This window comes from Manacus candei, unplaced genomic scaffold (assembly GCF_025592945.1).
Source record: "Manacus candei isolate 608988 ecotype Guabito, Panama unplaced genomic scaffold, ASM2559294v1 h1tg000016l, whole genome shotgun sequence".
Taxonomy (NCBI): domain Eukaryota; kingdom Metazoa; phylum Chordata; class Aves; order Passeriformes; family Pipridae; genus Manacus; species Manacus candei.
Genome location: NW_026138064.1, coordinates 2,937,585 through 3,081,763, shown reverse-complemented (window position 1 = coordinate 3,081,763; position 144,179 = coordinate 2,937,585). Strand labels below are relative to the sequence as shown.

General features: G+C 37.8%; 2 protein-coding genes across 4 annotated transcripts; one reads left to right on the top strand and one right to left on the bottom strand.

Moving 5' to 3' along the window:
- Positions 1 to 41,952: 41,952 nt before the first annotated feature.
- On the bottom strand, positions 41,953 to 78,142 carry FAM174A (family with sequence similarity 174 member A). Of its 3 annotated transcripts, XR_007903737.1 has the most exons (4): positions 77,796 to 78,141; positions 74,210 to 74,344; positions 73,993 to 74,105; positions 70,427 to 70,905 (listed from the first exon to the last, which is right to left on the bottom strand). XR_007903737.1 is itself a non-coding variant. In XM_051782707.1 (3 exons), the coding sequence occupies exons 1-3, from the start codon at positions 78,080 to 78,082 to the stop codon at positions 51,755 to 51,757; spliced, it is 456 nt and encodes a 151-aa protein (XP_051638667.1). In that variant the 5' UTR covers positions 78,083 to 78,142; the 3' UTR covers positions 41,953 to 51,754. The 3 variants fall into 3 exon arrangements, 2 of the variants coding, with proteins under 2 accessions (XP_051638667.1, XP_051638668.1); XM_051782707.1 differs by lacking the exons at positions 70,427 to 70,905; positions 73,993 to 74,105 and adding an exon at positions 41,953 to 51,788 and having other exon boundaries at positions 77,796 to 78,142; XM_051782708.1 differs by lacking the exon at positions 73,993 to 74,105 and having other exon boundaries at positions 77,796 to 78,136.
- On the top strand, positions 48,260 to 124,640 carry LOC127468896 (uncharacterized). The gene is made up of 2 exons (XM_051782527.1): positions 48,260 to 48,322; positions 123,811 to 124,640. The coding sequence occupies exon 2, from the start codon at positions 123,963 to 123,965 to the stop codon at positions 124,638 to 124,640; it is 678 nt and encodes a 225-aa protein (XP_051638487.1). The 5' UTR covers positions 48,260 to 48,322; positions 123,811 to 123,962.
- The last annotated feature ends 19,539 nt before the right edge of the window (positions 124,641 to 144,179 follow it).

The window sequence follows — 144,179 nt, the reverse complement described above, 5'->3', positions numbered from 1 at the left end:
GGCCAATCCAATTTATTTAAACTGTCATTAACATGCTGTCCCAGTGTATGCTTAACTGCAGAACAAAGCATCTCTAGACTGCCTAAGCAGTGTGTTCTGTTTGTTGAGCAGTGTGATTCTGTACTGTTTCCTTCTGTAGGAAGGTAAGGTGTAATTAGTTGGGTTTTGAGTGGAGAGTCTTCTGATTTTTTGATTTAGACAATTAAATGCAAGTCCTGCATTACAATCTGCCTTCTAGAGGAGTTGTAACAGAGACTTTGCCAATAGAGTTACAAATCACACATTGACAGAGGTGTGTTGATGGTAGCAATATTTAAAGTGAGATATCTTCGGGAGGAATGTAAAACACTTCCTGCTGTTGTAGTAGTCGTTCCTGGGGAAGTAAAACAACCCCACTTTAGGATTGTAGACATACATTCTGGCTGTTTATGCATATTTTAGGTAAAATCTGGTTTTTTCTTTCATATTTTAGCACAGGTTATGCAAAAAAGAAAATGACTAATTAATTAAATTCTTCAAATCCAATGGAGAGGGAGCTCGTTACTCAAGTGCTGCTTAAAATAAAGCTTGGTTTTAAAGACCTGTGAAATGTCATGTTTTCTGACATTCTTCTCATTTTTCTGAGTATTTAAAGAACAAAGTAACAAACCAGTACTTAACTGCATAACCAAAAGCAGGTGGAGGGTGGAAGGTATGTTATTTTGCGTTTTATTAAAAACATGATTCTAAACCCTTACTTTATACATGAGTAAGGGAAGACAGTGGGGTAAAGCTGTACATGTTTGATTGTTTTCAAGGAACAATACAAACCCACAAGGAAAAGGCAAAAATATAGTCCTTACAAGGCATATATATTTTAAACAATTATTATTGAGGGAAATTGTAACTTTTTTATTCTGAAGGTCTTACAAAAAAAGAAAAAACTACTTAATGGGTTTCTCGTACTTTGTCCTTGAAAAGCAGATAACATTTGTATCACCATTTTTATAACTCATTATCTTATATCATTAGGTGAATGTGATTATAATTTGTCTGCATATTTTTTCCTTAAACTATTCAGCTATTCCTTAAAAGTGTTTTGTCAGTTTTTTCTATAAAATATGCATGGAATGTTTATGCAAATTTTCAGAAGGCAATAACTTTCAAAAGTGCATAATTTAATGGGATGGCTGTAGCTCTAGTATCTTCAGTTTGCGTGATAAAAGCAATGAACTGTAAAGTTGTATTTGTCCATCTCTGTGTTGTCTTAACTGTGGAGTGGCCCTTCAACAATATTAGAATTGTGCTGAGCTGAAGTGGCCTTGAGAGACCTGCCAGTCACTGAACTGTTACAAGAAAAGAAATCCTGTCATCTGTGCGCACTCTATCTACAATAAACTAACTGTGAACCACTATGGAAAACCCAACACCTGATTTTTTTTTTTTTCTGATATCACCCAAATATAACAGAGAGCTATAAGTAAAATCTTTGTAGAGCTAGCTGCCTGGGCAAATCCTAGAGAAATCCTTGATCTCTCTACCTACAGTGTGAATTGCTTTTGACATGGATGTACTTATAGGAAAAGCGCTTGGCACTGATAACCTGAGAGACCTAATATCTTCTGAAAAGTACCTGGATGTGGACTTCTGGGCTAAACATTTATGACATTAAATGCCCTCAGGTTAACATGGTGCTTTGTAGGTGAATGTGTCAGGTTTATACATGACAGTCATTCTTGTAGTTTTTAAAATAACCATATTTGCTAGTAAGAATTATAGGAATGCATCATGACTTGATGCTTCTTATTGCTTGCAAGAAAATACTTAATTCTTAGCAATGTTTTTCAAAAATTTACATTCCTCCTGACTGGAAATTTGTCTGAAATAGTATATAGAAAAAAATTGGAATATTAATCTCATGTGGGGATTATTTTGGACTTCAAGTTTGTTTGGGTTAGCATGATGCAAGATCCAAGTGATAAGATACTGCACAGCCCCTGTTGTAACCCCACACCCTTTTCCTTTCCCCCACCATTAGCAGAGAGAAGAGGAAGTTCAAGCAGTGTTGAGCTGATAAACCACAGACAGCAAACCAAGCTTTACTGCCTGAACATCATGGGTCTCTTGCATCCTTGCCTCTTCAGAGGCTGCTGTGATGTATCAACATGGAGAGCAGTAGCAGAGTTGTACGTGGGAAGACTTTTTCCCAGAATAGCCTGTGCATCCACTTACAAAGATGAAAGAAGGTGTACATGAACACTGACAGAGAAATTGCCCCATTTTCATTTTTATTAACCATGTTTTGACATAGGATTAGATTAAAGCAGAATATGATCTCTTTATCATTTTCAGGGCACCTTGCATGTCTTTTCTGCTTTCAGCCTTGCAAATATTTTAAGATGAAATCAGAGAAATCCTTTAGAAAAGAGTATGCAAATCACGTGAATAAAATTATTGAAGGAGCATTTAATTTAGGGTCACTTGCTCAGAGCTTGTGACAACTCACCGGGAAGTGTTCAATAACCCTTCACATCTCTGTTGCTAATGTACAGTTGTTCTGACAGAGGCTTTCAATTCCATATTGGTCACAGTTTTCAGGGCTTCATTCATATTACTCCACACTGCATATGGCGAGGCACCAGCAGAGATGAACATGTTCTACTTGGAGTCTGTAGTTAACATCACGAAAAAACGCCTGTGATGAGGCAAATCAAAGTCTTTCAGAGATAGCAGCGCTAGCCCAGCTGAAGTGCTGCAGCTGATGACATCTTATTAAAACACTGTTTTCATTTTAATCAGAAGAGATTATTTTATTTAGCGTGCACATTGAATATAATGAACTGCCTCTTTCAGACTGAATCTTTGGCAGGTGACATATGGGGGTTGGCCTGGGCTTTTGTCTGTGGGGATTTTTGGTTTTTTCCTTCTTGCTTCTGTACTCTGGGTTCAAATTACAATAAAACTTCTGATTCTTGTCATCCCAGTTTAATACTGAATGATCGTCAGACGTGTTTTATAGAGGTACTGCTTTTGTGCTGAGTAGATCACAGTGCCTGGAGTAGCAATACAAGTCCTCACCTGCTTACCTGTAGAAAGGAATTTTTGAAAAAATTCATCTGATATTACAGCTTTGCAGTACCCTAGTACAAATCTACCAGTCTCAGGGTAGATCAGGTCCCTTGACAACACCTTGGGGTTGGTGTAAGGTTTGGGATTACAGCTGGTTGGCACTGATGTCAAAAAGTGGAATAGTTTTGCTTTTGAGGGAGATTTTAAAAATGAAGATGAAATCCAATTCAGAAAAATAGAAAAAGTTATGGCAGGAAAGCAAAGTTTAATTTTCTTCAGAAGTTATGTCTACATTTCATTAGATGTCATAAATCCTTCTCAGTTTTACTAATAAAACAAAAGAGAGTTGTCCCTTGTACTTCTCTCTTCCTCATGCACATTTTCTCTCTACCCACCCTCAATTTTCCTTTTATCTATCCATCCCTCCCTCTTTCTTTCACCCTTTTCTCATTTCATGCTGCCTCTCTATTTCTCTCTCTTACTCTCTCTCACACCTGTCTCTGGTCCTTTCTCCCTCATGTTCTGCCCCTCTCCCCACTCCCAGACCTACTTCCTTCTCTCTCCATCTCACACAAAAGTAATGAAATGGAAAATTCACCTAGAAAAGCTACTTCTTTTGCCCTTAGTTTAAGGTAAATGATATTTACAAAGTAAACAGTTTGGACTTAGATTTCCTTTTTGTTAGAATAAATTATTTTTTGTCCTAACAAATTATTTTTTGTTCTAACTTGATCCTCTTTCTGTGGGATAATTGTGAACAAAACTGTATTTAGATAACAGTATGAGCTTTAAGAAACAAAGCAAAACTCTAGATTCTTCTAAAAATGACATATCTTTGTCTTGCTATTATTATCTAGATAATTCCATGAATTGAAAAAAACATATTCTGAAGAAAATTATTTTCTTCTCAACAAGCTCTTTGTTTAACTGATGATCTAGTTAAAGAAGCTATAAATGCCTCTTGTATGATCAGATATATAGATGATATCATGCAAGAATCACCTGTGATTATGTATCTATTTTTTAATTTTCTTTTTCCTTGGGTAATTTTTTTTATTCTTTCCCTTCCAGATCTGTCTCCTTATGTTCATTCTTCTTCATGTGTTAACCTATTTTAATTTTTGTATGTCTGGTTTTTCTTTAAATAAACCTTCCTGACAAGGAATGGTGTTTTAAAGGGGAAAATGAATGTGTTCAGGCTCTATCTTTTATTTCTTTTCCAAGGACTATATAAAAAAGAATAAGCCATTCTTCAGCTCAATTTTACTTACCAGCTACAACAACAGAGAAGTAATAGTAACATAAAAAAAGTAAGCCTTGAACAGTAATATTTAGAAGATTTATTAAAATTCCAGTTGTGTCTGAAATATAAATTCTCTTTTGCTTGTTTGTAACTAGTTTAGCTTTGCAGCAAAGTAAATTACTTTCTCAGCTGAGTACTCAGATGAGGTCACTTGGTTGGATTACCAGGTAATCTTGATATTTGCTCCTACTGATGATTTGCAGTTTAGTTGATTTGCACAAATTTGACTAGAGATCACTTAACTTCTGCTAGGAACATGTAATGAACACTGGGACCTAAGAAACAAGGCAAAGTGTGATTAAAGGGAACAAGCTATTTGGGAAAAAAAGGGATCCTGCATCTCACTGCTAGGAGGAAAAGTAGCCATTTGGCATCAGCGGCTGGTGTGTGCTTCTGACCTGGACTAAACATGGCTGATTACAATGTCAGAAGAAACGGAGTTTCTAAGAGGCCAAGGAAAGGCAAAAATTACAGCAGGGGCTATATCACACAACATCCTTGGAATGAAGAGGTAGCTATATAGAGTGGAAGTGCTCCCCTTCCCTTCAGACTTAGTGTGGATTTTGTATGTGCATAAGCTGAAACACATGGAAGGGGAAAGGACTTTTCTTCAGATGAACGACAGCATTGCAAACTGCATATGTAAGAAAGGAAATATGTTCACACTCACAGGGCTAAAAGCCTTTCTAAACACTCTCTCTGAAGTCTCCAAACCCTCTTAACACATCTGCAGCAAAACGGAAAGAGGTTGTCATCACCTTGACCTCACCTAGTACAAAAAAAAAAATGAAACAAATGTGCAGAAACTTTAACAAATTATATGATCATTATTTCCTCACAAAGTGTAGCATTTTATTCACATAAAGATAGGCAGCAAATGTGCTCAAAAGCAGACAGTACAAACAAAACTTGAAACCAGTAGCATTTAGTTTTCACTCCAAAGATACTTCTGTTTTCAGTTACCAGATATACTATTTATACTTCGTCACCTCAGCTTTTGGTTGTACATGCATGAACTTAGGACTGTAACAGAGACCTTGTACAGGGACCTGTAACCAAAGGTGTTAACTTCTAAAGTGAGACTGTTCCATTTCTGCAAATTCACAGACTCTCAAAATTCAGAAATAACACTCTAAAATATGGAACGTGAGAAGGAGAAATGGACATCTAGACAGGAAGGATGCTGTTCTACAATCTGCTGGTATGCTTGCCCCAGAACTTAACTTTGGATATAGAGAGTATGGTTAACTCTAGAGGTAAAGTGAAATGGGATAAAACCTAAATTGACAGACCTCTAAAGCATTCATATTTCAAGGAAAAAATGGAAGTTTGGGGGAACCAGAAGATGATCACTCCCTATAAGCACAGAGTTTTATTTCTGTACATTTATAATGGCAAATAATGATGGGACTAAGTTGTGTCTGTGTTTGGGTGGCCTGCTGTTTCTTTGTTCTTTTTATCCATGACTACCTGACTGAGCTTCTGAGTCTACTTTTTCTCCTGCCCATCTGCTAGGGAGTCACAGGGCTGTATAGTACACACAGGATAGCTAAGAAGATATTTAATGTTTTTTAACCTTAGGAAGCTGACATACTAGAAAAACCATTGACTTCCTGCTAATGTTAGTCTGTTTCAGATCAAGTTCTCTACAACAGAGAAGACTTTTAAAATTCTTTTTTATTTTTAGCCCAGAGGTTCTACATTTTGCTAATTCCCAATTGACATAGAATTAGTTTCTTGCTTTACTAATCCGGAATGTTCACTTGCACCTATTGCATTTCATAGGTTTAGAACATATACATACACAGATAAATAGATACATATATATAACATTAACCTTTTGAAAAAAATGTCTATATATTAAATAAACATATATACATAAAAAATATTGAAATTCACGTAATATTTCTTGCAGGATTTTTAATTACTTATAAAACAGTGACAAATTTTGATGTGTTCTCAGTTAATTAATCACATTATTTTTCCCTCTTAGTTTTATCTTCCTTTCATAGTCAAGAGTGGAGAATCCCCTTATGCAATGAAAAAGGGAGCCTTTTATGATATCGGCTGTTAACAGATACTTCATTATCTGTGCATTGTCTACAGCACCATAGTGCAGTTATTCTAACTTTAGCAAGCATGTCCCTTGTAAGCAAAGTCTTACAAGGCCACTTGTCTCTATATTTTTGTTCAAAACAGAGCAGTCCTTCAGCCTGGGTACATTCCCCAGCTGAGGTTAATACCTCCATATGCATTCTCCCCATGACACACCACCTCACTTCACTTCTGTCCTCTTTGTTTCTTCTCCAAAACAAGAAAAAGACAATGAAAGGAGAAGTCACAGTTTCATATCAGACTGAAAAAGACTTTCCACATTGATCTATAGAAGAAATGAAAGTCTCTCTCCTTCTTTCACTTCCTGCACCAGTGCTTATCTGAATAATGCGGAAACACCAGTGTGATGGAAGAGAGGTTTCATGTGATGCAAGAGCTTGCATTTGGAAATCCCATCTGATATTGAAAACACATCTTACCTGAGAATGAAGTAAATCTCTAGGAAAATTGGCATTGTTTGAAGAATATCTACAGCAGGAACCAGGAAGGCAAGAGTAAGGGACTGAGAAGTACCTGATCAAGAAGTGCATGTCAAGTAAATAGTAGAAGTATAAATATATCTCTGTAGACTGGAGAGCCATTGTAATATATCTGCAAGTGGAAAAAGGTGAAGAGAAGCATAAATATTATAAAAAATCCAAAATTTAGCAAAATCTTAAAGTCCCTAAAGGTGCCAACAAAAAGATTTTAAAAACAACAGTTGCAAGACAGAATAAATTTTCTTGGTCTTATGTAGCTTAAATTCCTTCTAAATCCCTCAGCATGGTGTTTCCTGGGCCCATCAGGGACTTAACCAACTTGCAATGCTTAAACTAGAGAATTTAGGTCATCTGCATCTGGGTCATTCTTGTCATGAAGTGAGGAAAGCGATTGGTCTATGAGATATTACTGATATTTGTGGTATCATCCAAATCAGTATGATTTAATAAATGCATACACACAAAAGTTTACCAGATTTGTCATTGGAAGTGCAAAAGTAATGTCTTTGTGCCATCATGTTAAGCTTAATGGAACAAGAACAACTAGAGAAGAAAAAGCAGATGTAGAATGTCCCCAAGAATGTAAAGTTTACCTTCATAATTAATATTTATATTACCATAAAACTCAGTTTTGAAACATCATTGTGGCTTACAGAGCTTGCAAAATCCACAATAAGCATATCTAATATGAAAAGCCTTGTGCTGCCTAAAATTACGTAGTAGTAGACAATAATGCTAAGTGCTCTGGGCATTTGGTTCTTGCTTTTCTATGTGTCTTTATGGGTTTAATAATGAACAAATGATGAAAACTCCTGAAGTGTGCTTCAGAGCTTGGTCTGCAACCCATAAAGGGACTGTATTAAGATTAAGATCTGGTCAGCAAACTATTTCTTCATGAAAGGAAATGGGATAATATCTTAACATGAAAACAAATCTCAGTCTTACTTGCGTCTGCAAACTGATGAATTTGAAACCACCAGTCTCTTTTAAGTATTAGAACAAAGTTCAACAAAGTCAAGCTATGGATTATAGGAAATACCATTCACTCTGACTCTCATTTCTCTTATAAATTTGGATGCACTGATTTGACTGAAGACAGTTGGCCAGTTTTATTGCTACTGCATATGTATTACATCAGGGATAAAATTACACCACATGGGTTAAACCAATCTAACATCTTTTACAGCAGCAGCGATCTGTTAGATTAGCTCAGGTACTGTAATTTCCTCTTGCTGTTCCTAAGATGTATTCCTTGGTTTTTTGTACCGCAGAGTGAGCTGTCCTGATCTGTTGCTCGTAGACTGTGGAAAAACAACTGTCTCTCCTGGAAACACAGTGGGAGTTTAGTGAAGGCTCTAGAAATTGTTGCTTTGGTCTTGCATTCTCTTTGCATAAATCTTCCCATAAATATGGAATTCAATCCACAAAGCAGAGTTTATCAAAAGATAAGTGGCTCAGAGGGGAAACCAGTTAACCATCTTAGTTAACCCTGCAAAGAGATACTTGTTTGTACAAGGTGGTGAATGGAAGAAGTGGATTATAGAAGCAGCATTTGCTGTCTAAGACAGAGTAACTCATAAGACCAGTACAGTCTCTCTCCCCCATTTTATAGGAAAATATATATTTATATTATCCTGTTTTTCCCCCGGGAGTTAAAAAAATGGTAACACCCGAAGGAGTGATGTCTCTCTTGCTGTTGACCCAATCAGTGCCGCTGCCACCAGACCGGAAAAGAAGGATGATGTAGTTGTTGGAGGAGAAGTAGCCATGTTCTGAGACTACGAGGAGAGAGAGAGAGGGGCTAGGAGCCCTGCTGGGGGCCACGGCCTTGGAAACTCAGAAACAGTGTTAAACTGGACCGTGTTCTGTGACTGAAGAGCTGGGGGAGTCTTTCTCCACTGTGAGTGGGCAGCAGGAGCGGCGGCAGAGGCAGCACTGAGTGGAAGGCTATGACTGAAAGCCAAGAAGATAAAAACCAAGCAGCAAAGATGGCATGCAGCAATGCAGAGAGATATCCTGCAAGGAGAGAGAGAGCCGGTAACAGAGCAGAGAAAGCTCAACAGAGACAGTTTTGGGGTAAGAACTGAATCAAGTCCCCCGAAACCCCTTTTGAGACCCCCCCCTAAGAGGGGTCTCCTACTGGATGGAAGTCCTAAAATGCAACATGCAGCAGAGAGAGAGGAGCTGAAAAGCTCAAGACATCCTGGAAGCTGGACCGGGACGGATGGATGGAACGCAGGGGAAGCGGCCTTGTTGCCCCCCACCGCCCCGCTGCTGCCACGCTGTCAGTTTTGAGACAGAGCAAAGGAACTCTGATAGAACACTTAGGGCAAGGACTTTCAACAGAAAGCTACCCTAAACGTTCTGACTCGAGGGAACTCAACCCCTCGAGGAAGGGACCTTCATGGGGGTCTTACACCTTGTGACATGACATGGTGAGGTGAGCTTTTGTCCCAACTATCACAGTCCACAGGAGAGAGACCTTCGCTAGGAGACGAAGGGCTGAGAGGGGTGAGAGAAGACCCCCTTGTGTGTAATGGGAAGAGATCCAGCTACAACTTCAGCTACGACTGCTGCATGGAAGAAGAGAGACACTGCTGCCCTGAACGTGGAAAGGATCTTTCCTTCTTCCCTTCTGGACTTTTGTTGCAGGGAAAAGAGATTTGATCAAATGTAAATACTGCTTTATCATAGGAGAAATAGTTAGGATTATGTATATAATGTATTATAATATTTATCTGTGTAATAGTTGTAATATAATTCCCTTTCCCCCATACTGAGTCTTGTGTTGTGTCTGGAAAACCCCTCGCACACTGGAGTGAGTTGTGGGAGGGGGCCTTGGACTCAGGAATTGGATTTTTGGGGTTCTCAAACCACCACAATCATATATGGTAATTTTTGTTAATCTTGTTTTGAACCTTGTTTTGAACCTTTAACATATCTACGTGTAAACGTCTGTGATACAGTAGGTTTCCTACTGCACTTCTCCTAACAAGCTATTTACACATAACTGACCCTTTTTATCACCTTATTTCTCTGTTTTCTCACTCTTGTTTATCCCAAATCACTTAAATTCATCCCTTTTACTGCCTTTGGTTCCTACCTTACATATCCCATAAGCAGACTTGTGCCAAAATTCTCTTCTTCTACATGGTGTAATGTGTCCCATTTCCCTCAGGCAGTGGCCATGAAGTCTGAAAGGTTCTCTGGAACTGATTATCTCGAAGGGTTTCATGCCTGGACAACAAAGAATTTCGTGTGGCTGTGTCTCTCCTGGGACAGCTCTGGGAGGAGCAAAACCAGAATCCTTGCCCTGGGTTTCCATTTGTATTTTTGCCTCTGGTCTTGTGAAGATGGGCATTTGATGTGCTGATGAGTCCCGTGATGGGCCTGGAATAGGCAAGGCAGCATGTTCTTGGGCTTCTACACCTGCTTTGTTTCTCTGTGGGTGTGCAGGTGAGCTTTTATCACATAACCTAACATTTCCACATTTAAAGGTACAGCAACAGGGAACCACACCATCCTCTCCTTGCACAGCATTTGAAGACATCTGTTTCAACCCCTGCTCCCAGAGAAGAAAACAATGTTACTGCCAGGTACCTTCTAAGGGGATTTGCAGGTCTACGTGGCTCCAGTGTGCTGACTCTTATAGTCCCAATCCCCAGGAAGGAAAGCGTAGCATCAAAGATGCTGCAGGTTTCAAGGTAACTGTACTCAGGTGGAGAAAAGTGTACCACTTGTGTATATCGCAGTCTCCCTTGGCCTCCATTGCCACCTCATCATTCCAGACTTTCCACAGTGGCATTACTGACTTGTGTCTTGACAACAAAATCAAAAAACAAAAAATTGGGAAGGTTTCATGGCACCATATGTCAGACAAGGATAACAGTGCAACAGGCTGGAAGCCATATGCTCCAAGCATGAAGTCTACATTCTCTCCACTTACTGCTAAGCCTATGTCCCTCCTTCCTTCCTCTTCTGGATGACCCAGGAGGTAGAATCTCAAACACCAGGAAAGAAAGAAGTTAAGCAGTCCGCACATCAATATTATCTCTACCTATCTATCTACATAATATATGTATATATGGGAAGTGAATTTTTTAGTTCAGAGAAAAACCAAGAACCATGAAAGACTGAAAGTATAGCTGGAACTTCTGGTATCAGAATTGAAGATATTTCTTACAAAATGAAACTGTGAAAGAAAGTAAAACACATTTCTCAGAAGCAGATCCAGATCATGTTGTGATTGTTTGTTATTTTTTTCTGATTTCTGCATTCTATGTGTTATTATTTATAAGATAATAGCAACAAAATGAAAGTGAGCAGAAGACTCAAACCAGAAGAAGAAGTGTCATTTTTGAAACAATGGCAGTTTGAACATTAGTAAAATACTTCATCTTGTTTGAGTTATTGTTTTTACTGAAAACCCATCGTTACTGTTGCTGTTTGCATTTCTCAACGGACACAAAAAAGGCCTTGCAGACAACTCTATTCATCACAACAATAATCCAATTAAATGAAAAATTAGCACATGTGGTCCTTGACTACGACAATCTGTTTCCTTTTGAGTTAAAGAAATCAAAAAGAAACAGATAATGTAAAGGATTCATTCCTGGTAGTTATGACTGTTATTTCAATTACATGAAAATTCATTTTCCAGAGAAATGGATTTTAAAAGCTTTCATCTGAGAGAAAGATAGTAAAAAAAGATTTAATGAGTCCAAATAATTACTACTCTTTTTGAGGGCCTTTTAATGCAAATCTCCCCTTGCTGTTGGTCCTCTGGCTTACAGTTTAAAACTGTGTGTTTCTGACTGCAGTGATATCGGCTAGTGATAATCAAGGAAGAGTAAACTAGTCTTAGGTCACATTTATACTATTTGCATATAGGAAAAAGCATAAAGACTATTAATGAATTGTTTTATATCTTATTCTGATGCTGTTGGAGAAATAACAGGTTAAATGTTACAGTTTTTTACTTCTGTCACAGTGGCCAAGGACCTAAAATTTGTAGATCCAAAATAGATTGTCTTGGACTCCAGTGTATTTGAATGAATTTTGTACTTTGCATTTCTTGAACATGATTTCATTTTTGAGGCAGACCAGGAAAGTTCTGAACATCAAACTCAGGGACAGGGCTTTTGTTAAGATATTCTTTTAATTAGAAAAATGATACATTTTAAAAGTAGAAAAGAAGATAATGAAGTCAGTGGAAATTTGTGGAGAGCCTGATCTGTGCTCTTTGCACACATAAATCAGTCCAGATTTGCATGGAATCACACAGTAACAATTAGGTTGGAAAAGATGTCTTGTGAGCTAGACCATGGCACCAAGTGCCACACCCAGTTCTTTCTTAAACACCTCTAGGGATGATGACTCCACAAGCTTCCTGGGTAGCCCATTCCAATGACCAATCACTCTTATTGTGAAGAAATATCTAACCTAAACCTTCCCTGGCACAGCTTAAGACTGTGTCCTCTTGTCCTGTCGCTTGTTACCTGGGAGACTGACACTCACCTGGCTACAACCTCCTTTCAGGGAGTTGTAGAGAGTGATGAGGTCTCCCCTGAGCCTCCTCCTATCCAGGCTAAGCACTCCCAGTTCCCTCAACTGCTCCTCATAGGTCTTTTGCTCAAGACCATTCACCAGTTTCACTGCCCTTCTCTGGGCACACTGCAGCACCTCAACATCCTTCCTAAATTGAGGGGCTCAGAACTAGACACAGTACTTAAGGTGCAGCCTAACCAGTGCCAAGTACAGTGCCAAGAATCTGTGTCATCCCACTCTGATTTAAGCCCTTAAAGTATTTTGTTATTCAGAATGACATGTTAACCATAAAACTACTGATTATACAGGAATGAATTATAGCATTTGCCAACAAAATAATGCAGAATCACTTTTATTTTTTATGGCTATTTTGCCTTTATTGTAATGCTATAGGTGGGTGCTACAGAAACCTTCCTGTCCAGACTTCATGTAACAGACGAATGAAGATAGAAGTAAAAAATGCCACAGAAAATTGAAGTAGATACTTGCATTTCTACCAGTGTTGTGAAGCTATCCTAAAGAAAGCCTAACATTTGTTTTCAGTCATGGTTTAATTCTGATTATTTCTAATTTTTATGCAAAAGCTTCTAATGTAGAACAAAAGAGTTGTGGAAGAAGGGACAGAAGTTACCTGGCTGCCTTTACCATAGGATTCATAGTAATGTCTGTGGTTGCAAGTTTGTTGATAGGCCCATAATGTAGTCTGTAATCAGCTCCAAATGTCATTACTAGATTGTAATGCCCACATGGATCCCTAGGAAATAGGGAAATCTGACTATTATCAGGCCAATTACTGAAGTCTTTAATTTCTTGTGTGAGTCTCCTCTACATTAATAGGCAGAAGACAGACAAGCCCTTCTCATCTATATGTGTTCTTCATCAAAGTACTAATGCTGTCTTGCTACGCAGTGAAACCAAAACATATTAATTATGAGCTAGTATGTCCAATGGAGTATAAAATTCATTGCATATAAGGACGGAAAGATATGGTCTGTGAAGCTTAAACAATTCTAGATGGGAGAAAGATCTTAGATGATTACCATCTTTAGGAATGATCAAAATACAGTTGTTACCATCTAACTCACTTTTAGCTCCAAACTTTGAATGGTTGAGTAGTAACAGTAAGCAGTAAAGACATTTGAAGAATTGGATGCCTTTTAGCAAGCCTAAGAACCTGGCAGACATGTGCATTATTTTATTTCAATGTTCTTCTAGTTTTAGATCCATATATGGTATGCATTGTGACTGTGTTTATGATATATAAGAAATAGCATTATTTTAGATTTTGCCAGATGCTTTAAGAAAATATAAAATAATAACAAGAAAATGATCAGAAAATAATTTTGGCAAGGGATACTTTTGGGAATTCACTAAAACCTTAACTGTTAACCTCAGTGACATGGGATAAATCTTGATCAATAGTTTTGAAGGAAGTGATGTTACACAGACATCAGTCACAGCCAGCATAGATTCACAAGGGGAAAGTCCTGCTAGACAAACTTTATTTCCTTTCATGGCAAGGTTCCCCACCTTGTTCATCAAGAGAAGCTAGTTGATGTAATCATCTTTTTGAATTTCAGTAAAGGCTTCAGTACTGTCTCTCACAGTGTCCTTCTGGAAAAATGTCCAGGACACAGCTGGATAAACACATCATGTGATGGATGTGCAACTGGCTCATGGGTCAGACACAGAGGGTAATAGTCAATGGGGTAACATTAGACTCGTGATCTGTCACTAGTCATGTTCTGCAGGCTCCATTCCAGGGCATGTGCTCTTCAACACCTTCACATATGACTTGGGTGCAGGACTCAGAGGCATACTAAATAAGTTTGCTGCTGACACCTTCAAGGCAGGGAGGCCCTGTGCAGAGAAACTTTGACAAATTAAAGGGCTGAACAATCACCAACCATACGAAGTTCAACAAAAACAAGTGCCAGATTCTACACCTGGGATGGGGCAACCCCAGATGTATGTACAGACACTGGAAAGCAGTGCTCCAGAGTGGGACCAGGAGGTCCTGGTTGATGGCCAGTTCAATATGAGTCAGCAGTGCCCTGGCAGCCAGGAGGGCCAACTGTGTCCTGAGGGGCAGCAGGCAGAGTATTGTCAGCCGGTTCAGGAAGGGGATTGTTCCACTCTGCACTGCACTTGGCCAGCCTCACCTTAAATATTGTGTGCAGTTTTAGGCACCATAATATGAGAAAGATCTAAACCTATTACAAAGGATCCAAAGGAAGGCCATGAGGATGGTGAAGGGTCTGAAGGGGAAACCTTATGAGGAGCGGCTGAGGTCACTTGGTTTGTTCAGCCTGGAGAAGAAGAGGCTGAGGGAAGAAAGAGCAGAAAGGGACCTGGGAGTTTGGATTGACAGGAAGCTGAACATGAACCAGCAGTGTGCCCGGGTGACCAAGAAGGCCAAGGGCATCCTGACTTGGATCAGGAATAGAGTGACCAACAGGACCAGGGAAGTGATTCTTCCCCTGTACTCAGTGCTGGTGGGGCCAGCTCTGGGTCCCTCAGTTCAGGAAGGATATTGAGGTGCTGGAGCAGGTCCAGAGAAGAGCAACGAGGCTGATGAAGGGACTTGAGCACAAGTCCTATGAGGAGAGGCTGAGGGAGCTGGGGTTGTTTAGCCTGGAAAAGAGGAGGCTCAGGGGAGACCTCATCACTCTCTACAACTCCCTGAAAGGAGGTTGTAGCCAGGTGGGGGTTGGTCTCTTCTCCCAGGCAGCTATCAGTAAGACAAGAGGGCATGGTCTTAAGCTTTGCTAGGGGAGGTTTAGGTTGGATATTAGGAAGAAATTCTTTACAGAAAGGGTAATCAGGCATTGGAATGGGCTGCCCAGGGAAGTGGTGGATTCTCCATCCCTGGACGTTTTTAAGATGAGCACTTAGTGCCATGGTCTAGTAACCACGGTGGTATTGGATAAAGGGTTGGACTTGATGATCTCAGAGGTCCTTTCCAACCTGGCTGATTCTGTGATTCTATGATTCTATGAGGAGAGACTTCACTGCGATCTTCAACGTCCACATGAGGGGAAGCGGAGGGCCAGGTACCAGTCTCTTCTCTCTGATGACCAGTTACAGGACCTGAGGGACTGGCATGAAGCTGAGTCAAGGGAGGATATTAGGGATATTAGGGAAAGGTTTTTCACCCAGAGGGTGGCTGGGTGCTGGAACAGGCTCCCCAGGGAAGTGGTCACAGCACCAAAGCTCACAGAGTTCAAGAAACATTTGAACAACACTCTCAGGCACATGGTGTGATTCTTGGGGCTGTCCTGTGCAGGGCCAGGAGCTGGACTCAATGATGCCTGTGGGTTCCTTCCAGCTCAGGATTTTTGACAAATTTACTTGTGATCTATCATGAATTGTAAAAGCAGTACTCTCAGAAACTAGCAATTTCCTATTATCTAATCCTGAAACAGAAGTCTACCTGAAAGTACATATACCACATTTGCATTCTCTCTTAATATTTTAATGTTTTAACATTTTTTGAAGCACATTCTCATTTAAAGAGCAGAATACCTCTGAGAAAATCTCTGCTGCAAAGCTCCGCTGTTGTTGCTGAGCAGGTATTGGAAAAAGTACGTAAAATAAAAACAATGTGAGGAATTTTACCAAGCATAGAAGCATTCATGTCATCTCAGATGAATATTAGAAATAGTTGCAGTATCCCAATCCCTGCTCAAGGCATTAACTCATAAGGTCTCTGAACTCCTCAGGATTTTAGAGTATCAAAAAATTTTTATTTATATTCAAGAGCTGAAGATAACTAAGTTAGGAATACTGGTCTTGTGGAAGAGGTTCTTTTTGTTTATTAGCTATCCAGATGAACAATACCATGGTAAGAATTATTTTAAAAAATATTTGTATATTGGAATCAAAATATTTTAGTTACTTCATAGCTTTTAGAAAAAAATAGAAACATTTAATATGGCGATACTACAGAATTGTTATAAAGCTTATTAAGCATAAAGTATAAAAGAACTAGAGAAGTTTTAAAAGTGATAATTAAAATAGCTGATGTGTTTCTAATGCATTTCCTCAGTGTCTTCTAGGACCAGATCATGATGATATATGATTAATATTTTCTTCCATTTTATTGAAATTATAGCTAAAATTTCTATTTCAATAGACTGCCAACATTCTTATATGGTAGTTGTTCTTGGAGCATAAAAGCAGTAGTATATTGTCTACTGAAAATTCACTGTGTGGATGTACAGTAACCGAGCCATTAGATTTAGTGTTCTGCTTCATTAAAAGGCAATGCATAAAGCATGAACTGACATGAACCAACACTCAGTTTGTATCATATTATGTGTATTTTAGGATCAGCATAATAAATAGCTTATAGAGGAAGCAGAGATGGCTCAGTGATCTGTGAGACTTTCTGTGCTTTCCAGTGAACACTGCTTATCACAGTTCTGCAATTACTGATTTTTTCATTTATATAATATGATACTATCAATGTTTAAGGGTCTGTTGAGCCTTCTTCCCTTATTGGTACAACACTAAACTCCAAAATTTCTCAAGAACATTTTGTGTATCTGACTGAAAACACAATTCGCACACTTCAGATTATAGGAATTATATGGTACGAAAATACACATGAATTGACAAACAATACAGTGTTATTCATTACAGTATCTGTGTTAATCTGATTCACAAATACTAAATTTTTTTCTGACTGAAACCTGTATTGTCACATAAAGACATCACTGTCTTGGTTTTCTCCTTTTCAAAATGACTTACATGCCTGCTAATATACTCTGTTATTTGCAGTCTATCTGGGGTGTATTATGCTTGCCAATCTGGAATATATATTTTGGAGGAATGTGTTTTCCAAGGTTTTCTCTAGGCTTCTGAGCTGCTTTCCCACTCAGTGGAAGAACCCAGCTTTGTTTGTCTTTCAGACCATTCTATCCTGGCTGCAATGATCATGTCTATACAGCAACTTTAGTCCAGTTTGTACCTCCAGAAGTGGAAATTCTTTGTAAATAAGGTTATTCCTTTTTCTTCATGATCTTCTGCAGGCCCATCAAGGGATGTAAGGTGCTACCTGCCCTTCCAAAGGTTGTCCAGCTCTTCGATCCTTTCAATCTGCTTATCTGTTTATGTCTTTGGAGTTGTGAGTTTTTAGCAAAATGACAGGAATACAAGGAAGATTTTTTAGTGGTAGACACTTTCACTTGCTTTCACTTGCTCACTTGTCCTCTTGCTTTCTTATTTTTCTTTTAAGAACAAAAATCTTCATGGGCAATTGTTCACAGTGCTTGCAAATTTTTACACCAGTCCTTGAGGTGAAAAAATTTCAGTCCTCCGACTCCACAGTATGGACTTATCGTTTTAAAATTCTTTCTATATAATTGAACTAATTCTATTTTTCTAAGGTAAATAGGAAGACTTTTATCAATTTACCTGTGAACATAGGAAGCAGAAGAAGGGATTAATAATGACTATTATATTACCTGCTTCCTAGAGAAGCTTAACATATTATAAGGTGTAAAGATTGGAAATGTAATTGTAGTACCTAGTTCCATGCCAGGACAAAGCTCACAATAAATTGCTCAGATACATCTCTCATCGCATTTCCAGCTTTTATACCTACAGGGTAACTGCCACAGCTACCAGAGTGAAAGATGTTCTACCCATTAACACCCTACCAAAAGATTCCTCAGGAAAAGCAGCAATACTGGATATTTATAAAAGACTTACTCCACAGCTTATTTCAAGGTAAAGTATTTTATTCAAAATGTGTTATTCTTAGAGAGACACCTTAAATAAAAATGCAAAAAGAAATACCTATACCTGAAAGAGGTAATATTATCATGAGAATAATAGACAGTTTGTGAACATACAAGGGCCTGGTCTGAGAGACTCTTAAAACAGCTTGATAATTGCCTCCTAACGATTTTGTGAAGGTCCCAGATCAAATGCCAAGAAAGGATTAAATGTTGTGATGCTTTGTACTGTCATAGCTTCGTAGATTTCTTTCTCAGAAGCAAAATTCATAGAGCTGAGTTCATATGACTTTGGGACATTCAGAATACCGATTCTTCTTTTTTGTGGTGATCTTATTTACTCCTCTCTTGTTTAAATCAAGACTGATAATCTTTCTGTACTGTAAAAGAAACAGCCTGATTTCACGCACCAGTGAAATTTCTAGTCTAGCATCATAAAACAAGCACTCAATTTTATAATCCCAAAGCTTCCTCTCAGTTTCTATGGATTCTGCTTCCTTTGTATCTTCATACTACAATCAAGGAATAGCAATACTTATCTGAATTATAAATCAGACTTTTATTCAGTCTAGCCAGCTGTAACAGCTTATCTGTATGACTATAATTAAGGAAGTTTATTATCATTGCTCTGTGGAGACCAACAGGTACTCTGCTCACTGTTCTTTGCATGACAAAGAATGCAGCCATAAAATTTCCAATAAACATTTCTTTGAAGAGGTATCTATTAATTCTTCTTTCTTATTTTCCCCATTCCTTCAGCAAGTCAAGAAGATAGATTGTTTTTCCTGCTTACATTTTCTAATCCATCTAATTTCAATCTTTGTTTTTGCACTAATCTAGACATTTTTTTGTTCAAAGACTACAGTTTATTCTGGAAAATATTCTGGAGAATGTAGATATTCTACAGTATTCCTTCATTGCAACTCCACTGAACCATAATATCATTTTCTTAATCACTTATTAACTCCATTAACTAAGATATAGAGATCATCGATTTGGATAGTCATTTAATTTTTCCCTTGTCTCTAATTCACTTTTAAAGTACTTAAATACTGTGTAATGACAAATTGCAGTCTTTCTCTCAGCCAGCTACTAGTTAAAGCAGCTTCATGAGACCAGTATAGAAGGAAGTGAGGATATCAGCTATATGCATTCCTGGGATGACTTTCTCCAGATGTTTGAGTGATTATTGTGTTTCTTAGCTGCTTAATCACGCCTTCAGATCATATTGTCTTCTTCAAAAATAGATTCAGTTTTGAATTCCTGATTTACTTTCCTAAATTCTTAAGAGAACAAAGTAAAGTGCCTGCTGAAAACTTTTACAAGGTGTGTTGAAGTCTAGCTCCTCTCAGTATTAAATCAAGAAATTTTGGTGATAAGCCATCTCTGGTCAGCTGTGAATTGAATCAGAAATTTAAAAACAATATGGTATAATTTATCACAATTTAATATATAGTTAAAGGCAAATGTATAATCAATAGGAAATCTGGTGCCAAATGGCAACTGTGAAGGATGAGTTCTGTAATAAAGAAAGCTGCTGAGGCAGGTAAGAATTGGAGCTAAACCTATACAGCTAGATAGGGAGAAGAAGGAGTTCAGAAGTTTACCATGTTCAAGAAGAAACTTGTTATTTATCAGACAGAAAGGGAAAGGTTGCCAAGGCTTAAAAAAAATTAGCTATTTCTCCTGTAAGTATTTATGAATGAGGATGATTTGATATCACAACGATATGAAGTTCAGTAATCCTTGGGAAATGTACTTTGTTGTGAAACGAATAAAAATATTTCTTTAATCATTGGGCTGGAGCAATTGGCAGTTAAGTTCTTTTAAAGAGACTTACCCCAAAAAAAGAAGAAAATGCTAAAAAAATGTTGACTTTAAAGAAACAAAACAAAACAAAACCAACCAACCAAAAAAAAACCAGTCAAAAAACCACTCAAAAAATCACCACACACTGAAAGAGGATAATCTAAATAATGATGGGCTACAGAAATCCACACAAATAATAAAGACGATTTTGCAAAAATCACTTAATAAACAGTTTGAAGGATAAATATTTAATTCAACAGATACTCTTATATTGAAAATGGCTCTTCTCAAACAAAAATAATCCTATTCTTTGCTTAAATAACAATTTTAATGAAGAAAGACAAGTAGATGTATTTGAATGTTATAAGTTATTTGACAATGCAAACACACTAACTAAAAGCTACAAATGTAATAAAACTAATATAGCAAATGCTTGATAAAATCTATCTGAATGATTGGTTTTGAGTTATATCTTAGTAGCTACAGTGCACAGTAAATGGTGAGTGCTCCGCCATCAACATGACATAAAAGCAAAAATAAAAAATAAATTAATCCTGAGAATAATTTAATGAGACTGAACCATTCTGATACACAGCTTTTTCAAAAGGTAATGGAACTATGAAAACACTACAATATGAATGTGATACCTTATCTCCCTTCCCAAGTATTGTTGGAGTTTTTCTTATGAGATAACTTTTATTACAACAACAAAGTTTTGGTCAAACATACCTTTATTAAGCTGAAATTTCCCCTTAGACAAATTTCTTTCTATGCAACCTTATAATGACATTTGCTTAATACATGTCTTGCTACTATGGAAAACACTTTTGTAAGGGTCATTGGAAAGATGTACTTTTAGGGAATTATCTGTAAGGGGTTAGTGTGGGTGTCTAAAATTGTTGTATAAGTCACTTCTACTAATTTTTGTGGCTGTTGTTATAAAAAAGAAAGAACTGTTTCCATGGAGAAAAGGCAGTGTTCGAGTTTACGATAATGTTAAAAAACATGTTTGGAGAGTTCTGTACTCAGGGAACCTCATATTAATCTTTGACAGTGCCAGTACTTTCAGCACTAAACACAGCATAATTCAGATGAAAGTATTTAGCCTCCTTCTAAATCTAAGCACAGCAAAGGACTTACCAGAAATGATCACCTAAGAACAAATGAGAAGAAAGAAGCAATTTATCAAATATTTTTATGTAGTATCTTCTCATCTGTAGTTACTTTAAGATTCAAGAAGATTGATATATGTGATTTATTTGGTTTTGAGGAACAGAAATCAAATATTATTTACTATTCCAATAAAATGTATGAGATAGAAAGCAGCATTGTAAGATGCTTCCTTACAATGTTTTCATAACTCACTGGTTTCAAATTATATGAAATAAAGAAACAGATGAATCAGCTCCTCCCCAACTAGGATTTTTTTTTCAGAACCAGGACTAATACTTAGAATCTACGAGCCCAAACTCAGGAACATAATTTCAGATCAGATGGTGAAGAGCTTTTCATTCTGAATATGTGGTCTACTTCTAATTTCTCATCAATTCATGCTCCATTTGCCCCTAAAACCCTTCTCTGGACTTCTGCACGTAGGTTCTTACGTCTGAAAATTACTACTGCCAAAGGCAAATTGAAGTTTATTCACCCTTTGAAAATAATCGGGTTTGAAACCCATTTGAAAGTTTGGATTAAGATGGTCTTGAAAGTATAGTGATTTGGGTTTGGTTTTGGTTGTTTTGGGGGGGTGAGTATGAATTGCATTTGATTAAGTAGTCAAATAAAATAGTTATAAACGGAATGGATTGAGAGCAGCACTGAGGAGGACTCAAGGGTGTTTTTTTGACGAACAAGAATCTCAACACAGCCCAGCAATGTGGACTGGTAGCCCAGAAAGCCAGCCACAGCCTAGGCTGCATTAAAAGCAGCGTGGGCAGCAAGTTGAGCAAGTGATTCTGCCCTTCTACTCTGCTCTGGTGAGACTCCACAGGGAGTACTGGAAGGTGTCTCTGCCCATAATGAGGGGGTTGGAAACAGATGATCTTTAATGTCTCTTCCAACCCAGGCCATTCTATGATTCCATGATATGTTTCTGAGGAAAAATACTGTAAACAGAGAATCAGGGGGGAGAAAAAAAAAATTAGTGATAACAAAAGGAAGTCCACTTCTGCAAGAGGTTTAAATGAGCCTACTCTAAATAGCACTCAGTTGAAACAGTGTTGGATAAATATCAAGCTGATTATATTTTAGCGAAAAGAGTAACTACAATATGAAGATTGTAACAACACAGTATGAAGGTGGCTATATCTCTACTGAGGTTTTTCCTTTGTCGTGCATTCTGTCCAGAAATAAAACAACAATTATAATCTAAAAAAAAAATTCTTTTAATTCATGGGTCAGATGCACAATGTTTGCTGCACCCTGATTTTTACTGTCTAAGAAAGCAATCCAGAATTTTCTCATTTGTCAGTGATTTCCTTACAGGTTCAGCTATGTCCAGGCATTTCTGCTTGTAATCACAGAGGTACACTCTATCTCTAGCATTCCTGCTGTGTACTACTGCGAACCAGCAGACTTGTCTTAGATTTGTTAAATAACATCCAATATCTGAGTGCTGTTTGCGTTGTCTATTAGGGCTGTAGCCTGCCTCTATATTGCTTGATGATATATATGAAGACTGATGAATTATGAATGCTAAAATTAATGCAGATTTTAGTTTTACTAGATACCGATGTATTTCATTGAAAGCAAAGTGATTTGCTGGAAATTTTGCACACTTCCACTTCCTTATATCAGAAAGAGTTTGTCATAAAAATCTATTTAAAAAAAAAAAAGTGAGTGAAATCAACAGGTAGGAGATAGTATTGGATCTGAGAAGACTTTCTCTTTAAGATCTGTGTATTTCTCTGTAAATAGTCTTTTCTCGCTCCAGATTTCCCTGCGGTGCCTCAATAATCTGTACCGTGACGCTGCCAATTTTACACATTCCATCTCATTTTGACATTAGTGAATTGTATTTCCCAGCTTTCTTTATTTCTGTGTTGATACACATCATTCCACCACAATTTACATAGAAATGCCCTTTGTAGAAGCAAAAAAGTATAATTCCTTCACTTACTCAACTTCACTAAAGAGAAAGGATAATTGTTTTTTCCTGACAGCATCAGTACACGCTGTGTCCGTGAAAGCTGCATTTGCCATTAAGAGATATGAAATGCCATTAGCTATGGCATGTGCTGATTTTCCCAATTGTTTTGTTCACTCTCTAAGTGTCAGCCTGAGACATTTTAGTAAAATTCTCACAAATATAGTCAATTCCAGTGCGACTGCCTATCTTTTGTCAGGCAATAGGCAGTCACAAGCTGGATTCTCCATAATGAGTTTGGTGTTGCACCAGTGTTTTACTCTACAATCTGTTCCTAAATGTATTTATAGGTTCCATTTCCTGTAGTTTTGTTGCAAGTCATGATATTAGTATAAAAAAATCTATTCACAGGGATGCCTTGTCTCACTCTCATGGGCAAAAAGGGCTGAAAATGCTGGCAAGCACACTCGAGGATGTTTGCCTGTTTCTTTTCCCTCTGTCCAGCAGTTTGGTGGAGTTTTGCTCATGGTTTCTCTGAGGAAGGGCAGGACTTGTCCATGAGCCTGGAAAATTGCAGGTTTTAAAAGTTCTAGCACCAACAGTCAGAAGCACCTTACTCCAACAGATCAGGCATGGGCAGGAGGTCATACTGTCAGCTGGGTGAAAAACTCTCTTTTACTCTCTGTGCCTAAATCTTATTTACATAAATGCAGAGCATGAGTTTAGAGACAGATTTTTATATTTAGCATTTTTCCATTGCCCATTGTGCTGTTAAGCTTTAGCAGTGTATTTACGTCTATTTCCCTCCTCTTTTCTTTAAATTACACCGTATTTGATTGATAAGTGATTTAAAAGAGTTTCAAATAACCTACCAGCTTTGTACAATGTTATTCCCTACCATATCACTTATCTGCCTCCTGCTGATCTTCTAAGCCCTTGTTTATGGTGAAACTCCCAAAGGAGCTGCAGTCACAGGTGCACTGCTGTCTTTCCAGGGCCAAGGCCAAAAAAAAAAAAAAAAAAAGGCAAGAATACTGTAAAGCATTTGCCCAGTGCTTTGACATCTTCAGTTATATTCATAAAGGGGATTTTGGCATCTATCTGTTTAATTGTGCAACAGTGCCAGATACTGTGAGTTCCCAGGCACTAGTAAAGACATGCTTTCTCTCTGTGCCCTGAATTCTTCAAATGGCAAGACATCAGTCCTGGCACCACCAAGACAGTGGTAAAAGACAACTAAGAAATACTTGCTGACAGGCGCTGCAGAACAGATTGGCCACTGCCTCCTGCCAATATCTATGATAAAGGCCACCACAGAGATTGCAACAAAAGGAAGCTCAGGAATAGGCGGAAACCTCAACACTGCATTGCAATGTGTCGTTATGACACTGCCAAAACTTTTGATAACTCTACCGCTTCCCCTACTTATCCAAGAGCTACCCTGGTAACCTCTGTGCAGAGGACCTCTGACTGCTGGTAATAGAACTCTTCTGGATAAAGTAGATACATTGCCTGAGCTACATTGCAAAACATCCTCATTTTCATTATGTTTTACAAAACTCCACAGAGGTTTGTATCTCCTATTCCACAGATTTTTAGTAACCAGTCATTTCTATTAATAGCTTCTCTTTCTTGTTCATTTATCCAGAGATTTCACTGCTATGATTGTTATTTTCCTGCATGACCTTTTTGCTGTTGTTCAGAAAATCTCCCATTTTTTGCCTTCAACATTACAATTTTTTAGTTTAGCACTCTTTATCCAATAAAGACGTATTTTGATTTCAGCTGTGCTTTGCTCTGTCACCATTGCAGGTTTATTTGTTTTATTAACCTGCTCTAGGTCATAACAATGTGTCTAAGCAAGGAAAAAATGGTTCAGTACTATTCAGGTCCCAAGATGGGCGTTGGTGAGGGGCCATAACCATTTATTCACTGTTGGACCCACACATACCTGCCTATTTTGGGAAAAAAGGTTATCAAATGAATAAAAGAACATGAAGTCTAGATGGCTAACTAGCAGAACATCCAGATTTGTAGAACAGTAACAATCTATGCAGGATGGCTAGGAAAGGAGAGCACTGAGTGAAGTATATCTTGTAATCTTTTGGATTGGAAAGGAGGGGAAAATCCCACATTTTCCCTAGTTTTTGACAAATGAAAGCAAAGTGTTTTCAGGGCTGATAAAGCACCCCAGGGCAGAAAGAAAGGAAAAGGAAGAGGGTGTGGGAGGCTGTCCTTATTATTGAAAGCTTTGGAAAAGGAATTAGAATAAAGGAATTTAGATTGAATTTGGAATGATTGTGAGGCAAAGAAAAGAATGACAGGGAAAGACAATTTTGTTTTGTTGTGCTTTATCTTTTGGGATGATTCAATAAGTGTATGGATGAATGTCAGTGCAGCTGTGTAGGATCCATTTTGTCCAATGTCCTCCAGCAATATCCTCAGGTGGTGAAAAAAACGGCTGCCTACAGAGAGTGTGAAAACTGGGAAAGCATGGCATGGTGTATTATACAGAGTTTTTTTTAGTTTGGCTCTGTAACATCCTTATGCAGACAGAAACAGGCTGTTATGATCTCCATGGTAATGGTCAACTTAATAACCTTTAATTGATCCTCTGTGTTTGCCAGCAGGTCATCAGTCAGCCAAACCCCTGCATGACCCTGGTAAGAATGTTTGTTTTCTCATGAATCAATAAGTCATCTGTGTCTGTGACTGATCCATGTGATGCTGCTAAATCTGGAATAAAGCAATAACTGCAAGCTTCTCCAGGACAGCCATTTCCAAGTGTAAATTCGGAAGACTTCCTTCTACAAATAACTTAATTCTTAATCAATAAAACCCAGGAAGAATAGGACTATATTAAGTGACCAAGTGCCATAGTCCGCAAAGAATCTTTGGATGGTAAATTTGGTGTGTGAGGTAGACAAGTAGTGTGTTTGGACACAATCCTGAGTAAGCTTTTGTATTTGTGAATGTCCAGCTTCAACTGTCGTGTGTAAATATGTGAGGGTTTACAAATGTTGTGTTGATTCTTTCAACATCTGCATCACCATTTAGTATTTTTATTCCATTTGCCTTGAGGCAGATCTAAGGAGCCTGGTCTTCAGTAACAGATTTCAGAGGCCTTGTACTTAGGGAGTAAAGAATTGATTAAAAAGTAGGGGGTTGGACTGATATTTTAGAAGTGTTATACTTGGAGTAGGTGATATAGGTCCTTCAACTCGGAATACTCAGACTTCAATGATGAAAAAGATCTGTTCTTGTGTACCCAAGGGCATATAAAGGTCTTGATATTGGTTATCAAAACACAAATGGCATATTCTTGAATGTGTGATTCACTTTGACTTTTGCTAAAGATTTCTGAGAGTCCAGCTTGAAGAAGTTATAAACTTTCAAGTACTGATGTTGTGACACTCTACAAAAAGAAAACTGTGTAACATTCTTCATGCAATTTTATCAATTTCACATGGCTTATATGTGTTATTTTGTCTATTTAGTCTTCAACATAGCAAACATCAGGCAACATCAAAGACCTACAAGGCCTGTGCTGTGTCTGCCAGGCCATGCAGACTCCTTTTACTCCCCATAGACTCCCACATGGCACAAGAAACGTGTCCTCAGGAGCTGAATCCTGCCCTCCTGCTTGGAGGACAGTTCGGGGGATGTGTGCAGCTATGTGCTGATGAACACAGGCATGCTTTTCCACCCTGGCCAGACTGGGAATCTTGCTGAGATGAAGCCATTGTCAAAGCCCTCATCTATGCTGACACTGAAACACGACTTTCACTGGCGGTGTCCTTGGACAGAGATAGAAACAAAAACAGCAGGTTGGGCTGGGGGGGTTTGCTAAGGCGTCCTGTAATCCTACCTGGGCATTGCTAATAGTAGCTGGGCTCCAGCAGTGAATGCAAATTATGGGCCTTATTTTCCTGTAAATGTGGAAATGAAAGGAAAGCCCTTCCAAAAGAGGAAAAAGGCTTGCAGAATCCATTTTCCTATGGAATAGTGGGATATATGATTAGATGTGTGCAATACAGTCTTGGAGTCTCTTCATGTCTGTGAATTATGCACATTTTTTTTTACTTTTGTTGTTGTTGCTGATGTTGCTGGTGATGGTGGGTTTTGTGGGTTTTTGGTTTTGAGGGTTTTTTACTTTTTTTTTTTTTTTTTGCATAGAACCAAGTATGGACATTTCTTTAGCTTGCAGAAAATCAGGAAAAATAGATGCCTTCTCTGAAAGAATAGTTTTTTCAAAAGGCATGTAGAACAATGAGAGGTGCATATAGAAATTGCCAGTTTATTTAACAACATGCATTCCATTAAATTGTGAGTTACAAAATTACAAGATGAGCCATTTGATGTTTATTTGCAGTGTTTTCTACAACAATTAAACACTTGCAAGCCATCTTCCCATTTCTCTCCTCCTGAATTAAAATACTGTCAGAAATGACTATTTAGTATGGGGATTCACAGTCAAATTTCCCTCCAGAGTGAAGCACCTCAGTCATGTCTTATAATGCACACTGATGGCTCACTTCTCTTTCATGAAGCCAGTAAAGTTGCTAGAGGAAACTCCCTTTTTTTGCATCACAGTTCAGTGCTTACTTGTGACTACATAAGTATTAATCATACTAACTGAATACATTCTTCTAAAAAATTGAACTCTTGGTTCCTCTGAAAATAGTCTTGTTTTTTTTTCTTGTGCAATATGTAGGTTTTGGGGATTTGCGAATGCAACCATGCAGAAAGATTTCATATTTCTGATATTTATTAGACATAGCTGGCTTGCCATCTCCTTAATCTTTTACACACACAGGCACAGATGTGTTTTTCTCTCCCTGCCTCTCTGGAACACCAACCATTGCTGACAGCTTTCCCAAGTGTCTCTGACAGGTTCACTCATGGTACTGAAAAGAGAAAGCTAACAACTTCTTATTTTATAAATATTTTATCTGTTCAGCAGGAAAGGGTCAATCTGTATCTTATTCACTATTCACTTCTTAATCTCTCTACAACTAAATAAATGCTTGCCGCTAAACCCAAGGTTTTAGAAATGGATTTTGTATTTTTCTTTACACAACTTGCCAGTAAGTGGCAGTTTCACCTTCTCTTCTTTCCAGTAGCTAAGCAGTGGCAAGGGAGACTAACAGACTATTTCAACTCACCTGGTTCCATCATCTAGTGGTTGTTAAATATTCACCATGATCCCAGGTCTGTGTGGGATTTCTAACCATTCTCATTTTCAAAGGTTAGTAAGGTCAAAGGTTAGTAAGGTCAAAGATTGTCTACTTTCCAAGATGAATTATGCATTAATACTCAGAGAAAGAGAAGTTATCAGACCCAAAAACTCTTCCCTGATTAATATGGCACAGCAAGAAGTATCTCATGCATTAACATGCAGGTATAAAGGGATTTCAATAACATGAAATCTGATGCAAAATAAAAACATCTACTGAGGTGGAATGGGAAAAAATTAAACTGCAGTTTTATAATACATGTAAACATTTCATGGCAGTTCTTTCAGGCAAGCTCTGTACCAAATGCTTTACAACCTGTTAACAAAATTTGAGATAAAGCATTAAAATAAAATGAAGAGCAAAAAGGATTTGTTTTCATGTGAGATTTGAAGGTGAGAGAGAAAGAGAAGTTCAGAAATATATGCTAATAAAGTGATAGGGATTAAATGGTTTTATATGAGTCCAGCTGGTCATAAAGTTCTAGACATTCCTGGCCTTTTCCATATTGCAGATAATTCTGTGAAAGTTGATCTACAAAAGGAAACATGGTAAGTTCCCTGAAAGAAAAAGATTCATCACTGAAGCATAACTCAACCCATTAAAATAGATACACCAAGGGACAAGAATGGAGCTGCCAACAAAACTGCCTGTCTGCCAAGATGCTGCTGCTAAAAAATAAACATGAAAAATTCTTATCCAAAATTGGTATCTGAGCTTTATGCCTGCATTCTCCAGAAGAAAAAAGAGAAACTACACAGTAAAGAAGTACCTTCACCGTCAAGCACTTACAGATCTACTTTTTATAATACCGACTGCTAGGACAAATGGGAAGAAACACCTCATCCTATGCCATTCTGGGGCTTTTGAGATTCAATAATGAAGATTGGAATTGGCAGCCCAGGGAAGTGGTGGATTCTCCATTCCTAGAGGTTTTTAAGATGAGACTGGATGTGGAACTTAGTGCCATGATCTAGTAACCACGGTGGTAGTGGATCAATGGTTGGACTTGATGATCTGAGAGGTCCTTTCCAACCCAGCTGATTCTGATTCTATGATTTTTACTTGATATTATGTTTCCTTTCCTTCTCTGAATTCTTTCTATAACTTTATAGGGAAAAAAATTAAAAAGTCTCTCGTAAGTTCCTTATATATATGCTTTTGTGATTATTCTTTTTTTATGTAACGTATAATTGTATATTCTCAACCTACATCTCTATTGTTTGTGACATTAGTCTTTTTATCAACATTTGCAACTGAAAAGCATATGTTTCTGTGCATCAGGTACAAAATGGGCTTGGCTTCTGCATGTGTTTCAAGTTGTAGATTAAGCAGTGGTTATCAGGCAAGTACTCATAAATACCTTAACAATATATTTTAAAGTTTGGATAATTAATCTTATCAAATATTTACAGATTAAATTTATAGCTTTGACAATTTAGATATCTTTGATGTTTTAGATATCTTTGATGATGATGGCTGCCTAATTCTTTGATGTCCCTTCTTGCCTATTGTTTTGTAACCCAGCTAGTAGCCAGTGAATCATTGAGCTATTAAAAAAGGTAAGTATGATACAGAAGCAAGGTTATTTCACAACACTTCAGCAATACACAATAGAGTCAAGTAAAAAGAAAAGAAAAAAAGAAATCTGTTTAGGACACTGTACAATGCATTGAAATAAAAAACATCTTTCCTTATTTACTGTGCAAAAGAATTGGAAAAGCAATATACACTTGAATGTCTTAGTCTCTGTCTCTATAAAAACTGGAGCAAAACTATAGCACCCACACTCATCTGTTCCTATTTCAAACTGGTACTTACTGCTTATAATTCACTTTTCAGCTGTTCCCAGGAAAGAAGAAATTGTCAGAAAAAGAGATTTTCATAGTTTGAAATAGAATGAGCAACTTAGGTGCTCGACATTTTGTGCAATATACTGGGCCTGTACCAATTTAAAAAAAATGGTCTTTAAAGTTTAAACTGGACGTATTCTTTTGACTTTAGTCTCCATGTAGACAAACAAAGAACATGTGTATGCGTATGGTTCAAAGGTGACTGATTTCTTAAATACACATAAATATTTTTACATATTTAATTCATCCCTGTAATGCAGAGCAGTAGAAAGACATTACTGGAATTGTTTCTTCCACAGGAGGAGCTCAACCATCGAACTTTGGGGAGCTTGGGAGAATTGCAGTGAATTATTTCAGTGAAAATATATGCAAAACTTGTCTTCTTCAAATCCTTCTGCAACTGTTTTGGCTGCTTTAAAGCACATGAGCAGTGCCAAGGAAATGGATGGTAGATAAAACCAAAGAACTTGTTGTGCCAGGTAATCCTCTCAGTGTGATCACTTACATGCCTACTAGCAAAGCCTTTGCAGGAATGTTTTCATAGAGTTGACTTTGAATCAATCTGTCTACAACCACTTTTTAGGCCAATCCCAGTATTTTTGCTGTGTGCAAGTGCTTAACAGACAAGCATCTCACTCAATAATTTATGGTGGCCTTCAAAACTAGACTTCAGATCCAGCCTTTCATTATTTAGATAGCAATGTTCTCCCACTGAGTCTGCTCCATCATTATGATGAACTTAAAAAGACATCATACCAGCACTGTATAACTAATGTCATAGATTATTGTATATACTTCTTTCTTTTATTTTCTAAATAAAGATTTTTAAATGTAATTACCCCAAAACGAATTAAATATTAGAAATTACTTTTCCTAGGTCAATTAGCCAAATCCTAGTTAAATTATCTATTGGGCAAAACCAAACAAAACCCCCAAAAAACTGATTCCTAAATTAAAAAAACGAAAAACAAACAAACAAGCAAACATTAATTTACTTTACATTACATTAAAAAGAAAAATTATATACATGGATCGACTTTACAACTATGATGACTGTGGTACAAAATATGTTACAAGATTCAAAATAACCTAACTGTTGTTGCCTCTGTCAATTGTGGCCTTTGTGATTATACAGTATAGCATGCATATCAAAACAGACACTGCATTTTCAGCAGCACAAATAAAAAGATACAAGAAGAAGCAAGGAAAATGTCAAAACCAATAAAAATTTCTCAGTTACAGTGCTAAATCTGTTTTAAAACCATTTAAAGTCTTGACATGAATTTAAGTGTTGTGTAGGTCCTGTGCTGATCCTCTGCAAACAGTGATTTTTATTCAGGTAGACCTCTGCTCACTGCCAACTGAAATCTTTTTAAACAAATAAATAACTGAGCTGTATTTATTTTGCCCTCTATGATAGGAGCGAACTTTAGTCTAATCCTAATTCTGTATAAGAGTACACACATTTCTGCTTGCTATTCCTGACAATGACTGTTAAAACCACAGAACAGTTATGCAAACATTCTGAATGTATTATTTCACAAATTACAGGGAAACCATTTTGAAACCTTAATTTGGAAAAAAAAAATCAGTGATAAGATTTATTTTAAGAAATTAATTATATTGATATTAATATCCATTCAGATGAAGAAGAGAGAAATCGTAGTAGCTGGTCCAGGATTCATATTGTAGGGAAATGGAGCTGTAGAAAAGAGACAAGATAAAACCTTACAGATTTTTTCATTTCTGTTTCACATTTCTCCTCAGTTCACCCAGTAAAGCTACTGTAAATCTTTTTAGCAGACAATTGAAGAACTATTAACAACATCTTGTTGTCTGACTGAAAGAACCACTTGTGATTTGGTTACCTGGATGAACACTGTACTTCCAGTACCCAGAGAGGTGTAGTTTTTTGGTGGTGAAGACAAAATAAAGCATCCACAGCGAGAGTTAGAAGATGTGTAAAAATCAAATAAATTAAAACCTCTTGTCAAGGAGTATGTTGTATCAGGGAGCCATACGCCTGTTTGACTGCATGACTAGGACAATTTAGTGCTGAAATATATCAGACTTGTTTATGTTAGAGGGTGTGGCATGCTTCTGTGAAACCACCCATGACACCAAACTACATGGTCATATGAGAGATTCCACTTGCTGAGCTTTTTGAGTTTTATTCTTGCGCTGAACAGAAAAAAGGTGATTCATGACACTTTGTTAAATGAAGCTTTTGAAAATTACATATTTAGCTAGTATAATTAAACCTTATTGAGAAACTTGAACAGAACAGTTATCCAGGATCATGCAAAATTGGCAAGAAACAATTCCATTTTAAATGCAGTATGTTTTCCAGATGATCTTGTAAATGATAATAGTCACACATTTTAATTAATCATGAGATTATTACTCAGTAATTGAAGACACACTATGAAAGTTAAAATCCTACATTTAAAATATGGTTGGTACAAAGAATTACAATTATGACAACAGCCTATAAATTAATAGAGCACAGAATTGGTATAACGAATGAGACTAGTAGGAGAATAAAATATTGTTGTCTAGTGATGTACAGGTATCTATTATTTCTGTTCTACATTAGTAAGAAATACATTCTGATCATAACACCTAAGTTATTAAAATGTCATAGAGTCTAAATTCTAACAGACATTCAGCTAACGAAAAAAAGACCATAAGAGTGCTTGAATGATGTTTTGCATTTTGTTATAGCTTTTCTTCTATGTCCTATTAGACTCCCAGTGCTGCAGATCCAGCTGATGCACAGAAAGTGGTGAACAGTACAAAGGGAAAAGATGCACCACTGGACTAGCTCATCTGTCTGGAAAGTTTTGAGGACATCAAGACATGGTCTCTGGATAACTTTGGGAGCATTACTGAGTTAGTGACTCATGGCAGGAGACATTAAAACTGAAATAGGAAAAAATTTGTATTTCATAAACTTCTTCTGTATTTATTTAGCAGATCAAGGCTATATGTAGTCCATTTCAGATACTTCCTGGTTTGAGATGCTCTGCTATCAGGAGAGATTCCACCTGACCCTAGATACAGGCCTTATCTCTGCATATAAAAATATAGTAATAGAATCATAGAATATTTTGGTTTGAAAGGGACCTTCAAAGTTCATCATGTCCACTGCCCTGGGGAGGGACATGCTTCACTACATAAGGTTGCTTCACCACACCTGAGCTTGAACACTTCCAGTGTTGTAGCATCAACTTCTTGGGGAAACTTGTTCCAGTGTCTCACCATCCTCCTTGTAAAGACTTCTTCCTTACATCAAATCTAAATGTAAACTCTTTCAATTTAAAATAATTCCCATTGTCCTCTCACTACAGTCCTTGGCATAAAGTATCTCTCTGTCTTATAAGACCATATCAAGTATTGAAAGGCTGCAATAAGATCTACCCAGAATCACCTCTCAATCTTTCCTCATAGGAGAGGTGTTCCGGTCCTTTGGTCATTTTTGTGGTCCCCCACTGAACCTGCTCTCTAATAAGTCCTCATTTTTTTGTTGTGAGGGAGCATATCAAAGGTCTTACAGAGGTTTTAGGTAAAAGTCATCCATAGGTCTTCCCTTATCCACTGATGTAGTCACTTAATTGTGGCTAGATAGCCACATACAAACAACATAAATGTTTCAAAAGGTGGTCCACAACAGCCAACAGTAGGAAATGAGGTGTTAAACAGACAAAAAAAAATGCTTGGGGAGTAAGACTATGATTATGTCTATCTCCAGGTAACCTCACAGGTTTATCACTTAAAGTCCTAACTTCCTTTCTAAAGTCAGATATTTATGGCTGATCTTTCTCCATTAACATTTCTGGTAGCAACAAGCACTCTTTTTTAACCATTACTAAGCCGTACCAGTTCACTTCTGCCATTTCTTCTTCTGCACAGGGAAACTGAAACCCATTTCTGCCCTCCACTCCCACTCTGCCTCTGCTTTCTGCATCTGAATATGATAGAAACTCCTGCTGGGTATGGTGGGTATGAAAGACACCTCGAAGACGTGCAGTGAAGCCTGGGTTCATACCAAGTTTCCATTTTGCTTGGGGTATTGAAACCCCAAGGAGAAGAAAACCTCCTGGATAATATTTCAGACATTTTCTGAAGAAAGAAAGAGATACTTGAATCTTACTGCCTGATACAATAAGGATTTAGTTATTGAGCAGTGGGCAAGAAAACAAACTAATGTCACTCTTCAGAATGAAGAAGAGACATTTCTAAGTCCTTTTTCAGCATCAAGAAACTTCCCTCCAGGTGTTAAGAATAGACACAGGAAACAGCTGAAACATCATATCTGAACCTCTATCTGTTCTGCTCCTTCAGTTAACTGGTAGGGGTTCTCCTACAATCCTCTACACTAAGAGGATTAAACATAGTTCAAAACATGACCAGGTTGGAAAGCAACAGGCATTCTTACAATATTTTGTTATCAAGACAAACCAAGCTCTGACCTTTTGGCTTTATTCAAGGAGAGTGTCTCAAAGAACCAGCTTACACCCCTGATGTGTCTAATCAGGGATTCAGGAATAGATGGATCTAAGACTCAAATTTGGAGGAGGAGATGCACGTGATGAATGGCTGCAGTATGAGTGATACAATTAGCTCTACTTGTACTGCTCAGGTGTTTGCTAGGATTGTCACTGCTAGTATTAGCTGTAGAGCTAATAACTAAAAAGGGAATTACTGTGATTTATAGCTACTTCTGTGTTAGAGGATGTAGATCCAATTTTTGGTTTGGGCACAAGATTTCCTTTGAGCAAGTTTCACTGTCCACATGTTAAATTAAAAATTTTGAAAAATTCCCCCAACACTTCTCTGTGAATACTGCTTAAAATTGATTAGGCTTTGCTGTTGTTTAGACTTTCCCTTTAATTAGTTTTTAGACTCTACTTTCTTTATCATTACCCCAAGCAAGATAAAATGAGAAGGTTTAATATACTTAATTTCTGCCATGAACTGAATAATTTGTGGGAGGTGCTCTATGAATAAGGTATGTTTTTTGCCAACCTACCATTTCCAATTTGATTACTGTTCATGCAGTGTTGTGTCTGATTTATGGTCCTATTTCATTTTGTGGATATATGTTTGATACCTGCTAGAAATGCTCTCATATATTGAAAGGACAGACTGAATATTTTTTAACGATTTGTTCTAAAAGCACACAAGCTGTTTCCAGTTGTTCAATCTGTTTTGAGGTTAATGCTTTTCTTTTGTTTTGTCTTTGAAGGTTTTTGGGGGATATGTTTAATATTTTTTTGATTTTAATGTATTTTTCTAATAATAATATGACTGTTTCTTTTGAACATGAACAGATATTGGGTCCTAACCTATTACATACCATTTCTTTTATTCTAGGGACTGCAGAAATTACTGAAATCAATTATATTTTAATGAAACCCATCATTGCAAGAAGAATTGTTGCAATATCCTCTATATTAATATGTTTCCTCACAACCCTTATGAAAGGTTACAAATAAAACACTGGTATAATTTAATATTGAGACTTTTTTTATATTTAATGAACTAATTCTTTATTTTTCTTATCATAAAAAAAATGGAAAAACCTGTTTCAGATGTAAAATCACTCTTACAGTTTTGATTCAAATACCAAAAGTGAAGCTAGTTAATTGAAGCAAATAAAACCAAAAAAATTGAAATGATATTTTAACAAATACAGTATCAATATGTGTGAAAGATGATCCACCTGATAATTTATAATATTTCTCATGCTTAAATAACACAAATGCAGCACATTCTTATATTTAAACATATATTCTTACTCTAATGCAGTATATATGGGTGCAGCTGTAAAATTACACTACTCGGACTGACATCTAATAAGGTAAAGTCTGAAATTTTAGCCCATAACTAGAAACACATTTTTTATTTCAGTTTGTATACACTTTTATATTTCAGTAATTATTCCATTCTTTTACTTCTCACTAGAAGCTAAATAAATTGATTTCAACATGAACTAAAGCTTATGGATCAAAATAACTGAAGTTGCTGGTTATATTTGGTCCTGGTCTTAACAAGACATTTAAGCATGTGCTGAGCAGTAATAACAGATCTCAGTAGATTCTGAGATCTATCCATGGTTTTACAATCAAAAGTAGATGCTCTTGTAACAAAATCTAAGTTCCAGGTTTTTCAGTATTTCCAGAAAATGTTCTTCCCATTCACAGCAAATCTGTCCTCTCTGTGACAGCCTAGACTTAAGAAAAGAAGATCAAAGCTGCTTCTGCTTGGATATCTCAGACATTGGCAACTACTGAAGCAGTAGAGAAGGAAGGTAGAAAAAGGCAAGTATAGGAATATTTTCTTTGCCTCCAAAAAGCATGATTCAGGACATTTCTCTGTCAGAAATTCTTCTGTTCCGGTGATTATCCTATATCAAAAGATTTCTGGTTCCTGAATTTGTTAAGACCATATGTTTTTCAGTCACAACATCCTGTGGCAAAATGTCTGACAATCAATTTAAATTTTAAGTTAACTAGAAAATTATGTCCTTTGATGTCTGATATCTTAATCTAGGGGTGTTATGGTATGCAGTGAACAAGTGTTCTCTGTGAATTTCCGTCACATTTATGACTTTATAGACATTGATTGAAGGATACAGTTCTGTAAGAAACTCTTCATAATGACTACTTTATTCTGAGTATAATGATAAATAATATTGCACCCTGTCTAGTTGTTTAAACTTTCAGAAAAATAGATTCTGAACAAATTTTGTTTGGAAACAGCCAAAAAAGCTCTGAGAACTGACAGCTCTGCTCATCTCCAATAACTTACCATCCTCTAGCTGTATGGCTCAGAGTTTGGAATTTTTAATTTCTCACTTCCAACAAATGTGCATCTTTGGTTTCACCACCCTACTTCATCTACTGATGATGAAGTCACAGCTTGAGCTCCTTCACAAATCCCAGGGAAATGATTACATTCTAAAACTGATTAACCTTACTTCCTACAGTAGCAGTTATTCAAACTCAAGCACACAACATACACCCGAGTATTTTGAATGCAAAGTGGATAAATCCACTTTCTCTTCCTAGAGGGTAAACCAATCACATGGTAAAGAGGCATAAGAAGAAAAAATCTCCAGCCATTATGTGCTCCCATGCCATGTGGATGGAGTTGCCATAACTGCAGTTGCTGGTTATATTTGCTCCTGGCTCCTAAAGAGCATCTGATTTTGCTATAGAAATTACCGTATGAAAGACAGTCAGCAAAACTGCAGTGAAATTGTGCAGCAGAAAAAGTGTCAGAGCAAGGCAGATTGAACTACACTGGAAAACCTCACCTCTGATTCTCCTCAAGTGTGTCGCTACAAGAATTGGGTGCATAAAGCTATGAAATCTGACTTTGCGGCCTTGTCAAGAGGTTACAATGTCTATATTTAAAAAATTTAACAAAAAAATAAAATGAAAAGTGAGTTTCTATTGAGTTTTAGAACTTTGTAAACAGACTCCAAGAACTGCAAAAATATTCTAAAAAAAAAACCCCAAACCATCATTTAGATTTTACCCTTATCTCTCACTTTCTCAAATAACCACCTTCAACACTTCCAGCTTCTTGTTCATATGAAAGTCTTAGTGGACATTTAAAAGGTCTTTGAGAGGTCTGGGATTTTTATAGCCATCAGAAAGAAGAAAAACCATATATTAAAAGCTCTGCAGGCAGCAACTTAGACTAGACTTCCAACTACAAATTTCCCAGTGTTTGACAATTTACTTGTTCTTGAAACAAGTACACACTTCACTGCAATGTTAGTTGAAAGTAGCATTTAATCTGTAGTCTGTTCCAGTATTACTACGTTATACAAGAGGAATTTGCGAGAGATCAGTAAGGTATTCATCTGTCATAAGTCCTGTTTGTATCAAATATTGTAGTATTTCTTGGTAGTTTCATATGAGATATTTATCAAGAGTAAATGAAAATATTTTATTGTAATAAAGATGTTTTAGGAAACCATCACAGTCAAATGCTCCAAGAAGTCAGCAGTTTAGAATTTTAATAAATATCTAATCTAAGCTTAATTTTTATTTTCATAAAAGTAACTTTGAGTGCTTTGCAATGTATCTGTTCAAGATAATGTTCTGGGACAGTTACCCACAATATATCTCTTGATTAGCCTGATAGAATTTCCTTTCTCTTAACATTTTGCTCTTAGTACCTTCCTTTGAATAATTTTAATATTGCAGACACTTACAAAAAGGATGGCTTTGGAGCAGAATGAGCTTCTTTAGTTTTGCACAGCTACAAGCTTCCAGTTAGCAAACTGTGGAAGATTTGGATAAACAGCAGCAAAACCAGACAGCCCCATAAATATTTGAAATATTATACAATCATCCTTATCACTACTGCTATCCTTACTTGGTGTTATTTAATGAATATAATGGAATCACTCCTGTGTGCATCCAGAATATACTTTACTGTTTCTAATCAAGTCCAGAATATACTCAATATATTTCCCATATTTCCTCAGTATGACCTTTTGTAATGCTGGTATCTTAAAGTACTTTATATTCTCAGAATTCCCATAGCTTTGAGTAACATAAAAATGGGAGAGTGTTCATTTTACACTGAAACATTTGTTATATGTGTGGAAGAGTTTAAAAAATTACATTTTCAGAAGTGCAGAAATGTTGATATTTATTACATTGTTTCAACTTTAACATATCTTCTATAAAGCATTTGAAAAAACTGGAAGCTCACAATGTTACTGATATTCATAGACATCATGAAATCTGTATTCTGAAATATTATCATAGTAAGCTGCTGCATAACACAGTGCTGTGTTTTCATACTTTCAATAAGTTCCTTTTACATGAGTAAATGATGCTTAAGACATCTATAATATAACCAGTAATACTTCAACTAAAATGAAATGACCAGCTTAATGTTTTGAACTCCTTGATAGAATAACATAAACCATAAAAAGCATACAAAATCAGTCAAGCATGACTGGGAAAGAGCATGTGACCTGTTTCACTGATATTTTGCAGATATGGAGCAGCTGTGGGTTTGGACAGACTTTTGGGTTGCCTGTGATTATATCAAATGGCTAGGGAATGATGGCAACAGCCTCCAACAGGTCATTTTAGAAACTTCCATTTATCTGCTCAATCTTGCTTTCTGCAGTAAAAAATAAGATTATTCAAACTGTCCTCTAACTTTCTTAGGAAACAATCTTTTTCTGTCCTCCTACTACTTAATTATATCGATTAAATCAATAACAATTGCATATGTTCTTTGTGTGGTGGGGAACGGGGAAGTTTTTCCCCTGAAGTTATAAAATGGTAAACCCCCAGGGGATGGTTACCCTTGGAGTTGAGCCAACGAGCGCTTCTGCAAAATATAAACATATCACCAGACCAGAAAAGAAGGTTGTAGTAGTTGTAGTTGTTGTTGGAGGAGAGGTGACCATGTTCTGAGGCCACGAGGAGAAGGGGCAGGAGCCCCACTGGGGGGCTGTGGCCCCCCCAGCCCCCGGCTGGGGGACTACAGGGACTTGGAACAGTGTTAGACTGGGTTAAGTACCTGTAGCTGAGAAGCTGGGAATTTTTTTCTCCACTGTGAGTAGGCAGATGGAGCAGTGGCAGAGACAGCAGCGTACGGAGAACGTACAGTGGCAGAGAGCCAGAAAAGATAAAAACTGAGGAAGCAGCAAAGCCGGCATTGCAGCCAAGTAAGAGAGACACAGAGAGATGTCCGAATGAGAGACAGAGTTTGGGGTGAGAACTGAAAACCAAAACCCCCCAAACTCCTTGGAGACCCCTCCTAGAGAGGAGGGGTGGTGGACTCCCACTTGCGAGGAGTCTTGAAGTGCAGAGAGGAGCTGAGAAGCTCAAGGCATCCTGGAGCTGGACCAGGACGGCCAGAAGAATGCGGAGGAGGGCTTCGCTCCCCCCGCTGCTGCCAAGCTAAACTAGCAGCCTGAGATCAGAGCACGGGAGCTCTGTAAGGGAGTTTGAATCCCCTGAGGACAAGGACCGTCACGAAGGCTTCTGCACTTCATTGATATGACGTGGTGAAATGACCTTTGTCCTGGTGAACGCAGCCCACAGAAGAGAAAGACCCTCGCCTGGAGTCGAAGGGCTGAGAGTGGCTTGGAGATTCCCCCTCGTGTGTAATGAAAAATGATCCAGCTACAGCTGCTGCATGCATGGGAGAGAGAGAGAGAGAGAGAGAGAGACTGCTGCTCTGAGAGTGGAAAGAATCTCTTCCTTCTCCCCTCCTGGACTTTTATTTGGAGGAAGAAGAGATTTAGTCCATTGTAAATGGTGCTTTATCATAGGAGAGATAGTTAAGATTGTATATGATGTATTGTAATATTCATTTGTACAGTCATTGTAATATAACCCCTTCCCCCAATTTTGAGTATTGTGTGGTGTCTGGAAAACCCATCTCACACTCCATTCCATCTCCACTGTGATGTGGGAGGGGGGCTTGGACTCGGGAATTGGATTTTGGGGCTCTCAAACCATTACACTTTGGTAACCTCCAAATCCATTAAAAATAGGGGATTTTATTTTATGATCAGAAATTTAAGAAAATATTGTGTTAATTTTTCATAAACTAAAATGACAATTCTATTGAAAATAATTAAATATTTAATACAGAAATAATTGTAAACCCCATCTAGTTATGGTACTCTCCTTTTAAATTCCCTGTGCTGGCTTTCTTTGCTTTTTGGTCAAGTCCATATTTATTGTTTCCACCTAGAAGTAGCCTATCATCCAAATAGACAAGATACTCAACCTGTGTTCAAATTTGCATTTATCAAAGCAATTTGGCTTTTGAATTTGGCAGTTACTAAAGAACTCGTGTTTATACAAAAAAAACAAAACCTGACAACTCCACTCATTCTGCTTCTCCAACTGCCAATTTTTCTGCTGTGTTTTGGACCATGACATACTGTCAGTATTCGATACATTTTAACAACTTCCTTTTACGGTTCCTAGCGAAACCAAACCAAAACAAACATCTTTCCCCTGAATTCCTAGAGAAAATACTATACAGCACACATTTTTAATAGCAGTTCTGAAGAAAAGGATCCTGCCCCTCTACTCAGCCCTGGTGAGGCTACATTTGGATGTGTCCAGTTCTGGGCTCCCAGTACAAGAGAGACATGGAGCTCCTGGAGCAGGTCCAGTGGAGAGCTACCAAGTTGGTCAAGGGCCTGGAGAACCTCTTTTATTAGGAAAGGCTGAGGGAGCTGGGTCTCAGTCACCTCAAGAAGAATGAATGTATATGAATACCTAAAGGTAGAGTCTCAAGAGGATGGAGCCAGGCTCTGCTCAGTGATTCCAACCATGAGAACGAGATGCAGTGGGCAGAAAATGATGCACAGGAAGTTCCACTCGAACATGAGGAAGAACTACTTTACTGTGCAGCGACGATACACTGGAACAGATTGCCCAGAGACGTTGTGTAAGTATCCCTCACTGGAGATGTTCAAGAACCGTCTGGACATAATCCTGTGCCACGTGCTCTGCAACAACCTTGCTTGAGCAGGGAGGTTGAACCAGATGACCACTGTGGTCCCTTCCAATTTGACCCGTTCTGTGTCTCTGTGATTCAGCAATATTTTTACTTGAAGAAATATCCACCCTGCTTCCTTTTCCTCAGCCACTTGTACAATGGGTGTGCTGTAACTTAATGAAATGTAATTTAATTTGCTATTTAAACTGCAAATCAGAAGATATTAATTTAATCCAAGTAAACTGACTTTTGGAGTGGGTTTCTGTCATAGAAAGCTGGAAAACTGTGATGCAGGGTTTTTTTGAGAACTTAAGTTGAGGTAGTGATGCCTAAGGAGCTGAGGAAAAAAAACTCCAGAGCAACTTAATTAGAGGTGAGATAAGAAAAGGATTTAATCGTGCCTCCAAGACACAGAAGTTGCAAAACACACGTGCCCCTTCTGCATCAGATATTACAATTTATAATATTGTTTGTCCAATCCCAGATTTTTCCACACTCTGGCTTTTGCCCTGGTCCACCCCCAGTCAGCTCCTGGGGAATTGTGGCTGGGGTCTTTTCAAGACCACCTACTTCCTCACTTGGTCTTCCTTGGAGCACAAAGGGCACATGGGTACCCACTTCTTGGCTGTATTTTGTGGTTTAGGCCAGAGTACAAGTGTTCTTTAAATGGAATAGGCCTATCTTGACAAGAGACTAAACATCTTAATGGAATTCAGGGGTATAGATACGGGGAATTGGGGTAAAAGGGTTGGAGAATGTGTGTGGTTACTGTGCTAAGGGTAAAGGAAAGCGTAAAGCAATAAATGCTACTGCTTCTAAAATCTACTTCTGCTATATTACTATTTATAAGACTTATAAAAATTAGAAAAATCAAAAAACTAAAAGGACCTTAAGGCATCACTAGACTCTTTAGTAAAAATTTTATTTTCCCATTAAAGTTAGGAGTACTGTAAGATGTGAAGGGATTCTGTCTGGTTTTGTAACAGAGGCAAAGAGCTAAGTACAAAGGATTAATCTATATAACTAATATCTAACCATTTAAATAACCAACCCATAAGTAAATATTGGGTTATAAAACAAAAATTTTGCTCTCAAGAGAAATGAGTTGAATCACATCTTTTAAAGTTATGGTTTATTTACATTTCTTTGCAGAAAACTTAGATGTTGTCAACAATAAAAATCACACTATATTAAAAAGCATAAAATTTACATAGGGTAGATATGTACTCAGAGCAAACAAAGTGAAAATCACTGGCTTGTGAATGTCCATGACTAATTAGACTTATGCAAAGATAAACTTAGTGATAGTTATACAGAAAATTATTAAAGGAAAACATTTGAAGACTATCTTTCAGGGAAAAAATCATCTCTTTTTTCTGTTTATTGGCATTTGTTACATGAGAGTAGAAATAGCCTCCAATGTCGTAGAAGTTCAGCCTAGAATTTTGGTTTTGCTTCACAGATTTTTTTTTTTAAGATACAAATAAAACGAGGCAGAAAAACACAGTGAGCACATTACTGTCAGAATAGCCCATGCTAGAAGAAGCAGAACCAACTTACTGAAGAGCTGTAAAACAAGGCAGGAAGTAAAGAAGTAAGAGACATGTTTTGAGACCTAAGCACTGCTGTGGAGGCTTTATTCAACCACATCTGTAGCCATGAGGTTTTATGCTCTGAGTCTCAGACAAATGAGCTAGAAGGTGCTTTAGAACCAATGTACCACAAGCCCACACACAGGGCAGGTAATTCAGGCTGGAAGAGGCCTCAGGACATCTCTATCCCAGCCCTGACCACAGCAGGGTCAGCTCTGATGGCAGAGTTGGTCCTGAGAAGTAAAGACAAATTCTTGTTTCTTCCAAGCAGGGCAAATTCCTCTCAAACTTGTGCTCTGTGAGGACACTAGCTCATGGCATTAAGCTTTTGATAGCTAATGTCTGGCAGAAATGTCTGAAGACTACCAGGTGTTGGATCCTACACTCCACCCATGATCTTATTGATAGACGGTACTCGGAATTTCAGCAGAACTTAATCTATGCTATGAATTGAGCAGTGCCAGGTAGTATTTAAATAATAAAACTCAAAAAGCTACTCTGACATACCATTAAAATCTTCATAGGCAATTTTAGGAGACCAGAAACTCTGTTTCAGAAAATTCTCAAACCCAGCGTAGGAGTTAGAATGGACTCAAAACTGATTCCAATAGATAGCTTGCTAATCTGTTTAGGAAGTAAAATATGTTTAAGTGAAAGGATGAAGGCTGTGCAATGTAGAAGAGTGCTGAAAAACAGCCCAGATTGTGTTTATTAGCCATGTGTACAAAGGAAATTACAAAGGAAGGGAGGGAAAGGAAATCTGCAAAGGAAAGGCCTTCTGAAAGACCACCATGAATCTGAAAAATCAAAGCGAAAGTGAAGGCTTGTGTCTTTATCAGGGCTTGTTTTTCCTCTTCTGGATCTGCTAGATCTGACTATTTTCTTCCCCTTTTCTTTCTGCCTTATGTTGGAAAAACTAAATGAAGATGGAAATCATTATTTTTTCCAGTAATTTGTTATAAATATGTTTAACTAGAATTTTCTACTATCAATTCCTTCAATACTGTTTTTCTTTTTTTTTACCTAAGCATATGCTTAGTGAAATCGAAGATAGTTAAAGCATTTTAAGAAAGTCATACTGCACTATTTTTGTTAACAATACTTTTAGGTTAAATAAAATTTAGTTCTGAACAGCCAAATGATTAACCAGTCATAGCCTGTGCATATGTGGTGTCTGTTGCTGGGGTGTGAATGTCAGGGTCCTCCCCAAAACTGGTGGGCATGGGGTGCACATGTTATCACCAGCAAACTTCAAGCTGGAGCAGCCTGCAACTCAGGGACCTGTGGGGCAGGCAAGGCAGTCAAAGCAAGCACAAATAAATGACAATATAAGTAGCGTGAGAGATAAATTTTTTGGAAACTAGAGGACTGTCAGAGGTAAAGGACTCAACATGAACACTTGGTGTAACAAGAAAAGGGAGAAATGTAGTTTTACCTCTGTAAACTGACATTGTTTCCATTTCTGGCATCTACATTTTCTGATGAAGTAGAAATAACAAAACGATTTCAAACAAAAAACTCCAAATGCAGTAAAAGAATTGGGAAAAAAATTAAGTTATTAAAGTTTAGTCTACTCAATTTCTCTAAAAACGGTTTTGAAGTAACTTGACAAGTATGTTGGACATGGAAAAGATCATTGATTATGTGAGGATTTTCAGTTTTTAAGGGAAATTCATAGTAACATGAAGTGGTTGGAAAGTGAAATTGGGCAAAGTCCACCATGAACACAGTATTTCCTAGAAGTGCCAGCTGGCACTGGAAAACTGTATCAGGAGAGTGACTGAACCTCCATCACCTACCACTTCAGGAAAAAAAGGGAAGAAAATCTAGTCCAGCTGTAAAGTAAACATTAAATGCTGAGTGTGACCTGTAGTCAGTGTGATCTGTAGAGTGTGTGTAGACAGGCAGCTTCAGCTTCCTAGGGAGGTGGTCGCTGTCCCAAGCATGTCAGTGTTTAAAAGGCATTTGCATAATGCCTTTAACTTTTGGTCAGCCCTGAGTTGGTCAGGCAGTTGGACCAGATTGTCATTACAGATCCCTTCCAACTGAACTATTCCAATCTAGTCTATTTTACAGCCTCATGCAATGCTGCTAACATTGTATATTACTGTACCTACAATATATTCTATGTTCTTGGCCAAATTTTATGGCGAATACATCAGAACTAAATTATTCTACTGCCATGTCAGATTGCCTACAAAGAGCACAGTCTGTTATCACATTCATACATTTTCTTTGAATAAACATCTCTCATTTTAGATAAACAATCCCTGTGTAGTTGTTGGATATGGGCCTTTGCAAAAAGTCTGATGTTTATTTCAGACCACAGCACAGTGAATTATTAAAGTAACTAAAATTTGTTTCCGCTTCTTAAGAATCTTCTTTACTGAACAATAATTACATTGGAAGTATGGATCTAAAAGAAAATAATTTAAAACTCCATGTTTACACAAAATTATAATTTGAAATTATTTTGGAACTGAAAAGCTGTTGAGATTTTAATCATGCACAAAACCTAAAATGACAGGAAGCCTAACAGTTTCACAGGAACAAAACTGTCTTCAAAGGTCTGCGCACCTGCTGTGCTTACAAAAGTCAACATAGCTGCTGTGCACAATGTTTTTTCCCAATTTCTTCAGGAGAGGGTTTGTACATACGTAATGATGGCTTTGGCAGTTTTATAGGAAAATGCACTGCTAAATTGGTGAAATAAAAAAACCAATTCCATATTCAGTAGAATTTACACATTCTGGTTTCTAATGTGCCACTCCTGCACCATTCTAAGGTCTCTATTCTCTATCCAACTCCCACTTTTTTCTTTCTATCTGTAATGTATAGGAAGATAATGCCTCTGAGAACTCCCTCTCTGTCTGCCCCATCTAGATGAAATGGGCCAGTATTTTTTATTATTAGGAGAGGTTAGCAGGAAGACTTTTGTTCTCGTGCAGATAATGTGGTCATGACATTTGTTCCCTTAGAAAGACAGGCTAAAAGCAGAAACTTATCTACAACAAAATTTCCATTGCAATACAGTGTAATCAAGCTGAGAGCCAAAGAAAACCAGAGATAATATTTTTGCACAGTTTATGATGTTTCATTCTACCAAGAATGATTTTTTTGCATCAAGAAATTGCATGACAGACATTATGTAGCTTTATGGTATTTGCTATTAAAATAAAAGAAGTCTGAAAAAGGTGCAATTTACAAACAACTAAGAACACTTAGGAATAAGATTCTATTAAACATAAAAACAATCTTTAAAGTTCATCCAATGGCACTAAATATTTGCCTAGCATATGTGTATTCTACATATTGTATTATTTTAAAAACATATTTTGGAATACCATGGTTTTGGTAATGTAGATACAAAGACAAAATACTCTCCATCATGATAAGGCATCAGTACTGCAGATTTATGTTAAATTCCTAATTTTGAATATTACTCAATAGAAGGTTACACTCAGAAACCCAAATCCAATTTCTAGTGTTTGATTAAGTTTAAAATACATAATTTAACAAAAAGTAATTTAAAAAAAAAAGTGTTCTTCAGGGGAGGAAAGAATGGTTATTATGTGCAAGGCTAAAGTTAATGGAGGACCTTGGTCTTTTCTTGTCCTTTTCTTATTCTGTCCTGTTGAATCCTCCTCATACTAAATGCTCAGGAACAGAAAGTAAAATACAAATTTAGCAGAATATAGATATTTTTCTATCTTCATTAGTCACCAAACAAGTAGACAAAGCTTTTAGTGAATGTGGAACACAGGAGTGCCTTACTCTATATGAAATGGACTGCCAGTTTATTTGTTTGATAAGAAATAGAAAAAAGTGGAAATTATAGCTTAGTGAAATACATAGGTTTCTCATGCAGTTTTAATTCCTGTTGCATATTCACAGAGAAAGCTACTGAATTAATGCTGTAGTGTGTATGTCTGTGTTTAGGTAATATAACTAAGAATGGAAAGAGGGGGAATGGTTATGTATGGATAAGCTAATTATTTGGAAGACAATGATTCTCTCCAAATCCTTTTAGTCACTACATGAGATTTCTCATTAAATTGCAAGTTTTGTGAATGTAGATTGTTCATAAATACTACAGTCCTGCTTACCTCAAAATGCTCACAAAACTACCCTTTTCCAAGACACACAAAGTAAGCAATGACTTGTTCCATTGTTAAAAACAGCTACAGACAGAAAAGAATGCTGGGACACTAAGGATTTTTATTCATCATCATCATGGCTGGGCTTCGTGAACAAAGATTTGGGAAGGACTCTACCCACACTTGTTACAAGTGCACTGGTGGCTAAAAAGGCCAATGCCAGATAGACAGATCCGGTTGCAAAAGGCACAGCAAAAAGACTCCTTGGATTGTATCGACAGGACACAGTTCTTTCTACATTGTCTTTTCTCCTCTAGAGTGATCCTGCGTGTGTTCTCAAAACAAGCAACAGCATTTTAGATGGTGTGTCTCCAGACCTCCCAATTGGAGGCCAGAGTAGACCAGTTATGGTGATCAATATGGCCAAGGCTGAGATGTTGTTTCAGGGAGTCCTTGTATCTCCTCTTCGGGGCTCCTCTCTTGTGGCAGCCGGTGGCAAGTTCACCATAAAGCAGGATCTTAGGGAGGCGGTGGTCCTTCATCCTTGAGATGTGTCCTGCCCAACATAGCTGTGTTCTCAGTAACATGGCCTCAATACTCATAACTGCTGCTTGTTCTAGAACAGATGTATTGGTCACATAATCTGACCACTGGATGTTTAGGATTGTACGGAGGCAGCGTTGATGGAAGCGTTCTAGGAGACACAGGTGGTGGTGGTAAATGACCCATGATTCGGACCCATACAAAAGAGTAGACAGCACAGTGGCTCTGTAAACACTGATCTTTGTACTTTTCTTCATGTGTTTATTACGCCAAACTCTTTTATGGAGTTTTCCGAAAGCTCTATATGTCTTTGCTAACCTGTTGTCTATCTCTCTGTCAATCTCACCATCCGAGGAGACGATGCTTCCCACGTAATTAAACTGCTGGACTCACTGGCCAATGGTGATATGAGGATGATGGAAGACTTCCTGAGGTGCAGGTTGATAGAAAACTTCTGTCTTCTTCAAGCTGACTTCCAGCCCAAAAAGCTCAGCAGTCTCTGCAAAGCAGGATGTTAAATGCTACAGAGCTGCTTCTGTGTGGGATTTTTATTAACACAGTAATATTTATCATACCTGTCCAGTTTTGAACATGTGCTCACATAAAAGAGCATTTTCTGCTTTATTAATGTAGCTAACTAAAATGGTGAAGAGCAAAGGCTCTTAGATCAATGTTTGTTTTCTAATATATAGCAGGTTATTAAACACGCGCTCCAAAGTAACTGGAGTATGACATGCAGCTCCATTAGATGTGTGCAATAAATAGAAGATATTATAAAAGGAGATTTACAGAATCTATTACTATTTTCTACTGGAGAGAAATATAAAATGAAGTCCTAAAGGGGACATATGATAAGGAATTGAATACTAAAAAAGATTGCTTACGAAGCACTTTGTTCCCTAGGGGTCCAGCTTAAAGCAGGCCAAGTTGAGAACAATGAAGAGCAGATATAAAAAGTGCTTAAACCTTAAGAAAGCATGAAAGGCCATTATATGGATGGATATCTTATAATCCGAGCAGCTGCTTTACAAAATCAACAAAGAGAAAGAAAGATCTGGAAAATAATAAAAAATTAAAGACACATTATTTTGCTCATCAGGAAAAATTCAGTAAAAGGAGTATTGCCTAGTGAAACAAAGGTAATTCAGTAAAAATGCGTGATTTATCTTTGCCAAACCAGTTGCAGCAATTGACAAAAATCTGTCCATTTTTCTTAGACTGTAAGCTTGCTGCAGACATTGCCAATAAGTCCTGTTATTACTTTTGACATCACAAGTAGGTGCCTGTGGAAATGACAGACCCAGCGATCAAAGCATAAATACAGTTCACTGCATAAAGAGTTCACAATCTGCATCTCACCAATGCAGTCAGCAATGTTCATTTCAGAGAGCAAAAATACTTAGGAAGGTGAGATTGTATGGGTGTCTGAACACATGAATCAGAAAAAAAAAAGAAAACTGAAGAAAAATGTCCAAAGGACAAATATTCCTGTCCTACCTTTTTGTTTTGATAACATGTTTCAGAGTTATAAAAAGCACTGACAATATCTGAAACTATTGTGAGGTAAAATAATAATATGAGTATTTCATGTCTGACCTCTGTCCCAAAGCATTTGATCATATTTTACAGATTTTTGATCTGAACCTACAAGCTGTGCTGCAGATTGGTGTATCATGCAAGCACAAAAAAAATCTCTCTGCAAACTCACAGGTAGACCTGACCTGGTGAAATTGAGCTGCTATACAGACGTGTACTTATTTTGTCATGCAAAAGACTACGAAATTCTTGCATCATATCTTCAGAGATTAACTCTGCTAGCTGGAAACATTCCCATTCCAAATTGTTCACTTTTCCCTCAACTCTTGACAGAGAGCAGTCAGGTAAACACTCCTACTCCTGCATGGGGTAGTTCAAACTAACATCCATCCATCCATCCATCCATCCTCTTCTCCCCCCATTTAATCATAAATCATACACAGCAGGCTCCCCAGGGAAGTGATCACAGCACCAAGTCTGTCTGAGTTCAAGAAGCATTTGGACAATGCTCTCAGGCACAGAACTCTTGGGAATGGTTCTGTGCAGGAACAGGAGTTGAACTCAGTGATCCTGGATGGATTCCTTCCAACTCAGCATATTCTATGATTCTATATGAAGTGATAAACCACTTTGTGTCAGAGGGAAATAAAACACTGTAAGCAGAAATAATATCACATCTCTTTGCAAACTGAATATTTGTCCATCCCTTCTATAAATACAGTCTTCTAAAGGTTTGAACAGGCTTTCAGGTCTTCGACCTATTCCAAAATGAGTTTAGAGCAGAGTTTTTTCCCTCTTGATTGAGAAGCTAGCATTCAGAACAGCTAATTTATGAAACTTTGCAGAAATGTATGCTATTGAAATTTTATGTATCTGAAAGCTGTAAGAAAGCTTGTACATGCAATTTAGGCAATCAGGCACCCTTTCAAACTGATGAATGTTTACTCCTTTTCAGTAAAACTCTAATGATTTTTAAACTATGAAATTATACTATACATTTCTTATCTTCCTATCCCATTCTTTACTACATCAGTATACAGAGTTGCTGGTTTTGAGGGCTTTTTTTGGCTGGTTTTTATTTTTTTCCCTGCCTTTTTTTGTTTGTTTGTTTGTTTTGTTTTGTTTTTTAATTTCAATAGGAGTACGCTTGCTTCATCCTCAAGACAAAACAAACATTTATTAGAGCACATTGCAGGACAAAGTTTAGTCTATATTCACTTCTACAATCTTAAAGACTTTGCAATAGGGGTAGACAGCAGTCCACTGATGTTGGATGTTTCTTCTGATCTATTTGTCAATAACTTGTGTCCTGGCACCTTCATTTCTGCTACCTGACTAACAATTAAAACAGTAAGTGTCTGTTTTCCTCTGTTATTGTGGAACTATTCCATACCATAGAATCATAAATTTGTTAAGGTTGGAAAAGACCTTTAAAATCATTAAGTCCAACCATTAACCCAGCACCACCACCATGCTCACCATTAAACCATGTCTTCAAGTGATGCATCCACATATATTTTGAATGCTTCCAGGAATGGTGACTCCACCACTTTCCCGGGCAGCTTAATTCAACGCTCAACAACACTTTCAGCGAAAAAAATTCTCCTAATATCCAATCCAAATCTTCCTGCTGCAGAGAGGCCACTTGAGGCCACTTCCTCTCTCTCATCCTGTCACTTGTAACCTGGGAGAGGAGACCAATATCCACCTGGCAACAAGTTCCTGCCAGGTAGTTGTATAGTGTGATGACGTCTCCCCTGAGCCTCCTTTTCTCCAAGCTAAACCCCAGATCCCTCACCTGCTCCTCATCAGACCTGTGCTCAGACCCTTACCCAGCTCCACTGGCCTTCTCTGGACTTGCTCCAGCACCTCAGGGTCTTTCTGGCCTGGAGGGGTGCAAAAATGAACAAAGCACCTGAGGTGTGGCCTCAAAAGTGCCCAGTACAGGGGGACAATCCCTTTCCTGCTGGCCATACTATTTCTGATCCAAGCAGGATGCCACTGGCATTCTTGGCCACCTGGACACATGCTGGCTCATGTCCAGCTGGCTCTGGTCCAGCACCCCCTGGTCCTTTTCCCCTGGGCAGCTTTCCAGCCACTCTGTCCCCAGCCTGTAGCACTGCCCAGGGTTGTTGTGACCCAAGGGCAGGACCTGGCACTTGGTCTTGTTGAACCTCATGCAATTGGCCTCAGGTCATTGATCCAGCCTGTCCAATCCTTCAGCAGAGACTTCCCGCCCTCCTGCAGATCAATACTCCCTCTCAGCTTCATGTTGTCTGTGAATTTGCTGAGGGTGCCATCCTGAAATGACAGGAGAAAAAAAGGGAGAAGCTCATCAGAACACAGCCAGTCTGAAGAATCAGCACAATGACCTAGCAAAACTAACCTGACATTTTTAGAGAGTTTAATCAGTAGCTCATAGGCCTGTGTCACAGGCAGTGTATGATCAACCTTTCTCAGCAACATCACTTGGGTTGAATTTTCAAATACCAGACAGTAGCAGTAACCACTTGGCAGCAGTAACCACTGCTGCCAGTAATCTTTGGCAGCAGTAACCACTTTCAGGTGACATTCAAAGAGCAAGAAGAGCACTGGCGAGCCTCAGTAAGAGAACCTGGGGTGACAAAGATGAATAAAAAAAAAATCAAAGGATACAAGGACTTGTGGAAGGCTGGAACTGATAAATGCAATCAGTTTTTTTTGGCACAGAAGGGAAGGAATTTCTCTTTCTTTCTCAGCCTCTAAGTTGCATTCTAGTTTGCCTATCTCTGAACAAGCCATAACACAGACCTTTTCAACATTTCTGCAAGAAGTTTTTCATGTAATTGCTGTACAGGTGCCAGGTATGTGCCAGACATAAAATGACAGCAGAATCTTTGTGCATATTGCTGAGTAAACAATACAAAGGCACAGTCAGAGAGCCAAATATTTTCAAGAATAATGCAATTGTCTTTGTCTAAGAAAGGTGAAGAGTTGTGTTAATATCGAAGAAGGTTGTACGCTTTGAGGGATGAAGGGAGGGAGAGAAAGAGAATGGGTGAAAAAATATGAGTTAAGCAGGATCTGCAAAAGTCATAGGAAATGCCACTAAATGTGGAAGCATAAACGACATGTTATAAAGTGATTTGTTGCCTGCAAAAGTAATTATAGGGGCAAGGATAAAGGAAAAAACCATAACTATAAGAAAGAGTATGCCCTTTCTGTATGTAAACGCACACACACACAGAGGAAGAAATGCCAATACCCATATTTCCCATCCTCGGGGTTTTCCAGCATCTGTATGCTCCTTCATTTTTCAATTACTAGCCCAGTGATCACAGCTGAGGTGGCTGTGTGGCCAGCACTGAGGGAGAGAAAGGAGGAAACTTTTGCCTGTGTGTTACTCTGCTCTGTGTTTTTCTGTAATGATTTTGTCACCTCATCTTCCACCACAGGCAGATGCAGCAAAGAGAAAGAGAAGTGAAAAAAAACCAATAAAGTTCCAGATATCTCTGCTGCCAAGCCCATATTTTAGTTGCTTATTCAGCTCAATTTTAGTATTTTATGGTTAATGATTAATTTTTCATCTGGGAGCCTGTTTAAACTCCTTCACGGCTATCTATGAGTAGGTCTATAGCTAGGTTTTTGTAACAAAAGCAACTATAACTGGTTTTAATAGAAAGTTCTTTTACTACAGACAGACATGTTTGTTAAACCTCTACTTCAGTTCTCTCTTAAAAATTTGACCATCAGTATCACAATAAGAGTTGATTTTTTCTCAAAATCTATCAGCTATTTAAGTGCCTAAATAGGAATGAAGATTTTCTTAAAGTCTAGTTTCAGCTATGCAGAGCCAAACAATGACTAGGTTTATTGGAACCAGAGGATCAAGCTTGTGCAATCAAAACCTCAGACTTGCCTTTAGTAATTGAATGTCATGAAAATCTCCTCTAGGCTTGTACTTCATGGAAAAGAAACAGACTTGAGGAGCTTGGGGGAAATAAAATTGTTGCCCAGGTTATACAAGGGTGTTTTGCTCTTGAGAAATTTCTAGTACTACAAGAATTGTTGTTCTTTCAAACTAGGACAAAATTGGAAAAGATAGGTATTTTGCAGATGCCAATATGCTCTAAATTTATTTTTCAAAACTGACTGAAATTTAACATATCGTTACTTTAAGAACAGTTGAATATTTGGCTCAATATTTCAAATGAACTTTCAAATGTAATTAAGACCTAAAATGGAAGGGCAAATGCCTATTTGACACTGGAAATTTTGTTTCATATCAGGAATTGGAAAAAAGAGTTATATTTTTGCTTGCAAAGAAAATAAGAGGTATAAAACATTTATAAAAATAGAAAACATTTTTTGCTGAAATAAACAATTTTCTATGTAATATTTTAGCTTCAACAGGTTATATTTTTGGCTAGCAACATTTCCAAACTAATACTATTAGTCTGTAGTGATGGGTACTGATTTCTGACACTAGGATCCTCCATAGTGCTCCCTACATTGAAATATTTTGACTAATGTCTCCATTGATTGAATATTTATCTTCCATCAAAGTAGAGTAATATTTTTTTTCTTCATACAAAAATTTGATACACGCAAAACATCTGTTTGAAACAGAACCATACTGTTCTGACCCATACTAATTCCTGAACTATGGCTTAAAATTGTCTGGAGACTATAAGACTATTAGCTGATCTGAACTGCCTCAGTGGCCATCAGGAACATGACACATTCAGGTAAGTCCTAGGAGGTAACAACATTTCTAGAGAATATTTAATATAATATTGGTTTGAGCCCTTGATATTTTAAAAGCTACAGGATATGAGTGATAAGTATCAGGTTCTGAAATTTACTAACTTAAATATTCTGAAAATGTGTTCATAGCCAAATACCTTCATTCCATGTAAGCACTGTAATTTCCTTTGAAACTGTACACAATAACTTGTGTGGACTTTCAACAATCTCTAAGCATAGATCCCTTATTCCATTCCTCCTGACTTGATAATAGAACAAATACATTAACATGGAAAGATTTAGTGACTTTGGCATGACATATTCACACTTGAGACAGTTTCCATATTTATAAATCTGTACAAAGAACATACAGACAGCTTGTGACCTTGCTGACAGTTAGGAATAAAAATTCCAGCTAAAATCCTTAATATTCTTATAAAGATCCAAAGAATTCAGCTGCTCTATTTAAAAACTGTTCACCTGCATAGAAGCACATTGAACTAACACACTGCTGCAATTACTGTGAAATACTCTGTAAATACCCAACCAGTGAGGGTATGTTTATTGCACAGAAGCATGTGAGGCTTACTCATGGCTGGCATTACTTTTTTCTTAAACCAGCAACAACTTCATTTTAGACAGCTGCCAATGGCCTGAGATATAAGAGACTTCTCTTTGGAAATTTCTCTTTCAGAGGACTACATGTGTCACAAAATTGATACTCTTCTCCTGAGAGAAGGAGCTGACCTAAGTACTGGTGTTTCTTGCAACTCGGAATCATAGAATCACAAAATGACTTGGGTCTTTTTCTTTATCTCAAATGATAAAATAGCCAACCTCTCATTTGCAGCACCTGGATCCTGTCTGAAATCCATCAGGAAGGGTGGTGTCAGCAGTGATGCACCTTGGAAAATCTTCTTGCATTAAGGAAGGAATCTTATGGGAACCAATGAGATGGAAAATGACTGTTCTACATCTGGTATCAGAATTCACAGCACGCATTGTCTACAGGACTCCTTACCTGTTTTGTTTTTCCCTTGGACACCGAACACATTGCATTTCATGTAACAAAATTTAAGCAGCTATGATGATCTTTCCTTTAGTCTTGATTTCCAATTTTCCCCTTCCATTTTTATAGACATAGGGCTGCCCTCTTCCCCTAAATCTTTCATCCTGGCACTTCTCCAGCCTCCTTCATCTCTGGATTCTACCTCCAAGGGTACTGAAGGATGTGAGAACTTTGATTTTCTCTACCCAAGCTGTCACTTCCTGTCTCCTGCCCTCATTGTTTTATCCTGATTTACTCTGTAGCCAGAAAGGAAGACATTAAAGTGCAGCTACACCTGCTTCATATACCGGTAAAAAACCAAAAATTGGTAAGTCTCACAGAATTTCAAAATTTCCAAAGCTTCCCTTAGATTCAGGGAAAACTGTGTCTTCTATGTACTCAAGAAACAGTCTAACCATATTTCCTATGGATAGAGAGGCCAAAATTAAAGAGGTTTAAAAGGATGTATGAATCATATGATCATAGTCATTAGTGTAGTCTATTTGAGGACAAAGGTACTAAAACCATTTTAGTTCACATTTTTATTACACTACAGAGTCTATCAACTCACCAAAATTAAGTGAGATTGCAAATGGTTTCTTATGTGCAACACTGGGTATTAAATAGTAATTTTAGAGCCTGAAAAATACCTGCTTCCCAGGGTTTACTCATTTATATCCCATTTAGATGTTAGCTTAGGATCATGAAGGGCAGTCAAGAATCCACAGGTCAAAAGATAAGAGTGATTAAGGAGTACAAGGAGCTGAAGACCAGCTAAATGCTGAGAAGTGAGGGGATAAGAGAGAAGAAGAAATGGTAGTTTAGAAATGGATTAACAATGAATGTCACTGCGAAGAAGAAACAGGCAGAGTTCAAAGCAGTCATGAAACTCAAAATGCTGGACAAAAAATGCAGTGTGCAATCAATGATACTGCTATGCTAATTTAATTTTTATTTTCTTGTCCCTTCATTTTGTCACCTTGATCCTTCCTGGTTTGGGGAAGAGAAGGTCGAGGGTGACTTGATAGGAATCTACAGCTTGCTCAGGGCAGGAATCGGAGGGGCAGGCACTGATCTCTCTGGTGGTTAGTGACAGGACATGAGGAAAGGGAATGAAGCTGCATCAGGGGAGGTTCAGATTGGACATTAGGAAAAGGTCGACTGAGACAGTGGTTGGTCACTAGAACAGGCTTCCCAGGGAAGTGGTCACAGCACTTGGTCATATGGATCAGTTTTAGGTAATCCTGTGAAGTGCAGGGAATTGCACTCAACAGTCCTTATGGGTCATTTCCAACTCAAGATATTCTTTGATTCTATGATACATTGGATTCTATTTCCTAACTTTTTCTGAGAGTTTAGTTGTATTTCTCTTTACAAACAATCGAAAGTTCTTTCATTTGCAGATTACAGAGTAGTAACAGAAGTAGTTATCATCTGCATATCAGAATGATATGTTTAGAAATTCTATTCTGGTGTCAAATATAACCAAGCACATTAAAATAATTGCTAACTTCCTGAATTAAAATAATAGCATATATTAACTTGCACACTAAGTAAGAATACTAGTGTACACTAGTTGTATAGAGAACTAGCTGTATTCAAGGTATTTAATTTATTAATTACTATTTTCCTCAGTGAATTCCTACCTCTGTCTTGGGTTGCACAACCACCAGTACCCATCACTTAGAAAACTTCTACAAACTTTTACAAAAGCAGCAGTACTGAACTTATAAAAGCAGTTCACACAAGAAGACGTGTAGGAGATCAGGTAAACAAACTAACTGCAAGCAATTGCAAAAGAACTGGAAGGTATTTGTCCTGACTAAAAAAATGTATTGGTTACTTGGGGTCTTCCAATTGCAAAAGAAAGACTTTGGTAAAGAAACAGAGAGTTTTTAAACATGTACCTAACCAGAGTAAAGAAAAAATGAAGGAAGTTTCAACAAAGAACTTAGATTGCAAAGAATTGTGAAACTATAAACACTAGCATATTATTTAAAAGATAAGGGTGGATATTTTTAAATAGGAGTGCAGAGTGCACTACTAGAATCTAAATCAATTATGTGGTCATTCAGATTTGGGCACTACTCAGAAGGACTTTAAAAATATGTACTCCACAATTTTGACTGTAAAACCTTTTTTTTGAGATGTAAAATCACAGATGTTAAAATACCGCATGTAAGTTTCTTTCTTTCTGTCCTTAAAAAGATAAGGCTACAGAAGGCCTAATCTCATCATGATCCCAACTGAAACTTGATTCTAACTTTCCTAGCCTGATCTAGGATGTCAGCAAGATTTATTTCATTTTAGTTCTTTGCATCCATTTTTCTCTTCTTTGCCATAAATGAATGAATGATGAGAAAGCACCTACAACACTATTTCCAGAAATTGAGTTTACTATCACAGTCAAAAGAAATCAATACAACATATTCTAGTCTTAAAAAATACTGGTGATATTTATAAAAAAAAAAGCATTATCACACAGTAAAGTATTATAACATATGTGAATAAAAAGCTTTTTTAAAGCAGCAGACAGTGAAAAATATTTAACTTCAAGGCCACATTTCTGACACATGGTCTGTTGAATTTTACATAGTTCTCTTAATTTGTTTCACAAACACAGTAATCACATTGTTGCGTGTTTTTCATATGCAGTCTGGATGAATAAATAGATTGATTAAAGACCCATTGTTACAATATGAAGTAAGGTTTAACGGGTTGAAAAGAAGGTAGAATGAAGGACAGACTACTGCATTACTTACAGTAACTTATAACTTTGTTATGACAAGATTCAGCCATGCCTGCCCATCAGCTAGAAAAAGGGCATCAAGTCAGATTTTAGTGCTAACAAACCTCTTATAACTGAGCCCATTACTGACAAATATCTACTCATTTACTGTTTAAGTCATGGAGTAGTTAGTTTTAGTCATAATTTCAAAATAACTATACTTGAAATACATTGAGTATTACACTCACAATGTTTACTCAAGAATACTTTGAGTAGTCAAGTATATAAATACTCAAGTACACCTGCAGTACTGCCTAGAGCCCTGGAGTCCCCAGCACAGGAAGAACATGGAGTAAGTCCAGAGGAGGGTCACCTAGATGATCAGAGGGATCAAGCAACTCTCCTATTAGCAAAGGCTGAGAGAACTGAGATTGTTCAGCCTGTAAAAGAGAAGGCTTTGGGGTGACCTAATTGTGGCCTTCCAGTACCTGAAGGAAGCCCACAAGACAGATAGAGAGGAACTTTTTACAAGAGCATGTAGTGACAGGAAAAGGGGCAATGGCTTCAAGCTGACAGTGAGTCAGTTTAGATTAGATATTGGGAAGAAATTCTTGACTGTGAGGGTGGTGAGGCACTGGCACAGGTTGCCCAGAGAAGCCGTGGATGCCCCATCCTTGGAAATGTTCAAAGCAAGGCTGGAGGGGGCTTGGAGAAACCTGGTCTAGTGAAAGGTGTCCCTGTCTATGGTAGGGGACTAGAACAGGTGATCTTGAGGGTCCCTTCCAACCTGAGCCGTTCTCTGATCCTATGATTTTAATACATCGGTCAATATAATTCTTTAAGTAAAATCTATCTTAGCTAAGTGTAATGAAAATTATTGTTCTCCTCATCCTTCATACCTAAAATATATGGTGACTTACTTCTAGTATCTACTTATTCGCTGCTATATAGCAAATTCTGGTGTGAATTTGGAAAACTCATTCTCCTAGTTCTAATATTCTACTGGAAGGTAGTCCTGCATTCTACTTGATTCTGCCCTTAGCAGCTTGAAAAAAAGTCCTTTCACCTGAATATTTCATGCCACTTTCAGCAAAAGTTAACATTATAATTGGTTTTGTGCATCAATGTCAAGTTGTAGCCATCTGTCAGAAACTCCATTTGTTAACAAACTTGAAAACAGAATTTACACTCAGGTTGAGAACTGTGTCTCCAAACAGAAGAAGGAGCTATTGGGAGTCCTACCGTTGCATCTGGGGCTCTTTGGAGGGTTTGGTGCTCCTCATTCCTCCCCCCCAGGTCCTGGTGAACTCCTTGAAACAGAGCGCTCTGGGCTTGATGCTTAGTGCTGACACCCTGTGGCCAAGGAAATTACTAAGGACGATCCCTAAAATTTATATGCTATTACCCATCAGAATAACAGGAAATCAAGGAATAATTTTTAATATGAGGGGAAAAAAATGTTTATTCCCCTGGAGAATTGAATCATGTTTAATTAGAGGAAAGGAAGGAAGACTTAGCCAAGGAAACCTTGAATACCAAACAACAAACACAAGTTGTTAAACATTGAAATGACTTAAACCAAGTATTAGTAAACATGCATTGTAATTATCTCACAAACTTTCGTTGATCTGAAAAGTGGACTTCTGTATACAAATCCCTTTTCAGGGATCAACTTCCTTTCAGGAGGATTAAGTCACTAGTGATTTTAATTCTTGGCTATCCACTATTTCTTCCTGCTGTTTCTAAATGCTGCTGCTCAACGCTTCCCAAATCTTCGTTCGCGAAGCCTAGCCATGATGATGATGTGGCCTAAAAGACAAGCAAAGCTGAAAGTAACTGAGTTTGGTTGTATCTTCTGCAGCTTAGGAATCCAAAGTGTTTTCAGGACCTCTGAGTGCTGGAAGTCCAATGCCACCTCTCGGTTTGTTGTAAGCTCTTCTCACTTGCAGCCACTCTGGCTCAGTCCTGCTAAAGTGTTGCGTCTGTGTTCACATTCGAGGCAGTATGACCAACAAGCATTACACTCATACGAATCCAGTGCATTGATTTCTCCTTGGTTTTGCCCCAGACACTGGCAGTTGGGGGGCAGGACTGATATGTTGAAGCTATTTCCCCCTGGTTACCACCTGGTCCCATAACTTGACTTTTAACTCAGGCCAAGGGTTGCACAGATGTAGGTAGGCTCAGCAGTCTCCTCTGGAATCTACCATTAATAAACTTCCTGTTAGTTAGTTTTTTAGGCATTAATGAGAAAGTTATTCCTCACTCAGAATAAAAATAAACCTTTCTTATTGTCATATTTCATTTCTTATCTATGTATAACTACACTTGTTAGACATACATTCAATAGAATCTACTTCAGCAGAGGAAGACCAAGCCCAACCATATAATTTGTATTACATGGTAAGATGGGATTTAGGAATTTCCCTAATTCAGAAAAGATATGTTACTTAAAACTGACCCTTACATGAAGTTTTTACATTCTTTTATTCCTCCTTCATTAGAAAAAAAAAATAAAAGGAAAGCCTCTGCTCTCACTTTTCTTGAGTGGAAAATCAGAAGAGTTTAGACTAGCAAATAATTCATGATTTGCCCTACCTGTTGCAAAGTTTGTGGCAGTTGGTAGTGGACTCTACATCTTGTAGCCATAAACTGAAGACGCTGCTTCTTCCTGTCTATTTTCTTGTCTGCTTCATTTACTTACTTTCTAGGCTCTTGGTCTGTCACATTTATTTGTAAGCAAACCAAATACTAATGGTTGGGAAGGAAGCAAGCAGAGCACATAGCTGTAACACAGCAAGACAGACTGCTGACATGTATCTACTACAAACAGAAGTAAAGCATATCCTCAGAGAGAATTTAAAATTTACAACTGCAGATAAATGGTTCCTTCAACCTTTTGGTCTGCCAACCACTAAATTCCTGCTGTCAGCCTCAAGAAATTACTATTGAATTCTAGATAATTTATGCATTTCACAGATCCAGATTTGTAACAGGTTATTCAAAGCAAATAAATTCAGAATTAGTTTCTCTTAGACAATGAAGTAAATCGAAACCTGTAGAAAATCTACTCAAAAGACTGTTTTATTCCTTGAACACATCATCTCATACCCCTATCCTCAAAGAAATCCCTTTTCCTTCAAAAAATATTTAATAAATTATCCCCCTTCCAAAACAACTGCAAGTTTAATTTAACAGTTCTTAAGTTCATTCTCCTGTTTTTTCCTCCTGATTACTAGCTCAGTTCCCCAAAGACAAACAACTTTTCTTTAATCATAGCAGAAGAAAGTTGCCCCCTTGTGCATGTGCACTGCAATACAGCCCTTAATCACATAATCAGAAAGTATTCTTCCCAAAAGACCCTGCTTCATTCAGCACACCAGATGGAGTACAATCAGTGAATGAACCAGGGATACATGATGATAAAAGATCTATGTGTTTTATTTCAAGACTAAAAGGAAAAAGAAAAGGAAACAAAACTGAACAATGCTCTACAGAAACTGATTCCAGCCCAAATTCTGCCACTAAGTTTCAGGTGATGTTAAACACATGTTTTAACTCAAAATTTGTCCAGTTTGTCCTTCACTATGTAGTTCTCATTTGCTGGTCAATCAAAAGAAGATTCTGGCTCTGATCTGTAAAAGTTCTTACAACATGAAAATGAAAAAAATAACACATGCTCAGAACATGTGAAATGCTTCAACACCCCAGAAAATAATTTCTAGCTATTCTAACTGAGGAAAACTTACTGAAATCAGTAACATTTTAGTCTCTCACAGTCTCAGTACCCTAACTACAAAATGGGAATAAGAACTTCTGGTGTTTTATTCATTTGAAGACCTAAGACACAATTAGCATGGGTGTCTTGGAAAAAAAGCCAAGAGAAAAGTAGTTGCTCTTTATGTAGAAAAACATTGGAATTCAGAATATGGTCTAAGTCATGCCAATGTGTGAAGAAAACAGTACAATTAAAGTCTTTATTTTCTTCACCCAGCAATAAGCAAGGAAAGTCCTGTGGGGGGGAAAATGAGATACAGTCAGCAATACTGACAATATCATTTTGTTTATAGACAAGAACTAAAATAAGGTTGCTCAGAAAATCTGAATGATACTTTCCAACATTTAAGCACTTGATTTTGTATTGTAACTTCAGCTATTTTTAAGTGCTTTCTATGTAATGTGATGTGACAGAACCTAACAAGTGTCAGAGAACTTCTGTTTGAAATACTCCCTATATAAATATTCATGATCAGTTCTCAACTAAGCGATCAACTACAATATTGAAAAAGTTTAGATTTAAAATTAAAAAAAAAAGTGTGTAACCCAGACCATTGTTACTCTATGTACATGAAAAACAGTAAAAAAAAAAAAAGAAAACCAGACTTCTGATCAGGAAGAAGACAAAAAAAAACCCCTTAAGGTAACACTAAAGATTACTTGAAACAGACATTACAGAATTCATGTACAGATTTCCATCTGTCTTAAACACAGACTCATATCAAACAAGAATCTTCGAGCAAATTAAATTCATTTATTTTTGAAGATATCACGGAATTTGATTGTCTAGCGAAACCTGATCAAATTTTTACTTCAATATAAAGCAAAGAATAATGTTTAACACATCATGTAGCTGAATTTTTGATATTGCATCCTGCCATTAAATACGTAATTGCGAATTTTAAGTTGAATGAGTGTTCCTCTTTTTGGCACACTGAAGCATATAACCTTCCGAGTATCTGTTGAGGAACAAGTGCAATCAAAGTGCTTTGCAAGTTCTTCATATGAAAGTAATTTCCAAGTACTTCATAAGACTAATTTAAATATATCTACTTCAGAGTAAGACAGAACATTATGGTCTGTCAAGTTTCACTTAGTTCTACTAAGCAACACATAATTTATTGACATAAACAAGGTATGGTGTCTGTCTGCATACTTTACACAGGGAATGGCTTTGCAGTAGCCTGGTATAGTTACCTGATTTTTCCAAACAAACTGGAATTTCATTACTGCTATTTGAAATGCTTCAAGATAAGCAGAGACATAAGACATCAAGTTAAATCCAGCTGACCTCTGTGGGAAACAAGTATATGATTAAGTGCTTTGATAACTTTGCTTGTTTAATTTAAGTAAGCGGCAATATTAATGCATAGTAAGAGCATCGCAAGGCAGAGCTGTGAGTAGAGCAGTTATTCTGGAGTTAAATATTCACACAGCTTGTTAATAAACTGTATCTTCTCTTAGTACACTGTATTGAGAACTAGAAGAATCTATTTCAAATAGAGCTCAAGAGGGAATTAAATACATTGTAATGAGACATAGCCATCATTGCTTTTTCACATCAATACTATATTTGGAATGAAAATATTATCTGCCACTTGTCTGAGCTGACATCTATATATAGAAGGTGCTTGGTTACAAAGATGCGTTCACCTTAAAAAAAAAATCTGCCACAAATACAAGACATGACTTATACAACTGTCCTGTTTGTACATGCCTGAGTGACTATGTCTAGGTCAGCCTGCCACTTTAGTTCAAAGGGTTTATTTAGGCTACACAGTTTCATCTATATGCATACAACATTCCCATATGGCAGGATTTCAATATATCTTCACTCATACCTACACTAATAAACCACAGAGGGATCACTAAATCAAGATTTAAGACATGAAGAAGGCATGATTTAAAGCAAAAATTACAAGATTTGCTCTAAGTTTGGCAAGACTGTTCTGGGCCTCTTCTCGCTACCAATTCATCAGCTTCTCTCTCATCTATGATATGTTCTTTTAAGCTCTGCCTGACCTTTACCTTCAATGTCCACACAAACCTCACTGAGCCAGTATGGTGCACCAACCTATGACTGACAAGGTGGAGGTAGCTGAGATAGAGCTTTTACCAAGTAGAACTTCAAAAGATATCTAGTAAAGCACAGAAGAGTCTGCAACAACTTGGTCAGGGAAGAAAAAAAAAGAGTAAGCTGCTGAGTAGTTTTGAGTTGGCAGTTTCTGAGTCTACACCCACCATAGTTAAAAAATTACAGGTATACAGGCTGATCCCTGCAACTTCTTTAGCCATAAATTTCTGGGTGCAGGAGGGTACACTCCCGAGCCAGTTTTTGAGCTGGTGGTGTGTTCAACTCAGTGAACTCCATTTTCTGGGCTTTGGTTGCAATCCCGAAGCAGGTAACACTAATCTCCAAGGGATGAGCCGCACAGCAGTTCAGTACTGCAGAGTTGACATAGATGCAATGAAGAGCTCAAGCAGTTATCTCACGCAATAAGCTGGTACCTATTCCAAACATGGGGCACCAACTACAACACTGTCAGCAGGACTGCCTTACCCCTGTTGCTCCAGTGGCTAACATTACTCCAATTCCAATCATCAAGGCTACTGGAAATAGTGGATCCTTAACTTCTGCCACATAACCACGAACTGGGCCTTCAGGCATCCCCTACACACCAGATTTGCCTTCTGCACTGGCAGGATGATCATGATCTGCTGCATACTTTATAATTCACAAGAGAAATAGTAAATCATCCAAGCTGGTATCTTGCAGGTTCCCTTTGTTTCTGGACAATGATCCTCCTTAGGAGAGCATCTCATAGGAAGGATGTCTCATTGTCAGCACTTATTAAACAATGGAAAAGAGCAGATTTGTTGAAACAGGGAGGAAGGCAGACATCACCTCTGAATGATACCTATGCAAGGTTCATCTTTCCATTCATTTCATGGCTCCTCAAAGGCCTCTTAACATTTCACATCACTCCATCCCATTTCATTATCTTTCAAGTTATGTGGACCCAGCCCTTCTTTCTCAAGAAGCTAACAGAAGAACACGTAACATAAAAGACAGTATCTACATGTCACGGAGAGGAAATAATGACCTTTCCAAGACAGAAAACTCGTATGTTGTAACATGCAACTACTTTGTTGCTTCATCAAGTGCCCAAAGTATACATAAATTCACAATAAAACGTGAAGAAATATGTTGACAGCACTTCATCCATGTTCCATTGACAGCTGTTCAGTGAAGGGCAGTGCCTTCTTACGTTAATAGGATCAGCTCACAGAGCTTGCCTGCTTTGTCAATCAGTCCTTCTTCACAGCACCTTCACTGCATGGCTGGAGGGACCCACTTGGGAAGTCACTTGAGAAAAAAACCACTAAGAATCCTAAATCAAACATGTTTCTTGAGTGCCTGACTGGTAAGGAAGAGGAAGCCTGGCTGATTAGAGTTCAGTTTGGCAGCTGCTGCTGAAGAGAAGTCCATGCTGACTGACAACAGCTAAAGAAATAAGAGGGTTGGACTACCAGCCAGCTTAGCCAAGGAGTCAGTGTTAGGTAGTATATTCTGAAAAGAACATTTTACTATTTGGCAGCAATCCCAACAAGGTGGGCACTTGGCTCTGGTGGGTAAAATAAGTGGATGAATGCTCTGTCAGTGATGACAGGATACCTTCTGTCACACAACTGTACCAGATGTAACAGTGACATTATTCAGAAATACCCTCAGGATAAAAGCTTGTGACCCCTTTTGGTTTTGCTGTTGTTGGTAACAAAATACCACTTCTCTGATTTAGGCAATACAGGCTGAATGTTAACTCTCCTATATTTCTGCATTAGGAGAGAGAAACTATCATCTTCTTCCCACAACCACCAACACTCCTGTGAAAGTCTTGCAGGAGTCAGTATTTTATTTCATAAACTTCAAGACAGTACAAGTAATTAGAAAATATTACTTTGCCATGCTAGTAAAGTTCTTATAGCACACATACTTCATCTCTATGACCTCTTACTGATATTAAATAACAACTTAGGTACTAGATTTCTGATTGCTAGCTAAGGAGTAAAGAGACATATGTACACCTCAGAGGCCTTGCTGCAGAATTTTTTAAGGGCATGTTATGTTTTGATGCATTGTCACAGAGTACCTCACGAGTCTGTCATAAATATTTCTAGGATTGATGTCAAGAAGATATGATTTTGAAGTGTGCAAAGGACATTGTTGGCACATGCAACAGTGGTCATTATAGTACATTAACAACCCAAAATGGTCTTGTTGGTCAAGGGCTAAGCTTGTACAAAACATGTGCTCTCTTCCTTCCACTGTCAGTTGCAACTTTGCTCTGAAGCATAAAGGAATTCATATTGATTCCTCTACATACAAGGCTGTAGACCACTGCCAGTCTGAGACTTTAAATATTCTCTGAACAAAATATTCAAATTGAATTCTGAAACTATTATTACTTTGCCATTTAACTAGAAACAATTTTAAGAAGCTGCAGATTTAACTTTGCTAAATAAAAGATATCCACAGTTGCCTTCTCTTGTTTTATTTACTGGAGAATGGCACATATGCTACCCAAAACTGAACTTGGGTTCGCTGTGAGAAATTAAACAAAAGAAAATCCTAAATATTTCATTGGGATTTTGCTCTGAAATGTCATATTCAAGGCAAGTCTCACACTTTGGCGTAAGGGGTGTTGAGTATAGGTACTTTACTACAGTGACTATTAACACTTTGCGCTCAAAAGCACAGCTGAAGTGACAGAACAGTGACAGCTGCAACATTGCCCAGCTAAAACCCCCAAACTCAAACCCAAAACTTTGCAACCTGCATTTTTTAATGATAATTTTGTCCTTTTATGATTTTAGAAAGAAGACAAAACTGAATCTAACACGGGAGTTTTTATTTTAATTTAAAATTTTAAACATTACAATTTTGTTTCTTATTTACATCTAGGCCTGTAAATGGGCAGAACAATATCTACAGTGTTAAAAACTGAGGAGAATATTCCCATTTCATAGGTACTAAGAACAGATATATCTGCACCAAAGACAACAGTTTATATTCATATAGCAGAATAAACAACAATATATTTTATAATTAACAAGATTTTCATATATCCTACTTCAGCTTTCTTTTTCTTGAAATTTACATCAACACAAGTGAATTTAAGCATTTTTCTTCCAGAATGGTAGAGTTGCCAATGTAATCAATTAAAATCCTAATCACTCTCTTCTATTTATATCCAAAAGACTATGAATACTTTCGTTAAATCAATATTGCACTCTGGCACTCAGATATTTCATATTCTGTCAGTGGAAAACAGGTAACACTGGAGCCAGAGGCACCACAGCTGCTCAGGCAAATGAGCCCTGATCTTACAAGACCTCTGGGAAAATGAATGCTGTCGTGTCCTACCTTAGACTGAACAAGCTCTAGACTGTCCATTCTGCTCGCAGATATAAAGCAGATGTGTAGTTACTCATATTTAATTTAGAACCCTATTTTCTGCATTTACTGTCTAGTACTGGATGGTTCTGAAGCTGCTACAAAATCTAAGGCTCTAAATCAATAACAGTTATAAATTGAAAATATGGTAACTTATCTTTTAAATGGGTAGGGGAGGAAGGGAAATGATTTATACATCTCAAGGCTGAAGCTATGATAGCTGCAACAACCTGTGTACATGTTTTCATCACCATATAATCACAGAAACACAGAAGGTGTCAGTTGACTGAAAGCTGGCAATGTCCCAGTTTTCAAGAAGGGCAAGAGGGATGACCCTGGTAACTACAGGCCTATCAGTCTCACTTCAGTGCCTGGCAAAACTAAGATTATTCTGTGAACTACTGAAAAACACCTGAAGGACAACACAGTCATCCATCACAGCTGGTACAGGTTCATGAGGTGAAAGTCCTGCTGGACAAACTTGATTTCCTTTCATGACAAGGTTCCCCATCTCAGTGATCAAGAGAAGCCAGTTGATTTAATCATCTGTTATAGTAAAGCTTTTGATACCGTCTCTCACAATATCCTTCTGGACAAAATGTCCAGCACACACCAGGATAAACACATCCTGTGGCAGATAAGGAACTGGTTCACAAGTCAGGCACAAAGGGTTACAAGTGAATGGGGTCACATCATAGTCATAGCCATAGTGACTGATCACTAGTGGGGTTCTGCAGGGCTCCTTTTTAAGCCTAGTGCTCTTTGACATCTTCATAAACTACTTGGACCCAGGACTGGAAAGAACACTAAGTAAGCTTGTCAATTATAGTAACTTGCAAGGAAAGAAATTGAGCATGCTTTGCTTAGACAAGACAAAGATGAAATGTAATGATCTTGAAAGAAGTGGTAGATCTGCAACAGAACAAAGCACTTTCTATCATTCACTGTAGCTTAAGTGTAATAGGCTTAAAATGACTAAAAACAAGATGTAGATTTCATACCAGGAAAAACAAAATTAAAAATCAATCTGCTAGAAAGGATACTTAAACTTTGATTTCACAAATCAAAGAACTTTCAGAAACATCACAATAATCTTGATATATATTTTTCTACTTTGATTCAGCAGAAATCTCCATAAAACTATGTTTTCTGTGTTTAAAAAGATGAGGGGCCTTTGGACTCTATCAGAGTTAACTGTATTTGATCTGAATAGAAATCTGCATAGTCACAAATCTCTTTTTGGACAGTGGATAAGGTGGGTTCAAGGAGTAAGATCAGTGCAAATATATTGCACTGTCCCTGTGGAATCTCCCAAGTTATAAAACATTTATGGCATACAGACCTTTGAATAAAGTGATCTCTTGCAGAAGTCTGTGCAAGTTTAAACCCCCTAAAACTAGGATTTTCATAAAGATTCTTCATAAATACCATTTATCTTACTTATAAGCTTTCTTTCCAGATTTTTTTTAAGAAAAAGTTGTGGAAGGAATAAAGAGTTGTTTGTTAGAAATGAGTAATTTTCCATACAATGCGTGATCCAGTCAGATAGTTGTCAGAACTGACACTGACTTTTCTTTAAAACATGAACAATGAAAAGCTTGGGTGAGAATGTTGCACTATTTCATCCTCCATCTTTACAGGTCAAGTTTTCTGAAGCTGTTATGAATGAATCTTTGTTTCTACTAAACAGAGTGAAGCTTAGGGAAATCAATAAACAAAGTGCTCGTTACCTAATTTGATATAAATAAATATCAAAAGGATCTCTGGCTAACTTTTGGGTTATGCCCTATATCCAATCTGAATTTCGCCTTCATTCCCTTCCCTAATGAACTATCATTGGTCATCAGAGAGAGGAAATCAGCACCTCCCACTCTGCTGCCACTCTTGCTTGCTGTCTTCTCTTCTCCAAGCTGAACAAACCAAGTCACCTCAGCTACTTCTTGTAAGTCTTGCCTGTGAGACCTTTCATCTTTCTCTGGACATACTGCTCAAAACACAGCAGAGCGGGACAATCTCCTCCCTTGACAGTTGGCAATACTGTGCTTGATGCCCCCCAGGACATGGCTGGCCCTCCTGGCTGCCAGGGCACTGCTGATTCAGATTCAACTTGCCATTAACCCAAATGCCCAGATGTCTTTCTGCAGTGTTGCTCTCCAGCCTCTTGCCCCCCAGTTTGTATGTATTATTACCACATCCCAGGGTGGAGAATGAAACACTTGATCTTTGTTAAACTACATGTGTCTGGTGATCATCCTGCCCTGTAGTCTTTTTGGATCTCTCTGCAAGATCTCTCTAACCTTAAGGGAGTCCACAGCTCCTAACAGTTTAGTATTGCCAGTGAATTTACTTAATGTACATCTAATTCCTGTGTCCAGATCATTCACAAAACATTACACATATTGCATTTTGTGCAAAGCATACTGTCATGAGCATCCAAAGGGCTTATGCCAAAAACATAAACCTTTTGATTTATATTCTTCCAACTGAGGAAAGCAGGGAATCACTTTCAAAAGATTTCAGGATTAAAGAACCTCCTCTGTATCTCTTAATAAAATCTTGAACTTATCCATTCACCCTGATAATATCTTTAAGAAATCTTTAAGAAATCTCCTTGTTTTATCATGTCTTACAATAAGAATGTTTCAAGATGTAAGCTAAACAGAGTGCAAGTCACTGAGTGATGAGCAACTGTGTACAGAGAAAAACCACATTAAAAAAAAAAAATCACACAAAAATCTCACCACAGAACCAGGTCAATTTTGCAGGGGTTTAACAGCTTAAAATTTGGAACAACTTCAGCAATAGTACCATGAAACAAAACATCTGTAGTAAACAGCAGTCTTTTCTAAAACTATGAAGCACTGCAGTCACACTGTGTCTTTTGAGACCCAAGTCTTTCAAATGGCTTATATATCAAGAGTCCAGTTTAGAGTTACATAATATTTAGTATTTTACCAAAGGCTTATCTCTGCTTCACCACAGGTGATCTCACAAAAAAAAACCCTGACTCAACAGTTGTAATCAGCAGTCTTAACAGCAAGATGTTGCAATACTATGTTTTACATTATTATATTAATATCTTTTAAAATGTATAGTGTTGAAGTATCACGCTAAATGCTAGGAACACTGTAAACTTTTCTTTATTTATTCACTGAAGTTCACACAAAACATATTAATTCAGTTTAAAAAAAGTCTCAACACAGAAGGCAGTAGCTTGGTTTTTTATTTGTAAACAGTAAAGCATCTCCCCAATTAAAATTAAGTTCTAACAATTCTGAGGAGTCCACAGTGGTTATATTTACTTACAATTTAATATCAGAAAAAAAATTAAATTAACATTCAGATTACTGTAGGAAAAAAGTGTATACCACACTTAATGGCATACAAGATTTGTAACAAGCAAAAAAAACCCCTGTTTTACAAGTAATCTCCCTTCCAAATAGGTTTTTTTTTAGTGCAGTTAGCACTCTCTCCCCATAGGCTATACATTTAGAATCCTCTATATACAAAAAGGTACAACAAATTGGTACATTACTTATTGCAAGAAATTAAGGATGCCATAATATACACAAATTAAATTAGTCCCCCCACACTTGCATACCCTCTTGCTTCTTATTTCTCCCATGAAGCAGTCTCCTTCTCTGGTTCTAAGATTAAGTTCTTTCACTGAAAGGCACGTACTTCTCTACAACAGAACAAACAGATGCATTAATCTGAAATGCCCTGTTTCAAGGGGAAATTTAGCCTACATTTTTGAAGATTAAACATTATGAAAGAGCCAAGAGAGACAAGACATTTTATTATTAAATTTGCCTGCAAAAGCTCTTAGTTACTATAGGACTGTGAAGCAAAGTGCCACAAAACTACATTCATTTAAACCTTCCAAATAGAGAGACAGTTCATTGACGAAAATAAAAAGGGATTTACCATGGGCAATGTATTTTTGAACTTCCAAGGCTCCCGAGTACCTACTGAAACTTTGGTAAGTCTAACAAAAACAGAGTAAGTGCTCTTCCTTGTGCCTTGCAGCGTGACGCAAGTAGTTTCTGTGTGAAGTCATTTAATGAGGATTGTAAACAACTAGTGTGATATAACTTTGAAAAACAAAGATGTGATATGAGTATACCGTACCTCAGTTAACATGTATGTAAAGCTGTATTGTGAGAAACCAAGGTTTAGAATTTCCAACTTGGACATTTAATATTATGCTATTGAACAAAATGACTAAAACATCCTGCTCAGGTAAACTGCCCCAAACTGCAGCAGCAGAGAGATTAGGGGCATGGTGATGGTAACAGTGGGAGTACCCTTAAACTGCACCTGTGTTACAACAGGGGGCACTGGGGACTTTTTTTTCATACATCTCTGAAAAAAAATACTGGAGAAAACTGTATCTGGACACCAGTACACTACTACGGTGATTTTAGGACAGAAGCCAGTTTCTCTGCCTAGTCTTGGAAAGGTCATATAAACTTATCAGCTAGCCCAGAACTAGCCTATAGGAATTTCTAACATATGCATACTGTGCTGTAGACCATTACCTTAAAAAAAGCCTGATTGTTTCAATCAAGAAAAATGAAAGCAGAGTGGATACCACAAACAGGTCATAAAGAAATAAAGAAAAAAGACATCTATAATTTGATGTCAATAACAAATTTATATGAACATGTAGATTAGAATTTCCTGCAACTACGTTCAGTTTTTTAGTGCCTTTTATTATGAGTTATTAGGAAAAGAAACTTATGCACCGAATAAGCAAATTGTTGATGGTAAGTTAGGCAAAAGTGCAACTGTTCTTTACTCAACAAAGCACTAAATCCAAAAACCATTAAGGGCCGCCTCTCTTTGTTGTTCTCTAATCAGTTGCTCCAAGCCTGACTATATATTTATGCTACCTTAAAAAACCCCAACCAATCCTTTCTCTGAATTACTGCAAACGTCAGGACAAAGTGTAACGACATCTCCTGAGAATATCTGAGTATCATTTTCATCAAGTTGTCCTCAGTGACTCTTTGATTATTTACATATTTTGTACTGCCTTTGGTCATTCTTACTTAAGCAGTGACACGAAGACTGATTACTAACCTTCAATGCAGATGCAAAAGACTTAGTTGAAACAAGGGGAAATGAATTAACTTTAAAAAGTACCTTCAATTAAGGTTAAAAAAAAAAAAATTCAAGTACTCTCTGTTTCAAACTTTCCTCCCAGCAATGCCCTTGCCTTGCAAAATTTGGACGGCACTTTATCAAGCTGTTCTACAGAGATTTGTGGAGTGAATTCACATTGTTAAGCATTGCTTTCCTGCTGCACATGAACAGTTTCAAAATAAAAAGTAACTCTTATGATTTTAAGAGCCTCTCCCCATAAAGGAGAACACCACAAGATCTCAATATACAGAAACAGAGTATATTCACAGTCTTGACTAAACATAACTAAAGCCCAACTTTTTTCTCAAGTTCCCAGTATCAAAATAAGGACTTTGATAATTTAAGCACATACTTTCTCAGCGATATTGAAACAACAGTTTAGATACTTCTACAATTAAATACTCAAATGAATTTTTTCTCTCCCTCAGACTGAAGTATTTAGAAAAGTACAAGGAAAAAAAAGAAAAATCAGAAATCTGCTCTGAAAATTGTAATTGTACAATACCATTTGTTAATGATGACACTATTATTATGATGGTACTTCCTACTAAACAATATACTTGATACTCCTGCAAATAAACATTTATAAAGAATATCATGTTAACTGGCCATCATATACCTCAAAGTCTAGTCAGTATGCTGAATTACAACAGAAGTTAAGAGATTTAAGGAAGACACTGAGGGAATTCCTGGATACAGTGTGACAATTATACTGGAGCAAGACTAGTAACATGGGATAACTATAAGAGCCACATGATTCTGTAATACAGAGGAACGCTAAGTGTAAATATTCCAACTAGTTTATTCTAGTGTGTGGTGGAAAAAAACCAGAAAGACAGACTTTGACTTATGAAAAAAAATTAATCAGAAAGATTCCCCCTAAGGAGACAAAGTTAAAAGAGACTGAACCTTTCACTTCAGTTTCCAGAACTGCACCCAATGTTATTTCCTGACAAACAGCAGAACACCTTACTATACCAATACTTCTAATTCATTTGAGACACCATGTATTGCATCTGTTGAATTGTTCTGCTTGAGACTTATTCAGTCTAACATTAAACAGCGTGATTCAACTATTTGCTGTGAATGGTAGAATTCATCATTTATATCTTCTGGTACTTGACAGTAGTCCTCACTATGAAAATACTATCAACTTTTTTTACTCTATCTTCATATGTGCAGTGTGGTGGCAATTACTCAAAAAGGAAAACTTTTAAGTCTGAATTGTGTAAATTTAAGTTTGAATTGATCATAATCTTTAAGTGTAAGGACAATACAGAAATAAAACCAAATTTGAAGACAATAAGGAAATATAACAAAATTTTCCTCTATCTATGTCGTTGCAAAGAGTGACCTAAGAATATGAGCCTTTAAGTGCAGCAGTACCAAATGTAAAACTTCGTTGAAGATCATTGACTGCTGACTACTTTAGCAATGAGAATGCAGAATGAAGCAAAGCTGCTTGAAGCAGAACTCACAGGTGAAAATATGCAGGAAAACCTGAGGAGCTTCAAAAGCAGAAAAAAAAACCTAAAAAAACTAGGAAAGAGAAAGGTAAAAGCTAGTTGTTGACTTTAACATAAGCTTCAATAATGACACTGTATTTTTAACAAAAATATCCTACCTTCCTCTCCATTTCTCTGGAATTCACATGCTGAAGACAAATGGTGCTTATCTTCTTGCCCACTAAATTCTTGCCCATTTAAAATTCAAGTGATCTTGACATCCCTTCTCCAACTATGCATACGAAACACAGTAGTGAGCTTTCTCAAAGAAACTGCTTGTCACCCACACTCCTTCACTTCTATTGCTAGAAGTACATTTGGGTTCTAAATACTAACCTTCGAGGATGATTGGCATCAAATAGTGTTGTATCATCATCATCATCATCTTGCTCTAATGGGGTCAGCTCCATGTTTTCTATGTTTGTGTCCAAAACTCCATATCTTCGGGTTTTTCTGTTTCGCCTTCTGAGCCTGAAAGGTATTTTAAAACATTTAAGTTACATGAATATTTCTCTACTTTCTACTTCTATAATTTAAGAAAACTATTCCTTAAAATACCTCTATATTGATATTTAGTATAAGTTTCTTAAAATTTATAAGCGACGTGTAAACACTCTGCTCTGTGAAATTCAGAGGCAGACAATTTTAAGAGTCAACAGTTTTACATGAAATGATTAAGGCCAATAAGAATGTCATCCGTAGTTTTGTACAGAATTACTGCATTGAATATAAAAAGCCTACACAGGCACTTGGCAGCTAAATGTAAGAGCCAAGTAGAAATACATGCAAATGTATACTTCTAGCAGGTCTAGCAGTGAGAAAAAATTGCCTTGTTACATATTCTCTATGTGTTTTATGCATCTGTAAAGAACAGCTGATCAAATCAGAGAGAAACGAAACAAAGCTACAGCAAAGGTGTAACACAAGCCATGGTGACACTGAAAATTTTTATTATAATTTGTGCAGTCTTTTATGAATATCAAGTAAAACATTGTTTATACCTACACTTCAGAATAAGAGAGAACTTGTAGAGTCAATGCCTTGTATGCTTCACAAAACGCGGAAGGAAGAGGCAGTGACTCACATTTCAGATTAAGGCACAGTGCTTATCACAGACACACCGACAGTTTACATCTGCTTTTCTCACTTTCTGGGGCTTTGCTGCACGGGCCCAGATCCCATGTGAGCCCCCACACAATGAACTCTTCCATCTGGCTTTTCAGAACTACTCCTGCACACATGGAACAAGCCTTGCCTAAGATCCAAAATTCAGATCAGCAAACATTGTGCAGAGCCATCTGTTTACAGAATGCTGATGGTCACATTTTACCATTTTTCCTTAATGGGTTAATATGGAACGTGAATTGGTACTGTGAGTCAAAAATAACCTAAGACAGCCATAGCAAATGCTCAGATTGCAGATAATGCAAAAAAAACCCTCATCACAAAGCTGGCACAGATTTCTAGATTCAAACAAATCCTTTTGAAAAAAGGATAAACTAATCCCTTGTGACACAAAACTTTCTCTATACACCAATTAGTCAAAAGACTACAGCTACAAGAATACTGGAGATACTTATGCAAGATTCACGTACAGTCATAGCTATGACTCTAAAGCAGTGTCCTGACTTTTAACAAAATCTAACTTAAAATCCTTTACCCTGTGACTGTTTTAGAATACAATTGTTCAGTTGGAAAGGACCTACAATGACCATCTAGTCAACTGCCTGATCAATTCAAGGCTGACCAAAAGTTAGATGGTACTATGATATTGTCCAAACAACCCTCTCTCCAGGAAGCTCTTTGACTACCATATTGGTAAAGAAATGCTTCCTGATGTCCCATTTATACCTCCCCTGGTGACCCATAAGGTTGACCCTCAGGCCTTCTTTTCTCCAAAATAGACAAGCCCAAAGTCCTCAGCTGCTCCTCACAAGAAATGCCTTCCAGCCCATCCGCCAGCTTGGTTGCCCTGCTCTGGTCATACTGAAGTGCTTTACTATTCTTCTTAAATTGAGGGGCTCATCACTGCACACAATAGTCAGTGGAAGGCCACACCAATATTGAACACAGGGGGACAATCCCCTCTCTTGACTGGCTTGTTGCGCTGTGTGTGATGCATCTGGGATGCAATTTGTCCACGTTGACTGATACTGAGATGACCATCAACCAGCACTACCAGATCCTTCTGCAGGGCTGCCCTCCAGCTAGTCCTCTCCCAGTTAATACTTGTGTTCAGTGTTATTCTGTTTCAGCTGCAGACTCTAGTATTTGTTCTCATTAAATATCATGCCATGGGTGATTGCCCAATGCTCCAATCCATCCAGATCCCTTGAGAAAGCCAACTGCACCTCCCAGTTTGGTATCATCAGCAAACTTGCTAATGACACATTAAACTCCAGCCTTCAGATAAAAATATTGACCAGAATCGGCCCTAAAACTGAGCTCTGAGGAGCACCACTGGTGACTGGCTGCAGCTCTTCACTACAACCCTTTGAGCCCTGTCATTCCACCAGCTCTTTACCCAATACACCATGAACCTGCTCACTGCACAGCTTGACAACTTGTCTAGGAGGGTACGGTGAAGGATAGTATCTAAAACCTCACTAAAATCCACAAAAACTACATCCACTGTCTTCCCTTCATCCACTGAGCAGGTCACCTGGTTGAAAGGTTGCAAAAGAGTCCTGAAGTTTTTATGTCTGATAGCAAGACATATGTATTCATCCCAAGAAAACCTTTCAAAAAACAGAGATGTTTGTACTTAGACCTTCTATTTCTTATATAACTGTTGCAAAAATTTTTCAGCTACAAGTTCAAATTCAAAATCACGCACTTTATCTACTCCTAATTTCAAAAGCAAGATGCAGCAGAATTACAGAATAACGTGAGGCTTAACCTTCCTGTTTATGGTGGCACCTAGAAGACAGTACCACAGTTTCAAATGCAGAACTGCCAACTTCCTATTGCCAAAACCGGAATGTCAAGGAATTACCACTCATCCAGAAAATATGGCAGTAGATGAGAGTTTTCCTCTTCAGCTCCTGCAATGACAGGCTTTTATTTACTCACAGGCTTTTATATACTCCTGTTAGGAGCAACACTAACACTGAGAAGTGCTCTTGTCTACTCCTACTCCCTTAAAAAAGATTATGACGTTTCCTTTTAAGATATGATAACAAGATATGCATCCTACACAAAAATAAGACTGAAGGCTTCTCAAGAATGACCTGTAAGAGCTATGGAGCAATCACAATATCCCAGTTTACTGTATATCCTTGTACATGCCACACACCACCTTTCGACTGCCTTTCTGGAATAAGTGATGCAAATACCAGGCACAATTATCACCAGCATAATTAACTACAATGAAAAGTACATAGAGAACTTGCTGCATAATTAATGTGCTTTATGCATAACCATGCATTTGGGCCTTGCCTGGAAGAGTTCCAAGTTAAAACACGACAGAGACAAGTAAAACTACAAAGACAAAAAAAAATACGGTCACAAATGGTGTACTTAACTGTATGAGAAACATAAAGGCAGTTGGCTGGTAGTGCAAGCTTTTTAAAGGCCCTTTCCATAAAAAAGTACAAAATAGGTAAGTTTACTGTGCAAGAAACCATAAAAGAAAGATGTTTACTGAGAAAGACGGGGAGAGGCACAAATTCGGCAGCTTAGCGGGTCAGAAATTTGCAAACAGGTCACAACCTGCTGGAGAAAGTACAAAATTAAATTCAGGTGGGCTGATGGACGAAGGCCACTTGGGGAGCACAGGAGGGGGTCGGAAAGGCCCAGCACTATTGCGCTCCTACCCAAGCCCCACCGAGCTCCTTCCCGCCTACACGGGGGAGGCGGCACCGGGAGCTCCCCAGCGCTCCTGCCCGAGTTTCCCCAGCCGCCCGCCCGCTCCCGCCCTCACCGCACAGTCCGGATCACGAAGTACACGATGAGAGTGGCGCTCGCCAGCACCAGAACGGACAGGGCGCGCTGGGTCATGGGTTGGCCCTGCTCGGGCGGCGCCGACACCTCGGCCAGGCGGCTGCTGCTGCTGCTGCTCCGCGTGGCGGCCCCGCCGGCCGCCTCCGTGGGGCGAGGCGAGGCGGTGGAAGCGTCCCGGGGCCGCTGGGCCGCAGCCTCCCCGCAGCTGGCGAGCAGCAGCAGCAGCAGCAGCCCCGCCAGGAGGCCGCGCAGCGCCCGCGGCCGCATGTCCCGCTCGTCCCGCCCGGCGCGGCCCCGCAGCGCGGCCGGGCCCCGCCGCCTCGGTCCGGCCGCCGGAAGCGGAAGCGGCCAGGGCTGCCCGCCCCGCGGGGAGACTCCATGGATTTCGTTGGGACCCGCCCACTGGGGATTCCGTCGGTTTCACTGGAGATACCTTTTTTCCGGGAGCGGCCAATGTCGCTCGGGGGCTACTTGGAATGTAACCGGATTTAAGGCAGATTTTATTTTTTTTTAACTGATCCCCCTATTTTAGCCTAATTCTGTCTACGTGCGAAAGAATGGAAAATTTATAACTGAGTTAAATGAAAGCAGGAAAATTCCCAGCGTGACCCTTCCCGAGGCTGTCTGGCGGGAGCATTCCTAGCGCCAGAGGCTGTCACTGCTGGGACCGAAGCCCCTTGACTGCGGGCGGTTCCAGTGATCACATTGGAGCCCCTTTGGCTCTCTCCAGATGCCCGAAACCAGCATACAAAGGAATACTCCCTAGGACTCACAAAGACTCTTAAAGAGTCCTCCTTTGTACCCGGTTTGCGGGCATCATTCCCCATCTAAATCCCACGCGGTCGGACCAGGTTTCCTCCCCGCTTCGATGCCGGGTATCCCATGGCAGAGTCCCAAAATCTCGTTCATTCGCGGCGCAGTCACGCGGAAACAGCCTGAGCTGGTGCCTTCGATGAAGGACCCCTCAGCAAAGGAACTGCCTTTTATCCCCTTACAATCCTCTCCCTCTCGAGTCCTCTGCTACCGATGTGTCTCCCGGTGTCCATCCACCTGCTGCCACCGCCGGTTTCCTTGTGCTTCGTGCTCCCACCCGCAGCTTGACCTGCATCTCGCACTACAGCTGCAAACCCTGCTGCCTGCGCCAGATGTATTCCTCGAAAACGAGCAAAAGGAAGAGTTGGAAAAGGGCCTGAAGGCTTGGACTCCAGTTTTTTCTTCAGATGTGGTCCAGTGTTGGAAAGACCACGACAAGGTTGTGTATGGGCGGATCACAGGGCAAAGTGGTGGAGAAGCATTACAAAACTTAGTGGGCATTCGAGTACAGGAGACAGGGCCCTGACACAGGGTAATGCTGTCCACAGAATAACTCTGTCATAAAGTTTACTGTGCTTGTGTCATGTGTGTTCTTAAACTAAGTGCTGTTCTGATAGGATAATCCTTTTATAGTTAAAATCTGTTATTCGATTATTTTTATTCTCTCTTTTTTTTCCTTTTTTTTTGTGAACAGTAAACTACAACAAGGCTTTCAGGGATCCCATGTGCATAGAGAAGGTGAAATCCACATTGCCAGTGAGCTCTTTCTCATTTGTCACTATGTTGAAGGGAATGGATAAAATGCCAGAGCAGCAAAGAAACTTTGTATAGAAATATTACAGCAGTTGAAGTAATAACCACATTTTTTTTTTTTTATGAGCAGACTTGTTATCACAGAGGCCTTAAACTTACTGGTGTATCAATCATATTGGGTCATATAGAATCACATATAGGTAATGTCAACAGTGATTAGTTAATTTATTAACAAGCTAACAAGTTTAGCTGTTAGTTAACTGTGAAAACAGATTCAAGGGGAATGTGGAAACTAAAACTGGTTTAAATAGCATGTGAACCTTTAAACTATCATCAGTAGTACATCTTCTCTTGAAAAAATGTAGTCCTTTTAATGGGAATAGACTTTCAGATTCTTTGAACAACAGTTTTTGCTGAAGGTGCTGGAGGGATGGAGCATGTGAATAAACTTTCTTGATAGCTTTTACCATGGTTTATAACTCTGATAGGCTTGACTGATTCAGGTCCTGCCACTCCCAATCAAGCTGCTTCTACCCCATGAATTCCCTTGAGGTATATTTTCTCTTGACAAGTTCAAGCAACTTCCTTCCAACACAGTGATTTATGACAGAGGAAAGTGTCATATTCAAAAGTCAAGGAGGAATACTTTTTAGAATGTCAGTCATTGATGTTAAACTGTCCTAAAGAAGTATCCATGACTCATGGACTGTGTAAAATGTAACAGTGCTGAGTTGCTCACTCAGGGTGATGTGGCAACATACTGCATGGTAAACTGCATGTCAGATGCAAAGCATGAGGGAAAAAGAAAAGAGTATTGCTAGAGCAATTTGTGTTCCTTATTTTGAAACAAAAATAGTTATTAAAATCCCTGTATATTTGTTGGGGTTTTGTTGTTGTTTTTTGTTTGTTTTAATCATCAAAATGCATAGATTTGTTTAGTATTCAAGTCGGGTATAAATAAACTTCAAGTTTGTATGCAAAAATGTGCTTTGAGAGAGCTATAATTCTTTCATTAAATTTGACATAACTTTGAACCTGCATATGGAAATTGATTTGACAGTCATTTTTACCTGACTGTTAGTAACTGTTGTCTAATTTACTGGTTGGAGACAAAGACAGGAAAAAGAATTTAAAAAATTGTGATGTTCTGTGATCATCCTGGTATACAGCAGCTTTTGCAAGATGTGTCTTAGGGTTATATTCCCCCATCTGAGTGTAAACTGTAGAACTTTTCTCACCTACAAAAGAAATAAGGAACTTTGTATCTTACACTCGAAAGGTGAAAGAACTTGAGTGCCTGCGAAAGACCCTGAGACTGCTAAATTGTCCATTAAAATAATGGAGCTTACTTGAGTTTTACCTTTGAGAAAAACATAATTGGCAAATTTTTTTTGAGTTCCATAAAGCAGGCCACTCAGATGAGTTGAAACAGCAGAAAAATTACTTTATATAAGATTATGTCAGTGTTAAGGACGTCTAGGAAGGGGTCTTTTCATCAGGAAATGAAACAGTGATTCAGAGAAAGGCACTTGGAAGCTCTCTATTTTTGCTTTGTCTTGTTTTGCTAGTTCACCTAAAATGTCAATGTATGCTTCCTGATACTTGTAGTAACAAAGGGCACCATACAGAGAACATCTCTTTCCTTTTCCCTCAGCTCTATTAGTCTGTCTATATTACAGATTATTATGAGTTGGAAGGGACCCACAAGGATCATCAAGTCCAACTCTGAACTGACTGGCCCCTACAGGCACCAAACCCACAACCTAGACATTATTAGCACCATTCTCTAGCCAACCGAGCTGATGTCAAGTTGTTTCTTCTCTATGAAGTCCTTGTGGAATGACTTTCAAGTGATCTTGAAAAATGAAGACATCAGAAGTGGCCACTCTTCTCTGCTCTAATGGGAGCCTACATGGGTGCAAGCTGCCTGCTGTCCCTGTGAGCCATATTAAACTCCTAAACCCCGATAGCACTATCCAGTTCTATAGGTCTCCAAACCATGTTCTACTCACTATTATTTATGCTGAGGACATCTTTATCCAAATATCTCTATACTTACTCTTGCGTAGATAAGAAATCTTTTTGATCAATCAATTAGAAAAAGCTCAGTTTAATCTTTGTCTCTCAATTACTCCTCCCCTGATGATATGCAAACTACTTAACTACAGACTGTTGCAAAGGATTGCAGAAGAATATGTTCTGCAGAGGACTTACAGATACATTTGGAAAAAAAAAATATGTGCATAATTTTTCTAAGGAAAAGAAAAAAAGATGCATTTTACATTTATGTACAGCGAGTTCTAAACTGGTCCTTGACTACTTTTTAGAATACAGCTGAGTGCCTCTTTATGTTGGTGCCTTTAAAAATCTAGCTATTATGTCTACATAATTGTTATTTGAAATGTCTTCATTAGCTCTGGATAAAACTAACTGAGATATTGTGTTTAAAGAAAACTTGGTGAAAAAGACAGTGTAACTTCCTGAACATAAAAATGATGTCTAGAATCTGAAGGTAAAGAATCTTTGCAAAGTTTGAGAGAATGCTATCTAAAACCAGAGTTTGAATGGAATTCTGATGCTGCACACAAATGTTCCCTGGAGGAGACATGGAATGGCACTTCCTGTACATGTACAATTACAGAGCCAGAGACTAATGTGTCTGGCACCACTGAAGTAAAATTACTCTATGTTGTCCTTGCCATGGTACTCCTGCACAAAATGATCATCATAGTTGAACTCATCAATTATATTTCTGTGTAAGCTTTTGGCAAAATGCTTTGAAGGGACTGGGAAATCTCGACATGTTTAGTATTATGTTTTCATGTTTACCTTTTGTCCTTGTAGTACCAAAAGGCCGTGGCAGTACCAGGATCAATTTCTTGTGCTCAAGAACATGAAGTAATTAAGAGGACAAAAGGATGCTGAAAAAAAAAAAAAAGTGGCTTATGCTTTTTGTTTTAAATCATGAACATATACTTAGGAATATATCACAAAAGTTTAAATTCCTTTTGGAGTTCGATTTTGGGGTAGTGCTTGCTCATAAAATCAGTGCATTTTATACAGTCTATATTTTACTTTCTTACTTGAAGCAGTGGAACAATAAGAGTCAACAATAAACATTGCACTTTTATTGTCCTTTTTTAAAATTGAGTTGCCAGATAAAGTCGGTTTTTATTATAACAGCAAGTTGCTGAAGCTACTTTAATTTGTTTCAAAGAAGTCATTTTATATACAACGATAAAAAGTCAGTAGTTTATAGCAACAATAAATTTACCTAAAGATTTTAAAATTGGTTCCTGTTACTGGTCTGAGCGAGTGTTTCTTTGGCAAGTTTTCATCTACAGCAGTGTCTTCTGGTATTCCAGTGGGCAATATTTTTCTTTCATTTTTCTCAGATTTATCTTTAGATCCAACAATTTCTGGCAGAATCTAGTCTGTTTACCTATATATGGAAGCTAGAAGGGGTCACAATTTGTATCATGCATTGTTATGGATGACCTTCTATCATGTTGCTCTGCTTATTTTTCTTTAATTGAATTCATCCAAACCTGTGGTACCTAAAGATTTTGAGATTATGGACCACTGCAGCCTCTTCCTCTGTCACAGAGAGACCCTGTAAACTTTCCAGAGGTGCACTGTTTCTTAGTTGAAGTAAAACATGTTGCTACTAAACACTGTCTGCTGTGGTGCTTCCTGAAAATCTTCTGCTCTCCTACCCAGAAATCACAGCTATGTCCTGGCCAAGTGATGAGCAAAAGGACAAAAAGTAGTCCCAGGAGAAGGAGTCACTGTGAGCTCAATATGTATGAATCGTTCTCTTGACTGCAGCTCATTTCTTTTCCAGGCTGCTCCAGTGTACACAGAGGCTCACTTGCATAGCTATGCTACTCCTAGCAAAATCTGTCTGCATGATACATGTGCGTCATGCACCCATGGTAGTCCTGTCCATTCCTGGAAACACTGAATATTTTCTCTAAGGATGAGTGGCCTGTGGCTGTTTCCTGATGCTTTAACAATGTATGATGTCTGCTGTTGAAAAGTCTTGAAGGTAGGGGCTTCAAAATAAACAGTACTACTTACCACTTTGATTGCTTCTTAAAAATCTAATGTATCCATTTTAGAGATTTACATTTATGACTCTCATTAGATGCCAGAAACTTACTGATAATGTGCACACACAAGCAGTCTCTTGGTTTGCATGACTATTTCCAATTTAATATTACATGTTCACCTGTTTCCGAAAATTTTGTGTTTTGTTGCTTGCATTCTTTCTTGCAAAAGCATCAAGAATTCAATATTTTGGTGAATGATACCAGTGGGGAAGTATACTTTAATGGACTCCCAAAAGATGATTTTCATGAACTAGGGAAAAAAAAGGCAAACAAAAAATCAAATCTCTGAAGTTTTTTTGTGTGTTATAAATATTGCCAAGAAAAGGCTTGTTTTAGGAACAATAAAAATGAAACAGTTAAATCAGTTATAGAAATCCATTTTATTTCCTCTATGAAACTGTGGAATGGTGGTACCGTGATTCTCTGCTTATAACTGTCTGGACTGTTTCCAAAGTATGAATTAATTCTCAAAGACTTAGATTCTCAGTATTATGCACACACCTAATTTACGTTAAAACTCCTAAGAGTAGGTGCAACTGTACTTTGAAGATGGACAGAGTTCATTATCAAATATTACTGTAATCCTTGAACAGATAGTGGTCTTAAAAGACTCAATTGCTTTTCAACATAAAAGTGAGTGAGAAATATTTTCAAATACAGCTTACACTGATGAACTAGGGTATCAAGAAACACAGCTGTACTTTTATCACACCTTACTTTTTATCTTCAAAGACGTTGAGTGAAAGAGGGAACAGAGCATGTTGAGGTAACAGTGAAGATATGGAGAATGCTTGTTTGTTGATAACACTTATTGTTACATATTTGGAGGTGTCACCTCTCAACAGTGAAATGCAATACAGACAGAAAAAGGATTTTTAACCAGTAACCTTTTGTTGAGAAATAAGAATTTAGCAAAAGAGCGTGTGAAGTGTGTCATATCAAGCAAGATGCAGACAGGAAATAGAGCCTAAAGAGTGCAGAAAATTTCATAAGGCCTGTTTAGACAGTACACAAAGACTTAGATGTACTGTAAATCATGGGTTTCTAGAAGGTAAACCAGCAAGACTGTCTTGCACATCTACATTGTGTTCTTTCACTAGATGATCATATCATAGCAGAAAAGAGAACCTATAATTGCTAAAACTAATACCTACAAAAATTTCAGTCCTAAATTATGTGATTAAATGCTGTAATACTTATAGTAATTTGTTATGTGAAATAATTTGCTATAGTGAGCTTCCTCTTCTGTGTCAGCCCTTTTTATCATTAATGGCCTTTCCAGTATAAAAGAGTCAAGAGTGGCTTTGGCAATTTTTCTCGCTCTCTTTAATGTGCAGGTTCCTTACAGACAAATTTAAAATGAAGCTAATGACAGATGAATGACATTGCTAAATTAGGTTCTTAAGTCATAGCACCCATCTTTTCCCTCTTAAATAGATTAGCTAAGTACTTACAAAAAGTGGTGTGTGTGAATGAACACATTAAAAATATAGTCTCTTATGTGCAATTTTATTAAAAAGTGCCTCTCAGAAAGCTTCAAAATACCTTTAAAATTGTAATGTCTTTGTAATCTTTTAGCATCAGGCAAAAATACTGATTCATGTATTTGAATCTGGTACTTTATGATAGAAAATTAAGCTTTCAGTCCTTTAACTATTATCTGACAATTTTAAATGAATGTTGTAATACCTGTTTTTTCTGATGTAAGAGATCATGTGGTATCAGAAGAGATTTAGGAGAAAAGTGAGAGAATGTCTTGCATAAGTTTTCTCTGTGGATGCAGCTAGTGCAGAAGTATATTGACTCTAAGTGATGCCTGTAAGTAGAATTGCTTTTCAGAACATACTTCACACTTGGTCAGAATTTTACATCCTAATTTTGTTAATGGGTGTCTGTTTCTGAAAAACTTGTGACCATTTCTATATATGTATATTGTTCACAATAGAAATTTCAGAATATAATTTTTGGAGCATATTAAGAAATTTGTATTTCTTAATGAAATTTTTAGCTAACCAAAAAAGGAAAAAATAGCAATCAAAAAAATACTTTTGTACTGCAGTAAGCAGGAGCCTATTAGAAGCTGATATAATCCACCATCAACACTTGATAACATATAGAAAAGTCTTTTTGGGTTGGTGTGAGAGGCAAATCCCTGAATGACATCCTGGGTATGGTGAGCCAAGGCATTACAGAGAGACAAGAGGCTGCAGAAGGCTAAGAAAGAGTGCTGAGAGTACAGACCTGCCTGAGTGTTGTAGTGCTTGTTATGACATGATCTGTATTTAGTCATGTTACCTCCTCAGAAGCCTCCTAACTGCTGTTATGCAGTGATGGCCTGTCACCTTCACTGTTCAGCTTTTTAGAAAAGTGGAATGAAGCCTTAGTGGAAAAACTGTTAAAACTCTCCCAAAAACAGCTCTGGAGAAATCTAAATTTACGTTTTAAGTTATTGTTGTGGTTTAGGAATGTTTCTCCCCAGTTCAGTGCCCCCACAAAGACTCTCCAAAACCACACACCTCTCTCTTCTCCTTCCCCTTCCTTTTTCCCTTCCCCTTCCCCTTCCCTCTGTGACAGGATGTAGTTGAGAACTGGAGGCACAAAAGGTGAAGGTCACAGGTTGAGATGAGAAAAATTTACTGGAAATGGCAATGAAATAAGAAAATTAACAGTAACAGCTACAATATTAATAATAAAAGTATACAAAACGAAAGTGCAAAAATGCTCACCACAGAGCCCCTGACAATAAACTGAAATGTTTTCTGAACATGGTCCTGTGATGCAAAGAAAAACCAGCTGTTCATAGGGACCTTGGACAGTAACCAAGACAGCCAGCTGTTTTTATTCAGGAGCTCAAAACAACCCAGTCCTTCTTACAGAGGGGCCATCAGTCTCTCCTTTTCTTTCTGTAAGGTGAGCAGTTCAGAGTCCATGTGGATAAAACAGGCTTTCAGACTGAGTAAATAACTCGAATTCCAAATGAAGGTATCAAAGATCATGGTGCAGGGAAAGTGGAGCATGGTCTCTGCTCTCTAAGTATGGACGCATTTTAAATGAGAATAAGGGTGAAGAAGGAGTGATGAGATAGAAAATGAGAGGATTTTGAAGTCTCCGAGGAATGTGTGTTTCTGTAAACATTCTTGTCTTCCAAGAGTTAGCAATTTCCAGAAGCTAGGAATCTGGTAGGAAAGGTAAGAGACCAGCATGGCTGATTCGAGACACGCAGGTCAAACTAAAGAGAAAAAAGCAAATGCACAGGCAGTAGAAGCAAGGACAGGTATCCTGGGAAGAGTATAGAGATGAATTTTGATTGTGTAGGGATGGGTCGAGGAAGGCCTAAGCAAAGCTGGAACTGAGCCTGACACAAAGAATAACAGGAGGGATTCTACAGGTATGTTAACAGAAAAGGAAGGTCAAAGGTCTAATCCCACTGATAAACAGTGCTAGGAAACAGGTAACAACGGATGAGGAGAGGGCTGAGGTACTCAACAACCCTTTTGCCTCAGTCTTCAATGGAAACCTCTCTTCCTACAGACCTCTTGAGTGGATGGACAGCAGGATGGGGACTGGGGGACTGTAGTGGTTTGAATCTTGTTTTCCCCCAGAGGCTAAGAAAAGTGGTAGACCCCAAGGGGTGGAAACCCCTGGAAGTTTTGGAGTTCTGTCCAATGGGCGCTCCTGCAAAAATGTCAACATCCCACAAGCTCACTGGAAGAGATGAGTTGTAGTTTTGGTTGTTGTTGGAGAGGTGGCCATGTTGTAGAGCCACGAGGAAGGGGTTCTGAGCCCCTCGGGGCCTCTGGGCCCTCCCAGCCCCTGGCTGGGGGGTTGTGGGGACCTGGAACAGCATAAAGCTGGGCTAGGTGCCTGTAGTTATGTCGGGAGATGTTTTCTCCATGGGCGCAGAGCAGCATCCAGAGACTGGCAGAGAGCCAGGATAGATAACACCTGAACTGAAGGAGCAGCAGAAGCAACATGCAGCACCAGAGAAAGGACTCCTGGAAGGAGAGCTGAAGAAAAGAGAACCAGCAGCCTGAGAGACAGAGTTCTGAGGGTAAGACTGTACCAGCCCCCCCAAACTCCTTTGAGACCTCCTGGAAGGAGGAAGATGATGGACTCTTACTTGAAAGAGCCTTGAAGTGCGACATGCACTGCAGAAAGGAGCTAGAGAGCTCCGAGAGGAATGCAGAGGGGGTGACCTTGGCTCCCCCCCCTTGCACTGCTGCCACGGTGGCAGCCTGAGACACAGGGCATAGAGGCCCTGCAAGGAGCTGAGTCTCCTGGAGATACCAGACCGTCACGAAGACCCCCCTGTGTCTTCGTGATATGACGTGGTGATACGACCTTGTCTGGGGTTACGAAGCCCACGGAAGACCCCTCGGTTGTGAGGCGATGGGGCCGAGAGAGGTTGGATACCTCCCTCGTGGATGCTGGCAGAAAGCCACCCACAGCTGCTGCATGCATGTGAAGAAGACAGACTGCTGCCTCAGAAGATGCTGCTGTTCAGAGATTGGGAGAGATCTGTCCTTCTTTCCCTCCTGGACTTTTATTTGGAGGGGAGAAGAGATCTGATCATTGTAAATACATATGTCATGGTAGAGATAGTTTGTGATCGTGTGTATAATGTGATATAGTATTTATTTGTACAGTCATTGTAATATATTTCCCTTTCCCCCACTTTGAGTCTGGTGTGTTTTGTCTGGAAAAACCCATCTCACATTAGGTTGAGATGTGGGAGGGGGAATGGAGCTAGGGAATTGGATTTTGGGACTACCTCAAACCATGACAAGGACTTTGTTCCCACTGTAAGAGAAAATCAGGTTTATGACCACCTGAGAAACCTGAGTGTACATAAGCCTGTGGGACCCAATGAGATGCATCCTGGATACGTTCCCTGAGGGAATTGGTTGATGTAGTTGCCAAGCCACTTTCCATGATATTGGAAAAATCATGGCACTCAGGGTGACAGGAAGAGGGGAAGCATTGTACCCATCTTTAAAAGGGATGGAAAGGAGGACCCTGGGAACTACTAGCCTGTCAGCCAGACCTCTATGACTGGAAAGATCATGGAACACATCCTCCTAGAAACCCTGCCAAGGCACATGGAAAACAGGGAAATAATCCAAGACAGTCAGCACAGCTTCACGAATGGCAAGTCCTGCTGGACCAACCTAGTGGCCTTCTATGATGGAGTGACTGTATCAGGGAAGGGTTACAGATGTCATTTATCTGGACTTCTGTAAAGCCTTTGACACGGTCCCCCCCAACATCCTTCTTTCTAAGTTGGATTTGTTAAGTGGACTGTTAGACGCATAAGGAAGTGGCTGGATGGTCACATCCAGAAGGTAGTGGTGAATGGCTCAGAGTCCCATTGGACAAGCGGTGTCCCTTAAGGGCCTGTCCATATTGGGACCAGCATTATTTAATATTTTCATCAATGACATAGATGAAGGGATCCAGTGCACTCCAGTAACTTTGCAGATGACACCAAGCTGAGTGGTGTAGATGACACACCTGAAGGAGACAGGACGACATGCAGAGGGACCTGTATAAACCCAAGAAGTAGTACCATGGGACTCTCATGAGATTTAATAAGACCAAAGTGCTGCACCTGGGTTGGGGCAAGCCCTGGTATCAGTCCAGGCTGGGGAATGAACAGATCAAGAGCAGCCCTGCTGAGAAGGACATGGGGTCCTGGTGGGTGAGAGGCTAGAGATGAGCCATCAATCTGCTCTCACAGCCCAGAAAGCCATGTGTGTCCTGGGCTGCATCCAAAGCAGTGTGGGCAGCAGGTTGAGGGAGGGGATTCTGCCCCTCTGCTCTGCTCTGGTGAGACCCACCTGCAGTGCTGCATCCAGCTCTGGGGTCCCCAGTGCAGGAAGGACATGGATCTGTTGGAGCAAGTCCAGAGGAGGGTCACCAAGATGATCAGAGGGATGGAGCACCTTTCCTATGACGAAAGGCTTAAAGAATTGAGTTTGTTCAGCCAGGAGAAGAGAAGGCTTTAGGGTGACCTTATTTAAGCCTTCTCATACCTGAAGGGAGCCCACAAGGCAGATGGAGAGGGACTTTTTATAAGAGCATGGAGTGACAGGAATGGATTCCATCTGAAAGAGAGTAGGTTTAGATTAGATATTGGGAAGAAATTCTTGACTGTGAGGGTGGTGAGGCACTGGCACAGGTTGCCCAGAGAAGCTGTGGATGCCCCATCCCTGGAAGTGTTCAAGGCCAGGTTGGATGGGGCTTTGAGCCACCTGGTCTAGTGGAAGGTGTCCCTGCCCTTGGCAGGTGCATTGGAACTATGTGATATTTACAGTCCCTTCCAACCATTTTATGATTCTATAATTATGATGTCAGTAATTTCCATTGAGGTCTCTAGTGGTCAAAATGCAAGTATACTTCAGGCTGCTGGTATGAAGTGAGCCTTCTTGCTTTCCCAGCACTTTGATGAAACTCCATACAGCTGTGGATTCTAGCTTTGGAGCATGGAGGCTGAAAAAGAAGAATGTTACTTTTTCCTTCATTTCTGCTTATCTTGCTCCTATTTTCTTGCAGGTACTATGTCCTACAAACAAGAAAGTGAAAAAGAGTATAAAGTCCAAATTTGAAATGTGCTTCAAATACAATAATATATTTGTGCGTGAAGTTCTAACACCTCTGAAAAAGAATCCACTGCTTTGTGATGGCTATACGATAGCTACGACACTGTATGGTTTGTGTTTTTTTTAAAGTGAGGGGTTGAGTTTTTCTTTATATCAAGGAGCTCCTCACTGCATTACCTTAAAAGAACTGCACACACCTGTAACAGACAGATAACATAAAAATACCAAAAATTATGTTTCGCCATTGCTTCTGCCTGTCAAAAACTTCCTACCAAAAATTCTGTGTCAGTTTTCCACCAGAAGTTCTCACCAGGATTTTCCCACTGGAGTTTTCCTGCCAAAGGATCCTGGTATTGTTCATGGTTATCATATCTGCGAACATTTGAATAGGGCTACGTGCCAAGAAACCACACACAACCTCCTTTGAATACTATAAAAGATGAGGAAAAGTTTGGGAAAAGCAGGGAAAGAGGAGTGAGAGAGAGAGTTGGCTATAGCAGCTAAAAATCTCTTTTCCTCCTCACCTTTTCTTCTGCCACCATAAGCTGCCTGCCATTACCAGAGACTGGACTTCTGCTGTCTTGAAGTGGACTGAGACCCACCGTGCCACCTGTGTGAGTTTTTTCCACCCTGACCATATTTCTGAGGGCCGAGAGGTGCAGACCGAGACCTCTGCACGGCCTGGGACACAGCCCAGGGTGAGCAGCGGAGAGGTCCACATCCTGGCTGCATTCCAGAGAACTAAGACCCCCTGCAGCTAAAGAGATAACATCAAAGACAGCAGAGACCGGAGAAAAAAAAAGGCAAAAAACTGCTTCTCTCTCTCTCCCCCCCCACCCCACAGACCAGCTGGGATGGAAAGGTAGTTTTGGTGGTAATCTTTTCTCTGCTTCTTAAAGTAATCTTAGTATTTTCCAGCCTTTTCTTATTTTTTCCTCTTTCTCTTTGCATCTCTTAGCAATTAATAAAAACAGTTTTAGTATCAACAGATAACTTGTATGAGTTTTAATTTTGCTCAAGGGAATATTTGAATCTAAAAGTTCTTTCTGCAATATTTAAGCAGATCGTAACAACACCAAATAAAGAGCCTTTTAGATATCACTGAAATGTAGCAGCATAAAATATCTTCTAAGTAGAATACTTTTCAAAGACTGCATTCAAATTGAAAAACAAAAACAACAAACAACCCAAAACATAGAGCATATTAGAAAGGCACCAAGAAGTCTTTTAGGCTTAGTGTTTTATTAAATAGGTAGCAAGTAAATCAGCTACAACAGTAGCTTTGACTGCAATGCTGCCAGGTGTTTTCTGTTCTCAAGCACAAAAGTCTGCTTTCGGCAGAGTTATTTTGTCTTAAAGGTTATTAGCCTTTTAGCTAAATTTGGGGGGCCCAAATACCTTTCATCTTCGCAGCTGCCAGCTTGCTGAGAGGCAGTCATGTTTCACAGAGAAGAACCTGCAAACAAATTGGTGTATCTGCACCAGCAAGGCCTAAGAATTTGTTGGGAAATCCAGCTGGCACCAATTCACCTGCAACACTGATCTTCTTCATATTCTGTGTGATTCCAGTTTTCAGTGCTTCAAAAAAGGAAAGATCAGAAAAGAAAAACAAACAAACAGAAACCCCAAACAACAAAAAAACCAACCAACCAAAAAAAAAAACCACCCACCGAACAAACAAGCAAATCCAACCAAACTGACAAAACCAAACCAGGGATGTAAATGAGACACCACTGACAAATGGGTAGGAGGGAATTGTTCATTACAAAGTAAGTGTTCATAGGTTATTCTGTTAAATAAATATACAGTGGAGAAATTATAAAAATACCATTATTTGTTGTTGATACCCATGGCTGTTTAAGGGTGGTAGGAATACAGTGTACTTACTGCCCTTTTACATAGCATATCAATATGTTTCTTTTCTAGCAAGATCTGTGAGAGGTTCTTCTCAAAGCCAGGGTTATTAATGAAGGAGCTGTGCAGGAGATCTTTCCAAAATTGTAGCATCAGTTAAAGTCCAGAAAAGGATTTTCAGTGGAAACTCTCTCCATCATAGTTATTGTGTCCAGCTCTCTACAATATAAAGGATCTGAAGAGTTTTGCTTTTCCCTGCTTAGCAGCAGTCAGAGGATTGAGTACAAAACACCATGCATCATTTTTCAAAATGGTTTTGTTTTACTATTTGCTATTGACCTTTTAGCAAAAAAAAAAAAAAAAAAGGAGCTTTAAACTAACTGATCCAAACCAAGGAAACACATTAATTATTTAGAAATTCTCATGCCTATGTTTTAGAAGAGTCCTTTAAGACAACTTTTTATTTCCTTTTCAGTTTAGGATATACTAAAACCTGTAGTTTTCACAGGAAGTTAAAAGTGCCACATAAATGGCAGTGGGGAAGTGTAAAATATAAATTGCTTATTAAGGAAACTTTGCAACTACATCGAACTGTTTACTGGGATAGCAGAGATCTCGTGATATCCTTGTATTCAAACAAAGATTAAAAAAAAGAAAAGATTTTACAAGATAGAAGTTTGTTCAGTCACATTTTTAAAGGTTGTAATTAAAAAAAAAAGTTAGGATACATTTCCGCTACTTCAAAGAAAAATATCAAAATACCTAGATCATAAAATGCTCCATTTTCATTTGGTCTGAAAAAATCATGTTTTATTTTCATATAAAACAAGCATAATGGAATATTCTATTTAAAATATTCTTCTGTGCAATCTTACTAATTGCAAACACTTTGTAATTGTCACATTCTGTGTTTCTAAGTGCTGTTATAAAGCACTATTTTCTGCATATGTACGTATTTTCATGGTTGTGCTGATCATAATAAGATCATTATTGGAAACTGCAAATAACATAGTTTTCTCTAGTATGGCAGTTTGATAGACATGATCTACCTTCTTTGTATAAAGAATTAAAATCAGTAGAATAAAGAACTAAAACTTAGGTTTATTCACAAAAGGGGATAACTAAACATATGAAAAGCATCACAACATAAACAGTAATGTCCTTGTCATCTCTAAGTTTATGCACAGAAATATGTTGATGAAATGAATTGACTAATATTTCACTATCATGAATATTCCTTTAAAATTATGCCTAGAATTTAAGTTACCTGAAGTTTAAAAAAAAATTGAGTTTGCTATAATATTTGTTTCTCTCTAATACTTTAAATTGTCCATTGTCTTTTATCTTGGATATAGTACCAGATTTGAAGTGTCATCAAGTACTATGGTCTCTTATTCTGTAACTTCTTATTGGAGGTTACTCTTCTACATAATTATTTTATTAAATCACTAAGATAACCGTGATGCCCTGAGGCTACTTTAACAAATCAATCCCTAAAGCAGGTTTAATTTAATTTAATTCACAGAAAATCAGAAATGTACAGATGTTATCATAACTGTAAAAATTCACTGGTCACTGCAGCACAGGAAAAAAAATATTGGTCAGAACTGTTTATAAGTACTAAACTATTCTGTACTGCATACAACTTCTTGCCTTCTTGCTGAAGACAACAAAGTCACATTGTTGTCACCCCAAGTGTTATAGTATTTGCTCATTTTTCCTCCTGCTAGTAGTCAGGTATCTGTAGTCTAGTTCTTGCTCTGTTCTTCGTCACTTTGGGGCCATCCATGTCTGCGTGACCTTGCACAAGGGAGAATTGAAAGGATTTCAGTATCTTGCTCAGCTTTTACCAACAAGAAACATTCAGATCTGGTTTTCTCCCTGAGATCTATCCAGAGACAGTCTGCTGTGCATAATTAAGTTGTAGAGCCCACTGATGCATAGTATAGTGTAAACACAAAAAATATTAATAAGTTAAAAAAAAAAGGACAAATTAACGGAGGGTTTGGCTTTCAGTCAATGTTATTAAAAATAGTCATAAAGGTGCATTCTACAGTCTCTGGGTCAGATTCTCCTAACACACAATGGGAATATGTCTTCCAATGTCCCGTACTTCTATCTCATGCAATTTCACCTAAGCTTCTGCCCACTCTTAGGGACAGGATACTTTATAGGGTCCATTAGTCTGGTTTAAAATACGGCAAAGAAATATCAGAGGTCGCATTAGAGAAGCTATATCAGTGGCTAGAGAAGAAGTGTCTTTCTTGCTGAGACCAGTTACTTTGGATGCCATGCCATGCTATGCAATGCAGTTATGCTGCCTCATTCAGCTTACTCTCTTCACTCTACCAGAAACACATAATGAAGGCTTTTGTTCTTTTTCCTTCCCACTATCTGAAGGATTTCCGAAATCATTCTTCACATGGCTTTAACATGCATTATTCCTTTTCTATTTATACTATAATCCTATTTTAGTTTGTGAATTAATAGATACATCCATGAAGTACACCTTCCTCACAGGCTAGATATGGTTTTAGTCATGTCCTAATCTGGAGTGGGGATGCATGGTGACTGTATGCAGACCTGCATATCTGCATGCAGCAAAGACATGGCTACACCCACCTGGACTTCCAATCACCTCTATTATGTATTCTTTGACCCCTTTGGCTAGAAATCCTTACTTTCTTGCAATACAATAAGTCTATTGAATGCCTTCAAAATTGCTTGCTATTTTTCTCATTTTTATTTGCGAAGCCTAGCCATGATGAGGATGATGATTTTTCCATCTTACTATGCTAGTCCCTGTCTACTATACTGGGCCTTGTGATTATTTTTTTTTTAATTTCTGGTAAATTAAGCTTTTTGTATTTATCCATGCAGATTTCAAACTTACTTTTTATACATAGCTGCTACATTTTCTCCTCAGTAAATCCTTCCACATGTTACTGGATAGGAATAAAAAAGCCCCAACCCACAAGAATATTACAGGTTAATAATTAAACCAAGAGACATTAAAACAATTTGTGAAAGCTAAAGAAGAATTAGGTACATATATTTTTTAATTAATTAAGAGGAGAGAATTATACCAATGAAAGAATAGTATAGTATGATTAATTACAGCATACAGCCCCAGTTCAGCATCAGAATCTGTTGGCGATGATCACTGGAGTCATGCAGATATTTAAAGGTCAAAAAAAATTATGGAAATTAGTCTCCATGGCAGTTATAAACTTAAATTTTAAGAGTTAAAAACAGCAGGTGCCAGTAATAAAGATAAAAAATCAGCATCAGAAAAAAAATAATAGAAGCTTAAACTAGGCAAAAGAGAGAAAAAGATATTAAGCATAAGCTAATAATATTAGCACAGAAAATGCTTCCTTTCTCTAATGCAAAAGGTCAGGCTTCAAGGAGGAATGATGGTCCTCTTAAGAAGGAAAAGTTGGCAACTCGAAGGCTGAAACCCATGATAAAACAACATTTGATCTGAGGAAAGGAATTTGGGAACATTCAAAGTACCACTAATCTCTGAAATCGTGATGAGCTGTAGTATCTTTTTATCAAATATTATGAGAAAGGCATTTTAACAGTTAGTTTAATTCTAATAATATGGTCAATATATGGCTATGAGTACCAAGTTATCTTAGAAAAAAATCTGAATTTACCACTTAAACTTTTACCTCTGCCAAATAAAGGGACAGACTTTTACCTAACTTCAGTAAGAAACTATGAGCTATCAGAATTAAACATGAGTATTTGATCTAGGGAACCTTAATTGGTTCATTGTATTTGCTATGCCCGAAGCTTTTTTGTCTCTTCTAGTGCTAGCTTTTGAAAATCATCATTATTTATACAAAGCCTCAGTATTTTGTGAAGTTCTCCAAATCATACATGTATCTTAACATTCTGCAAAGCATCAGAACTAAATTCTGCTGCATACTGTTGCAGACTGGAGAGACAGGGACAATTAAAAACACAATAAAGCAGAAATCAACTGCATTTTTCACTTTCATATTTATTTAATCGTGAGTGTCTCATGTTATTTCCTTGGAGATTAAATTCAGTTTATCTTAAGCCATCACCACACTTCCAGTTTTTTGTATGCTGGAAGTTTCTGGACTGGTAACACAAAGCTTCCCTGATAAGGACCACAGATCTGCAGACTTTAGTGGCTATACCAGGAAGATCTGGGCTGTAACAGAGATTATATCAGACAGCTTTTGTGTTGTAAATATCTTAGTTGGATAGTTTAACTAGAATCCTCACCAACCATACCATTAAGGCAAACATTGCATTGTAATTTTTAGTTACCCCTTAGCACTCCATTTAGAGGATAGGGTGTGTAAATCCTCCTCAGACATCTTGTTTCATGCTGGAAACAAGCATATCTGTAGATTTATGGAGGAAATACTGATCTGATTATGGATTCTCTGTGCTGCTTTCCATAACAGCATTTGAATGAAGACCACAGGCAAGACTTCCTTTTCTGTATGCATTTTTTCAGTCCCTGTGGTTATCAATTCCCTGAACAAAAGCCTAGGGTTTTGTGCCACAATTGTAAAAGGTCCTGATGACAAAATATTTCCCAGCACTGTCCCATACACAGGGGTAAACCATACCCTGGCACCATAATCTCTTTGTCATTCAGTGGTGTACCAAAGGCTTTCAGGAACTGTCTTGCACCAAACCAGCACTGCTGTTCTGCACAATGAGGTAAACACAAAGCTGGAGAGGTAGTGGACGCTGTGCACTATACTCTAAGCACAGATTGCAGGCAAAGACCTTTGCCAATGAGGTGTGATTTAGGGCAATCTCAAAGCCTCTCTAAGATGTGCTGTGACTGTGTTCCTAGAGCTAAGATCTTGGAGACTCAGCTATTTGAGTCATCCTCGAACACATTTCTGAGAGCTGCTAACTGTAGTATTTCAGTTTCATACAAGTATCCAATTTATCCCCATCATTAGGGCCGATTTATCTCTAGAAAATCAAAAACCCGCAAAATACCTATTTGTTTATTTTAAACATTGCCCTCTGGTAAGTAACACTGACTGTAATTCCAAGGTAGTTTACAGTCCTAGAGAATATTGGAATTCATGCCCTTAGAGAGTGGGTCATTCTCTGCATTTAATATACATCCTTGATTTTAGAGTTAGCTTATTAATCTGTATTGTGCTAATATTGTACATCGAAAAAAAATATGTAATATATACTGTGTATAAAAAACCCCACAAAAGTTTCTGCTACTACTTTCAGCGTGGAAATCAATGATTATGTGGCTAATCAGTGGTCTCACTTATTTTCCATGTTAATTTGCATATTTCATGGAATTATTTCATCCATTAAAACTCGATGGAGAAAAAGCACAAGTTTTTTCTCGGCAACGTCTTGGGATTCAGCAAAACATAGGGCATTTGATGGAGCATAAATCAACCACTCTCTCCATCTACATTCTGCTTTACCCATTTTTCAAAATGAGAGGTACTTGAATAAATAGCAGCTCTTGCCACTATACAGACACGATGAGGTTGAAAAATCACTCTCAGTCTGGAGAGCAGATTTGCAACTTTTTTAAGAAAACCAAACTGCAGTTAACTGTATCATTGCTGTATATTTGCATTTGAAATCTGTTTTTCAGAAAGGTTTTGTAAATAGGTCTATCAAAAAATCAATTAATCATTAATTGAAGTCTTTTTACTTTTATCTTTCCTATTACTTAAGGTTTTAATACACATTTAATTGTTTCCCAAAAAGACCCACTGGGAACTCAGAATTTTAGAATGAAATATTTGTGCTTTTTTCATTGGTTAAATACTAGTAAAATCATACATTATTGTTCCTGTGTTTTGTCTACACAGTCAAAAAGCCTCTATTTAGAAGACGAACAGAAACAGCTGATTATTCTAACATCTTGGTGTCACTAGTGTCCACAAGCTGGTTCTTGGTAGCTTTCTGCTCCACTGAAAATCAACTCTAGACACCTAATTTCTGTTAGTAGATAAGCACAGAACTGCCTAAATTTTTAAAACTTCAGCTACTGCAAAGGCTGTGTTTTACTTTAAGTTTTTTTATATTATGTGTTTATCCTACTGTCTATTCTGAAAGATTTTATCTGGGTAGTAAGTTTTGATACTTCTTACCTCTACTCAAAATTATGGCAATACTAAATATTATTACCATTGCAATACCTGAAATGCTCAATGGTTAGGCACATTTATCTGAACATATTTCTGTTTTCAAACCAGAGGAATATGTTGATGTAGGAATTTTATCCCTTGGGGTGTGGGGCAGCATTTTATACCTGCTTTATTTCTTTGAGGGACTGAAAGGAAGGGTTGATTTGATTTCTGTTTAATTCCAGAAGGAGTTTGCAGCTGCAGATTGAGACATCTGCCACTGAAGTGTTGGTGTTGGGCCTGTATTTATCTTCAGCCTTTCCTACTCATTAGCTTATGTCTTAGGTTTACTTGCTCTAAAAAAAAAAAAAAAAACGAGCAGGGAATTTTTCTTTCCCCTGCATCCTGTAAAAGAAAGATGTTGAAGAGGAAAGGGAAAGGTTTTTGCCTAGGGTAATTGACACACACAAAGGAACTAACCACCAGATCCACATTTCAAGCTGATGGCCCTCTGAAGACTGTGGGGAGGGGTGAGGTGTTGTTTTTTTTCTCCTTAGAAACAGGAGGCACTTCACTTTTGCCTTAACTCAAGCAAGATGTGTGTTGGAGGGGTCCAAGGTTCACTTTGTTTTTTCGGCCTGGTCATCTGTCTGTTTTCTGGCCCCTCTTTGCCTCTGCTTTCCTGGACCCTGTTCTGCCCCCAGCCCAGATCTTCTCAAATTTCATTGAAGAGGCTTGGCCCATCTACAGAGGAACTTTTTGGGGAGGAGGTCGCCCTTTCCCTTCTTCACTCCCATGTTTGGCAGCGGCGTGTGTTCATTGACAAAAAGAGGGAATTCCTGGCCACTGCCAGCCACAGACAGCGTGAGTTTCGTGTGAAGAATCCTTTTTTTTCCCCCTTTCCACTTCCCCTTCCCGATGTGGGGGGTGAATCTCCATTGCCAGCTTCTGCCCACGGTGACCGCCAGAGCCCAACAGCACCCCTGCTGACCGACACCGAGCACTGCAGGCTCTGCTCCTCCCGTGATCCAGCTGCACCCCCTGCTGATCGTGGTCAGAACTGCGCCAAATGGCCGAAAGTACTGAACTGTTTCCTTTTTTAAGGGGACTTTTGGGTACAGGATTATTGTTTAGTTGTTTTTGTGTTCTTTTGTAGTTCTGCCAATACACATATATCATTTAATAAAGGGCTGTTATTTTTTCTTTTTCCATACTTCCTCAGTTTGAACCTCTTAATTTCAGATTTACAATTGCTTAGAGGGAGGAGTTTGGTCTTCCTCATAACTATTTTCCTCAACAAAACACTTCAGTCTCATTAAACTGAGACGGTTTGGTATTTTCTTTCCTGCTTAAAATAGATGTTTGTGTGAAACACACTGTCAGTGTCTGGCTCTCCAGTGAATTGCCAATCAGCTCAGACAAGAGAACACCTAAGTCCACTTGTGAGGAAAGCTGTTCATCTATGGGAACTTGGCGAAAATGCTAACTCAGTGTGATCACAAGGACAATGGAGAGCCAGCACTTTATTGCACATAGTCCAAGTATGAATCATGAATTAATAATTATTAACCTATCGCCTAAAGTTCAGGCATCAGATTGGAAGTCTTATAGAAACAAAGGTTTTAGAAAGACCAGATTGTTTTTTTTTAAAACTGCTAACATTCAGGAAAAAGTAGGCTTGCTTTTGTCCTGTATATCTAAAATTTGTCTGTTTCTTCTAAGTGAATCAGTTTACCTAGGAAAAAGATATTGTATTGTATTGGTTTTACATGGCCAGGTTTTGGTAGTGGGAAAGGAGGACTACAGGGGTGGCTTCTCACAGAAGCTACCAGAAGCTTCCCACATGTCTGACGGAGCCAGTGCCAGCTGGCTCCAGGACAGACCTGCCACTGGCCAGGGCTGAGCTCATCAGGAATGATAGTATATTTGAGAAGGAGAAAACGTTATTGTGCAAATGTAATTGTGCTCAGAGAAGAGAGGAGTGGGAATATGTGAGAGGAATAACTCTGCAGACTCCAAGGTCAGCAGAGAAGGAGAGGGAGGAGGTGCTCCAGGTGCCAGAACAGAGATTCCCCTGCAGCCCATGGTGAAGACCATGGTGAGGCAACTGTGCCTCTGCAACCTGTGGAGGTCCATGGTGGAGCAACAGCCCATAGAGGACCCCACATCAGAGCATGTGGTTGGTCAAAGGAGGCTGTGACCCCATGAGAAGACCATGTTGAATCAGGCTCCTGGCAGAGACCTGCAGACCCATGGAGAGAGGAGCTCACACTGGAGCAGGTTTCCTGGTGGGGCTTTGTCGTGGTTTGAAAAAAAGGCTTTTCCCCCTGGAACTGGAAAGTGGCTAGTTCCAGGGGTGGTGTTTTTGGTGCTGAGCCAATCACAGCTTACTGAGCTGCAGAAATTACATATTCACCCACACCGGAATAGAAGGGGTTAATTAGGTAGCTGGAATTAGAGGCAGCCATGAGTTGAGATGCCACATGTTAGAGGAGCGAACCGGGGGTGTTTTTCCCCCGGCCCTGACGATGGGGGCCAGGGGCTTCTTTCCTTCCCTGGCCCTAAGTCAGTGGGACTTGGCACAGCTTTGTAGCTGGGCCAGGATGCTGAGTTAAGCTGCACTGCCCCCCCCACTGTCAGGGAGAGGTGGCGGCGCAGTGCCAAACCGGTCAGCCGGAGGGCTGCAAGCGGCAGGTAGACACGGCGCTGGAGCAGAGCCAGCGTGAGTCGAGGGATGGCCAGAGTGGGATGGGTTGATTAGCCATGACCCTGGAAGCAGCGGTGGAGGCAGCATGGAACGGCTGGAGTCAAGACTGGCTTCTGGCCAAAAAGACTGTGCAGAGGAATTCCAGAGAGCAAGAGAAGATAGCCAGTGAGCAGCAAAACATGGCCCGAAGCCAAACTCTGAGTTTGCAGCAGCAAAAACAGAAATACCACCTGAGAGCTGAGATGGAGCAAAGGCCTGCTTCTGAGAGCTGAGACAGAGCAGACAGAGAGGGAGGTCTGATGGAACGTTCTGGGGGTAAGAACTGAACTAAAAACCCCTAAAGCATTCTGACCCGGGGAACTTGATCCCCAGAGTCAGGGACTTTCATGAAACAGAGGATAAAGACTTTGAGCTTTAACTCCCTGCACTCCATGATATGACCATGTGAGGCGAGTTTTGTCCCTGCTCACAGTCCATGGGTGAGACCCTTGATTTGAACCAAGGGGCCAAGCAGGTGTGAAAGAGAGACCCCCTGCATTCTGATGAAAAGAAAGAGAGATTTTTTAGCTATGACGAATCGAAATTGCTGCCTTAAAGAGGAGAGACTGTGCTGCCCTGAAAGTGAAAAAGATGACTTCTTTTTTCCTTCTAGACTTTATGGGGGGGAAAGAGGGATTAGTCTATATAAATATATTATTTTATCATAGAAGAGTTAGTTAGAATTGTTGTATATATATATTGTTTTATAGTATTTATTATGTTTGTAATAAATTTAATATAATTCCCCCATGTTGAGGTGTCCCTATGTGAAACTTCTCTCCCTATTTGAGTAAATTCGTGGGGGGCTTGAAATTGGCTTTTTGGGAGTTTAAAACCACGACAGGCTTGTAAACATGCAGGGCACTTGTGCTGGAGCGGCCTGCATCTGAAGGACTGCACCCCATGGAATGGACCCACACTGGAGCAGTTCATGAAGAACTGCAGCCTGCAGGAAGGACCCACATTGGAGAAGTTCATGGAGATCTGTTTCCTGTGGAAGGGATCCCATGTTGGAGTAGGAGAAGGACTCTTCTCCATGAGCAGCAGTAGAAACAACCTGGGATGAACTGATTATAATCCCCATTCCTGTCTCCTTGTGCTGCTGGCTGGGAGGAGGTAGAGCCTGGTAAGGAGTGAGGGATGGGGGAAGGTCTTTTTAAGAATAGTTTTACTTCTCATTATCCTGTTCTGATTTTGATTAGTAATAAATTCAATTAATAACCCCAAGCTGACTCTGTTTTGTCCATGATGGGAATTGGTGCATGACCTCTCCCTGTCCTTGTCTCAGCTCATGAGCCTTTCATTGTATTTTCTTTCTCATGTCCTGTTGTGGAGGGGAGTGATAGAGTGGTGTGTCCTTGGTGCTGCAGCTATAACAGCACATATGACTTTAACATTTCAGATGCTTTACTGCCACAACATATAAAGTGCTCAAGGGTACTTGGAAATGAGCTTTTGCTGATAATTAGAAATTGTCTGTATATCATTTCCAATTAATTTTTGCAGTTAGTATACTATCAACTATCAGGCAATCGCTGAACCTTGACCTGTCACGGTCTTCTATTATCAATGTATTGTTAACAAATTGTGTTATTCTATAAACTGTTCAGTGTGAGCCCTTCAAGGGCACTGGCAGCAACTGGCAGTACGTAACATACTTGACAAAACTGGTGATATACCAAGAGTGGGGATGCTGTCAGTGTGTGACCCTGAACAGGTTAGTCAAACCACTCTTTGATACCCTGGACTGTTCAGTGGGGTGCCCATGATGGGGCACTGACAGGCTGGTCAGGATCAAGAGGCTTGTACTCCCTGGGGGTGCTGATGGAGTGGTCAAATAGAAAAGGATCAATTAATGTCCCCCCCTTTCATGTGACACTTGATGTTTTCCAATGTCTTGTTTATTAATCCTGGTATTTTCTTATTATTTTTGATTTTGACAAAATTAAATTTTCTAATTTTAAAAAAATTTTAAGGAAAGTTTTAAAAAACATTCTCATTCTGCTCTAATAAATTTAAACATATCCTTCATTGACTACTGTGCTATTTTTCATGTTCACTAGTGAATCAGAGGTGTGACAAATATATTTTGCATTAAAATTTTGAATATCCACAGTTTCAGCCCCTAGAGTAGTCTCTAGAGGTTCTTGATGGTATCTGTGTTGTTATTCCAAAATGTCAAAGTGATTTAAGGTTACCGGGTCCAAAAAAACCCCTACATCAAAAACAATAATCCAGATAATTTGGGAGCTTTTTGTACTCTGCGAAGAACAAAAGCCTGAACATCTAAAATATCCAGCACAAAACAAACATCAGGGAGAAGATATATGGTGAATGGTGACCTAATTCAAATTAACAGGCTGGGTAAAACTTCCAAGAACCATGTAAGAAATGAGTTTGCAATACTTGCACATGAGATTGGCTGGCGTTAAAGTTGCAGAGTCAAACTTAGCCATACAAAGTTGTAAAGAGTGAAGAAAATATTCTGCTAAAAATATTGCCTTTGCTATCTTGAAACATGGGCTTAAACAAAGGAGGTCCTGTCACTTCTTATCCAACTCAGGACAACAGGTACAAGAGACACACAGATACTCCATCTGAACTGAACTGTAGTTGCTCTAGCAACTGATCCTTTCTTGGTTTCTTTGGGTTTTTTTCTTGAAACGGTAGCAGTTGAATATATTTAGCATGCCACAGAAGAAATAAATACTGAAGAAAACATGGATTTTGTTATGGAGAATGATTTTAACATAGTAAGGAATACCTCTTGTCAATGATTAATCTGCTAAAACATTTTTTAATTTTTTTTAAATCTCATATTTACTTTAGAACAAAAAGAGACATTAAAGAATGCTGAAATTAATTATTTTTCTGATTTGAGAAATACTTTCAGGGTTCTGCTAAGGAGACTCTTTGAATTTTATAAGCACAATTTTTTTTTTCTGAGAGGTACAAATTAACTGTAAATGTACTTTGAGATGCAGGGCATAAATGTAGATAATGTTACAATGGGAAAAGGAAGTTTGCACTCTTGCTTGTATACAGACTTCTAAAACCTCAGAAGTACCAAGTCACCCAAATTTGTCAAACTGGTATATGGCCTAAATTGATGTGACACTACCTAAGTTTGACAAATTAGGCAGCTGTTAAGAACATGCATTGCAGAGAATAGATTCTGTGCAAAATAGGAACCTTCTTTTTCAAGTCATCACAGAATGTTGCTGTGTTAGTTTTATTTAGGCTAATTAGCCTTTTTGCGCTTAGCGCATATATAATACTTCTTTTTATTACAAATTTATACAGGAGAAGTGGCCAGCCAGTCTTTTCCAGGCATTTCTTTGGATAAACAGTAAGTATGTATTTCCATTACCTCCCCCTTTTCATACTCCTTCAGAAGAATATAGTAGTTGACAATAAATAATCAATATTTTGACTTTCCAGGTTATTTCTTTCGCTAGCAATGTAATACACCACAGTGTAAGACCACAGTACATTTTCTGTAAACATTTCTCCAGTTCAAAAGTAGAGCTTGATTTGACCATGTTCATAATCCTTTTGTGTTCACTAGCTATGAAATGCTAAAATACTTGATAGCTAGCTGCATAAATACACATAAAAATAAATTGTTAAGGTTGGCTGCTTGAAGATACCCCTACAATGAATTTAATATTATACATTTGATTTTAAAATTGACAGGTTTGCTCTTGGAGATGTGCCGATGCATTGTGCTTATAGCATCCCGTCCAAGATCTGACAAAGTAACATGACATGTTGAGCTCATGCATTCCATATGAATTATTAATTTCAGCTAATAGCCTGTAGCACATAGATTTTTCTCTGAAGAAATGTCTGCAAAACTTACAGGAGCAATCAACCTGGATATTTTTCCATCCCTTTCTGAACAATCTGTAAAACAAGATCAAAAAAACCCCATTGGCTGGTTCATCTGCTGCCAGCTAGACAATCGGAGCATTTTCCATTTCTTCTCCTGACTTAGACAGGTCTTTCCCTGCTGTGTGTCTAGTCTAAGGTGGAATCAGCAACCATTTTCAATTAGAAGCACACGGAGGGCATAGGCCAGTCATAATCTAAGCCAATTTAGCCACTGGTGCAGAAACTGTCAAAACATTTTTTTCTACAGAAAATTGGAATGGGTAATAGCTTGAATTTGAGGATTTTTGCTTTGAAGACCTGGGTACCAAGAAAGGCTTTTTCTTATTTTGTTTAATGTTCCATTTTTCTATACTTTAGAGAATACAAAAACAAACAAGAATCAACCAACCAACCAAACAACAAATAAAACAAAACAAAACCCCAGAAAACCAAAAACATTGATTTTCAAGAAAACTAGAGAGTTGAGTGGCCCACTGCTGAGAAGAATTAGAGATTGCGCCATATACTGCTCACACAATAATCTTGAGCCTGGACTCCAGATGAATTAGAGGAATACTACTATACTGTTATTTATTTCTACGTGAAACTCTGCTTTCACCTCCTTACTATCTTTTCCAAGTGGGTAAAAAACACAAAAAACCTGATAGTTGGATTCACCTCTTAATTCAGTTGGAACTTAATCCCTTTAATGACCTGTACAGTATAATTCTTGATTTCCTTAGGAAAAAGACAGAAATGTTTCAAGGACCCTGGAATTGGAGGGACCTTCTCCAGACACTTGATCCAAAACTATTGGGGTATTCTCAATGTGAGGTTTAGACTATGTGAGGTTTTGTTGAGAGGTAACCAACCTTTTGAATTCACCACATGGGAACGTGAGATTTTCAAAAGGGTACAGACTGATTTGAAAGCCTGAATGTCACTAATTTTTAGCACCTTGAGTGTGGAATAAATTTGTAGGTAATGATGTGATGCTGACACATACCTTCTCAGTATTCAGCAGATGCCACAAGAAAATGGCACATACATAACATGGTGTATAGATAGCAAAGGTCAAAATCAATCATGATGTGATCTCTCTGTTTTGTGGCTTGAAAGTAATTGGTAAAAACAACCTCTGTTTGTTAGCATTTCTACTGCTTAAAAAAAATCCCAGAAGTGCACAAAACCTCCTAAACATGAGCTAAGAAAAAAATGCTCTTTCTGTTTGCAGTTCTGTGATAATATTCCCCTCTTCTGCAATTAAAAATTATATGTAGCATTTTTTAAGTTAATTCCTCCAGTTCTGTGTCATTACATATGTACCGTCAGGGTGATCTCATGTTTATTTGCATATATGAAGAGTTTCAGACATCCAAGTAAAGATTATGTAAGTGCCTTGAGGAGTTTGTCAAAAAGCCTAGGCGTGAAAACCTTGTCAAAATTTGGAGAATAAGGCACTTAACTGGTGAAGGGACCTTCAAAATTTCACAGAGCAACTGTTCAGTCTTTGAAATTCTGACCCTTTCAGTTTCTTGGAAGAAAGATGCAGGGTTTGATTCCGTTACTCATTCTTGATGTGAAAAATATAGTGCTGAGGGCCAGGCAATCCCACAATGCTGTGTAGATGATAAATCTCTCTTTATACCTTCAGAAACCCTTGTGTAATATTCTTTTGCATATTTTGTGTTCCACTGTCTACAGCAAATCAACAGAGAGAGAAAATAATTTGTGAAAAATCTCTACATACTGGAGATTAATAACATATTAGTGAAAATGTGCTGGAAGATTTTAATATACCAAAGGTAGATATTATGCTTTTTTATTCTCCCACACCCAAAAGAAGGCCGTGCTGCTAGGTAAAAATAAATTGTATGGCATATTTTCCAGCAGTTAAAATCTGATCTATCATCCTTATGCATATCTAGAGATACTTATTCTAGAGTCCTTTGTTTAGACCTCACTGCGAAGAAAATTTTATACTGAGAATCGGGGAAACAAAGTATTTCACGGTTACATGCTGTCGAGTCATCTTTCCTTCAGAGTTAGAAACACTTATTTGTGTCTAAAATGCTCAAATTAAAAGATCATTCACCAGCAGCTGAAACTATCCACAAATATAAACTTGCTATGAGTATTCATTTACTCTTGTTTTATACTGTAAGCTTACCATCTGAGGAGATGAGGCTATCTTGGTGTCCTGGGTTAAAAAGGGTTTTCCTGTGGAGTTGGAAAGTCGTTAACTCCAGAGCGGTGGTGTTTCTTGGTGTTGGCCCAATCAGCACCCCTGCAAAATTAAAACATATCACACCAGACCAGAAAAGAAGGAGGATGATGTAGTTGGAAGAGAGGCAGCCATGGTCTGAGCCATGAGGAGGCAGGGGCCAGCAAGCCCTGCTGGTGGACAAAGGAGCTTGGAACAGTGTTAAACTCGGCCAAGTACTGTAACTTAGAACTGGAGGAAATTTCCTTGCAGTGAGTGGGCAGCAGAAGAGAGAAAAGTGGCAGCAGAGACAGCACCGAATAGAGAGCTGTGGCCAAAAGCCAAGAAGATAGCCAGCAGCAGCAGAGATGGCACATAGCCAGGGTGAGAGACACAGAGATGTTCCCGCAGGAGGGAGAGCTTGCAACAGAGCAAAGAAAACTCAGCAGAGACTGGTTTTGGGGTAAGACTGAATTACTTTCCCAAAAACCCTTGGAGACCCCTCTTAAAAGGAGGGGGTGGACTTCCATTTGAAGGGAGTCCTGAAATGCAGCAGCACCGGAGAGAGGAGCTAAGAAGCTCAGAGACGTTCTGAAGCTGGATCAGAACAGGTCGGATGGAATGCGGTGGAAGTGGCCTTGCCCCCCCGCCTGCTGCCACACTGGCAGTTTGAGACAGAGCAAAGGAGCTCTGGTAGGATGCTTGGGGCAAAGACTGATCTGAGAGCTGCCCTAAACGTTCCGATGCATGGGAACTCGACCCCTCGAGGAAGGGACTTTCATGGGGTGTCTTGTATTCCATGATATGACCATGGTGAAGCAAGTTTTGTCCCAGTTATCGCAGTCTAAGGGCGAGACCTTCGGTTGGAGCTGAAGGGCTGAGGGGTGAGAAGAGACTCCCTTGTGTGTAATGGAGAGAGAGAGAGAGAGATTCCAGCTATGACTACTGCTTTGAAGAGGAGAGACACTACTGCCCTGAAAGTGGAAAGGGTCTTTCCTTCTTCCTTTCTGAACTTTTATTAGAGGGAAAGGAGGGACTTGATCTGATGTAAATATTGTTTTACAATAGGAGAGAGAGTTAGAATTGTGTATATAATTTATTATAGTATTTATTTGTGTAAGTAATAATTATAATATAATTCCCTTCCCCCCATACTGAGTCTCGTGTTATGTCTGGAAAAACCTCTCACACTGCAACAAATTGTGTGAGGGAGGCTTGGATTAGAAATTGGATTTTTGGGGGGTCAAACCACCACACTAGGTAATTAAACTGTTGGACTGATTTGAGCTCTGATTTGACAATGGCGACATGGGGATGATGGAAGACTTCCTGAGGTGCAGGTTGATAGAGAACTTCTGTCTTCTTTAAGCTGATTTCTAGCCTAAAAAATTATCTAATGAATATAGGCCATATTTTTCAAATCATCCATGAAATATTTTCTGATTATATCAAATGTAATTTAGTCCTTGATTTGGTTAATTTATTTTCAGAATAATTTATGAAATAGTTAATGGTTGATGGATAATAGAAGGAATTCACTGGAAGTATTTAATATTCAAAATTCAAGTGATTTCCATTACTTTTAGTTGGAAACAAGACTAAAGCTGTTTCAATACTTTATCTCAACAGGTAATGCCTAGAATCCATTATTGATGTGAATATTTGTACTGTTAAATTAATATAATTCTGAATATTTTCCTGAAATTTACTCTTCCACAAAACACATTGGGTCTTCAAAACTCAATGCACATATTATTTAAATAAAATGTATTAATATGGTGCCACTTAGAGTAGAAGGTCAGTTTTTGGAGAGAGTGCAGACAATGTTCTCAATGATTAATATGTTATTACTGGTATTCTTCTAATAGTCTCAATGGTTCATCTGCAAAAATGCTTAACATGCTTAAGGGAGTAAGTGAAAAATAAGCTTAAAAAACCCTCCAAAATGCCACCACTTCCTGCCTTAAAACTATGCTAAATCAAGCACAAGTATACAGGAGTAAATGACAGTTTCTTCTTTTAAAACAAACAAATAAACTAACCCCCACATATTATTGTCCTTCTATGATTAAAAAGAGAACTGAATAATGCATAACATCAATATTTTTGGCACTGAACAACTTTTGAAATGACTTCTCAGGCAACTAACTGCCATTTAATCGGGATATTACTACTCAGGCTCAACCATTGCTGTGCATAATCCCACAGCAGTGTCCTTAAGCTCTTGGGTAACTGCCCATTGCACTGTAATAACATGTCAGACAAATTCCATGGCTGAAACAGTTCAGAATTTAATGGAATTCAAGTGGCATTACTGTTATTTTTCAGAATATTTTATGACATGGTCGCTGACTTTGCACACTATACTAAGTTACTTTTCAACATTTATTTTTCAAAATTAAAACTATCTGGTCCTTAGCTTACAGCCATATTAGAACCTCTTTGGCACATACTGTCACCATCCTAGAGATTTACTAAATGATTTTCATCTTCATTTCTGATCATTTAGATCTGTAATTTCATTAAAGATACTTTCATATTTTTAACCTAGCTCTTTTTTGTAGAAGGGAGAAGCTGCAATGTGTAATCCTCATGCTTTATAGGAATTCCACCAGAAGAGGGAAATGGTATATCTGGTTTGCTCTGGACAAGTTCTTTTCCAGAAAAAAAAAATAAAAATAAAAAATAAAATCTGTCTTGATACAAGCAAAGTTTCAGATTTTTCCAGACAAAGAACAATTGCAATTGCATAGATAGGTAGCTCTACAATCCACAGGCCATAAATGTGATACATCTGCCATTTTTAAAAGGTTTGCATACCTCGACTGTACACTGCATGCAAGCATATTTCTATCTGGAGAATCATGAAAAAACATACAGCAATCCCACTGATAAAAAAATCAGTTTCACCTGGAACTTTTTTCTTGTGTCTTTGTACAGGAGGAAATTTTACTGCTTACATCTGCTGACACAAAAGCAAGTATAGCAACCCCTAAATGTAAAGCTATTTTATATTTTCTTTAGTTGGTGGATGTGGGAAATATAAGGCGGTTTTATTACAAGCAGGGATTTCCATGGTTACCTCATGTTGAGATATCTGAAGGTCATTTGGGGAGATTGAAGAGCCATTTTGTGGTCAGGAGCTGGTGAGTTGCATGTTGTTCTGGTCACTGTTACTTATTGCTGCTTAGTGCTTTGTTTACTGTTCTCATTTTCTGGCCACTGCTTTGATTACTGTTCTTCTTGTTCTAATCACTGTTACTTACTGCTAACTTAATGTTTTAGTAGAGAGGCAAATTGGAAAACATGTAAGGCAGTGAGACCAGTTTGGGCTTGCTGCCAAGGGACCATGTGGCTGGGGGCAGGGAAACAACCTGACAGGTGGATGAGGACAGCCAATGAACTGTACCAAAAGGCGAAGATTACCTCCGAAGGAAGAAAAGAGCAAGGCCTGGCATGGCAGGAGCGAGGGAGTGGTTATGTAAATCAAGAGACCTTAAAAAGGGCTCGTCCCTCCCGGTTGGGTGTGCTCGAACCGGGTAATGAGTTCCGTGCACCCAGTGCTGTTCATAAAGTTCTTTGTTTCACTTTATTTGGCCGTCTTCTAAATTTTAATTAGAGATATTTCTCACAGTGAATGAGTTTCAATGTATGTGAGAAAGAATATTTTCACAGTTTCGTGGTCCCATAACACTTTGTAATCTAAAGAGAAATACCAGTACTGACAGAAATTCCCACTGAAGTATATTCCCCTGCAGACAATTTATACAAATGAATATAAAGGATTATATAATCATTTCATTACCCCAACACCAGTTGCAAAGCACTCGAGCCATTATTTTCACTGTCTTATTGTAGATACTGATTCTATTGGTCCACTTTATCACAACCTCATAATCTTAAAAATGAGACAACTGAAGAAGTGAAAATGGTATATAATGTATACAATACTCTTTTTCTAATCACAGATATAGATTGTGGTTTAATATATAAACAAACCACTTAAAAGTCTTAACACCTTTTAAGGATTATGCTTATTTTGAGTGGCTTAAGTTCAACAGAATTTGGAAAAGTGTTTTAAAACAAAATAGACCCTTATTGTTATCTTTTGTGACTAGCTGAGTAGCAATACATATAATGTCTGTTAACTAAGAAACCTGAATTACGAATACATCTGAAAGATGTTACTGAAGGATTATCTAATGGACTAGACTTATTCAGAGGGTAGACTTGAGCAAGAAAGAAAACAATATTCATGTATGCATACAGTAGTAGTAATTATTACTTCACAAGCAAAAGCATAAATTCAAGGAATTAGAGATACAAAATTTTCTCTGCAACAGTAAGCTGGTCTTCCTTTAGTGGTCAGCACAGTGTTTTTACCTTACAGGTGTCCTTTATGTTCAGTGTAATTGATATAAAATGATATTCAGAGGGGTTTTGGTAATTTTTGTTCTTTAATGGTTCTAGGCCTTGGTTAACACAAACTACTACAAGCTTCTTACTGTAGAAACAAATATTTGACTGTGTTTCTGAACTCTTTTACATGACATTTATATGGTACTTTTGTACTTCACAAAGCTTCTGTGGGAGGAAGGCATTGTTACGCTTATTTTCTATTGGTAGTCTGAGATACAGAGATAAGAGAGAAAAGTGGTAAATTATTCAGAACATCCCATCAGAGATGTGTGATCTGATTTTACAGATCACTTAGCAGTTTATAGACCTTAAAAATCCAAAGAAAACTCCAAGTAAAGTTGTTGCTCAAGAGCTTTTCAAATCAGACCCCAGGTCTCATGTCAAACACTTAGAAAATTAAGAATATATAACTACAGACAACTGTAGAAAAATGTAGTGTAAATGACTTGGCTATCTTCACACACCTTGAGAAAGATAAAGCTTAGAATATGATCCTCAAAGGTATTCTATGTCTTTGTGTATAATGGATTATTTTTCAGGGCTCAAGAATTAAAATTTCAGAAATATTTGTATGAATTAAGACAAAATTTAATTATTGTCCAATTTTTGTGGGAGAAAACTGTTTTCGTGTAGTAAAGGTGTTTGTGTTTGAATATTCTTAAGAAAAAAAATTATTGGTATCATTTACAATGTAAATAAGTTAGAAAATGTCCTGAGAAAATGCCACAGTGAAACATTTGGCATTCTCTCCCCTTCCAAAAACACTCATATTTTTGCAGGTTTATTCACAATCATCACTTAACATTCCCATATCCATTCTTGTCTCAGTGTCCTCATTCACTAGACACTTTTTCAATTTTTTAATAAATGAAGAAAATGAATGAATCACCTCCAGTCTATGAAATGAATAAGACAAGGTCCTACTTCAAGGTTGTTTAATTCTCATGCATTAAAGTTGCAAGGCAAGATCCATTTGTCATTTCCTAACTTCAGATGCTGAAGTTACACAATGCAAATTGCATTGTGTGCACACACCTGTGCATGGCATTTTAAGATGTAAACTGATTTCCATGTTGTACAGTATGTGATATGAAACAAAAGAACAGTGAAATGTAAATACTTTCAGCTCTTTTCAAGGCTGTGGAAGGGGGACAGGCCAGGACTGCATGTTGGTTTGCTCAACCCCCACTCTCCATTCAGTCTTTCTCACCACCATTAACATCTTGTCTCAGCATCTTTACTTGACCAATTCAGTTCTTCACTTACCATCCTTAGACCTGTTTCTCTGCTTTCTGCCTATTTTATTCAGTTATACTCCCTGTCATCTGTACAGCAAACCATCTTTAGTCAATTTTTTTAATAAACTGTCCTCCAGTATTCTTCAATTATCAGTCACCCTTTACCTTTTTCCTCTACTGTGAGTTTTTTTAAACTTCTTCTTCAACTAGTAAAGATAACTTATCCTGAGATTTAACAACCAAAGCCTAAGACACATCTGAATCTTTCTGTCTTCACAATATTTTGAAGCCTTACAAATTGGTAAAATTTATGAAAATTTTCAAGAAGATGGCAAAGCATGGCTGAAATAAAGGACACACATGCCAATTTATTTTAGGACTTATGAAAGAATGTACTATATTATTTCAAAGTTGATTGTTTTTGGTATGGCAAACCTCTTGCCTCTGATCCAGTTCAGAAATAACTGCAATAATAGGATTTAGACTATAGTTCCAAGACCCTATTGAATAGACTGTTTGTACAGATGTGATTTCATTTTGGTTGGGGCACCTGATGATTTTTTGTTCTATCAGAGCATGATATAAAGTAATTTTGGTTCTTTTTATACTGCTCTGTATTATCTTCAAGTAGACAGATGGCACCTGATAATGTCTCTGGCAACAGAGAATTCAATTTTTTTATGGTGTTTATAAAACAAAAAATGAATTAGCAGTGAATTTGTTGTACCATAATTGACAAAAATCATAGTGTTTTTTTGTCTTATACTCAGAGTTCAACACTGGATTTAAACTCCTGTTAAATTGTGGTTACATAAAAAAATCTCCCCTCCAGTGGTTAAAGTTTGGCAAAGTTTCAAGCAAGTGAAAGCAGGGTCTTGTAGTACAAAATGTCAGTTACCCATATTATTTGCAATTTTAATAGTTCAATTTGTAATAAAGAGGGTATTAAAAGTTAAGAATATTCAAAATAAAATCAAAATTCTAATCTACTTTCATCTAGAAGAATTCTAAATTCATCCAGTGAAAATTGCAAATTCTCAGAATGCCCCACTAATAATAAAAATCAAGGAAGTAGAGCAGAAAATATTTGGTATATAATAGAAGATATTCAAATTCCCTGAGAATGACCCTCAGATTTATAATACTGATTTGAATCTATGTGGAAAAAAAGAGATTATTTAAGATAAAAAAATTTAGAAATATTATAACTTGCTCAAACCAAAATGATGCCATTAAAACAAAATTCTCAAAATGTCTATGAAGTGAAGAACCTAGTATTTAGTAAAGTACTATTATAAAAAAATATGTAACCATAAGTGCTTCCAAGACCGCAGCATGATGTATATATGCAGTGAAAGTCTCTGCATATAAAAATGAGTCACTTACTTGATCAAGAGTTATTTAGCAGCAGGTTTTAGGGAAAAAAAAAACTTTAAAGGCATTTTTTATGCACTTTCTTTTTTATTGCACTTTCCAGTACTGCCACAAATGAAACAGGGGAAGTAGATTGAATGCATGACTGACACCTGATCTCCTAGGAAACAATACAAGTGCAAGGAGCTCATAGGCACTTTCTTTTACCCTCATTTCCTCCTTTCTCACAGCCTAAAAATTCTAAACCATAGAGAGTTTTTAGAGATCAGCAATAAAGAAATAAAAGTCAATTATTTTATGTGTAGAAGAAAAGAGACAGTACAGAGAGAAGCTGGACAATGAGATTTCACAACAGTGAGAAAGAAAAATTACTTAGGGCAAGATTCCATCTGGGTTCAGTAGAAAGAGGAACATAGTCTTTTCATGGATTGGCATAATCAATATATTTTGAGCTAGAAGTAATGGAATGATAAAAAAGCAAAATTCATTATGATAGTCAGAATGCATCTTCCAGCTGTGGTCTAGACAGCCAATGCAACTCCTACAGAAGTCAACAGAAGTCTTAGAGTTCACGTAAATGAGGTATCTGAAGCTACGTGGCCATTTAGGTAATGTTATTGTGAAATCCTAGAAGCTCAAGTATTTTAAAAATAAACTGGATAAAGCATAAAATAGAATTTCAAGTAAGAAGTAAAGGTCAGTGGTGAGGATCTAGCTCAGAATTCTGAAAAGAACATGAAAACTATGTAAACTGAACCTCTGGAACAAAACAATTTCTGAATTTACAGTACTGTGGGTTTGATAACATTTATGGTTTCACACTGTAATCCAAAATTTGATTTAATTCTCATTCTACATGGAAAATGAGAACTATTAATGAGATTTAACTCCTATTTTACATATTTCCGTTAAAACAGGGAAGAGGGACAAGAACTTACAAGAGATCATCAAGTAGATTGTATGTACATTTTACAGTGTATTTGTGTGAATACCTAAAATGAAAATGGAGAATAACTTTAAAACTAGTCCCAGCAAATATGTATTTGGTGGATTTCTGCCAGCAATTGCCTGTATAGACTTGAAGTGTAACAGAAAGCTTTGTCATAGGTATGCTGTGCAAAACCATTACAACAAATTATATGTTCAACTTTCCACCTTGCAACCCCTGACTTTCAGGGCTATGTATTGGAGGGATGACAACTCTCTTGGAACTCAAACATTAAATCCATAGTCTTGATTTAGGAAGACACTTGAATATATTCAAACTCCCTTCTAGACAGAGATGGAATTACAGAATACTAGGTGGAGTACTTGAGTGCTTAAATGTTGTTGGAAATTGACAGTATAAGTATTTTACACTAACTCTCAAAATGAAGGAGAAACAGGGACTCTTTGGCGTCCAGCCAACAAATAGATTTCCCTATCAATGTTCTGTGATCCAAAGAAGCTCCCTTTCTGTTCAGCCACATCTTTCTCTTTCCTTTCTTTAAGTCCCCAGCAGTCCTTTTCACCCTAGTTTGCCCCCTTGTCTGCATTGTTTATTTTACTCTGGGTTGCCTTCTCATCACTCTCACATAAACTGCTGAAGTTCATGTATTGAGAAGTTCTGTCAAAGTTAAACTCCCAGGAGGAATGGATATTCCATCATGCAGACAAACATAAGAAATACTCTATGGATTGAGACCAAACATACGTAGAATGTTAAAGCATCAGGACTTTTTTAACACATACTGCGAAACTGATCTAAATGCTTCCAAAGTCTAAAAAAGTTCATCTCCTCGCTACTCCCTCCCCTTCATTTTACAGAGGTCATTTTGCTGCTACTGCCACTAAAATAGTTGCCCAGGCAAGGAAACTAACTAGCTAAGATATCTTGATTAAAAATTTTGCCTTTTAAACTTTCAGTTAAATTGGATTTTCTCATGAGACTTCCCACTACATTTTGCAGGTGGATTTATTGCCTTAACTATACTTGTCAGATCACAGTTGTCTTTAAATTTCTCACCTTTCTTTCCTGATCCAGCCACCTAAATGCTTTCATAGTCTTTCCACATGACAGTAACCACATTGTCCCCTCTCTCAGTTCAGTGTGAATTGCAACAGCAGGTTAAAATATGTCATACCCAAGACATCTCCGGGATACTTCACTCCACACACACCTACCTCCTTCCATTGACACATCTCTAAACTAAGGATTACAAGGAATTATAGTAGAGAAAATGCTGCTTTGGATGTGTGGGATGTAAGACAATGCCCTGCAAGTAGAACGCATCTTTGCAACTTCACAAAGGTATTGTCATCCCTCCTTCCTGGTCATCTGGTCATCCCTCTTCTGTCTGCTAAACACAAATCAAAGTTCAGAGAATCTTCATAGTTCGTGATTAGGCAAACTCAAGATACACCATATAACAGACAGAAGTAGACAACAGACAATGTCCATGGCTTCCTGTTAACATCTGACTGAGTCCTTTATCATACTACTTGTTTTGTTTCTTTCATATGTAAATTTTACTTTTCTTTTCAAAAATAATGTTCTTCTCAGAAACACAAATGTTTCTAAATTGATTTTTATCATAACTGAATGTAACCTGTGTGAGTGTAACTTGCTGCAACTTTTTTTTTTAATAATGGATGGTGAAAACAAATTATCTAAAAAGCTGTAATATTTATCTTTAATTAACAGATCTCTGCAGCCATTATTTTGATAGCTTGCCTAGTTTGTCAAGAAAACTACATGGTACTGTCTTTTCCATCTTCTTTTTCAACCATTATTTCACATTTCTATTTTTATGAGGTCATTGATTAACCTAAAACAGAAACTGATAGAATTATGGAATAGTAGAATGCTAACATTTGGAAGGGATCTTAAACATCACCTAGTCCCAAAGCCTCCTACCATGGGCAGAGACACCTTCCACCAGACCAGGTTGCTCAAAGCCTTATCCAGAACATGGCCAGGGCTGGATCATCCACAACCTTTCTGGGCAAACTGTTCCAGTGCCTCACCACCCTCACAGTATCTAAGCAAAACCTGTCCTTTTTCCATTTGAAGCCATTTTCCCTTGTTCTGCTGGTACATCTCCTTCAAAAAAGTCCCTCTCCAGTTTCTTTTAGCCCCTTTAGGCACTGGAAGGTGCTATAAGGTCTCCCTTCTCCAGGCCGAACAACCCCAAAACTCTCAGCTTGTCCTCATAGGAGAGGTGCTCCAGCTCTCTCATGTTGAGTTAGAATTCTGAGCAGCTGATACAAAAATTGTAGTAACCAGAATATAATAGGACAGTTTTCAGCAAAAGTTGGAGGGTTAGAAATCATATGATTTTGGCATCTTGTCTGAATTAAAGTTGCTGTGTCCCCTGCAACATCATTCCTCTGACAAAACAAAATTACTTATTCCCTGAAACAGCCTGTTATCTCTTGAAAACATACTCTTGTATGATTTCTACAGTTTGCTGAATAATGTACCTTATTGAGTGTCAATAAGAAGAAGTGGTGTCAGTCGGTTACAAGTACAGTGAGTGAAGTTACTGTCCTTTTCTTGGCCCATGAACTTTCTGTCATACTTTCTCCCCATGCCTTGCTGATGAAGTGAGAGGGTAACTTTGTGGGCCCTGGCAGCCAGCCAAGGTCAACCCAACACAACACATTTACTATATTGAAGTTTTGAAACAACACAAGACAGTAAAAAAAAAAAAGGGGTTGTGATGCTTATTTCCTTTGCAGAATTACTAATTAATCTTACTGAAGATTAACAGAATTCCACTGCACTAGCATGAGTGCAAAATATGAAACAGCATAATCTAAAAGAGGATTTTTTTTAGTGTGATCATATACTGGTACTACATACACATTCACATGTGGAGTACATGACTGATTAATTTTGCAAAGCATAAGTGATCTGTGCTTTTAGACATCCACAGGTACGGCAGACATGATAAAGTACTGATATGCCTCAACCCTTCCCAGAGTTCAGTTGGGATAATTAAACTAGCACTAAAAATAACATATGTGCGTAATTATCACTGTCACTCTGAAGGTGTAGACCTAATAAACAAGTGGTCTGTCTTATAGACCACAATCTGGTGAAAATTAGTAACTCTGCAACTTGAGAATTTCTCTAGACTCATAACATTTTGCCTTATTTGGATTCAGTATGTGAAACAGAATTTTGTCATTCTTTGTTCCATATACTTTTTACAAGCTTATTTCCTGCAAATATTATATTTATAGCATAATACCTAAGAGTTATTCTTTCTCAATATAAAAGTACCTTGAGGGGTTCAGATGAGAAAAAGAGCCACAAAAATACTCCATGATTGCATGGGATCTGTTCCTCTCTAGGGTCCGGAGAAATCCAAGGATTCAATAAAAGCAATTTGAAGGAATTATACAAAAATAAATTTTTTTCTACCATGAACTAATGCCTGTTTATATTTTGGCAGCAAATCTACTGAACATAGTATTGTTTTTCGTACACACATGGATGATGAGCACAGCTGGTTGAAACCAACCTGAGGTGGTTGAAATGAGCTCAAAGCTGGTTTGTGCTGTTATCATTCTCCTGGAATAAAACTGACTTAAGCTGGCCTGTTTTGCTGACCTTATAATAGATCAGAATCAATCAATGCCACCTGCAGCTGGATCTCAACTGGAATAGAAGTCAGAAATTTGACTAGTTCATCTTCATGGCTGCTATCATCAACTACAACATTTTCTAGTCAAAGCAAACTTGCAATGGCAGACAGAATCCTATAAAGACCATGTGATCTGGCTTGAGCTTTCTCTTCTTTTGAAAGGTATGCATGTTATTAATCAAACAGTAGTATAATTTACAACACTGACAACCTGTTTGTCGCATTTTAAGTGGTGCAGATGTCAAGCAGAGAATAATGTGGATTAATGTGACTTAAGGTAGCACATTTCTGATGAATGAGAAAAGGTTTTCTGTAATCCATCTTGCAAAATAAACTCCATTATGTGGAAAATATTAGAAGTCAGTCAAGACATAAGCAAGCAATAGAAGAGTGAGTTTACTCAAAGTTTACAAAGCATATAAAAGAATTAACGAGTTGTTTTCAAAATATTATCTTCAAATTTAAACCCTATGTCTTCTCATCATGGAACAGTGTAGTAGAGTAAGACAAGGCAGTGAAACATCAGGGGATACATCAGGGAAAGAAAGCATTTACACACAAATATTATTTCTTTTAAAGGCTGGTGTAAGTAACGAGTCTAGAAAGATGGTAAAATTTAATCAGCATGCTAACCTTTGGTATAAACATAACAATATAAATTTGAATTCCCTTTGATGTACTTCAGGCATAACTATTCACACAAGTCTGTGTGACCATGTATCAAGCATTTCTCAACAATTATATTTTCTTGGGAGAAAAAGAAAAGCCATTATCTCTGTCAAACACATGTATTTCACTTGTTTGGGTTACATACACCTTCAGGCAAGAAAAGGCGACTATGATCACCCAGCTTTTCTCCATAACTGTATAAAAGTCAAAGATCTCACCCACTGAGTTCTGCATCAAGTATACAGATGTACAGATGTACAGATGTAGGCTGAGGTACAACTTCTCTTTCATAATGTCAGCAAGTCATTCAGAAAGGTTCAGTTTCTGGATTTGGTAGCATAGAAACATAAATAATAGAGTTTGATTTATGTTCCTATTCAAAGTGGTTTTATACCTGCACCATCAGTCTTTCATACTCACAAGTCATCAAAATGTAAAAGCTAATCACAGCTAAGCATAAGCTCACATCAAACTCCTACCTGATGCTGGTTAGTAAGATCAGAACCAGGATAGAATTTCTATTGATCTTACAACAAAAGAAGGAGCATTATAATGTTCTTAGCATTTTGAAGATATTTTGCATCCTCTACTCTACAGCATAAAGCTGTGTACATTACACTACGCAGGCTGAAGCTAATTCTAAACCAAATTATACAATTAGAAATAAGCAATGTCTAATGTACATAATAGATATGAAGTTAGCTTAGAGGTGAAAAATCAGGGCATTTTGCAAAAAATACCAAGATAAATGGTGAGGGAGGGGAGCCATAGACCAAGTAGTGCAAATCACCAGGATCCGTGTCTAGGTCTCTGCTAGGAACACATAAAACTAATGCCAGTTTTGGCTCTGCTGCACTTTATGTTAGGGAATACCACTTTATTTCAAGTCCAATAAGCTTCACTCTGGTGATTACAATATCCAAATAATCGAGTAAGATGTCACCATCTAATGTTGTGCACTGGGCAACTGAATTGTGGGTTTCCAAGAGAGAAAAATCTATACATATCAACAACACTTCTACTTGATTTGGAAGTGTAGATATAGCTATTCTCATCCACCTTCCTTTTTTTTACGGATACCTTGCCAATGTTTGGGGTTTTTTTAAATCCTATTCCTGAGAAAAGAACTGCATTAATGATATGTATATCGACCAGCAGTCCTAAGCAATAAACAGTACTGTACAAATAACTCAGTGCATTTCTATGTAAGGTTTATGAACTGAAGAAAGACTCTTTGATATTAATTTTCCTTGAATGCAAAAGCAAAGAATTCCACAGGCAAAGCAAAGAACCTGCCAAAAATCTATTTCAAAAGTATGTGTTACCATGGGTTATTTCAATGTAACCTACTCTGAAAGTCATAGAGTCTTATGCTAGTGTTGAATGCTACATACTCCTTTTGTAGGCAATGTATAAGATAGTCTGACTTCAAGCTACTCAATCTTGTAATAAATCCTACTAATCATAGACTGTTTGCTGCAACTCTACTTGGTTTTGTTGCTTCAGCAGGCTTCTTCCTGCATATGCACACTGATTAAAAAGTACAACACAGGCGATTGTCATAAACTTTTCTCCATGTTTGCATTATCCAGAAGTAAATACCCAAGCACTCAAATCTGGAACAGCAACAATTTGATACCAAGTAAGTACTGACAATCATTACGTTTTTCAAAAATGCATTTTGTTAAAATGATCACTTTCATAGTTTTTGGTCCAAAAATTTTCATTTCCAGGTAGTAATCATGAAAAGTGTAGGTGCCAGCATCTGTGGTGTTGGGGCTTAGGCTTTGTGATTTCTAATAAGTATGTATATTTTTTTCTCTCAAAAGCCCTTCTGAATGAGTATGTCTAAAACATTGCTTTTTGTCATAAATAGGACAACATCATTAGTGGACCATCAGTAGAACATGAATTGCCTGCACACAAATAACAATCCATCCATATTGCCCCCAAATGAATTCATATAAAGGAGACACAATGCTGCCTACCTGCGTATTCAAAATGAGCAAAAAACTTCTACAAGACAAGTGTATTATCCCATTCAACCCTGTGGACCTTGCATAAACAAGGATGTATACATGATGTTTTAAAATTGTCACAGAACTGTAAGTTATATGGTTGAATGCACTATTTTATAGCAGTCAGGTAATCAACACTGTTTGTAGACTGACTAGTTTAGCTAGATCTTACAATATTTCCTTACAAGAAATATTTAATTACTTCCAATTATTCTTGTTAAATGGGCTGCTAGATTGCAGTTTACATAGATTTTTTTGAAGTTACATAAACTGATAGAAATCTGCATGGCCAGAAATGACTTGTGAAACTGTGTATGGAAGATCTTTGAAATTCACACCAAAAGGGCAACAAAGCTCCAGCAGAGAAATTAGTTCTCTTTTATCTTCATATCATGGCTATTCTACAGCTGTGAAAATTGAAATTTTTTTTCCATTTCTAGGAAGACAGTTTCTTTTGCATCTTGACAGTCATTTGCAAGCGCTTGTTCTGCTGCATTTTTTCTGGAAACAGAACATTTAACAGCAAACACTTTGAGAGTCATTTAGTCATTGCTGTTAAGGACAGAAAGATTGAAAACAAGAAAGGAGACACCTTTGCAGGAAGGATAACAGTATCTCATATCTTCTCTGACACTTGCCTTTAATTCTAAAAGGTTTACTTCTTTGTTTTTTAACAAATATAGGTAGACTGTCTTCTGGATTTTGTAGTATAAAAAGAACTTCCCGCTAAAGAAGTTTGAGGGCTTAATAACCCAGACAGACCAGATCTTGTCAACACTATACTCAATTTCTTAGCCAAATTATAGTGAAAGATGAATAAAATTAAGTTCAGAAGTGTAAAATGAAGAACATATAATTTAGCATCAGTACACACTCTTACTCTATACCATGAAAAGCATTTCTCATTTTCTGTCGGTCATATTGTTAGCTTCTGTAAATGCATCATAAAAGGTGGTGTCTATTTGAAGAAAGAGCCCCAACCAAGCAAAACACAGCAACTAACATCTTAAATTTTATAATTTAATCTTTTACAGCAGCCAACTTTAGTGGGTTGAAAGCATTTTCTTTTGTGGTAATCTAAAGAAATTAGGTATGTTGATCTTTTGCAAAGCTCAGGTGAGTAAGGACTATCTTGTGTATCTTGTGTAGTTCTTATTTGCATGCTGTGAACAAATACATATTTGTCATGGTTTCCCCCCCCCCCCCCCCCCCCCCGGTACTAGGGTGGTTGGGCTCAGGAGAGTTTCCCACTGGAGGACTAATCGGAGCTGTCGTTTTTTGCTACTGTGAAGTTAGGTATCAACAACCAGTCGGAAGTGAGTTGGCAGAGTTGGCGGAGTTGTGTATGAGAGTGTGTGAGAGGGAGAGAGTAGCTGGAGGGGTGGATGGGCCCTCCCCCCCCCAAACCCGGGGGGGCCAGTGCCCCACGGCCCTGGCTTAGCCAGGGTTGGAGGCAGCATGTAAGAGTGTGTGTGTGTGTTGTGAGAGACTCACACCCGTTAAGGTAAGAGGGAGAGAGGCAAGCCCCTCACGGGGAGGCCAAGCCCTTCCTCCCCAGCCTGCAGCCAGACTGCAGAGCTCGGGACAGCTCATAACTAGACTGAATGCCTGTAGCCAGCGAGGGGGCTCCCCCCCCTTCCCCGCCACTGCATGGGGTGGATTTTAAGGTTCAGTATTTTAAGCTGAGCCAAGGAGAACGGGCTGAAAGAAGCTCGGTGCCAGGAGAAGAATAACTCCAGGAGACATTGGAGACAGGCCAAGCAGGCTCGGAGGTGCCCTGCATCGGCTTTGGATGTAGACTGGCGAAACTGAGAGCTGCAGCAGCTGGAGAAGAGTGAGAGAGCCAATTAGCAGCAGGCGTGTCCTGGGTAAGGACTCAAACCAGCATCTTACCCCTGGGAGGAAACCTTCACGGAACCAGGGAGGAAGGACTCAGAGCTATCTCCTTGGACCTTGTGATGAAGAGGAGACCTCAGCAAGTAGCTGAGACTGGTGAGGGGTGGTCAGAAGAAACCCTTTTCCCTGATACCCCAATGAGAGAGAAAGACTGTTAGACTATCAGCCTGAGGGCTTCTCCTGAACTGATTGTGGGAGGGGCTCAAAGGGGTGGTAGGATTGTGTTAGTATGGTGTATATAATCACTTTTCAGTTTGTACACTATTTATCTTATATAGTTATAAATGTACATATTCCCTTCTGCTATGTTGAGTTGTGCCTGCCTGAAAAACTACTCTTCGATGTTGAGGTAAATTGAGGGGGAGGCTTGAAAATTGGATTTTTGGGGCTCTCAAACCACCACAATATAGACTGTGTTCTATTTGCCAAACAGAACTCTTATTGATTTCAATTTTTGCTGTTAGGATTCTTAGTATGTGTTACAACTGGATTATATGTGGAAAAATCTGTTCTGTGAGGTAGGTTTCTTTGAGGATTATGACTGGCTTACACTGATCTTGGTGCTTTTCTTCAAGTGTTTATTACGCCATACTCTTTTGTAGAGTTTTCCAAAAGCACTGTATGCCTTTGCTAACTGGTGTCTATCTCTCCGTCGATTTTACCATCTGAGGAGATGAGGCTACCTAGGCAATTAAACTGTTGGACTGATTTGAGCTCTGATTGGCCAATGGTGATGTGGGGATGATGGGGGACTTCCTGAGGTGCAGGTTGATGGAGGACCTCTGTCTTCTTTAAGCTGACTTCCAGCCCAAAGAGCTCAGCAGCATCTGCAAAGCAGGATGTTAAACGCTGCAGAGCTGCTTCTGTGTGGGCAACAAAGGCGGTGTCATCAGCATAGAGCAGCTCCCGGTGTTTACAAAGCCATAGTGTTGTCTACTCTCTTATATGGTTCCAAATCATGGGTCATCTACCGCCACCACCTGTGTCTCCTAGAACGCTTCCATCAACGCTGCCTCCATTCAATCTTAAACATCCACTGGTCAGATTATGTGACCAATACGTCTGTTCTAGAACAAGCAGCAGTCACAAGTATTGAGGCCATGTTGCTGAGAACGCAGCTGCGATGGGCAGGGCACGTCTCAAGGATGAAGGACCACCGCCTCCCTAAGATCATGCTCTATGGTGAACTTGCCACCAGCTGCCGCATGAGAGGAGCCCCAAAGAAAAGATACAAGGACTCCCTGAAACAACATCTCAGCCTTGGCCATATTGATCACCATAACTGGTCTACTCTGACCTCCAATCGGGAGGCCTGGAGACAGACCATCTATAACGCAGCTGTCTCCTTCGAGAACACACGCAGGATCACCCTCGAGGAAAAAAGGCAACGCAGAAAGAACCGTGTGTTGCAGAATACACCATCTAAGGAGTCTTTCTGCTGTACCTTATGTAATCGGATATGTCTGTCACGTATTGGCCTCATAAGCCGCCAGCGGGCCTGTAACAAATGTGGGTAGAGCCTTCCCAAATCTTCGTTTGCGAAGCCTAGCCATGATGATGATGACTGGCTTAGTGCATTTCTCAGAATGCACTCAGAATGTCTTCTCAGAAGACATATAGATCTTGGCATTAAACTATGCTTAAGGGTCATTTCTTACTGTAATTTAATATTGGAATTTTAGAACTGACAGGACCACCAAAAGGTGTCACCATAAGGAGCCATCAGAAAAAGAATAAGAGCAAGCATGTGGGCTACACACAGTTTTATAGATAAAAATAAAATAGTTCTCTTTTGACAAAGATCTGTCATAACTCATCTTGCCTGCCCTTACAATTCAGTATATAAAATCATACCTAACATATATCAGAAAAGAACTCAGACATCCTCTTCCTTATCTCAGTAACTTACTGAACCTCATTGTGTTGTGCCTCACAGCATCTTTCAGTTCAGAAAAAAGAATGACACACCAGAGAAATATATTTAATACTTCTTTTTTTTTCCCAATAAGAAAGTACAGATCAGAGTTTCAGCACATATGGGAATGTTATTATTTCCCCCTACTTATACAAGTCTGGGTGTATTTCTTTATTTAGAGATGTTAAACACTTAACTCTCTCCATATACCAAAGTTCTACACATATATTGAAGAAAAACTTCAATACCCACCTGTCTCAAAGTTTTATTCAGAAATATAATTTCACAATATAATTTCACAATGTTTATGTTGCGACTTTAACTTCTCGTTTAGCCCACATATGGCACTTCATAATTGTAAAAAAACAACTTACGAAGCTGCCAGAAAGTCAAAAATCTGCTTCCTTATGTCTAACAAGGATAGGAGCCAATTGCAAATACATATGAGACCAATTCAGCTTTGCCTTTTATTTGTGATCAATACCATAATGCACCATTTTTCTTTGAATAACATGCTGAAGCTAATTAAAAAAATGACAAAAAATTTTCTTCCTAAAATGTGGTTGTTTTTTCATTGTAGATTATTTAAGTTTAGCCTTTTTATATACTTCACTGTGAAGTGTATGAAGTAGGCATCTCTTTTTCATGCCTTATTTTCAAGATTCTATGCTATGTATGTTCTTGTTAATTTATAATTTTTTTAATGAAAAGATTATTTTAAAAGACTTTTTTTAGGACTATAAAAATAAGACAATATTTTAGTTTCAAATGTTCCAACTAACTTTCCGAATTGAAACTGCAAGATAAGACCATGTTATTTTGGTTTACTAAAACTCTTAGGAGGGTGATGAAATTCAGGAACCAACGTTCTTAGTCATCTTCTACCCCTTCTTTTCCCATATCCATGAGTGAAATGATGCCCCTGATGCCCAGTTAAATCTTTGTGATTTATGGTAGCTGTATCCAACCAACCTCTACTTCTGACATAAAAGTTACCAAAATTTTGTAGGCTAATTTCTACATAGTTTATTAATGTTGCCATTTTAACTAATCCAAGCGTTATTACATTTATTATTTGTCTTCATAAATGAATCATATGATATTTTCCATAATTAAATTTTAAAAATTGCTTTATATATGTGGTTTCATTCAGGAGTTTTAATTGTCTTTATTAAGCAAGTCTGTTTGCAGCATTTAATGGTGAAGAAATAATTGAACATTAAATTATTCACAATGAAAACCTAATTACAGTGTTAATTGAATATGTACATTAAACTTTAAAAATGCAATGTAAATGTTTAATTATCTTCTGCAAATATGAAAACATGGATTGAAATCTTTTAGGCTAAATTAAGGGGGGAGGTTAGAGTAACTCAGCATAACTAAGTAACGCAGTAAGTGGCATAAGCAGTTTAAATATCTGCTTAGTTAATTAGAAACAAGTGCAAGTGAAAAAAACAATTAACAGGATATGGTGAAGGAACTTGCACCACAGTAGAAAAAATCAAATGTGCTAGCTTACAACTTTTTTTAGGTCCAGTTGCTCCTAAGTGTCACAGAAAAACAAAGAACACAAGACTGAAATAAATATCGTGTTAGGAACTTACGAAACATCTGCTTTGCAATAAAGATGACAACTTAGGGGAAAAGAATTCCTGACAGCAGAACATTCATAAGGGAGAATAGGAAAAGGAAACAATTTATAAAATTCAATAAAAATTAGGAGGGACAAGTTCCAGTTGCTGAACATAGAGATGAGAATCAGTATAAAGCAATTGATACACGTAATAGTCCATGCAGAGCTTCTGCTGATCTTCTAGGAGGATTTACTTCTGTAACTGAGTATAATCAGCTTTACTGATAGGTATTGCTACATCTTCAGGGTTGGGAGAGATTCCTCAGGTTTTGCTCCAAAGTACATCAGCTTGATGGATCTGTGTAGATGCATCTTTGCTCTCTTCATGTTGGTCTTCCTGGATGAAGGCTTCAATTCTCGAATTTTTATTCCTGGCATTTCTGCAGCCATTTTCAGACTAAATGCTGAGAATGTTCTGCATGAGATGTATAGAGATTTTTCCCACAAACATCACAAATAATTTTGGGTTCATTTTCTCCCAGCTATGTCCACATTTTCTACAATCACAGACCCCTGCATGTCAGCATTGATAAGTGACTCCTGAGTTTTATAAACCATACCAGGAGGAGCCTTACCTTGAGTCTTGTCAGCAAAGCAAGGGAGAATGTAGGACAGGTACAGCAGTGGGTACAAGGGGCTGAGGGCAGGGTGCCAGCTTTGGAGAAGCTTAGGAGGGCATTGTCATCATCATGGGCATCAGAGCTTGGGAAGAGATGTTGCAGACAGGGCAGGGCAGCAGCAAGCATTGCTTCAGACTATGAAAGCACACAACTGCTCCCACAACTAATTTTAATCAAATGTGGGATAAAACTGGAATATTAGAGGAACAGAGCCAAGTTTGCCATGTTTTGAGGCGGGATGTACTTACAAATACTTGTAGGAGGGTAACAAGGGTGGAGAGACAAATGGGAGGTTATTTCTGATGAGAAGAACTTTCTGGGATGAAAAGTGGGAAGTGGAGAATTGGTCATCTGAAAAGTGTCAGAAGTTAAATCTAAGTATCTAATTAAAAAGTTGTAAACAAGGTTAGAAAGGAATAAAGTGAGATATTTTTAACAACTGGTCTTAATTTTCTTCTCATTTAAGAATATCAGTGAAAACATAAATGTAGTTGTCAGAATCTAAGTTTAAGGAAAATCTGAAGCAAGAATTAGAATGATCCACCAGCTTCAAAGGAGAGGCAAGAAGCTAAGGTTAGCTAGAGAGCTAAAGAGTCATTTGACAATGTAACAGATAGTAATTTATAACTCTGGAGTCTGTCATATGCTATATAAAAAAACAGAAATAGGATTGGAGGATGTATAAATATCTACGTCTTCTTTAGCCAAAGCAATTCTGTCAACTTCAAATATATCAGATAGGTATCTTAAAACTTTTTTACATTGATCTTTTGTTTTCTTTTGTTTTAAACCTTAATGTTAAAAATGAAGGAAAACAATGCTATAGTCATTTTTGGAGGATGATCCAATGAAACTATTGAGTTTTCCTGTAGAAAGCTGGAGAGATTTCAAAAGGATAGAGAGGAATCTGAGCTTTATGCACGGTTAACACCAAAGAGCATCATATAGATGGTAACAGTCTTGGTGAGAGAATTCTGCTTATTCTTCCTTTGAATCTTCTCAGCATCCATTTGTGATGGCACCTATACTCTTAGTTTTTCCCTGAAACTTGATTTAATACTTCACAGTAGACTTGAATATGCTGGAGTCAGATTCCAACTACACACCTCAATCCTTGAGAACAGATATTGCTCCTAGGTTAATTTAACAGTAGGATGACAATCTTAACCTTTCTATCAGCACATTCTGTTTCTATTCCTGTTGTACAAGAAGAGACAAACCCTTGAAAAAAGCTCTTTCCATTTATTCAGAAAATGTCCTAGAGTGTACCCTTATCTAAGCCTGTCTTGACACTTCCCCTTATGAGTTTCACAAAATCTATGAACTTGAATTGAAAGCTTCGTGGGAGGTGCTACAGCAACAGAAATACTCATTCTGATATAAGCAGTCTTAAAAAAAAAAGAATCACTTAGAATGTTTATTTCCAAGCAAAGATGAGTAAAGGAGGATTTGATAAAATCAAACAAAACAATGAGCATTATTAGCACTAGGATTTTTTTTCATAACTTCCACGAAATAAGAAAAAGGGGGCATCAGTAAACTTAGAGGATAGCTGACAACTGAGAAAAAAAATACAATAAGTTTTCTTCCACATAATGGGAGTTGAACCTGTAACCTAATTGCGCTAAATTTTCCTGAGTCCAAATACTAATAAGGGTTTGCTATTTACTATTTATACAGAGATTAAAAATACTGCTCAAACCATTTGAAAGGAATCTAAATCTTGTACTTCTTGTGCATAAACCATCATCTACACCAAGACAAAGGGAATGTTTAAAAAGAAACTTTCACTGTAGGTCCCCAGCACTAGCATTGTTACAAATATTATTAATTAAATGGAACACTGGTTTGATCCAAAACAAACTTTATCATCTCGCTGATCAAATAGAAGTGTTAGGTGTCACATAAAATATATTTTCATAAAAGAAGAAATACCTTTGGAGATTTATTGGAAGTCTAGTCTTACTGAGGGTTGATAATTCATTTTTTTTACCTTAGAATCCAATAAATGCAAATTATCCCTCTGCTACCCTGCTAAATTATTCTGATGTCAGATTGTAATTTATATGTAGTTGTTTTGTCTAACTCTTATGTTGGGTTTTTTGGTTTTGTTGTTGGTTTTGCTTGGGAGGTTTTGGTTGTTTATTTGTATTCTGTCTCTGATGCATGAAAAATTCTGGGAAAAAAACTTGCTACTCCAATGGGAGCTTTAGAAATCCAAATGTAAAAGAAACTGCTAGGATTTCAGAAATGAAGATGAAATGAGGAAAAATGCTACATATAGAAAATATAAATCACTACAATATGTCCAGTTTAAAATAAAAAAAAAATAAATACAATTTTCATCTAAACTGAGGAAAGAAGATTTCTAAAACAAGAGAGATGTAAGTAGTTTCAGATAGCATTCCTATATTCAATAACACAGGAAATTCTAATATGAATCTATTAGCTGAGGCATGGTGTAAACTCCATGGATAATTACTTTTCTGGATTATAAACTTCCCCATTCCTCTTTCTAAAACCAAAATAAAATTTATGCAGATGGTATAATAGTGGTGACATGCTGTACCTGCATACAAAACATTTACTAAAAGGGATTACAAGTTCAGGAAGGTTGTCAACCTGTTAAATCTTGACTAGTGAACAGAATGGGAGACAAATTCTAGACAGCATAGGCTCAGAAACAAGTAAATTCCTGAAAAGCAAATGGGATTTTTTTTCTCAACCAGCTTTTTACCTCATTTCTACAATTTGGAAATGCAGCTGAAAAGAATCATTAAAGCAAAACTACTCGTAGCTGAGTTAAGTAACATTGTTGAAAATAAAGAGTTGCTGAAAGAAATAATTGTTAAGCTAGAAATTCTGAATGCATTACAGGTAAAATTTTCAGAGGCACTTGAATGCTGAGTTGACAGCTCCTTCACAGAACTAAATCTTGAATTGAATTATTTTCTAACCACTGATGGAGGCAGACTACAGCCACACAGAGCTGCTATGGTGTGCATTGCTACCATCCATAGGACATTGACAAGCAAATGGGGCAAAGATCATTATTGTTGTTTCTACCATTGTGCGTGACAAAGATGAGACAAACTAGCCAGCTGAGATGATTACAGTGCACACTACACACTACAGTGTAGTGACCTAGAAAGCAGAGAAGTAGAGAAGAAAGGGTCTAGATGCCCAGGTATAAACTGCAGGTCTTCAAGTGGCACTTGGAAATGCAGCAGTATCTAGATTGCAAGGCAGAGGAAGAAATAGAGGAAAGAGAAGGTGTGAGGGGGGGTTTATTAGTTAGGTGCTATTATAGTCAACTCTATTAGTGTAATGGTACTATTATAACAGCTACAAACATTCCATATCAACAAACATTCAGAGAAGGCAAAGCTGCAAGACAGAAAAGCTAGAAGAAAAGTCTAATTCAGGAAGAAAGGAATTAAATGAACTTTCCTCAAAGAAAAACTCTTATAGTTCCTATAGGACAAGAAAAGGACATAAGCCTCTGGAAAATCTACAATCACGCAATTAAAACCAAATCCTTACTTTGCTCTGATCAAATATCCTTTAAAAGTTTTTGTGTTTCAAAAGCATAAAAATTCTATTGCCATTCATCTACACTTTTTTTTTCAAAAGCCATAAAAGCACTTTGAAAATTCAGTCTTCAATAAGAAACCCTATTCTCTTACCTGTTAATTGGATACATTATCTGTGGTTTTTCCATTAAGGTCTTTCCAGTCACAAATATAGACAATCTAACAGAATTGATAGTGCAACCTAAAAAAGTTTCCCATCAAATAAAACCCAAGACCCTAAGAAAAAATATTGGTATCACAAAGCATAGACACAAAATTGATTTAGAGCATATCAATTGAAATTTGAAGAGTATTAAAGTACTCTCATGAAAGGTCAGATGTGATGGTAAACACATTTACTTAATCTGGACTCAAAATAAACATGTGCAATCATGCATCTTTGCTCATGTGACCCATGAAAAGTAACAAAACTGCATCAAAAATAGTAGTTTCAAAGTTACAGCTTTAATAGGACTGAAATTTTCTAGAATTAGGCTACTGAGGCTACAAGAAGGCAGAAACAGTAACATGTGTATTGGGTATGTTTGGTAAACATACCATGTTTGCATAGTGAGACAAACTTCATAACTGTGAAAATATATCATCTGGGAATATATCATTCTAGATTATACTATATTCCCACAACACCTTTGTTCTCTGATGGGAGCCAACAGTACAGTCACTCTGGGGAGTTAATATAAATATTATAATTATATATATTACACTACAATAATATTCTATAATTAATATATATTATATACATACTTCTTTGATTATTTTATTTTGCCTGTAAAATATGTAGCATAATGTAAGAGGGCACTTCAGTTTAATACTTTATGGGTTGTGACTGTAGTTGCAGAATCTGCTGTGCTTAAAGAACAGTGTTTAATTGTAATACGGAGTAAAGAAATCTGTAATATTTGTGAATTTCCTAAATTCAAAGAAATGATACAATGATTTTAGCACCTTTTACAATAATCTGTTCATTGACTGAAATAGTAATTTTGAGACTCAGTAGATAGTGAACAAAGAAAGTTAGATGAAAACTGAAACAACAAAACATTATTAATTTTTAAAATAATGACAGCAAATCAGTTTGGAAATATATTACTGATACTGAAGGAAAAAATTTATATTTGTATCTATTACTTTCATTTATGAAATCAGTCTCAAGTAGGCATTAGGAAGAACATGCATACTTAAAAAGGAAAGAAAATCATATTATTTTAAACACTTGCCTGTCTTTTCAGTTGCTTTTCTGAATTGTACCTGACTACTGATTTCTCATTGAAATTTATCAACTGTCAAGATACTGAGTGTTAAAATAAGTTTGTCTCAGTAGGGATTCAAATGAACTGAGGAAATCAGATTAGTTGAATTCTGTTCTTGAAGCTTATTCTTCTTTCGAGAAGAAAATGGTGTGAAAGGGAGAAACTTGGCAGAAAGAGCATAAAGGAACCATGGGGAAAATGACATTGTACATTTCTGTAGGAGGGAGATGCCATTGCAGATGTGTAAAAAAAAAATCTACTTAGCTTAATTAAAAAAAATAACAAAACTCAATTACTTCCAGGAATCAAGGAAGTCCAGCTGCAACAATATAGACAGTAGATTTCTTCTTTAAATTTTTTTTGCATTTCTGAATGCAATTTCAAGCAAAAAAAACAAAACAACTATCAGACATTATTTGCTCTTAAAAGTCTAAACTGATTGAAATCTTCTCTCATACCCTAAGAATTCATCATAATTAACCATAAGTAATAAGAAATAAGTAAAAATATTTTGAATTATTTATATTTAGTGAATTATTTCTCCTTATTTGAATCTGGTTTTACACTTGTGAACTTGGTCATCTGCTAGCACACATATGACTCTGCTGTGATATTTTAGCTACGCAGAACAGTTCAGGTCAGGAAAAAAACACATCATATCCCTCTGGTCACAATTCCAGCACTTAGTGATAACTTTAGAGTTTTAGCTAGTTGCTCATTACCTTGTTGAATTTTGATTATGTCATCTCTCATTACTCTTTTGCTGTGCTCCTGTGCACCAGGTTTTGGGTTTTATTCAGAAAAAAAAACAACGTATTTTCTTTATCATAGGTGTTGGGGTTCATTACAATCTTGGGAGCACTTTTGAGAGATTTCTACAGTTTTTGAAAGTCTCTCTTCCTTTGGGAAGTCCCAAGCTGGACACAATATTCAAGAGGCAGAATCCAGGTAGTTAGTATGTGGAGGAATCATTGATCCTCTGGCTGTGCTCTTGATAGAGTTTAGTAAAAAGGTTCCTTTCAGAGCTGCATTGACAAACTGATAAACAGAGAATGTCATAGACCCTACTGATGTCAAGTGAAATTCCTGATTCCTTTACCCCTTCCCTCTGAGCTAGCCATGCCTTTATAAAAAGCAAAGATGACTTTGTCCAGTTCCTCATCTTGACCAGGACTTTTGCAGGAGAGCCCTCACTGATATCCTCATCCCTCCTGACTACAACCCATGGGTTTTTTGCTGTCCCACCTTCCCTGTCTGGATTTCATCTGTCCATTGCAGTTCTGTGAGACATCCAACCTATTCCACTAGCTCTCTGTAATGCCAGAAATCTCTGCCTATTATTCTTCCAAATAGTTTTGCACCATATAAATTAATTTGCCTTCAATAAGCAATGTTTAGCAATATTATTGATAATTAATTATTAATTGATATTAAAGGTAATCTAAGAACAAGAACTTTCAGAAGTCAATCCTTTACTAAAACCATTAATTGTAAAAGAATAGACAGGCTGTGGGGTTACTGTGGACATTACATGCTTGGTCCAAGTTACATGCAACAGAATTTGGGATGTTGTATTTTATTTAAAAAAAAAAAAAAGGGAAACCACTTTTGACAGCCTAAGAAATATAGAACTACAGTTTCTACAGTTAATGTCAGCAAATGAGCTTTTGTCTCCACTACCACATAAGAGCTGTACTTTTGTTCTACTGCTGCAAGGACCGTATTCATTCCTTTGGCTTCAGTCTCACTGCATTTTTAGATTTTCAGGTGAATAACCTCTCCCATCTGGAGACTAGTTGTCAGATGTTAGATGATATTACACCCTAATGGGTAATATAAGCAGGATAAATCACATCTGACACATAAAATACCTTACTATATGTTATGAAATGTTGATGTTATCCAATTTTTTGTTTGGAAGGCATGCTTAGGATACTATTTTTCCTCAGTAACATGGAGTCTAATGACTTCTTTGATTCTCAGTACTTATATCCCAGGAAGCATTAATGACATTTTCATCCCATAAAAACAATCATTGCCAAGGTAGTTCTTGTTGATAGATCACAAAATCACAAAGTCACAAAATGGATAAGATTGGAAGGGACCACATTGGGTCATCTGGTCCAACCTCCCTGATCAAGCAAGATAATCCTAGAACTCATGGCAGAGGATTGCATCCAGATGGTTCTTGAATATCTCCCAAAAGGGAGACTCCACAACTTCTCTGGGCAACCTTTTCCAGTACAGTCACTCACACAGTAAAGAAGTTCTTCCTGTATTCAGGTGGAACTTCCTGTGCATTAGTTTCTGACCATTGCCTCTTATCCTATTGCTTGGCACCACCAATCAGAGTCTGATCCATCCTCTTGGCACCCTGCCTTCAAATACTTGCATACGTAGATGATGACCCCTCTTAGTTTTCTCTTTTTGAGGCTGAATAGGCCCAACTGTCTCAGCCTTTCCTCATAAGAAAGATGTTGCAGATCTTTAATCATCTTCTTTGCCCTCCACTGGAGCCACTCCAGGAGCCCATGTCTCTTGTCCTGAGGAGCCCAGCACTGGACACAGCACTCCAGATGTGCCTCACCAGGGCTGAGTAGAGGGGCAGGATCACCTCCCTCAACCTGCTGGCAATGCTCTTCTTAATGTACCCAGGATGCCATTGGCCTTCTTGGTCCCAGAACACACTGCTGGCTCATGGACAATTTGTTATCTGCCAGGACCTCCAGGTCCCTCTCCACAGAGCTCCTTTCCAGCAGGTTGACCCCCAGCCTGTCCTGGTGCCTGCGGATATTTCAGGGGCAGGACCCTGCATTTGTCTTTGTTGAATTTCTGACAGTTTTTCTCTGCCAAACTCACTAACTGATGGTAAAGTTGAGAACACAAATAGTCTTCACATGAGGATTGTGTTATTACTACCTACTAAAAGCACAGAAAACAGACTGTATCTGTGCTGCAAATGACTCAGAACAGATTAGACTTTTTCTAAGTTGTCCCTGAGAAAATTGCATTAGATTTATCTAATCTTATAATCAATCCTGAGATCTTCTTAGCCAATTTACTTAGTATTTAATTAGTGTAAGAAAACTCTTTGTAAGGCCTTACTTGAACTTTACTAAAATTTAGGCTTATTACTCCTTGGCCTGTCAACAGTGGACATCGATATTTGTAGTTGCTACTTCTTCACACACTTACTTTTTTTTTTTTTTCATGTTTGATGACTTATTTCTGTTTTCAATTCCCTCTCTAGTTTGCTTCCCTGGGTACTAAGCAATTCTCAAGGTTTTTCTTGTAGGACCTTAATTTCAAGTTGAAAGAGCAAAAACTAACTGAGAAATTACATTTCTCTTCTCTACTCATGTTATCAACCAGAATAATTTTTAATAATATTTCTTTAAATTGATACCTTACTGAGATAATCACTTCTAAACCATTTGACATAGTCTGGGCATAACAGAAGTTGTACTTCTTTTGCAGAGGCCTCCTAAAGATAGGTGACAGTTAGGGAAGAATCATAGAACAATTCTTAGCACAAATCTTCTAGTATTAATAAGATCTATGTTATCTGAAGCTCTTCCCATTGATTTTATTGTCAAGTATGACACCATCATATGCTCTGGGATATCCCTTTGGTCCTTTGGGCCCAGCTGTCCCAACTCTTTGTGATGGGACAGCATGAGATGCAGAAAAGGCCCCTCATGTTACTTACTCAGCAGTAACTGAAACATCCCCATTTTATCAACACCATTTTCAGCACAAATCCAAATTAGCCCTATACAAGCCACTATGAAGAAATTTTTTTTTTTCAATACTGTGAATGTTCCAGATGTCTCTTTCTGTTTGGATCTTGCTTTTAACTGTTCACTGCTTAGCACAAAAAGGCAATAACACAGGACAGCGAGTTCATGTTCATTAAGATCAAAACAAAAACATAAGGTATGATCACTGCTGACTGAAAGGAACCACTGCAGTTAGGGGCTTGGCTAGTACCTTTTTTTTTTTTCCTCCAAGAAAACTATTATTTTTATAGCCTGTTAACCTTTCAACTTCTAATTGAGAATATGTGATGTGAAAGAAAGGAAGTTGTGTTTTTCATAGTGCATTTGGACTTCCAAACGCATTATTTGTGTTCCAAATAATTTTACTGTAAAATTATGTTCCCACACCTTCTGACAAAGAGTCACCAGACTACAGTGCTGGTCTTCCCCTAATGTGTGTCCTTGCAGGGTGATGACTTTGTGACAGAAACTGGTCACAGTAAAACACAAAGTACACTCTGCTGTATTAACACCTTCCCATGCTCACACTTATTGTGACACCTTCACTGGAAAGGGGCCATGTATGCCAATACCTTTCAGTCCTGATCTGGTTTCCTTACTGCTTTGCAGCACTCATTTGGTCCACGGTAAATCCAGACTTTCTATCTTTCCACAATACTTTTTTTTTTTTTTGGTTGTGTGATTGTTTTGATATATTGGGGTTTATTTGTGTATTTGGTTTGGGGGTGGTTTTTTGATGTTTTGTTCTGTTTTGTTTCTGTGGGTTTTTTTCATTGATTCATTGGTGGTTTTACACTTTGCAGTTAAAGTTATTTCCTCTAAGCCCTTCTGCTCTTAGAGGCTGACTATTCCATTCCATCGATCTTTCAAAAGAGCTTATTCCAAGGACACCTGTTTTCTTCATTGTGCTTGAAGGGATTTTCTGTTGTTCCAAACTTCCTTCATCAGATACTAGAAGAATTAGTACCCCTAGATTTATCTGGTTTGTTACCCCAAGTTGATTCCAGATGAAAAAGATGATCACTCAAATACAAAACTGACTTTGTCCCTAACCCAACAAATACATGATAGCACTGCTAGCGCATAGTAAATTGCACATAAATTGAGGCACTGAGTTTTCAAAACACCTAAAACCCAGCTTTTAAAACCAATTTTAACCAAGGTAAAGCATATAGTAATGTCTGCAGGATAAAATAAAACCTGGTAACTGACAAAGCGTTTTGTACAACACTTTATTTGATTTGAAGTGCTCACATTTTGAAGGTGGAAACAGAAGTGGTGATGAAGAGCTTAATGATTTGGACGACCCTGTCAGACAGCATAATATATATCTTGAGTTCTATTTAAAATCATTACCATATATGTAATAAAATGCTCCAGATTTTTATTGTTATACTTCATCATTTTTCTTCTAAATTAAGTGTATCAAGTCATCTTAACTTACACCACTGGAGAGCTGAAGTAGATTGGTCATCCATATGTTTTATCAAAAATGACATCTTGTTTTAAAAAGGAGGGTTGCCCTCCAAACTCTCAATATTGCCCAGAAACATCCAATTCAACTACTCTAAAACCCTGTAAATCTTAAACTTCCTATCCTCAGGCTCTGAGCCCTCTGTATTCTGTGTCTTTGGCACAGAGTTGCTGTATCACAAAGATTTGGGGCTACAAGTTGTCTCTAAATGCTTTCACCAACAGAGTTTCTCTCCAGTCCTTTGATACCAAAGGCACAGGATCTTGTGCCATGGTATGTACTGTTGTCTGTAGCCTGATACTCCTATGACATGCTCTGACGTACCCAAAAGATATCTTTGGAGCCCTGTCCTTCTCCAAAGGTGTGAGTAAGACTCTAAATGTGGCAATGTTGTCTCCGAAACTCTTCTATGTTTCATTTAGTTGTAAAATTTAACGATGCTCTTTATAGAAGACCAGAATTCAAAATAAAGCAGTTTACTCTTTTGTCAACCTGTTCTTTCATTTACAAAGTTTAAAGTAGAATTCTACACTAAAGTCTCATTTCCCCTGCTCCTTGTCAGTGCTCCTTGTCAATGGTTTAATGTGACCTTTCGTTGCTTTCAGCCAAATTTGTTGGGAGATCAGGATGGGAGGGGAAGTGAGGAAGCGGCAAAAGTGGGAAGAAAAATAATATTAAGATAAAGCATCCAACTAATCAACCCCCCACTCCCAAAACCAGGCTTCCCTTTGTCCTTCATCTTTGATGAAGAAAGCGGAGTTAGTCCTATTCTGTCAGCAATCTTATAATACAGATACAGTATGTGGGAAAGGAGAAACAAAGATGTACAGTCTCTACCACTAGATCACTTTCATCTTATGGAGGACATTAAAAGCAACAGACACTTGATTATTCATCACAATGATTAAGAGCCATGTTAAGATAGGTAGGAAGGTTGCAGGCTGTAGATGAAAATGCAGATGATGAAAACTGAGGTTTGCAATGATATGCAGTAAGTAAATTTCTCCTTCTGACCTTATGCATTTTTACTTCAACCACATATTTCAGGGAAACTCTTGCTAGTCATGCTCCCTGAAATCCCATTAACTTGGTGGTCAGCATGGATGAAGGTTCTCAGCTGTACTTTGCCTGACTTGAAACTACCACCTTCTGAATCAAGCAAGTGCTTGACTATTCATGGATTTGTGTGTTGTCTTATCTTGGACAAAAAAAAAAAAAAAGCATGTTGTCCTAAAAAAACCTTTCCTGGAGTATCCTTTATTGACATGAATCTACTATAGCACAAATGTTAAATTTTTACAACCTGCATTTGTAGAATTAAAGATGCATGTCCAATGAAACAATTCCCAGATTAATTTACATATCTTGGATAAAGTAAACAGTTTTTGTAACCATTGGTGTTAGTTCCTCTTAGGGGCCAACAAAGGACTGACTATTCAGGGAATAAGTATATTCACTAATTCACTAGTAAATCTGTGTAACTTCCACAATCACTTTTTATTTTAAATTATTATCAAATTATGAATTTTCAGTGGAATTTTATTTAAAAATCCCTCAGGCAAGTATGCAGCAATTGAAATACTGATATTAGCATTTGACTTATAATTCTAAACAAAATTTAATTACTTAAATTCCTGTTTCACCAAGCTTCAAGCATTTAATCAGGATCTCAATGAAATTTTAATTTGTAATGTATTTTAAGGACAAATGCTTAGACAAATTATTTTTTATTAGTACCAGGGTATGAAATTGATTTAAAATGAAGATGAGTTTTTTTTTTCTAGTATACCTAATGCTTATTAAATGTAAATATTATCCAAGTTATTTGCATTGCAAAAGCAGGCCAAAAGCTGTCTACACTGGGCTTGAAATACCACTGTTTCTCACATTTTTCTTTTTCTCTATCAGATCATGAAAGAATAATGCCACAAGTATACAATTGCGTCAGTAATTTCAATGTATAGTCTATCATGGCAAGAATAAATAATTATGGTTTCGGTTTCACACTCAAATAATGGATATCACTCCTTTCAGACATCTTTGCGGAATTATCTCCAATAAAATGTTCTAACTTCTCCCCTTTCTTTCCACATGAATCTCAATATTGCACACAGAGGGAAGCTGGACAATGAGTGACAATGAACGGGCAGGCTAGTTCTGTTAGGGAGTCAAAAAAGAGGAAGAAAAGGTGACCACTACTTCTAGAATATTTTGGTGTCAGGAAAGCATTCTAAATGACAAAGAGCAGATATTCAAAAGTGGACTGAATGTGGACTGAATTGGACTGAAGTGGAATGAATGTCTGAGTCTGAATTCTGACATAAACTTTGTTTCCTGCTAGAATTAGGGAAAGTTATTTCTTCTCATTCCTTTCTATACTAACAGGAGATTATGGATGTTGAATAGTTTAGTGACGGTGGTTTTGTAACCCTGATTTTGGCCTGCATTTGGAAGTATTTAGCTATTTCTCACTAAAACCCTTCACTGCTTTTTAAAGACTTTGACATTCTTTATCATGCTTAAAAGAGGTATAAATGTTAAACTACCTGACAACCATGAAAGTATGGCTTCTCAAGAAAGCCCTTTGTTTTGTCTTTTGCTGGTCATAACATTTTTTTATTGTAGTTCTAAGTACTGAAACCTATTCATTTAGAGTGTCCTTGTTTTACTTTTCTAACATTACAGAGTTCCCCATTGGATTTATCTCTCTGATTGACTCAAAATGCAGTCAGTAGAATGCCATCTTATTCATGTAAATCCTTTGTTAATATATTTAAACCTTTCACTTGAAAAATTGAGGTCTTAACATATAGAGTGATTTTTATTTATCTTACAGTTTGTATAAGCACTGCCATCTCCTTGTTCCTTAAGAATTATTTTCTGTGGTCCAGTATTCATCAGTCTTTTCTAGAATCAGACACAGAACACCATGAGAGCTTGCCATTTGATTAACGAGGATCAAACATTTATTGTATATTATGACTGCCAGGTTCCCAGCTGTTGGTAGCATTTGTTCTCCAGCCTGCATCTAGCAAGTCAAAATATCTCTATAATGAAAAAATGCTCTATAGAGTTTGTTATTCCAATAACTAAATTGACAAGAGTTGGACTCAATGACACTTGTGGGTCCCTTCCAACTCCGTGATTCGTTGATTCTGTGACATCTCTGTCCATATCTAGTTCTTATCTATGGAGCCTAGAGCTGTATCTTAGTATTATCTGAGCAGAACTTTATTTACAATTCTTTCTAAGAAGATACGTTTAAGACATTCCTTAATCTTTCTTTAACAATCTGTATTTTATAGCATTGCTCTGCCACCTTAAGAGTCAAATACCTACCTGAGTTAAATCTCAGCTGCCATTTCTTCACATCCCTGTTACCTCTACTGTGATTATTAAAGGAGTGGGATATTCCAGAACTTACTTTCTGGAATATCACAGATTTCTTCTCCTGATGGAAGGGGTTCAAGAGACAATTTATTCCTAATTTGTATGCTGGCAATATTTTTTTCATGCCATCAGCATGTCTGTTTTGTGCAAGACTGATGAAGGTGCCTGGGAGAGGAGTGACTGATCTCAAATGTATCACAACATTTTTCCACACACAGACCTTGAGATATGTCAGGATTTGGGATACTATTTCCACATTTTTTTGTGGAAACAAAAGAAGATTGGAAATTTAGCTGAAGGTGCAGTATGAATGGGATTCTGGCTTTGTGAGGAATAAGAAATAGCTTTAGGGCAGACGGGGTCTATGCAAATAAGAAATATCCTCACAGAATGAACATCTGGCATTGGTAAGGAGTTTAAAACAAGAAGAGAATGCTGGTAGAAGACAGAGAGGAATAAGGACTGTTATGAAAATAGATTCTGTCAAAGAACAAGTGTTCTCCATGAAATCTGGACAGCAGCCTAAACATGAGATTTTTTAATAGGAGTATGAAGAAAAATAAAGTCTGAGTAGTTATAGCTCTTTAGGCTAGTGTAAAGAATAAAGTAAACAAGTGTGTTTGGACATATTTTACTTTATGGACACCTCATAAATAATCTTTTAATTTGTAATGTCAGAGAATTAATATAATTTGCACCAATATAGTTTTCAATGGACTTCTGTGGAACTAACTCAATAGAACTGAAATGGTTTCCTAAAGGGAAAATTAGTAACAGACTAAAGTTAAGCAGTATGTCAATGATATAGAAATAATCATAAATGGACTGATGTGTGAAGAACATATATATTTTATGTTTTGTGTCAATAGGTATTTTAAAAATATATCAGGAACTGATATATCTGAACAAACGAGCTTTATTTCTTAGAATTGAAAGCTTCACCTTTTAAGTCATATGGCCTTTGTAGCAAGGAGTTGAATAAAGTAAAAAACAATAACTTATTAAGAGTAGCCTAGAAAATTTTGCATGCTTCTTATATCTTTGTTGTTAGGTGCAACTTTATTTTTTAACTGTAGAAGTCAATAATAGACCTTGGCAGAATTCTTAACTCATACCTTCAAGATGAGTTTTCAAAAAAGAAAAAATAGCTTGAACAACCTATATTCTATTGAATTTGTTATTGACATTGACTTCTGTCTTAAAAGAAAACAAAACTGAACTACTGTACTGTGTTTTGTTTTCTGCTAGAGTATAACATAATGGAATTCAATGTAGCGATCATAAATCACTGAGAATTAAGTTTGACTACAAAGGTTTGGCATACAGTACGAATGACAAGAATAATAATGAAACAAGCACTTTCAGCCACCAGACTGTAGTTTGACTAGCTGCTGTAAGTCAATAGGATGTTCTTTGCCTTCTCTGTTAATAACAACAACTGACTATTCTCAGTTTAAGTGATGCTACTGATCCTGTGCTCAGCTTTGTCTGTGTTCAATATTTCATAAAAACACATTTTGTAGGAAGATTGGTGATCAATGTTGCAAAAACATTTCAGATTAGAGGAAATAAACAGGCAAATGTCAATTGACTAATACGTATTTGATTGTCTCCAAAATGTGTTTACAAAGCAAAAGTCTTAAGAAACTCATAATTTTGAATGCTTTCTTACCACTTTTTAGAATCATATAATGTATTTTGAATTTATTTTAAAGGCAAGTATATCAAGCACAGGAAACTTGTACAACACTATTGGATCCTTACGTACTCCAGGTTCAGAAAAGCATACTATTAATCAGTCAGGAATCCCACCTATTCATCCATTTCCAGATAGTCTATGTTACATGCATTAGAGGAACTTGTAAGGAAATGCATAAAAAGAGCTGAATGGGTGCATAATTTTGAGGACAAATATGAACCACTGAAAGCAGCTTTTCTACAGAATTTCTGCATAGAATGAAGAAAAAAATCCATCTTGCACTACCTCAAAATAATTCTTTCATCTTGGGTGATACCCCATTTGAGGAAGACCTATAGGAGATTCTTTCTGACTGAGGACTTGTCTACATGGGAAAGTTTTTGCAAAGTAAGCTACTACGGAATAAAATCATGTTGTAACTTTATGCCTCCTGCTCCATAGCATGAGTATCTGCAGTTGCTCAAATAGAACTTTTTCAACAAGCAATATAATTTCACTGAAACCAGACCTGTGTGTCTTGTCCAGCATGCCTCACTTGACTCTGCCTTTGCTTACCCCTTTCCCAGATTTCTTCAGCCTACAGTACAGATTGATGATACCACTGAATGATTCAAAGATTGAATGATTCAATCATGATATCATAATTCAGTAATAATATCATTCAATATTTCTCAGAATTCTGGCTTTCATAGTATCTCACTAGCTCTACCAATAACCATTAAGACCTTAATGGTAATCGTATATTCCTGGGACACATGGATGAATTTAACTAAGATTTAATGAAAATATGTGAAAGTTTGAGGATTTTATGCAGGATAAACCAATTCAAGGTTTAATTCAGAAGCAGATTGTAAAATGAGAAGCTCAAAAACCAGCACCATTATAGCTGTGTCTTGGAGTAAAGTTTCTATGTATTGTATTCCAATTTTTCATTCAGCAATTTGTAGCTTCTTACCTCAAAGCATTTATGAGCTAGTTATCTCTCTGAAAGGAGCATCTAAGTGGAGTTTGGGTTTTTTTCCCTGAGAAACTTCAATCTTGTGATCAAATGCAAAATCCTATCTGTAATCTTTTGTTCAAAGGCTTTACAGATCCCAGTGGAAATTATTTTCAGTATAGCTTTCATGTTTAAAGTACTCTATTTGTTATCTCAAAATGCTTTGCACAACTTATCTTAACACACTATGTTTTAAAGATTATGTTTCAAAGATATTATCTACACAGTGAGCTGAACTAAAACCCTTCTCTGTTGACACAGGAGAGAAAAGAAAAAAGAAGGCATGATTCCATGACTTTATCATTAACCATATTAATTTTTCACTAGTCCTCACTAGGCACATGTACATGACAGAGTTCTCTGGTGTAACAATTTATGAGTATATTTTTAGAAGTTTTCTGATAAAGCAGAATCATTTACTTTCTCAGCTATAAAAATAACGTAATGTATCCCTTTCTTAACATAACAAACACCTCCAGAATATAATGGATCAGGCAATAGCAGAGTCACAGAACCCAATAAATTGAATTTTCCCTCAGGTTGGTGGAAAGAAAGATCCACAAACTATAAAAAATCAAATTACAGTTGGAAAATTTGAATTTTCTTGGACAAATTTAAAAAGCAGTGATCCTTTTAAATTTTGTACCTTTCATTCCTACCTTTTAACAATTTGTTATTGGAACCAGTTCTCAGATTCAGATTC

Excerpts from the sequence above, each read along its gene's own strand:
- FAM174A (XM_051782707.1), bottom strand. The coding sequence starts at position 78,082 with ATGCGGCCGCGGGCGCTGCGCGGCCTCCTGGCGGGGCTGCTGCTGCTG. Across the intron at positions 74,345-77,795 it reads TTCGTGATCCGGACTGTGCG|GCTCAGAAGGCGAAACAGAA; the intron begins GTGAGGGCGGGA and ends AATACCTTTCAG. Across the intron at positions 51,789-74,209 it reads GATGCCAATCATCCTCGAAG|GATGGCACCCTCAGCAAATT; the intron begins GTTAGTATTTAG and ends CTGTCATTTCAG.
- LOC127468896 (XM_051782527.1), top strand. The coding sequence starts at position 123,963 with ATGTTAAACGCTGCAGAGCTGCTTCTGTGTGGGCAACAAAGGCGGTGT.